The following is a 142,064-nucleotide window of genomic DNA, read 5'->3' on the forward strand; positions in this document are numbered from 1 at the left end:
TATATCTATCAGTAAATCTATGTGTTATCTTAACTATTAAGACTCCAAGTTCCATTCTCCCAAACGTTGTTGATAAGGTTTCTGTATAAGAAAAATGTGGAAATGGTGTTAATTTTATAGAAAAGAAAAAACAGGAGGAACTGGTCACTACCATCAAAACTTCCACAACATGTAACCAAATTAATAGAAAAACAAGTGTATTTTAGTACTTAAGCTATCTATGGCTCAATGTTTTAATCACAAAGCCAGAAGAACACAAGGAGGTTTTCCTTTCCAGTATTTCAACAGGAGGCAACTTTCTCTCCTGTCAGGAAACAGGTAGAGCTTTCAGGAAACAGGTCATTTCCCTGAGGTGCTGGTGGACATTTTGGTGGTGTTTTCCAATCCACCCAAGGCACTTAACAGAGCTTATGATGGAGCAGAACACAGACATAGCAGACTCAAACTAGCTGCTGATGCTATAACCATCACAGACCGAACCGAGTGCTTGGCACAACGTGTTAGCAGCTGTTCAAACTTCCTGTAACATGCAGGGTGGTCAGTGACATTTTCCTGCAGTGCACCACGGTCAAATAGCTAGAGCAGCCACACTCTAGGAGGCCACTAGGTAGTTTGGGATCTGACTGGTTTGACTTGGGTCTGCATGCTGCAGTGTGGATGCCAGAACCCCAGGTTCGAATACAGGTTCGAAAATTTGTTAACGTAGAGTTAACAATCAGCGTAGACCCTAAAGCCCTGGGTTCTCTAACCCAGGGTCAGCTGGGTTGAGTCCCTCTAATCCTGGGTTTACACTAAAGTGTTGCTATACCTTAAGAGTTCATTGTATCATACAAAAAATCACATAGCTGCTATGTAAATTAGCACCACTGATAATAGTGGTTCTTGTTTCTCTCCTGTAACCCTAGCTAAGTCTGATCTAATCAAGGAGCAGGAATAACTTCTTACCTGAAAATCTGGTTTGAGTCACCAATCCAGCAGGTAGGGAAAGCCTGCCTGGCACTGTCAACCACACTCAAATGGAGATAGGTTTCACTTGCCATCTTCTTGCATCATGAGCCACTCCTCCCTGTCATGGCACCAGGAGAGAGAGTGTTTCCAAAGCCTGCAACAGAGGGAGAAGAGAAACTCCCAGATCCCTTGTGACAAGTTCCTAACAAGGGTCAGGTGACCCCAACAGGAGGAGTAATTCACCTAACACACTAATATGGGCAGAAGGCAATCATGAAGGAGGAAAGGTGGGAAAATATGCCCCTAAAACTGTGGTCAAGGAGGCACCTGTGAGTGAGAAGACCTAGAGTACATAGTGTTTAATGAAGGAATTCAGTCCTGTGTAACTGCTCTGTAGATTTTGCATACTGACAATGATCTGACTTATTACAACTACTCAAAAAAAGAATCCACTGGAGGATGGATGAAGGGAATTCTTGTCACTTTCTAAGAATTGTCACTATCCTTCTAGTCAGCTGCCAGACCCAAGAAAGGGAATTTGAGCCTCCATTAATCAGACAATGAATTACAATCTTGAAACAGCAGCGTGAGCAGCAAGGACATCTTAACGGTTCTTCAGCTATCTGAATGATATTTTTTTTTAAAAGATAGAAGTTATTTTCTCACCTTCTTGACTGAGATAGAAGATAGAACATCCAGATGAAGGAAAGGATGCAAGCAGAAGAAGTTCTACTATATACCAGGAGCGTTACACATTGTTAGATAACTGCAAAAAGGCTGAAAAGTCAAGTTTTGCTTAGAGCTCATGTTACACATTCATTTTGTTGGGGTCAAAAAGATTTTATTAAGAGAATATTAATGCATGAAGCTTTTTTTGTAGCCCTTTTAATTGTTTATAACTCAGATAACAGAGTATATTAAATTAAAACCTTGGCTTTACTACAGAAGGACTCAAAAATATTCAAAACAATAGTAAAGAAAGTCACTAGTCCTATTTTCAAAGAAGTAAAAAAAAAGATTAACCCCTACAATAGGTTCTAAAATCCCACACTAACCTATATTGGAGGGTATTAAAGAGACATTGACATAAAAACCGTACCCATCTGAAATTTTACCTACCACTGTCAAGTAACATCTAAAATATCTTTAAACATATTTTTCATTTTATTTTGTGACTTGACATGAGTATTTTGCCTATAGTTAGCATCAATGTTTTCTCAGAATAGTCAGATTCCCTTGATAGCTGCTTGCATGGGTCTTTCACACAATACGGGAGAGAATTTTTTAATAAAAAAATGTAATTATGTAAACCATAGAGGTGGCAAGTATAATACCCAAAAGTACTTTTAATTATAAATTTACTAGATTTCAAATTAATTTTGTCCTTTTAAATAAATAAACTGCATCTAACTCTACTCAGATTCTGCCTTCTTTACCATGACTTCATAAAAAGTTCTCTATTTCTTTAATGTTTTAGAAGGTCTGAAAAACAGCCAGAATAAAAGCTGAATTCTACCAAGACCTTTCTTGCTGTGGGATAAAGTTAACTAAATCTTTTCAAGACAGCATTCATTAGGGTAAGTCTTCCTGTTGGTATGCATACTTCCACCTTTTCATGTTCTCTGTATGTATAAATATCTCCTGTCTGTGTGTTCCATTCTATGCATCCGAAGAAGTGAGCTGCAGCTCACAAAAGCTCATGCTAAAATAAATTTGTTAGTCTTTAAGGTGCCACAAGTACTCCTATTCTTTTCTCCTGACCATTATCAACCAAGCACAATGTTCTGACTTGCGGTCGAGGGGGAAAAGAAAGTCAAGCTCTTACTTAAGGCATTTGTAAAACACTTGTATGAAAAGGAGGAAAAAGAGTTCCAGTCCACAAACGGAGTAATCCAAACCAGCGCACCTTGCTCTATTTGAATACGTTACCCGAGAGAGAGAGAGAGAGAGAGAGAGTGTCCCTCCCCACCTCATCTGCCCTGGTTTTTCATAATCTGTAAATCAAGGCAAACAAATAGGATTTCACAGACCAAGTCAATGTGAATAAGATTTCTAGAGAAGCTGCAATTCAGGAAGGCTAGCACAAGAATAAGTCTGGGCCAGGATCATCTTAGCTGTTTGAGAATAATTAGGATGAGTAGGATTTCTAGAGTCTTGTTTCATGGAGACTGGAAAGATAACTCAGCTGAAAATCCCATTTTCTATGTTCTGTTTCATGAAAAGCTCTGAATATTTGCTAAAAGCCTCTTAAAAAGTTTGGAGCAAAAAGATTCATTACAAGATTTTCTCATCTCTTTACAAGAAATTTGCACACTCAAGGATTCTTTTCCTAGAAAGAGGCTGCCCACTCAGCCAGTGAACATTTAGGAGACCTTGAATAAAGAGGACTTTTAGTCCAATGGGCACAAGATTATTTGAGAAGTTGTTTGAAAATAATTGCTGAATTTTCTGATCCTAGTAGAGCCTTTTGACCATAAATGTGGTATAAGAAGATTAGCAGGTTAAGTCTGACCATTTTTAGTTATAAACTGATGCTTTCCCCCTTTAAATTACTTTGGTCAACCATAAACACCATAAATCTGTTTCCTGAGAGAACAGATCATGTGAACTGTGTCATTTCCTCTCTTTTCCCAAGGTGATTTCAGTATTGATAAGTTTCCCATGTTCCCTTGCAGCTTTATTTTATTTAAAGCTTGCTCCTTGACTCATTTTTGATCCAACTAATTATCCAGCTGACAACAGAATGTGAAGTACTGATAATATTATGAGCTCAACATTAGTCAAACTTAAAGGTACCTAGTTTTCTCTATTTAAAAACCCAATTTTACTTATAATTTAAACCAGACAAAATGTACAATTCAACCCAAAGTAAAACCATTGCGCTATGCTACAAAGAAAGGTAAAATTCAAACCTTAAATACTACTCCTCTGGGAACAAGCTAAGTGTGTTGCTAAGGAAAATATTCATCTTACCGTGCAAACAGAAGAATCAAAAATTCTTGCTACTAAAAGCAAAACTAGATTAGAACAAAAAGCTCTGGCTACAAAATGCACTTATTTGCTATATTGATAAAAGTAGGGTATAGAAAGTAAATTATGAGAGTCCAAACACTGAGCATAAACCTGGCTAAATTGCTTTTATTTGGATATTTAAACTTGGATTAAACTTTTGAAAAATGTAATAAAATGATGTCACTAAAAATAAAACAAAGAAGAAATGTGAATAAATGGCCATTACGTATTTGCTTATAAGCAAGATGTCAATATCCAAGATGAAAAAAATCCCATAAACACAAAAATTAAACACAATTAGAAAGCTGAAAAATCTGTTTACATTTTACACTGATTAAATTTAAACTTCATTGTTCTCAGCTAAAAACCATCTACTTAAGCTTCAGAACTTCACAAGCTTTGATGGCTGCAAAAGAGCTGCCAATTTTGCTGCAAACAATCCATTTCATATTAGCAGTACTGATTCAGTAACAGAAGGTGCTGCTTCCCAGAATGTCTACTCAACATGCTCAGGGAATAGCAAACGTAGGGAGCACCAAATAATTTTCAGACATCTGCACCAGAGTCCATCCTGTTAAATATAATTACCATTTTTAACAAAGGCTCTGTTTCACACAGAGTAGATTAATACTTGTGCTAGGTAACCACAACTTCGTCCTTCACAATTCTGGCTGAAGATGCATTAAGTACTGTTGTTACATTTTAAACCACTCCATTATATTAGAGAGGGCTAACCCATAACTATCTTTCTTCTTTCCTATTAAAGAGTTTCATCTTTAACCATTTAGATGTACATGTTTACTTAAATTGCCATAATGTGTTCAGCAGGAACTACAGTCTAAACACACTTGACAACAGTATTCACCTAAACTTGGGGAACTATAATGAATTTTCCATGTGAAATGCAATGCCATTCATATCACAAGAGCAAACTTATGAAAAGATTCAGAACACAGCACTAACCCAATCCAAAACTAGTGAAGTGCCCACTAAGAAACAACTGACAGTACAGTTTGGAAAAGATGGTTACTCACCGTAGTAACTGTTGTTCTTCGAGATGTGTTGCTCCTATCCATTCCAGTTAGGTGTGCGCGCCGCGCGTGCACGGCTCTCCGGAACATTTTTACCCTAGCAACTCCGGCGGGCCGGCTGGGCGCCCCCTGGAGTGGCGCCGCTATGGCGCCTGTTATATACCCCAGCCGGCCCGTCCGCTCCTCAGTTCCTTCTTGCCGGCTACTCCGACAGTGGGGAAGGAGGGCGGGTCTGGAATGGATAGGAGCAACACATCTCGAAGAACAGTTACTACGGTGAGTAACCGTCTTTTCTTCTTCGAGTGATTGCTCCTATGCATTCCAGTTAGGTGATTCCCAAGCCTTACCTAGGCGGTGGGGTCGGAGTGAGACGTGGCAGAGTGTAAGACTGCGGAGCCGAAGGCTGCATCGTCTCTTGATTGCTGCACCAACGCGTAATGGGAGGCGAAGGTGTGGACAGAAGACCAGGTGGCCGCTCTACAGATGTCCTGGATGGGAACATGGGCCAGGAAGGCGGCCGACGAGGCGTGTGCTCTCGTTGAGTGAGCAGTGAGGCGGCATGGTGGCACGCGAGCAAGCTCGTATCATGTCCGAATACATGCCGTTACCCAGGAGGAAATCCGCTGGGAGGAGACCGGCTCACCCTTCATGTGGTCGGCGACTGCCACAAACAGCTGGGTCGAACGCCGGAAGGGCTTCGTCCGCTCGATGTAAAAGGCAAGGGCCCTGCGGACGTCCAGGGTGTGCAGCTGTTGCTCCCGAGGGGAGGCGTGCGGCTTCGGGAAGAAGACCGGGAGGAAGATCTCCTGGTTGAGGTGGAAGGCCGACACCACCTTAGGGAGGAAGGCCGGGTGTGGTCGAAGCTGCACCTTGTCTCCGTGGAAGATGGTGTATGGTGGCCCAACCGTTAGAGCACGGAGCTCAGAGACTCGTCTCGCTGATGTAATTGCGACGAGGAAGGCCATCTTCCAGGAGAGGTAGAGCAGAGAGCACGTGGCTAGAGGCTCGAAGGGCGGTCCCATAAGTTTGGCCAGAACGAGGTTCAAATCCCAGGTCGGGGCAGGACGCCGCACCGGCGGGTACAAGTGGTCCAGGCCTTTAAGGAAGCGGGAAACCATCTGGTTAGAGAAGATGGACCGACCTCCCATAGATGGACGAAAAGCGGACACTGCTGCCAGGTGTACTCTCAAGGAGGAGACTGCAAGACCTTGCTCCTTAAGGTACCAGAGGTAGTCGAGGATGGTAGGGACCGGGACTACGAATGGATTGATTCCTCGTTGATCACACCAGAGTGTGAATCGCTTCCATTTCGCAAGGTAAGTGGAGCGAGTGGAAGGCTTTCTGCTCTCTAGCAGGACTTGCTGTACTGCCGCCGAACAGTCCCTCTCTGCGTGGGTCAACCACTCAGGTACCAAGCTGTAAGATGGAGGGACTGCAGGTTCGGATGGCAGAGTCTGCCGAAGTCCTGGGTGATGAGGTCTGGCCATAACGGAAGGGGGATGGGATCCCGAACGGAGAGCTCGAGCAGCAGGGTGTACCAGTGCTGCCTCGGCGAGGCCGGAGCTACGAGTATGACGCGGGCTCTGTCCCTCCGAAGCTTCAGTAGCACTTGGTGCACTAGCGGGAATGGAGGGAAGGCGTAGAGGAGGTGATCCGTCCAGGGGTAAAGGAAGGCGTCCGACAGGGAGCCTGGCGAGCGACCCTGGTACGAGCAAAACAGGTGGCACTTCCTGTTCTCCCTGGAGGCGAATAGGTCTATCTGGGGAAACCCCCACCTCCGGAAGATTGTATGGACGACATCTGGATGGAGGGACCACTCGTGGGAGAGGAACGACCTGCTGAGATGGTCGGCCAGCGTGTTCTGCACTCCCGGAAGAAAGGATGCTTCCAGGTGAATTGAGTGGGTCACGCAGAAGTCCCACAGGAGCATCGCTTCCTTGCAGAGCGGGGAGGAGCGGGCTCCGCCTTGTTTGTTCACATAAAACATCGCTGTCGTGTTGTCCGTGAACACTGCTACGCATTGGCCTCGCAGACGGGCGTGGAAGGCGTGGCACGCCAAGTGAATTGCCTGCAGCTCCCTGACGTTGATGTGGAGGGAGAGCTCCTGGGGCGACCAGAGGCCCTGGGTGTGTAGGTCGCCCAGGTGTGCCCCCCATCCCAACGCCGAGGCATCTGTCATCAGTGTCACGGACGGACGAGGAGGGCGGAACGGGACTCCTGCGCATACGATCTCTGGGTTCAGCCACCAACTGAGCGAAGCGAGGGTAGGCTTCGTGACCGTGACTACTCTGTCTATGGAGTCGCGGTGTGGGCGGTACACCGACGCCAGCCAAGATTGAAATGGGCGAAGGTGCAGTCTCGCGTAGGCGGTGACGAACGTGCACGACGCCATGTGGCCAGGAGGCGTAGGCAGGACCGAACCGTCGTAGTGGGAAAAGCGTGCAGGTCTCGGATGATGGAGACCATCGTCTGGTGCCGGGCGCGAGGGAGACAGGCCCTGGCCACCGTGGAGTCGAGGACCGCTCCAATAAACTCCACTCTCTGCGATGGAGTCAGTGAGGACTTCTCCACATTGACGAGAAGGCCCAGTGCCCGAAACAGGGAGAGTATCTCGGCAACTTGGTCTGTTACCAATTGGTGGGATGGCCCGCGAAGCAGCCAGTCGTCGAGATAAGGGTAGACGTGAACTCGACGATGGCGGAGGTCTGCAGCAACTACTGCCATGCATTTGGTGAAGACCCTTGGTGCGGTGGATAGGCCGAAGGGTAGCACCGCAAACTGGTAGTGCGCACCGTTGACCACAAAACACAGGTAGCGTCGATGGGGAGGGTAAATAGCAATATGGAAAAACGCTAGGGTTGTGGAGGACAGAGAGCACTCCACTGTTCCAACTGGCCGTCACGGGCGGTAAGAAGCAACTGAGGAGCGGACGGGCCGGCTGGGGTATATAACAGGCGCCATAGTGGCGCCACTCCAGGGGGCGCCCAGCCGGCCCGCCGGAGTTGCTAGGGTAAAAATGTTCCAGAGAGCCGTGCACGCACGGCGCGCACACCTAACTGGAATGGATAGGAGTAACATCTCGAAGAAGAACTGATACAAACACTTAGATGAGACCATATAAACCAACGCTGAACTCAGACTTCCCGGGGGTACCCAGGATTGTGAGGCACTTTGCCACCACATGCCCTTAGCTTGAGGAAGCCTGGTTTGTGGCTATCACCTTCGCTTCTCTGCTAGCATCTCCCTGTCCTGGGCACTCTGCTTTGTTTCCCCGTTTTCTAGCTCTCTCTGCTATTTCCAGCTTTTGGATCTCTATCTTGTCCAGTTCTAACTGCAGGACTGCCCCACTGGGATTTGTGCCAGGCTGTTTTCCTAAGCCGATGCCTCGCTCGACCACAGGCACTTTCAATGGATTAATCAGTTGTCCCTGATGTTTATGATATTCCATGAGTAGAGATTTCATCCCCTCTCCGGTTTCTCCTGTAGCTTCCAAGTCATGGTCTGCACACAGTTTTCCCCAACTGGGATCTTGTATGCTTAGCATGTCTCTGGCTTACCCATTCTGTCCTCGCCATTCTTCTATTTCCCTTACCCAAAATAAACTGAAATCTTTTTCTTTACCTGTTTCTAACCTTCTCACGTTTAAATCTTTTTGTATCTGCGCTATCTGGTATATAAGTGTGTGGAGCGTGATCCTTGGCTAACCAGCAAGGGTGTAGTTCCTGCCAACTATGCCACTGTGATACTTCCTGGGGTATACCCAGGGTTGTGAGGCACCTTGCTACCACCTGCCAGTAGCGTAAAGAAGCCTTGTTTGTGCCTGCCTGGGGTCAGCTCCCTAACCCTAGTGGCCATGGGTAACACAAGCACTCCCCTCAAGGCTTCACGGGCCCTGCTCTGCTGCTTCTTGATAGGTTAGCAATAAGAAAGAAGTAGTACTGGAAACAAAAGAGTGGTTACATATAAAATAAAAATCAGAACGTTCATTGCAGAACCTAGACTGAATTAACTAGACACTTGTGTCTGCTAAAGTAACGCATACCCAAAGTCCTTGAAGAACTTTACAGCCAGGCTTGGCTGTGAGCCTCTTCTCATGAGACAGACATGCAGTTAAGCTTGTCTCCTTCTAGGTCAGGTGTTGGCAACCTTTGACATGTGGCCCATAAGGATAATCCGCTGGCGGGCCATGAGACATTTTGCTTACATTGACCCTCCGCAGGCACGGCCCCCCGCAGCTCCCAGTGGCTGCGGTTTGCCATTCCCGGCAAATGGGAGCTGCAGGAAGGGGTGGCCAGCACCAGCCCACCCCTTACCACAGATTGGCCAGGAATAGCGAACCACGGCCACTGGGAGCAGCGGGGGGCCGTGCCTGCAGACGGTCAATGTAAACAAAATGTCTCACAGCCTGCCAGCAGATTACCCTGATGGCCGCGGGCCGAAGGTTGCCGACCCCTGTTCTGGATGAAGGACCTAGCCTGTTCCCTTGCCTCCCAAAATAAACAAGTCCCAGCCTTTGTTTTCATGCATAAAGGGGACACAGAAGGAGACAGACCTCTCCCCCACCCCCCTTTGTTTCTTCCTACAGATTCTCTCTTGTAGATTTTGCAACCTTTTGGCTAGCATCAGGCTCAGTATGCAAATAGGCCTCCATTGTGAGGCAGACAATATACAATTCACATATGACCAGACAGGGAGATAAGCGCCTGTTACCTCCTGCCTGAAAGGTACATGTCTGAGGCATGTCACCCAGAGGTCACTTCTGGGTGACCTGCCTTAACTCCCAGACCTTAAGAACACAATTTTCAATATAGATATATAAATTAAATATTATCTATACGTACATTTTACAGTGATTATGACAAGTAGGCTACTGGCTTTCAGTAAGACTTCACATCACCTTTTGGTGATCTATTAAGCATACATCTAACACGGGGGATCCCTACCCCCCTCCTGTACCCTCTGCCAGTTGGCACCCTGAGATCCCTAGGTCACACAAATATTACCTGTTCAAAATTTAATTACTTCTAGATGAGACTTCAATTTTTAGCTCCAATAAATGTTTAACAGCATAAAGAAAGTATCACAGAAACACTGGAAATTCAACTGGAAAGTATGCTTTGACAGTTCCCCTTTAAGGCTGCTGCCACTTAAAACAGCAGCACAATACTTTGTATTTCATTATTTTTATAGTGATTCAGCAAGTCAGAGTGCTATCTGATCCAACAGCAAACAGACTGCATATCAGTGCATCTTTGTAACAGAAAACTTCTGCCAAAGAGTACTTAAAATTCTAGACTAAAGGAAGAAAGCATTTCACAAAACTTCTCTATCCAACAGATTTTGTCCAATATAAAGAGTCACTACAGAAATAATTTCAGCTGCTCCTATTACACCAGTGCCAATGAAAAACACTGGAAAGGAGAAACAACTGGATGGCTTGAGTACTGTACCAAACGTTAGGAATCCCTTTACTCCTTGCGCTGACACAAACTTCCTTGAGGAACAGGGCAGGACTCTTTGCCTCTTTTTCATATGTAAAATATTGCTAACCTGACCTAATCAAATACTAAATATAGCATAACGACAGTACCAAAGGTATGTGGCATGTGTACAGCCTGCTTCAATGAAGTTTACTCTGATCAACCTTAGGGCTTCTATCTCAAACACCAGTGAAAATGTCATGGATGATGCCAGTTTCACACGGCTGCTGCTATTACTTGGGAAAGCAGCTCCAACGTCTGCTAAGGAATAGGTATAGCAGAGACCTACTCCCTTCCCTCTGACAGCAGCCAAGAGGCTCTGAAGATGTGAGAGCAGATAAAGCTCTAGCTGTTGAAAAGGCAAGAATGTGGGTAAGGAAGGAGGGGTGTTGGAACTTTAGATTTCAAACTCTGAGTCAGAATTTAATGTAAAAGATGGAGCACCTAAAAAAAGGGTCCAAAGACAGCACCCTGCTATAAATGTATTAGGTATTTGTACGGCAGCTCTTTACAGCAGTATCTGATTGCCTCACCACCTTTTATGTATTTATCCTCAACACCCAAGAGGCCGGGCAGGGCTACCATCCCCATTTTACAGATGAGCAACTGGGGCACAGAGTGATTGACTTGCCACGGTCACACAGGAAATCTGGTGGAGCAGTAACTTGAATCCAGCCTAGGTTCCAAGTCCTACGCTAATGCCCCACGCACTGAACCATCCTTCTTCAAAACCCCCACACACCTCACGCTCACTAACAGCAGCGAAGGCGGCACTTCCCATGAACTTCACTAGCGTGTTCCCCAATACTAGTCTCTTATATCTCACTTTGGATAGCAGGTGTCCCATCATGTTTACAGCTCCCTGATGGAAGGGCTTAAATTACAGAATTCAACATGAAGTTTAATGTTAATACGAAATACAATTGATTGCAGCTAATTAGCTGTTACCCCACAGAAATGGTGTCAGATCCTCTTTATGTTTCAAATTTCCATTCCTGAAACAAGATGAAGTAGAATGCAATAGCAGACTGGAGTTATAGTCACTTTAGACATGAACATGCATAAAGCAGACGGTACTGCAACAGCTAAAAACTCATGATGTGCAACAATTACAATTCACAAAAAAAAGCAGTATATTATGAATCTGAAACCAAAGTATGAGAAAGGAACCAAACAAGTAAATATATAACGGCTTATTTCCAGTAATAATGGCCTTTATAATTTTTCTTTTGTTGTTCTAAAAAGTAGCAGGGTAAAGTACACCACACGTTTACCAGCTCCAACTAGAGTACTATAGTCACTGCCTCATGTTAGCTAGAGTATTCAAGTAGGAGTATTTTCAACTACCTCTGCTGTTCCCTAGTAACTAACTACACACATCCATTATTCTCTTTCACCACATAAAAATTACACTTTCTTAGTATTAAAATCTAATCACCAGAAGCTTAACAAGCATAAATATAGTAGATGAGGAGAATCAAGAACATTTTCTTGTCTCTCACAGTCACCAGGACGAGTCTACTACAGAAGCTTCTTAAATCTTATTAGACAGTCCAACCTTTAAGCAGCCTTGCACAGAATATTCAGTGCCACAAGAGATGGACATGGCTTTGAAAGAGTTCTGAAAGAGTTCAGACCCATGGGTCAGTCTGACTCAGTCAACTGAAGAAAGAACTCCACTTTCCCACTGAATACATTTTCTGAATAATTTCTTGCAAAACTGGATCAAACTCAAAGACGGATGGACACTGCCATTAAGTGATGATTACATGAACTAGTGACATGTAGTGGAATTTCTTCCCAGTTTTCCCTCTTGACACAATTAGGGTCATAACAGAATTCAAAGTCAATTTTCCCCTAAAGAGGAGGAGCAACTCAAGTTGTTCCTCTAACTCAATTAAGGGAACTTATTTTTTTCTCCCATACAGCAGAGTCTAAGACCTGATGCCACATCTCCATCAAAAAACATTTAAATGACAGCTGGGAAAACCAGAGTTTGAGATCCTCCCTTTACCACAGCAGCAATAAGCCAAAGAGCATCACTTAACTGACATTTATTTCTAACCCATGATCACAGAAAGGAAGTGCCAAGGTCATTTAGTTTAAACACATTATTGTATGTAACACCTGTGGTGGAATTTACTTATTTAGGGCTAGTCTACACTGGCAACGCTTTAACGTGGCTTGTGTGGTCGCGGCGCAGCGCTGGAAGAGAGCTCTCCCAGCGCTCTAAAAAAACCCACCTCCACAAGGGGCGTAGCTACCACCACTGGTGCACTGTCTATACAGGCGCTTTACAGCGCTGAAACTTGCTGCGCTCAGGGGGGTGTTTTTTGACACCCCCGAGCGAGAAAGTTGCAGCACTGTAAATTGCCAGTGTAGACAAGGGGCTTGGCTACACTTGAGAGTTACAGCGCTGGTGGTGGCTTTACAGCACTGTAACTTACTCCCCATCCGCACTGGCAAGGCACATACAGCGCTGTATCTCCCTGGCTACAGTGCTGGCTGTACTCCACCTCGGCCTGGGGAATAACGACTATAGCGCTGCTGCAGCGCTGGGGTGCCAGTGTAAACAGTGCTTAATCTTACTACGCTGTAACTGACCTCCGGAAGCTTCCCATAATGCTTTTTAAGTAAAGATAACACTCTTTGTTTTGTTGTGAACTCGGGGCTCCCTGAGCTGCTTATCTAAAAACAAACAGCTCCTGTTTGCTCCAGCAGAGGCAGGGAGAGGGGATCCCCTAGTGTTTGCTTGAGGAGAAAAGCAGCCTGGAGTGGGGGAGGGGGGTCCATTTTGGAGCAGCTGCTTATCTGGTCTGAAGGCTATTTGCATTTAGTGAATGAGAGAGGGGTGGGGGAAGGGGTCGAAACTTTTAAAATGATTGAAGGTTGGTGCTGTGTATCTTCCAGTCCTTAGAACTTGCAAGGCAGGGAGCTGACACAGCGTCAGCTCCAAAAATCCACTCTCTGTCTCCCCCACGCTCCCTGTCACACTCCACCCCCCCTCTTTTGAAAAGCACATTGCAGCCACTTGAATGCTGGGATAGCTGCCCATAATGCACCACTCCCAACACCGCTGCAAATGCTGCAAATGTGGCCACACTGCAGCGCTGGTAGCTGTCAGTGTGGCCACACTGCAGCGCTTTCCCTACACAGCTGTATGAAGACAGCTTTAACTCCCAGCACTGTACAGCTGCAAGTGTAGCAAAACCCCTTAGGGTCTTAGTGGTTTTAGGAAGCAGGGGGAAAGGAGGTACGCAGGGGAAGAAGTTAGAAAGGAAAAATCCAGTCTTGCAGAGCAACACTTTGTTGCAACATGGAGAAAACACTTGGAACTGCGAGGGAGTTGAAATATTCCTTGGACCACAGAACATATACCTATACTCTGTAATTTACATGCAGCTCCACTTAAAACTTCATGACATATGTATCAAGTGTGTTCTTCTGTAAACTGACAAGGAATTTATTTAATCCAAGAAGAATTGACACTGATTTACATTCCTGAATACCACTAGCTGGAGCACTCAAAGGAAGCTAATCTGACCTCTTAAAAAGCAAAGAATGGTAAAGTGAGAGTACGCATATGGGGAAAGGGCAAGGAAAATGCTGCTGCCTTTTCCTGAATGTATTACTGTAGGCAAAATGATAGAGGACCCAAGACTGCAAGGCACTGTCACAAGTACTTTGCATTTCTGGACCTCCAGATATTTTACAAACAAAGCCTTAACATCTCAGTATGATCACACCTATTTCTTCTAAATAGAAGGTAAATTGAGGCAGGACAACAGGGTTAACATTTCCTTCTCTGTTAAAGATATTGTTTCTTTTTGTAAAATCACATGTGGTCAGGGCCGCCTTTGACATCTTGGCAGAAAGTTTATGTTCTCCAGCAGAACACATACCCTTCAGCATCGTGCTTAGGCACTGTTTCAGATGAGATCATAGCCAGAGATGGTATGGCCAGTCAGAAGAGAGAGCTTTGTACCTTTTATAAGGCTTATCCAGAATTCAAGCCTGGACTTCACTGCATAAAGATGCATTTTACTTGTATGTAGTAAGCACATTTCTTATTTTATTGAATAATGTGGCTTATTTATGTAACCTATTCTTTGTAATTATTTACATATACATACAAGCCAAAAGTTAAAATGAACAACATTTCTTCGTATGTTTCTTCATTGTTGTACTTTACAAAAAAACCCAACCCAGAATGGAAAAATGAAAAAAAGAAAAACAAATGAGATCACACATTTTGGAAGAGATCTATTCTCAGGACTGACTGACTTAATATAGCAAATATCCAAGAACATTCACTTTAGAGAAGTGGCTTAGAATTTTTCACTGATACATAGGAGATGCCACATTAGTTAACACTGGCCTAAAGAGCTACAGCTGTGTATCCAAAGGCCCCCCATTTTAAGCTTCTATTTTCAGCCAGCAAATTTACCCTTTGAAATATCCTATGCTTGTTCTCAACCCAAAGATGAATTTTTCATCACAATATTTAAAGAAAATCCTTTCAGCTGTTTACTTTTTTATAAGCATGATAAAAATAGTGTTGTTACACGCTTCAGGAAATATTTTCAAACATTTGTGTTCTCTAATAACTCAAACTTCCGTTTTAAAGTTGAAACTTGGCATACACGTAGCCCTCTGAAGAATGAGTATTTTGCCAAGTTTGATATATTGGTTGAGATAGCCAAAATGAGTAAGTAGTTTTGCACATGTATAATATGTCATCATTTCCCTTGCCGGCTACAAGGCTCATCAAATGCACATATCTGATAGCCACACATCAAAATACCTGTGCTAATTGAATTGATGAGACATTCAGATAAACCCACACAGGTCACTAGAATGTCACACCATCAGCCTGACATCTAAACAAAATATAAGTAATTTCAAATTCTACACCTAAATGTCTCCGGCAATATTCATGGTATTGCACTTTATCTTTTAAAAAAAAGGTTTATCTTCCTTTGTAGCTGTTTGAAAGACCTGCACAAAAGCGAAACAGTGATATTGCACTAGATCCAAGAAAGCCCAGTTGAGGCTGGGACCCAAATGGGAAATAGCAAAACTGACTAGGCACAAAGTGCTATCAAATACATAAAGTAAACTGAGAGGGAGAAAAAAAAAACATCAGTTATATTATCAGAAGTTCCCAAAGTGTCATCAATAAATAGCTGGCTGACTGGTCAGTGGTGTTGGCCGCTCCCCCTGATTTCCAGTTGCCAAATTCATTAAAAGACACTTAGAATTTCATGTTTCTTTCTCATATCACTTTTTTATGTAAGCAGTTGCCACAAGGATGTTATGTGATCGTGAACAGGAAAAGCTGTTGTCCGCAAAACAATCAGTGCAATGACTGGTGGCTCACAAGACACTTACTTATTAAAAAGTATGGGAATCGGTAACTTATAGTAATCTTAGACATTATTTGCAACACAGGTTAAAAATAATCAGATTCATGTATGAAAATGTATTAAATTGAAAGAGCTCAGAAATTTGTATTTCACTAGTATAAGAAATCATACAAAACCTAAAAGAAAGGATTTCATTGAAAATTTTTTAGAATTAAACCTCCACTGAAGTTTAGCCAACATTGCACACACCACCTTCCTAATCATGCACAAGAAAGAAAGTGAGGGTATGTCTACACTGCAGCTGGGAGCCTAGGAGACAGACATGCTAGCTCTGCTCAAGCTAGCACCTTAAAAATTGCAGCGTGCATGTTGCGGCAAGGGCGCTGGTATGGACTAGCCACCCAAATATGATTCTAGGGCAGGGGTAGGCAACCTGCGGCACGCGAGCTGATTTTCAGTGGCAGTCACGCTGCCCGGGTCCTGGCCATCAGTCTGGGGGGCTCTGCATTTTAAATGAAGCTTCTTAAACATTTTAAAAAACTTATTTACTTTACATACAACAATTGCTTAGTTCTATATTATAGACTTATAGAAAGAGACCATCTAAAACGTTAAAATGTATTACTGGCACACGAAACCTTAAATTAGAGTGAATAAATGAAGACTTGGCACACTACTTCTGAAAGGTTGCCGACCCCTGTTCTAGAAGGTCAGGCAGGTTTACACTCAGGTGGCTTGCCTGTGCCACCAGGTCCACACTGCTATTTTTAGTGCTCTAGTTCAGGAAGAGCTAGATCGGCTGTCTACCCAGGCAGACTTTGAGAGAACAGCCGTTGTGTCAGTGTCTGAGCTAAATTAAATGCAAATAAACTGAGTAAACTAATTTATAACCATTTCTGCAGTTTCAATAGTCTGTTATTTAACAGAAGTTTTTACTTTGAGTCTCACTTTACTGAATGCATGATGCTTACATACAAGCTGACAACAGTTCATTGTATTTGAGTGTCACATCACATACATAACTATGCTAGCTTGACATGTGCAGTCAGTTTGTCTTCCTTTTAAACAAAAGGATATTGCACACATTTCTTAGATGTCCATCACGGTGATATAAATGCCCTAAATGCAAAAGTCTATGAAATGTTATGAATGGAACTGTGTACACAAGAGACAAGAAATTAAAAGTAACAGTTCTTAGAGCAATTATAATTTAGCCATGTTGCAAATTACAGCATTCACCACAAGAAGTGTTAATGCATCTGATTACATACACACTTCCATTTAACCCAGTGTCTATGTTTTCCTAAAGTTTTCAGAAAACGTCACCTTGTGGGCTCACTGGCTAAGATTTCAGTAGCCTAATGAAGTCCTGACCCTTTGTGGTGTTCATAAGGGGCTGGGAGAACTGCCCATTCTGCATACTGGGATAATCTTCTGAACAGATTGCAAATACCTCACAAACAGTGAAATTCTCAGAACAACCTATCTTCTCAGGGAGAGAAGAAAATCATGGGTAAAAAAAAAAGGGGGGGGGGGATTCCTCAAGTGCTAAGAGAGCTCTCCTTTCCTGAAATTTTAAGCTTTAATTTGAAAAAAAGTTTCTATTTTTCCACATTTAAAATATCACTGTCAAAATGTAAACAAGCAGTTGTGCAGATGACCAGTAACCCAGCCTTGCACGAAACTGCCTCCATCTGGACAGTAAAAACAACTACAGGAACTCAACCATCACCCAATGAGGCACTGAAGTGCTGACATTAAAAACAAGTATCTTTTTCGTTCATTTTTGTTCTAGATTTGGAAACCCAACATTTTATCATTTAAATATCTTCAACTCATTATCAACTGTGAAATATATTAAACCCCAAAGTATTTCACTCAGAATTAGGCATCACTTGAAGGACAAAGTTAAGCATGCTTCAAAGTACTCCTTTCTTTAATAGAGAAGGTGCATGTTTGGGTCATTGTTTTACCATCTAGATAATAAAATGGAACTCCCATATTAGTCATTTTCAGAAATACTGTAAGAGCGCCATTTTCATGTATTTGTTTATACTCCAGGGTACAGTAAAACCAGACATTCTCCCTCATGCCCCGTGGCCAATTTGTGAAGTTATGGGCCTATATCCTACTTAATGTTTAAAACTTCAGATCCTTTAAGGAATCTAAGGAGCGAAAAATGAGATTAACAAACTAGCAACAGTAACAGGACAAATTTACCAGAAAAGAAAAAATGTCACTCTACCCCACTTGTCCCAAGGAAAGATATATAACCAATAGTTTTCACTAGCCCTTAAGAATCTTTTAGCTTAGGTGGGCAAAATCTTGTAAACATCATCTAAGCACAATGTAAATTAAGATACATGTAAAATAAACACAATGGAGCATGTAATCTGAAAGTGGTATCCTGCAGTTGCACAAGATGCTTCAGGTGTAGCAGTGGGCATGGCTAACTATCAAGACTGACAGGGAAAGTAGTTGCTCATGGCAAGCTAACAGGCCATATGGATTGCAGAATAATATATAAAAGAAAAGGAGCTTCTGCAAAGGTAGTTTACATGGCCCATGATTGCACCACACACTGCTCAGCAATGCTGTAGCTGCCTCTGGTGCAAGAATGTTCTATTCCCACAAATGCCATGATTTTCTTGCCATCTAGCTAGTTCCATCTGTAGTATGTAGGAATGTGTGTCCACTGAACACCAGAATTGTTCAAATATCTATAGCCCTCTGGTTCCTAGGGAACCTGCTGGGCTGATGGAAGTTTGACCATGCAATGCTGTACACTGTCCTCCACAGCTTCCAACAGGGCTGTATACACCTCTTCTTCAATATAACGCTGTCCTCGGGAGCCAAAAAAATCTTACCGTGTTATAGGTGAAACCACATTATATTGAACTTGCTTTGATCCACCAGAGTGCGCAGCCCCACCCCACTCCACCCGAGCACTGCTTTACCGCGTTATATCCGAATTTGTGTTATATCATGTCACGTTATATCTGGGTAGATATAGGTGTACTTCCTTGCCCATGCAGTTGATGCATTTTTCAGAGCCATCCATGGGCATCAATTTAGATACCCTTAACCAGATGAACCCACAGTTCTGAATGTTTGCACATGTCAATTTACACATCAGTTAGGTGTCTAAGTTGTCCCATCAAATAGGTAAGGTGCCTTTTACATCAGCACAGAATATGGCCTAGTGTTCTTTAAGAGAACTTTACTGGAATTTGTTTTCCATCCTTAATTTAATTATTTTCTGCAGAAGTTACTCTTTACTAATTCTCTATACTTGGACACTTGTTTATCTGAACATGCCATTATTAGATAAAGCATGCAAAATTTGGCTTGATAATCTATGTCCTTTAGTAGAGTACAACCTATACAGCATGCAAGATTTAGAATCTGGCCTCAGCAAAACGCCAGATGTGTCAGAGTCCTTCTATGAGTCTAAATAAGATTTAATGAACCTTCATTTTAAGATGGACCTTCTGATACCATTTGCTCAGGCTCTACTCTTTTCCTGTACCCCCCCAAAGATATCAAATTCAAGTTGTGCACTCTGAAAGAGCACACAGCACAGAATGCACAAATTTAGCCCTCACGCATTCACATAACCATATGGGACAGATGTATAGGCAGTGTCAAGAACAGGCAAGGTTAAGGTGGACCAGCAGGCAAACAAAGGGCGAACTACTGTATTCATTGGTTTATACTGTAGTTGAGAGCCTCTGATCCTTTCCAGCCTACTGTACACCTTTCAGGAGTCTGAGTTTCACCTCACTTAAAAACTACTTGCTTACAAAATCAGACAAAAATGTCACAGCACATTACTGAAAACTTGCTTGTTTTCTCATTTTTACCATACAATTATAAAATAAATCAACTGGAATATAAATATTGTACTTACATTTCAGTGTACAGTAGTATATAGAGCAGTATAAACAAGTCATTGTCTGTATGAAATTTTAGTTTGTACTAACTTTGCTAGTGCTTTTTATGTAGCCTGTTGTAAAACTAGACAAGTATCTAGATGAGTTGATGTACCCCCAGGGATACCCCGGGTTGAGAGCTACTACTTTTTAGATCATATGTATGTAGCTGGAGCTCTGCATCTCAGTGCGTATTACATACCATGTGCACACCATATACAAATATCTAATGATGTTTCTAATCTAAAATTCTTCAAACATGCTCAAAGCACTCATTCTTATTGAAGACAAAGGCCAAACCAAGTTTTATTAAAAAGAAGCAGCTTGAGTTGTGAACACAAATGTCTGAAAAGTTTCAGTGATGAAAAGAATGACAACATTTTAGGGCTGTCGATTAATTGCAGTTAATGCGATTTAACTCAAAAATATTAACGGATTAAAATTAACTGTGATTAATCACACTTTAAACAGAATACCAATTAAAACTTACTAAATATTTAGTATGTTTTTCTACATTTTTAAATATATTGATTTCTATTACAACACAGAATATAAAGTGTACAGTGTTCACTTCATATTATTTTTAATTACAGATATTTTTATCATTTTTACAGTGCAAAGATAGTATTTTTCAATTCACCTCATACAAGTATTGTAGTGAAATCTCTATTGTGAAAGTGTAACTTACAAATGTAGATTTTTTTGTTAAGTAACTGCACTCAAAAACAAAACAATGTAAAACTTTAGAGCCTACAAATCCACTCAGTCCTACTTCTTGTTCAGTCAATTACTAAGCCAAACAAGTTTATTTACATTTACGAAAGATACTGCTGCCTGATTCTTATTTACAATGTCACCCGAAAGTGAGAATAGGCGTCCACGTGGCACTTTTGTAGCTGGCGTTGCAAGGTATTTACGTGCCACAGAAATGCTAAACATTCATGTGCCCCTTTATGCTTCGACCACCATTCCAGAAGACATTTTGATGCTGATGATGCTTGTTTTAAAAATATGTTAATTAAATTTGTGACTGAATTCCCTGGGGGAGAATTGTATGTCTCCTGCTCTGTTTTGCCCGCATTCTGCCATATATTTCATGTTACAGCAGTCTCAGATGATGACCCACCACATTCGTTTTAAGAACACTTTCACAGCAGATTTGACAAAATGCAAAGAAGGTACCAATGTGAGATTTCTAAAAATAGCTACAGCACTTGACTCAAGGTTTAAGAATCTGAAGTGCAGTCCAAAATCTGAGAGGGAGGAGGTGTGGTGCATGCTTTCAGAAGTCTTAAAAGCGCAACACTCAGATGCACAAACTACAGAACCTGAACCACCAAAAAAGAAAATCAACCTTCTGCTGGTGGCCTCTGCCTTAGATGATGAAAATGAACATGTGTTGGTCTGCACTGCTTTTCATTATTATTGAGCAGAACCTATCATCTGGAAGGACATGTGGCCTCTGGAATGGTGGCTGAAGCATGAAGGGATATATGAATCTTTAGCACATTTGGCATGTAAATATCTTGTGATACCAGCTACAATCATGGAATATCAGGGTTGGAAGGGACCTCAGGAGGTATCTAGTCCAACCAGCTGCTCAAAGCAGGACCAATCCCCAGCCAGATTTGTGCCCCAGATCCCTAAATGGCCCCCTCAAGGACTGAACTCACAACCCTGGGTTTAGCAGGCCAATGATAAAACCACTGAGCTATCCCTCCCCTCCCACCCCACAATAGTGCCATGCAAATGCCTGTTCTCACTTTCAGGTGACATTGTAAACAAGAAGCAAGCAGCATTATCTCCCGCAAATTGTAACCAAACTTGTTTCTCTGAGCCATTGGCTGAAGTAGGACTTAGTGGACTTTTAGGCTCTGAAGTTTTATGTTGTTTTATTTTTGAATGCAGATTTTTTTGTACACAATTCTATATTTGTAAATTTAACTTTCATGATAAAGGAACTGCACTACAGTATTTGTATTAGGTGAAACAAAAACAAAAGTAATAGTATTTTTCTACAGTGCAAATATTTATAATCAAAAATAAAGTGAGCAATGCACACTTTGTATTCTGTTTTTTAATTTAAAATCAATATATTTTAAAATGTAGAAAAACATCCAAAATGGTATTCTATTACTGTTTAACAGCACAGTTAATCATGATTAATTTTTTTAACCAGTTAATCATGATTAATTTTTTTAACCGCTTGACAGCCCTACATCATTTCTTATTGTTGAATACTGATGAAAATAAATAGCGTTTTACAAAAAGTTGCATTAGCTTTCATTTAAATGAGCACTTTTTAAACAGTTGTAAAACTGGAAGAGGGGCCCTTTCATGAACATGTCCCCAAGATAGTGTTCCTTATAACCAAACCAAAGTAACTATTTGTAGAAACTGCTTTTAAAATGGTAATTTAAATATCTAAAAACCTGAAAGTTTCAAAACATAAGCTAACTTTCAGTTTTAATCAAGTTTAGAAATAAATCCCATTGTGTATCCCAATTTTAATTGGGCATGGAAATATTATACCAATGGACATATTATCTCTAACAAGCATATGCAGATTCTTCTAGAAAGAAACCAAATAGTAATTAGGATTCAAATGAAGTTAAGTTCTCCAAATTGCTGTTTGGCATTCACAATATAACTACCAGAGACAAAATTATTTGAGAAGACTAGCCAATAAAGTTTTCAGTGTCTGTTTAACTACAAGGCCAAGATTGTCATCTTCCAGGGACATACAGTACGAGTGTCATATGTACTATCACATAGGTCATTCAAAAAAGGGGTACAGATAAGGAAACAACCACCATACGTATTACATGAGTTTTGCCATCCTCATTCCATCTAACTGTGCCAAAATGGATGACAACATAAAGATGCAGTTTTAGCACGTCTGTGAATGAACAGGTTGGCAAACTAAAGGTAGCCCAAAATACACACTTAATCGTTCCCAAACCAAACATAAAATTACCATAAAATTAGGATTGCATATTACAGCATTTTCTTTAAATGATGGAACCAACAAACTACATCCAAACAACAGCATAAGGGTGCATAGATTTTACTTCTTAACCTACCCCCCTACTTGCGAACAAAGCCTGTTCCAAACTGAACTAAATTAAGACAAAACTGAAAAAAACCAAGCTCCATGAAGCTCTCTAGGTTTCTTAAACGAGTCTATTTTTCAAGACTATGAGTGGGTAGTTCTCAACAGAGCTGTAGCTAATAAGCCCCCAAAGGCTCACATGACGGATTCGGGATTCTCCCTCTGTTCAGAGAGGCTCAGCCTTACCTCCCCTGCCACCAAGTTCAGGGCCCAGCAGCCGCACCGAGGGCCCGGGGAAGGCAGGCAGCCCGCCCGCCCTGGGCGCTTTGCTGGAAGGGATTCGGGCTGCGCACCAGGCGTGTGCTGTGTGTTTCCCAGAGAGCGGAACAATCCGGACTCCAAGGAGGCGGAGCGGGGACAAGCTGCCAGCCCCAAGCCGGGGTGCTAAGCATGTAAACACGCCGCAGGGGAGGGATCTCCGGGCAGCTCGCACCCCGGCCCATCCCCCCGCCCAGCCCGGGGGTTCCCGGGCAAGTAGCGAACAGCGCGTCTAGAGCCAACCCCCGACCTGCGCCGCCTGCTGTGGACAAGGGCGGGGAGCAGGCCCCCCACGGCCCCGGCCCCCGGAGCGCCGGGCGAGGCGCCGCCCGAGCCGCTCCCTGCCCCGCGGGCCGGCGGGCGGGCCCGGCCTCACCTTGCTGGACGTCGCCGTTGGCGCCGCCCGGCACGGGCACGCTGAGCTGGCGCTCGGGCTCGGGCAGGCAGCGGCGGCAGAAGGAGTGCAGGCAGGGCAGCAGCTTGGGCTCGGCCTCCCGCCGGCTCTGCAGGCTCTGCGCGCACACGGCGCAGGTGTCCAGCAGCGACAGCGGGCCCGGCGCGGCCGCCGGCAGGGGGGGCACCGGGCTGGGGCCGGGGCCCGGGCCCGCCGCGGCCTCCGCCTCCGCCGGGCCCTTCTCGGCCGCCGCGCCGGGGCTCTCGCGCTCCTCGGGCGGGGCGACGGCGGGCGCGGGCGGGGCGGAGCCGGAGGGGACGTGGCCGCGGGCTCCTGGCCGCCGCCGTCCGGGCCGGGCTCCGCGGCCCCCTCCCCGCCGCCTCCTTTGTTTTCCGCCATGTTTCCTCCTTTGAACCCGACTCCCCGCTCCGCGCACGCACAGCTCCGCGCCTGCGCCCGCACGCCCCGCGTCACCAGGCTCCCGCACACGCTGCGTGCTCGTGCCCGGTAGGTACGCGGCAGGCAGCGCAGGGACGGAGCTGGGCACGGGCCCGAGCGAGGCGCGCACCCGGCACGCCGCGGCTAGAGACCGCGGGCAAGGTGGAGCGCGCGGCCGACACGCCGCTTCAAGGGAACGCGCACGGCCTGCCCAGCGCGCACGCGACTTCGGAGGGAGCGCGTACGGCATGGCCCAGGGGAGCGGCGGCGCGTGCGCATAGTGTTCCTCCCTGGCCGGAGCAGGGAAGCGTCGTGAAGCCGCTTCGCTCTTCGGCTCAGCATCAGCAGCGGGGCACGGAAAAGGGCGGGACAATGAGGGGCGGGGCTTCCTTTCCTCGTCCAGGCTCCACGCTTCAGCTCGACGCCCGACTGGCTGAGCCATAGGCTCCCTTAGGAGCTGCAGCCAATCAGCTTCCCGGGATGGACGTGGTCTGCCTGGCCATGGCAGCCAACTGCCATTGCAGAGAACGTGATGGACAGCGGCACTGCCCACTCATGGCCCACAGGAGGCGGGTTTCTCCCCCCTTCAGCAAGGCCAGGGTCCAGCCAGGAGAGGGTGGGTAGTGCCCAGGCCCGGCTGCCCACCCAGCCTGCCGTCAGCTAGGCCTGTCCAGGGGCACCATTAGAGGTGGTTTCGCTGTCCGTGACCACAGCACCACGCTCGCCACAGCACCACGCACAGAAACCAAGCCCAATGCCCAGCATCCCACTGTCATCTTACACATTGAATTGCCTGGCCAGTAGGTCACCCACATAGTGCCCCTGCCCATGGTGGCCCATATAGTTCATAACAGTGTGACAAATCCTTACTAGTTGCTACAATAGCTGAACGGGAGGCAGGTGGTGCTAGGGTTTTGAGGGTTCAAACGCTCCTGCTCACTTGTGATAGGATGTTTAAAAAAATACATATATAAAAATTAAATGTAAAGATCCCACAGGAATTATTGGAATGAATTTATATGCACCATTGTTTTCAAAAGTGAAGGTAGATGTTCTGTTTAAAGAAAAAAAAAGGTGGCTACATGTTTAGCGTTTCATTTTGGTTAATGGAGGCGGCCCCTTTATGAACAGGATTTGGTTCTATATTTGAGGTTGAATCAACATGTGGGAGATAGTGCTTGCGTAAAGTCCAAAAAGGATTTTGAAAAAATGAGCTGAAGCCAAACCCCAGACCATGCAGTAACCAAAAAGAGAAGAGCTTGACCCCTGCCTCATGAACCAGCAGTTGAGAAGAGTGGTAAAATTTAAAAGTTGCCTCTTGTTCACTTTTTTTTAAATTATAGGTAAGGTCATTCTATTTGGGTCTTTCAGTTACAAAGTGAGTAAGAGTGTGGGCTAACTACAGGCCAAGTCATGTAGTGGTTTGTCTATCCTATAAGCCCAGATAAACTTGGCAGAGAATAGAAAAACAATACTTCCTCTTAAGCAGTTTCTCGTACTTATTCATCTCTCCCCCATATTGGGCTTGAAACCTAAAAGGTCTCATTTTGTAGAGAATGATAAATAGTGTGAATTACCATGGGTCAATTTGACCAGCTCCTTATTTCTTATAAATTACCTCATCTGAGACATTACCTGTTCATAGATTACAACATAATTTTTCATTTGGGTTTTATTGTTAATAATTTTGTGTCAAAGAAACCATAATAATTGTCTTTTTCCTGGCTCAAGCTGTATTTTGTTATACGCCTAGCTTATTTGCTCATTTGATTAAAATACTGCTAACTGTTACTAACACCCCCTATTGTCTGTGGTGAATGAATAAATACTAATTGGTTAAGAATAAGCAACAGACCTGCTTTTAAGATTATTTTTGTAACTCAGATAGTAATTTACTGCATGAGCACAGCATTGAAATAGTGGGTCTTGGTCCCTCATCACTAATCCAAGTGATAAGACTTAAAAATTAGTCTAGAATAAATAAATCAATCAAAACTGTTAAATTTAGGACCAACACTGTAGCTCGCTACTCAGTTCCTTCCTGGTTGTATCACAGTTTTCACATACCCTACCAAGTGTTTCATGTTCTCCATCAGCTGTCAGACTTTTGTTTTCCCTGCTGACTGGTTCAGATAAAGTTTTGCATAACTTCCTAAAAGTGGGTGCAGTTGTACTGGCCCCCTTGCCAGCAGTCTGAGGCTTCATAAATATTCATATTTGAACAGATTTGGTGACAGGTTGCTTTGCTGTTCACTTTTAAATAAAGTATATAGTCATTTCATTACATAATATCTTTCTGCTGCACATGAATATCATACAGAAGACAAAATTAAACCATAAGACATACAAAATTAGACACAATGCAGTTCTGTCTTCATATCACCATACAGACATTGTTTGGAACAAGCAATTACAAAGTGTAATGGGGCTATATTGCTTGTTCCAAACAACATTCATTAACTCACACACACCAGTAACGCTAGCTCTGATTCCTGACAAGTTCCCAAAACAGATTTTTCATCCAGACCCATCCCTTCAGTATCTCAGAACATGGATGCTGGCTGGTTAACCACAGTGGAAAGAAGCTGCTCTGCTGATATTTTCAACATTCTAATTCAAAGCAGAAAAGACTCCACAAGACTAACAGTAGGTACAGGACTAATTCATGTGTATCTTCCAGTCCTAGAATCCCCCTCCTGCCTGAGATCTCAATGTGGTTTCAGCTAGCTTGATGGGTTCCCTCTGAGTGCTTGGTGGTATGCTCGCTAAACTTCCTTTTAATAGAGATAGTGATTGCCACTAAAAAGACTATCAGCCCAAATGTTAGGGAAAAATGCAGGCACTTGTGGCAGACCCACCATACACTGTCTTCCACAGGACCCCAACAAGAATTTTTACCTAACGTGATCTCTGACTTCATCTAAACCAGATGACCCACCTTATCTGTGTTCTTTCCTAAAATCACATACCGAACAAGGGGAGGCCAGGCTAGGCTTTATACCTTAGATGTACTCAGAACTCTTTCCACTTACCTTGTATTGCTTTTGCTACTGCAGATAGGGTTAAGAGTCAAGCTACATCATCCCAAAGGCTTTCAAAATGGGTCTCTGATTGGATTACTATGTTACAAGCTTGCGTTAGGGCTAATTTAGTTGACATGAGTAGGCCCAAGTTAAGACAAGCCCGAACAAGTTGCTGCAGAACAAGCCCAAACAAGTAATTGCTGACACCACTAGCTATTGTGGACGTTTATAGTAACTATGGGAAGAGAAAAATTAAACTAACTATTGTAGGTGTGTTTATAGTAAACCAAGTAGGCAGGAACGCAATGAACTGGTAAGTTTACCTTAACCAATCTGCAAAGTGATTGGTCCTTACATGCAAAAAGTATAGCTATAAGTAGCTAGGAAAGATGTATATAAACTGTGTAATGTGACATGAATTGGGATTACGGCTCATCCTGTACCTAAACTCCCAGCGCCTTCATCTGGCGAGCCTGGGCAAAAAGCTGTTAAGTGCCTAATAAAGTAACCTGAATGATGAGCTGGAGCTGAACTGAGGTTTTGGATACTAGATAACTGGATGAAGTCTTCTTCCAGAACTGGACCAGGTGTTCTGGATAAGCCACATGGAAAGGTCTCAGAGGGAATCCCAACACTAGCTAGTTTAGAAACCTACCCATCAGGTCAGGGTAGAGCCCATTTGACTAGAGCACAGGCAGCATCTGTGGTTTCTTTGAAAGGTGTTTCTATCTTTGAAATCTGTAGGTTACCTACTTGGGGATCAGTACATGCATTTACAAAACACTTGAAGCTTTCCAGTTGGATGCCCATTTTGGCAAAGCTGTCTTACAATCACCGGTTTTGTAGATTCTGAGCACCCACCTCCTCTACATCAAGTCCCTGTTTGTTAGTCACCGACATGGAAGAAAGGATACCTACTCTGTAACAACTGAGGTTCTTCAAGATGCATTGTCAATATGTAATCCATAATCCAGCCTCCTTTCCCACTACTAAGGAGTCTGATAACTCCTGGATTCTGTATTGGCAAAGGAACTGAGGGATGGCTGGTCCTACTTCACCCTTTATGCCCTTGGGGGTGGGGAATGAGGGCAATCAAGGCACAGGTGTGGCTCCAAGAGACAACGCTGAGATCAGAAACTTTTGGCAGCGCACATGACAGCCAGGAGTGGAATACATATGGACAAGGTAAGAAACTTATTTTTGAGACTTATTTTCAAAAAGGGATAGAGAATAAGACGGAGAATATCTTATCGCCCTTATATAAATCCATGGTACGCCCACATCTTGAATATTGCATACAGATGTGGTCTCCTCATCTCCAAAAAGATATAGTGGCATTAGAAAAGGTTCAGAAAAGGGCAACTAAAATTATTAAGAAGTTATTTACTTGTTCCCATAATATAAGAGCTAGGGGCCACCAAATTAAATTAACGGGCAGCAGGTTTAAAACAAAATGAAGTTCTTCTTCACACGGTGCACAGTCAACCTGTGGAACTCCTTGCCTGAGGAGGTTGTGAAGGCTAAGACTATAACAGGGATTAAAAGCCAACTAGATAAATTCATGGAGGTTAAATCTATTAGTGGCTATTAGCCAGGATAGGTAAGGAACGGTGTCCCTAGCCTGTTGTCAGAGGGTGGAGATGGATGGCAGGTTCACTTCCTCTGGGACACCTGGCATTGGTCACTGTCGGTAGACAGGATACTGGGCTGGATGGACCTTTGGTCTGACCGAACATGGCCATTCTTATGTTCTTATGAGAGACTTCTCTGCTTCTCATGAGAGTCACAGCATCACTGGCAACACATTACATACATTTCTCTGAGCAAATCAACTGGGGCTTGCAATGGGTGAAGATCCCAAAACGATGCGTCTCAGAGCAAAAACTTACCAAGCTGCCAGATGTGATTTGGGGAAATTTCCTCCCCTCCTATTCAAATGACCACGGTTCCATGGAAGTGTGGTGGGGCTATTAAAGAGGGCTCCCTATACTTTTACACTGACAATCACCTACTTCTCCACTGAGCAGCCAAAGCAGCAAAGTGCCCTGTTGATTAACACAAATGACATAAAGACTGCATTAAAGAATGCTTAAGTTTGGATTTAAGATATGTTCACACTGAGGTGCCAACCTTCCTTTGCACTCCCTCACCCCAGCATACTGAAGGACCCTTACTGGGCACTATATTTCTTCTGTACTTTATCATAAGTCTCCCTTTCCCCATCTACAAATACCCAAGATATAGGAGGGAGCCTGTATCCTGTAGGAGGGCTAAAGTTAACAGGATATTGGACACGGCAGTAGGTGCACATTTCAGTTATGCATGTGGATTTAAACAAAACCGAATACCAATTTTTGTTGTGTTGCTACAATGCCAAGTGTAATGGGGACTAGTCCCTAACTGGGACTCCAAGGCACAGCTGCAATACAAATAATTTTCAGCAGTAGTTAGTTGCCATACAAAAGCAGATCTCTGGCATTCAAAATACCACCGTGAAAGCCAAATTTTAAAATGCTAGAAAGAAAAAAGGACTTACTTGTAATAACACATATGCAATGATTGTGTGTGTGGCTATCAGGACAAAAAGGAAGGAACAGCATCACAATACCTGAAACTTCAGTTATATTTTGTAGCAGAAGCATAGTACTTTGGTATAAGGTCTGATCCTTTCATTATATCCTAGAGTGCCTGGGACAAACTGTGATTAATGTAAGACATTCTCTTCATAAAATTTCAAGAGTGCTAGTTCTGAAACAGAAAGCGAGGAACAAGCATAGCAAATATTTGGGTTTGAGTAAGCAGCAAAGAATCAGTTGTAGAAATGACTGCATTAGACTGGTTTGAGGCAGAGAATTCTGTATTTTAAAACTGGAAGAGGGATGGTATCTATCCCCATGAGGGAAGAGTAGCTACCTTTGGCAATTTAGCCAGTGATCTCGTATAAAATTTTCCTCTGTCAGATAAATTCACTCACAAAGAGCAGAGCACCTTGTTAATTTCAAATCTTGGTTTCAGAAGCTAACAACATGGATATTTTATATTAATCCACTGTAGCTGGATTTTATGTTCATATTTTGAAAAGGGATGACATGCAGATTAAGAGTCAATTCACAGCAGTAAGGGATGAGGGCAGCAGGGAACCACACTAGGCTACCAGCAGGAGAGAAGGTCAGGCTGCCAGTAGGAGAGAAGTCACCCCAGGCTTCCAGCAGGACAGCAATATTCTGACAGCTATTTTTGACATCATCATCCACATGGCAAACAAAGATCCAGCCATTATGCTAGAGTCTGTGGATAATACAAATATAAATAAGGCAAGAATTTTAATCTCTTTAGAAGGCTTTAACTATAGTGTTAAGAAGCAAATATATTTCCCTTTTTGCTTTACATATAATTGCATCCTGTTTATTACTAAGGAAAATGTATTCAGTTTGAATCCATGATGCACACTTGCTATTAGAATAAGGCCTCTCATTCCTTCCTTTGGATTAAGTACAAGCTCCAGTTCCTCTTACAGAACGGCCTAGTGACTTGCACTAAACTATTAATGTTAACTTTTCTTGCACTGTCACTAGTCAGGGTTGTTTCTTCCTTCTGTGCCATGATGTCGTATGTGGCTGAAAAATGCTGGACAGCATTTTGCCCTTTGGGTAGTTGCAGCAAGACCTATGGCATAATTTAAAAACTGCGGCTAGAACTATGGACAGGTGCCTTATACACTGAAAAAGATAGATGGACTAGACAAGAGAAAGAAGGAGATCAAAGCAGCAAACCCTGGATCTGCCAGACAAGCCAAAGTGCCAGGAAATGCAAACAGCAGCTTCTACAAAGACCAGCAAAAGCTCCTTCTAAAGGTCATGGAGGTAGTAACCACTGCAATGAATCCACTGTCATCAATAAATTCAAAACCTTGCCCCAAGAAAGAACTTGTTCCATCTATGGCCTTGATGATATCATGCCCTCTAATGGCTCTTATGAAATGAAACATGCATACAAGCTTAAGGTACCTGCATGAGGTTTAGTATCTGACAATGCTCAGATGTTTACAGCTATCAGAAGCCAAAGAAAGTTAGAAAAATGTTTATTTCAGGTATAAGAAATACAAAAACAAATAGATATGGTTCTGTCCAAGAACCACTCATTCACACATGAAATCCTTCTGCATTCAGTCTATGGAGCAGGATTTTTTTTCCTGAATCTGCTCTGCCTCCTCCTAGTCTTTAAAACAAGAAACTGAGCACTGACGATGGTTTTCCATCTCATTACACATGCAGATATTAGACAGCCTAAGGACACGTGGCCTCTCCACAAAAAAAAAGTTGCAAATGTGCTGCGGTGAATGGCAGGGGTCAGACCTCAGAAGTCTTGCTCGATGTTCTCCTTGTTGGCCTCCCCATGCTGCTGTTTAATTTGTAAGATTTCATTTTCTAGTTGCACAATCGTTCGCTCAATCTCATAGTTTTTACTGACCAGAGACACCCACCTGGAACAGAACATATAAAAACCCTGAGTTTAAATACTAATTGTTCAGAGCAATAACTGTTTCTATAGTAAAGGAAGGTAGCTGCACCTTTCGATCAATCCATTAGATACAAACAAGGAAGTAATTCCTCAATATCTGATAAACTTCAGCCACTACATATGACCAATTTAAACAGACAAAGTGATGGAACTTTCATTCTATTTACTTGATGTTAAACCACACTGTGCAAAACCTGATGCATTTTCAGATTCCTGACAGTTAGAAAACTAAGAGTTTTAGAAATAAACCAAGTTCTGTAGGTGATTTCAAATTGCTAATGTATCCTCTGCCCTCCCCATTCAGTCACTGCTTCAAGCAGCCACACCTGAATTACCCAGTTAAACAACTATTACCTGCAGCTACTGTTACCTGATAAAAGGTGCACAAGGTGATGCCAATCCTGTGAAGGCATCTACCTGGGTCACCAAAAGCCTGTCAGAGGCTATCCTCTCCAAGGGAGAAAAAAAATCATACAGAATGTGTATCTGGGGAAGAATTAGATTAAGAGGAGATTTTAGACACTTACGTTGACTCCATCTCTCGTAGCTTAGACCCAGCTGTGAGCTGCATGTTCTTTCGCTGCCAGTTGAGATCTTGAATGTTTTTCCTGGGAGAAAATGTTACTTGTTTAACAACACAATTGCATTTACTTTTTCTGCTGCCCTGGAAGTTTAACATTTGCTATTGTGCTTTAAATGCAGCCCAACTCCATTACTCAGCTACTGGAAAGGATCCTGGATACCCAAACGCACAGCACCAGAAGCATGAAGCTCAGTCACAGGCATGCATATAAACTACACCTAAGTATCAAGTCTAAAGAGAAAGCAGACTGTGGACATAAAATTCTGTAAAATGAAACTCAAACATGCTAGTAGGGCAGGAAAAGCAGAGTGTCGGAGTGTCTGAGCTCAGAGTTCTGTTTTGTCCACTCTGAGAAAAATCAGGATGCTTAAACTAAACTGCACCATTCTCATGAAGCCAACAATAATACCTTTGGATGGAAGTGGCTCCAGACAGAGGCTGGGAAGAGCTGGATACACAGAGACCATTTAGATTTTGTATTAAATAAAATTAGAACACTGGTGAGGTTCTTGCTTTTGTCAGTCTCAATACTCAGATTGCACATCCAAGTTTGTTCTGGAACACTTCCCAAACTCCAGCAAAGAGTCCTATCACCCCTGCTTCCCACACTCACTGTATCTCAGAAACTAATCCTAAATTGCCCAAGAAAAACAGGCAGTGGTGAGAAATGGCTTGCTAGGCAACGTCGCCCTTCCCTCTGACAAGGATCCACACAGTGTTTCATGAGATTGTCACCTTCAGACTGGACTACTGTAATTTGCTGTATCTGAGTCTGAAGATAAAATCAATGAAAAAGCTCCTGCTTGTACGGAATGCACCAGTCCATCTCAGCAAGATGAGCTGCCATGATCAGATCACCCCTGTTCCCTCCACCCTCCACTGGTGACCAATCTGCATTTGCTGTCTATTCAAGGTTGTAGCCCCAATCAAAGCAATAAACAAGCCAAACCTCACACTAGCCACCACATAGACCTGCCAAGATTACTGGAATCCTCTGGACAAAAATAACTCCAAGTAGTGGGAACCCATTACCAGCAGCTGCTCTTCAAGGAGGATCTTACTACTGCTGGGTAGGGGTCCAGGCAGAAACAGTTTGTATGGACTGGAAACAGGAGGAATTGTAGTGAGTTTGTCCAAAAACGATGGACTAATTCACCACCTGCTGCTTCAGCACAAAACCAAAAGAAACATGACCAGGTCTTCTTCTCTACAATCCTGGCAGCAGCCTAGGGATGAGTGGAGGCCTTTCTATATCTGTTATTGGGGAATTCCCTTTAGAGTTCCTTCCGAGTTTGAACATAAGGATGAGAAAGGGCAGCACTTACCTCAGTTTCTGTAGTTCTTTCTGAGCTTGTTCGATCATATGAACCAGGTGTCTAATAAGCAAAGATGAAATGTGTAAAAACAGGAGAACACACAGAATTTATCAGCTCACTCAGTGCTATACAATCAATAGAGGGAAGCAAGGAAAAACAAAGATTGGTGTGTCATTTATTTCTCCAAAATGGCATAAACGACATGATGGTCATACTCCCCACCCAGGCCAAGATGTCTGATATTTGCACCTCACCTTGAAGAGGCACACTGTATCTTATACAACCATTTTACAGTAAACCTGCATGATTTGGGTTGACCTGCTGCTGGGGAACAATTAAACTCATAGGCCACAAGCTGAAAAATGCACCTCAAAATGCAACAGGCAAAATTACTGACAAAGCTTTTTATTGGTTTACAAGCGTGAGGCTAAACTTTGAGCAAACAGTCCCTTGGAAGCCTGTATTTGAAAAGATAAGAATACGCTCAAATTGGGGCACATTATTCCCCATAATTTTCCTACTCAAATAAGAAAAATAAAGGTTAATGAATAATTTAGGACACACACATATTGAACTATAATATCCAAAGATGAAAAATTGCTGAATGTTAAAAAAAAGTTTACGTTTTGTTAGTTTAATGTTAATAGTTTATGACCATGTATAGAGAATGAGCTGGATAGACCAGTGTAATACTTATGCTAAGGCTTTGGCCTAGTCTTTGCTTGACATGAATCTTGCCGATTTCTCTCTTAGGAAGACTTCCTTAAATGATGTTCACAGCTGACAGGACATTTTATTTTGTTCACAGAATGTATTGTGTTGGAGGACACAGACAAGAGGAAGTTAATCAGTACCATAAATTACACAAAATGTCATGCTAGGAAGTCCCCAGATTGGGAAAAGCAGGAGTAAGGTGACACGAAAATAACGTGGACAACATAAGTTACATACATTGAAGTTTGTGCATGTGTAATGCATATGTGATGTTGAAAATTATAAAAAAAAAAATACAAAGTGAACAAGGACTGAAGTTGGAGAGTATCTTCCAGAGATTGAGATGACCATCAAGAAGTGGAGAAGAGCTTCCTGGTCTCCTGGAACTCAGTAACTTGGGACCCTACCTGTTCCTTTTTATCTGTTTGTTATGTCACATAAATATGATCAGAAACTGTAAGTGACAATATTTGTACGTTTTCAGACAGAATCAAACACAAAACCTGACTAAGCATAAATTGGGTGGACTCATGCTTCAGTTTCCCACCTTACACTTCAGTTAAGGACACAAACATCTACCAGGAATTCTCCAACCTCATTCATTTTGTAGAACTCAGAGCTTCTCTCAGACATCTCTGCAAATGCCTCAATCCTGCCTCTGCCTATGTTTTAACATACTCCATTCTGCAAACCACCCAGGAAGGGCTCCACAAATTAGTTTGAGAACCACCGAGGAAAGCATATTCTGGCTGGTTCCTTTGATAGTCACTTAAGACAGATTTCATTGTAAGGGTTAAAACCCTGTCCCCCTCCTCCAATCTGCCATCTAGTGAAACTTAACTTCTTCTGCAGAAAGGGAGGAGCAAGATCTGGGGACCCTGAACAGATGGACAGAAAACCAGCACACGTTGCAGCTGTCTTCTGTTGGGCTCCCTGGGCCCCACTGTATCTGGAGCAGTGGGAGAGGCTGGAATATGGGATGTGACTGTTAGGTGCATGGCTCCACTGGATCATTCTCCAGCATAGAGGGGGTTGTGGCAGTAGCAGGGCTATTGCATCAGGCTATGCAACCACTTCTGTGGTCTCAATAGGAAGGGTGGAGAGAGTTCCCTTCCACCATCATCAGCATACAGCCTGATCAGATGAACTCTACCATGGTTCCAGGACAGGTTCTGAAGTTGTGAGAGACATTTCAATAGAATTCGGTGATTATTCTGAAGAAGTTGTATGGAAAATACCTGAGAACTGAAAATTGACACCACTTTTGTCCAATATTTTCAGAAGAAAAGAAGGGACTGCTTACTCGTTATACACTTTCCAAGCATTGCAGCCATGCTGAGACATTAACTCCAGATTCTCAATCCGAACAGCCTGATGCTCCAGCTGAGCCATTGAGTTATTAACACATTCTTGCCATGCTGTGATATCATTCTTCTGACCAGAGGATGGAGCAGGCAGTTCATACCTGAAATAAAGCCAACCAGAAAAATGTCTCTCTAAACACGTCTCAACTACAATTAAGGTCATTGCATTTAGACCTTCTAGAACCAATTTTGCTCAGAGGCACAAACACTGACCTAGTGTCAAACCTAATGCAGAGAAAGCCATCAGCTCAGAACTAGTCATTAATACACTCCGGATACAGAACAACTTTTATTTGCTCAATTATGATTTCAAATGTCGCTAGCTGAGAACCGCAGGCACATCACTAAATACCTAATTTCTCTCTACTTCTTGTCAGTCTTCTTTGCTGAGATTTTGTAATTTTCTACAGCAACATTTCTCAGTGAACAGACGCAGGCAGCTCCTAAAATCACAGGGTATGTCTACTTTGCAATTAAACTCCCATGGCTGGCCATGTCATCTGACTCATGCTATGTGGCTGTAAAATTGCAGTACAGACACTGGGCTTGGATTGGAGCCAGGGCTCCGAGACCCTGCAAGGGGGGGAGGGTCCCAGAGCCTGGGCTCCAGCCTGAGCCCAAACGGCTACACAGCAATTTTACAGCCCAAACCTAGGCCAGCCACAGGTGTTTAATTGCAGTGTAGGCATACACACAGTAAACCTATGGAAACTCTTTTTCTAGCAGGGAAAGATCATTATCAAGAAGCTGCTGCTGGGCATTGACCATTTTTGAACTAATAATGTAGACCCTAAATGTCACTCTTTTTATTATTTTGAAAGGCACAGGTGTGCGTTTTAAATAAACCCTATACCAGTGTCTCTCAAACTGGTGTCCATGGACCCTGCTGATCAACTCCTCCCCCTCCCTCCCAGCACCTTCTGCACACCAGGTGGGCAGTATGGGTGGTGGCCCAGGTGGCCTGCCAAAGGAGCACTGTGTGCAGGGTTTGCCTGATTCCTACCTGACCTGCAGAGAGCCAGCCGGGCTGGAGGAGGCAGCAGGCGGAGCAGCAGCATCTGGATGGGGGGGGGGGAACCCAAGCTGCAGGGGGGCAGTTGGACAAAAAAGCCGAGCCATGTGACTTCTCCAGAGCAAGGGTGCCCCTCCTTCCCCCTGCTCCACTGCCGCGTGCAGCTGCTCCTGTTCCTCCCCACCCCCCGAGCCCGTGGCCACTCTGTACTGGGAGCATCCTCCTATCTGCTGTGCAGTGGGAGGCTGATGGTGGCGTGTTACCCTCCCCTCCACCCATATACACGGTGTCTCCACTGAGCTGGGGTGATGGGACAGGGGAAATCTCTGTGTGCTGCTGCCTCTCTGGGTCCTGCAGCAGCTGCTTGTGTCTGAACAAGCCTTCAGGCACCTGACCCTGAGTGCTTTCTTAAAGAGAGTGTGCTCAACATTCACTCAGGCGCACACACACTCCCCTCAGGTGCAGGGGACAGGAGTGATGGGTGTGCAGGATTAGGGGCACAGGAGGGGAGTACAGGGGTTGGGGTGAAGGGGGCACAGTGCAGGATTAGGGGCACAAGAGGGACGTGCAACAGTAGGAGTGAAGGGGGTGCAGGATTAGGAGCACAGGAATTAGGGGCAAAGGGACAGTGTGGGAGGGTAAAGGTTGGGTGGGGAGCCCATGGGGGCCAGGGCCAATGGGGGGGCACACCATGCCCATGGGGGCTGGGACACCAAAATGCAAGTTCGCCCAAGGTGCCATTTTCCCTAAGGCCAGCCCTGCAGTCTCTGCAGAACAGCTGTTCCCCAAAGAGGATGGATCTAGACTGTTCTCAGTGGTAGCTGATGACAGAACAAGGAGTAATGGTTTCAAATTGCAGTGGGGGAGGTTTGGGTTGGACAGTAGGAAAAGCTTTTTCAATAGGAAGGTGGTGAAATCTCCTTCGTTAGAGGCTTTTAAGGTCAGGCTTAACAAGTCCTGGCTGGAATGATTTAGTTGGGGATTGGTCCTGCTTTGAGCAGGGGATTGGACTAGATGACCTCCTGAGGTCCCTTCCAACCCTGATATTCTATGATTCTAGGTGCAGGAGGCGCTGGGAGGGAGGGAGAGGAGTGGGGCCGGAAGAGGTGTGGTGGGGCCTTGGGGGAATTGGTAGAGTGGGGAAGGGCTAGAATGGGGGTGGGGTCTGGGGCTGAGCAGGGAGTTTGGGGGTCCGCAAACATTTTAAAATAAAAATGGGGGTCCTCAGGTTGCTAAAGTTTGAAAACTGCTGCCCTATAGTATTATTACATTTGAAACAGGCTTTCTATAAAGCACGAACTTCACATCATGATCATATTAGATGAAGATGGGAAGGGGATTCTAAGGCCTAGAAAAGTTAGCACATGCCTAGTTATCATTGGGTCTTTGTTACCTACTGTTTATCAGAGACTAGAGTCCAAAGAGTCATGCTCAGAACCAGCCATCAAGATAGAGAAAATACAGGAAGGAGTCTTGTAGTCCACTTTTATTTAGTAAGAAACAATGCAACGTGCAGCTACTTGTCAAAATAAATGTAATGAATGAAATACAGCATGTTACTGCTAGAAATAAAATAGTAGCTTCCCATTTCAAATTGTCAGTATATTTAAACAGAGCTGGTCTGACCTACACAATGGGAAAGGTTATCTGCTGAAACTTAAGGGTGGTCAGCCCATTGTGTGTCTCGGCTGGACATCTCTCCACTGTGGCAATCCTGAGTTTCCAATAAAGAGGGGTTGAAGCTATTTGAACTTGCCAAGAAGTCTAAGGCTCCATGGCTGAATCATCCAAAAAAAGATGTGATTTTGGCTTCTCTGTTCCTCCTGTTAGAAAAGGTGACTATGTGTTTTAAAGAAAAGTAGCCCTAATTAAAGCTGCAACATTTTCAACAACAAAACAAAGCATTATTAAAAGCAGCTGCACAAATAAGGGCAGATCTGCACTTAAAATGCTGTTTGGCGCAGCTGCACCGATACATCTGCGCCGCTGTAGCATTTCAGTGAAGACGCTCCTATGCCAACAGGAGAGCTTTCCCCCCAGTTAATCCATCTCCCCAACAGGCAGTAGCTGTATCAATAGGAGAATCTGTCCTGTCAACTTGGCGCTGTCAACACAGGGGGTTAGGTAGGTATAACTATGTTGCCTACGGGTGTGGATTTTTCACATCACTGACCTGAGAGACTTAGTTATACCAATATGGGTCTGTACTGTAGACCTGGCCTAAGAATCGTGCACTACACGGCATCCGTCAGCAGGAGCAGGCCTGCCAGGGTCTGGAACGATCCCATCCAGACCAGGCCTTGCCCACTCGGCTCACAGAAGTCACTTGTTCGGACTCTCACTCACCTTTTCATGCTGAGGAGCTCTATGGGCTGCCGGGCTGCCAGGCGCTCAAACTCATTCCGCATAATTTCAGTCTGTTGGTGCAGAGCAGACAGTTACCTACAGCCAAGTAGGGGGAAGGAGAGTCCCAGAGTGCTCCCACCCCCAAGGGCAGGAGAGACTGGAGCCCTGCCACGCAGTGACTGAGGGTGGCAGTTCTCTTTGCGCCCCAGCCCCACAGTGAGGGCACAGCTGGCGTTGTGCTGCAGCAGCCTCCTGGCAGGAGCCTGTAACCAGGAGGCTTCAGGGCTTGGCTCTGGCCGCCCACGGCATCTCCCTGACTCACCTCAAAGGCACTGTAGTCAGGTGTGGGCAGGTAGCTGAGGTAATTCTTAGTGGGCCGGTAGCGTCGCGTCTCCTCCTCCACCAGGGCAGCAGCCTAGAGAGAGAGCACAGAGTGGAGCAGGGTCAGCGTACCAGGTTTTCCTGGACATGAGCTCTTTGGTGGTCCTCTGATTTCCGTCCGTGGGGATTTTTGAAATGTAAAGAAATGTCCAGGATTTTTCTTTGCTAATTGCAGATCAGACTGAGCTGCAGGCACCTGCGCCCTCTGCTGCTGGGTCCCCATCATTTCTCTGTCCCCACAGCTGTGCGCACAGGGCGGCTGCCCCGTTCTGGTTATGGCCCTTTGTCGCCACGCCCCGACTGGTCCCTCCCCTGCATCACTGCTGCTGGGTCCTGCCTGGCCAGGCCCACCGGGTAAGCGGAGCCTGACTGGGAGCAGGGTGACTAGATGTCCCGGTTTTAAAGGGACAGTCCCGATTTTGGGTCTTTTTCTTATATAGGCGCCTATTACCCCCCACCCCGTCCCGATTTTTCACACTTGCTGTCTGGTCACCCTAACCAGGAGGGGGTGAAAGGGCCGGGCCTGGCCCCGGCTCCTACCCTGGGGAGGAGCTGAATGACGGGCCTGCGCCAATTGCCTTCCACCGTGACAGGGAGTGACACTGCCCCCCACCTCGCGAGTGAGACTGCAGGTGCCCCTGGTCCCTGCCCCCGTACACACATCATCACCCTCCCGTACACACAGTCCCCTCCAGGTACATACACACCCTCTCCGTACACACATCATCCCTCCCCCTCCCCGGTGTCTCTCTCTCCCCCACACATACACACATCATCCCTCCCCTCCCAATAGCCCTCACCCACCCACACACCCTCCCCGTACACACATCATCCCTCCCCCCCCCCCAATAGCCCTCACCCACCCACACACCCTCCCGGTACACACATCATCCCTCCCCCCCCCAATAGCCCTCACCCACACACCCTCCCGATACACACATCATCCCTCCCCCAATAGACCTCCCCACCCACACACCCTCCCCGTACACACATCATCCCTCCCCTCCTCGGTGCCTCCCCATACCCCTCACCCACCGACACACCCTCCCCTCCTCGGTGCCTCTCCCCACATACACACATCATCCCTCCCCCCTCCGCTTCCCCTCGCGCGCGCGCACACACACACACAGGTACCGCCCCCATACACACAGCCCCCGGTACACACACGCCCACGTACCCCCTACACACAGTCCCCAGGTACACACACGCCCAGGTACCCCCCCCCCGTACACACGTCTCCAGGCCCCTCCCCTGTACACCCACGACACCAGCAGGGTCCCCCGGGGGTGGGGCCCAGCACTCACCGCCTCCCGTACGCCTGGCGCCTCGTAGCCCTGGTCGAAGTAGGGCAGCGCATCCACCGCTACCTCCCCGGCCACCAGCCCCGGCCCCGACATGGCAGCACTGACCGCGCGCCCCGCTGCGCCTGCGTGGTGGCCCCACGCCACTGCCCTCAGCGCGCCGGCGCCGGCCCCTTGCCCTCGGTGCGCAGGCGCAGAGACACGCGCTCCGTAGCTGCCCAACGCGCACGCGCAAACCTGGAGCGCCTCATCCCGCCACTTCCCGGGCGGCCACGCCCCTCGCACGTGGTGTCTCCTCGGAGGCCGGGAGTTGAGGAGCCGCCCTTGGGGCAGGGGGGAGAGTTGCTGCCCCAGCCCGGCACGTGCAATGGGCTGTTCGCGGCCCTACCTCAGCGAGGGGCTGCGGACGGCCCCGTGCTCCCCGCCCACGCGCCGTGGGGGGCAGACGCACAAACGACCTGGCCGCTAGCTACGCACGAGCTGGTGCTTTATTTAGCCCCCACAGGCCTGAGAGGGGTTTGTCAGCGCTCCACTGGCGGTATTAGGCCTGGCCTGAGGGAGCCCTGCTAGCCCCACTGTGAGGGCTTTGGTGACACAGGGCAGCTGTGGGGAAAGGCCACATTCACAAAGTTCCTAAAGGGACGTAGGTCCCTGTGTGCAGCCACCACTGTCATTTTACCCACCCCCATCACACAGGCCTGAGGATGCAGCAGGATGACTGACAAGATGCAGGTGGCTGCAGCCTCTATTTAGAACCAGCCTCCCTGGTATAGCTCCAGCATACTGAGCTTACCTCCAGCTCACCATTACCCAAAAGGCCATAGTAATAAGTCAACATGGGCCCTTAAGGCAGTTGGTTTAATGTGTGAAGTATTGTCACATTTTGGAACTTAACACTTAAGCTCATTTTTTATTAAATCTAAGCTTGTCAGATAACTAGTTCTGACCTAACCAAAAGATTTAAAACACTTTTTAAAATTCTAAGTTAACACATCTAAAGTTTCTCGTCAAAACAAATAGCAGCCAAGTATGGGAGATGCTTGAAACCTTCACTTCAGCTCTGAACTCCAGCTACCAGGCTTTACAGGGACCTCTACTATTCAGCCATGCACATCACTAACTTACCTCATGTCCTGGCTTCTTGTTAAGGAGAAAAAGGCTCTAACCTACAGCCAATTTATAAGGCAGCTGTTTTCAGATGTAGACAAGCTTCTTAAGAACACCAACTCATTCTGTTTATAATCCTGTATCAGGAATTGAGCTCTGCTGTGTGGCTGTGTCAGACTAGTTCATGAATTCTATGTGCTAACTCTTCCACCCAGAGCTAGTACTTTCTCATAGCCCTTAAGTTGACACACCAGAGAAGACTTTTCACTTCACTATTGGAGTCACTGTATTATTACACATACTTAGCATTCAGTCAGAGTGTTTCAGTTACATGTAAACAACATTTTATGGGATTGAACTCCATCAGAAACCAGCCTCTAGCTGCAGCCAGTGGCCCACAAAGGCCCAGAGAACGGTTTGATTAATTGGCTAAAACATAATAGGGCAACAGCATTAATTACTTTGTATAAATAACTGGTATAAATATATAAAATATAAACCCAGGCAGCTACCATAAACTGTTCAAACTATCATGGGATTGAATTACTGTTACCCACTGTATCTGTATTCTTCCCCCACAACAGATGCTGAGGAATCCACATTTCTCACCAGTAGAGAATTAAGATAGCAGTGTTTTGATAGAAAAGGAAGAAATCGCATTTGTCCAACTTTTTAATTTCATAATAAAAAGGAGCAAAGCAGCTAGAGAGAAAGTTTAGAGGAAGAAAGGATTTGTTTTTTAAATCCTTTTTTAAAATATATGGCTCAGCATCTGCATCCTTGAGATACTTTCCTGTCAGCTGCACCAATTCAACATTGAACAGTTGATTTTAATGCCAACATTTAAAGAATTAATGTGGCTCCCTATGCAGAGATGATGCCATTTCATCGCAAAAAATTGCAGTTCTGTTTTGTGGAAGTCACCCAGACCAAACTTATAGCAGTAAGTGTATGTAAGGTATAGGACAAGCATATTCCATGTGTCTGTGTGTAGGGTGAGGAGCACTAGGCAGTGTGAAATCAGAATATAGGACAAATCAGCAGAAAATAAACTGACATTTTCCACTTGGTTTTCAAAAACGTAAAGCTTTGTGATAAACAGCTGGGAAATACAAATTACAGTGAATGAGAAGCTATTTCTGAGTTCAGACCAACCAACAAAGAATATGGCTAGGTGCTATCAAAACCATACACCATAGATATGGCAGTGCACTTGAAGGAGAGACGGCAAAAGGGAACTGAACAGCAGCCAGAGCAATCTTTCCAGCTCCTGAGGCAGCCCTGTGAACCCTCTGTGTATGCCAGTATTTGCACAGCCCATTCCCTGGACCCAGCATGACCAACAGCCCTGTCTCATGATTACATTAGCTTAGTCCTTAAATGCTGAATTGGTATTAACCAAACAAATAACTTTTCCTAAAGAATGGCTCATCAGGCCAAGCAGCAAAAATATGGAGTCTGAAGCTTCACAAAGAGAAAAAGCTCCCCTTTATATTCCCCATCAGTGGGGATGAGGTGATTAGCATCTCCAGCATCAAGTTCTCCAGCTGCATCCATTTCCAGTTGCCTCCACAACACTCCAGTGAAACCAGGCATAGGAAGTTGATGGATTGTACTAATTTTTTTGTTTCCATTTTCTCCCAGTATTTGAGCTTTCCATGGACTGAGCTGCATCTCAGTAAGTATGTCTGACACACAATTTGGACAAGACGGCAGCATTTGTATGCAAAACTCCTCTTTGTGTCCCAGTGATGACTACATCTCTCTTCATCAGTGTTTCAGCACCCGTGTTTTCACTTCCTTTGAAGAAATTTCATTTTACTTCCTACAGAGAAAATGAAAGACAAATTAGAATCTGAAGAGGCTTCGGAATCAGAAGTTAATTAAACAGAATGTCTTAAGTTTCAAAGCCATGTAAACCATCTTGGCCAACAGAATCACAATTTGAGATGGAAAGTGACTTAAGGCTCTGTAGTTCATTCTCAGCCAATGCAGGATTGTTCCCAAATGCTTCATCTGGCCCTCTTTTATATGTCTTCAGGTATGGGGCTACCACCATTCATTTTAGCCAAAGATTTCTCAACATGCATGTTGAAAAGTACCAAGTGGCACTGGCAGGGGATAGATTTGTAAAGAAATTAGTTGCAGCTCATTTTGAGTATTCTGGGGAATTAGCAGCACCTGAGAAAAGTAAAAGACTATGCAAGGTAGAAAATGTGCTCCCCTTTTGGCCACATTCTACCTGCTCAGTGGACACCTTTATATGCAGGCTCAACAACTGACCTGGCTAACAACAAAACCAAACATTTACCCAGACTGCGCAGAATTTTGTTCATTCCGCTTGGTTCTGTCTCCGGAATGGTCTCCAAATACTCCAAGGCACGGACCTCAAACAGGCCTAGGGAAGAAAAATATCATTTAGTCACTTGAGCTGCAGTGTGCAAAGAAATGGAACAAGCCACACCATTGATAACAAAAAGCATAATCTATTCGAGCCCCATCTTGCAGGCACAAACTTCTGCTAACGTAATGTACTTAGGATCTACAGAATCAGGCCCAAAAAGGAGATTCTGCTTTCCACTTGAGAAATATGTTGGCTTACTAGAGATCATTTCTGTTTGAAAATGAGAAGGGTTAAAAGCTATCAGCACCTTTCAGAGCCCAGTAGCTCCTGCATTACATTAGCCAAAGTGCCAAGAGGGCAGATGGCAAGCACCAAGCTTGGAACCGTACTGTGATTAGGATCCCTCAGTCTCTTCTGAATCAGCTTCTAAGGATTTAAAATCATACAGGAGAATCCTTTCAGGGTCACTTTGATATATACATTTCTCATTTTACACAAAAGTGACTTGTGCACCAGAAAATTAAGATGAAGCAGCTGGAATTGCAGGTCTCACCTTTGACCCCACTCTTACGGAGTTCCCGATCCTGTATGAATCCTGCAAACATCTGTGTTTCCATGAAAAGGTCCAGGAAATGGCGCACATTGCGAGAGGTGTGGGACTTTCGGAATGGCTCTCGCTGGAATACCCGCTCTCCTTTCTCTGTGACATTCATGTGCAAGGAGTAATGTCCTACAATCTCCACAAAGAACTGTACAAAGGCCTCAGAGACCAGGGAGTTCAGAGTTACATCACCTACCAAGAGAACACAAAAGTCATTATTTCACACTGCAGCAGTGTCCTGGGAGAATATCTCCTTCACTCCTCCTAAAAGCCCAGCAGAGTAACAGCCATCCTGCCTGAATAGGGCTAGATGGGTCACCACCATTGGATGGATGGCAACATATAGGAATTGCAGCAGACACACAAATTGGTATCAGAACTTAGAGTGATTGCTTAGTACAGACCTGCTGATGAACTTACCTGGAATGATTCACTGCTTTGCAAAAACACTTTTGAGATAAGTTTAAACGCTACTGTATAAAACTCGGATTCTGCACATAATGCATCAGACTACACTCCGAAGTACAGAAACTCTCATCTCTGTTTAATGAAGAGGACCCTGGTCCCTTCTGACCTTAAAGTCTATGATTACACAAACTCAAAAATATCACCAAGAGAACAGGCGCTGTCTCACGTGGATCAGGCAAATCTAGGGCACTGCATTTCTCATTCTGCTTTTTTATAATCCACTCAAATAGAAAAGCTTCTCTCAGTGAGATCACATGGAAATAACTTGTTAGCACGTGGCCCCAGCCACTTTCCACCATTTATCTTTAATTTGCATGTTTTCTCATCTCGGCCAGAGAAAATCTCTCAGGCTTCCATATAGTGCAAACACTTTGATACAATCACCTTGTGCGTAAATCTGCTCCTGGGACAAAATTTCATTTCGTTCCTCCAAAATCTGTACAAGCGCAGCCTGGAGTTTATGAGGTAGGATCTCATCCTCGTCTGATACCTAAACAAAGAGAGATGGCTCTTATGGCACATGTATTACATCTCACATCAAGACACAGACTGTCCACGTTGAACAGAGAAAGGGATGCTGGTGACATGCTAGTTTAAGTGATCATATAGGAGTTACTCTATGTAGTGTCCACATGTATTGACAGCATAGAATGTGTGCCTTGTGGCCGCAGAAATGAAAACATGTCAAGCAAATATAAACATTTAAACCAGATACTTAAAGCGGCTAAATTCAAGTTCCCATATAACAAATACTAGATACAAAACGAGACTTTCACATCTGACACACCCAGTATGCAGATCCAGACTCTGAACATGCCCATGATAAAACACCAAACAAAATTTATTGTGGAGAAAGAGCAAATTAAAAGGTCAGTCTTGGTGAGGCACTGATCCTTTAATACCTGTGTCTATCAGACTCCATGTGTTGGCTGCAATGCAAAGTAGAACAGTGAGTCAAAGAATTCTCAACTGGGAAAAAAGGCAATAAGATCATATCAGTACCACACTGGAAATGGAACTGCTTCAACAAGGACATCTATAGTCTTATAAAGTCCTACAGAGACTAAGTCAAAGAAAAAATGGGGAATATTGTCCTGTGAACCAAGTATAACTGAGATCAGGAAAGTCACTTAAACCTCTCTGCCTCAGTTTCCCCTTCTTTTGAGGATAATACAGAGTTGCCTCCTGGGGTATCAAAATGCTTAGCCAAATTTGTATGGCACTAAAGGGTGAAGTGCTAGTGAAGTGATATTATTTGAAAAGGAACTATAATCAAGTGGAATATTAAATCATCCAGCATTCTAAAATTAACAAACAGTTAAGAGAATGCACTATGACCACTAGTCTCAAACAACATAATGCATTATTTCTACCTAGGGAAATAGGTTACACACACGCTAAACAATACTTTAACATGTATATACAGCAACTCTCATTTGAGGATCTCAAAGCATTTTTTAAACAATAGAGAATATTTGAGACTAGCATAAAATCCCAAGTGAGCAGTGAAGTATCAGAGGGGTAGCCGTGTTAGTCTGGTTCTGTAAAAGCAGCAAAGAATCCTGTGGCACCTTATAGACTAACAGACGTTTTGCAGCATGAGCTTTCGTGGGTGAATACCCACTTCTTCGGAAGAAGTGGGTATTCACCCACGAAAGCTCATGCTGCAAAACGTCTGTTAGTCTATAAGGTGCCACAGGATTCTTTGCTGCTTTTACAAGTGAGCAGTGGTGTTCTCAAAAAAACCAAATCTAGGAAACAAACTGACTAGACAATAAGGATAGAAACTTTGTGGAGAACAAATGCCCAGAATAGCAGGGAGGCCAAAACATAGGCAGGAAAATTGTGCCGTTGGGAAACAATCAAATATCTAGGCCCTAAACGGAATAAAGCACCTCAAAATGCAACTGGCAAAATTACTGACAAGGCTTTTTAATGACTTAAGTGTGATGTTAAATATGAGCAAAAAGTCCCCTGAAAACTCATGTTTGGAAAAGATAATATGTTGCTATTAAGACCATGTTGTTCCCCATAACTTTCCCACTCAAGTAAAAAGTAAAAGTATAATTTAGGATCATTCATATATACTTAATTGTAATATTAAACTATGAAGAAAATTGCTGAATAGTAAAAAATAAAGGGTTACATTTCGTTAGTTTAATGTTGATATACTGTTAATGATTTATAACAGAATGGAAAAACAAAAAAATATGAAAGTTTGGGTAAATGTATAACTGGCTATATATAATCTTAAATAGTGTTGATTGAAGGAAAGCTAATGAAAATGTAATGTGTAAAGATATAAGAAACCAAGTGAATGAAGACTCAAGCTGGAGAACACCAGTCCAGAAATTGAGATGACCATCATGAAGTGCAGAAAAGCTACTGATTTCCAGGGTACCAGGGAGCTCGGGCTCCTACCTGTTCCATCTTTTCTGTTGACTGTTTTTTATACATATATATGATCAAAAATTAGAACTGACAATATTCTGTTTGAAAATTTATAAAGGGAAAAACTGATTAAGCCTAAATTGAGTGGACTCATGCCTCAGTTTCCAACCTTACAATGCCCAACCATCTCATTCCACATCAGAATCTCAGATGCCTTACCTTGAACAGAAGGCCAGAGTGAGGTCAAAGCAACACAGAAGCCTAGTGTTCTTACTCCACATAGAGAAAGCACTTACAGCTATCTGGGCCAGCCCTAAGCATAAGCCAAGTAAGTAGTACCTTGATTGAGGGTCATGTATGCCATGCAAACTCTGGAACTTGCAGGCCAGTACCATCTCCCACTAACAGAGAATCAGAAGGAAGGCACCACTTAGTCCTATCCTTGGAGCCCTGCAGATCTAGGTCTGTTTGGGCTGGTACTTGGTTGGGTTTCTTGCACATATTTATCCTGTGATACCCTACGGAGTGACCCTTTGCCCTACATGCTGGGAAGCCATCAGACGAAGTGGGTATTCACCCACGAAAGCTCATGCTCCAATACGTCTGTTAGTCTATAAGGTGCCACAGGACTCTCTGCTGCTTTTACAGATCCAGACTAACATGGCTACCCCTCTGACATCAGAAAGGTTATTTCACTCACCTGTTGCAGAAAGCTGTCAGCACAAAGATCAACAATCAGTACCTGGGGAAAGAGAAGCAGACACATTAACCATTATGCCTAGCTGAAGTATGAACTATGCAGCTATAGAGAGAAAAGCACCAGTCACAGAACCACACAAGCCACACATTAGACACAAACGTATCCAGTCTTTCAAAACAGTGAAAATTAAGGAATTTAGAAAATAAAAGCCTGTGAAACATTGATAAGTGGCTGGCAAGTCACCAACAGATTCTGTGTGCACCATATTAAGGGAGAATTTAGTATGTTTGCAAAATAAAACAATCCACAGAATTCCTCCCACTCGGTTGGTAGGCCAGCAGCATCTGAACTACCCCTTGCATTTCCTCTGTAACATCCCCAAGTCTCACCTCTTCTATGGGCAGGTCCTGGAGCTGCGGTAAGGAGCAAGAAAGAATGCCAATAAGGAACGGGGTTGGAGAACAGACAATATCGATCATGGATGCTGGTAGAACAGGAATGTAGGTGTGTTGCCAAGTGAAGGGGTAAAGTGTTGCTACCACAGCATGGCCACATTTAGACAAGGTGCTAGAGGGAGAGAAAAAACCACCTAATGAATTGTCAGCACATTAAATGGTCAGATCCCAGCTACAGAGTTAAGTGACGAGTGCCCAGTACTCAGGGAAAACGTAATTCATACCCACCAGGACTGAGAAGGAGCCTAAGGTCTCCATTTACACTGTCACTTATTCACATCCTGATCTTCAAAAGGGAGCTGGGAACAGCAGCAGCACACACAGCTGACAAAGCCTGTCTTGTTAGGTCACATACTAAATGCTCCCTTGTCTCCTTTTGAAGTGCACCATTTAGACTCAACTTCTGACCTAGCTTTTAACAGGTTTGCAGTTAAAACTCAGGTTAAATTTTCACGTGCAGAATGAAAACAGTCTTGACTGACTGTCCATATGCATGGGGCCCAGAGCAGCCTGAAGATCCTACATCCACATGCCTAGAGCCTTGGGCAACTTGTGCACTCTTAAGCTCTTAGCACACACAGAGCCCCAGGAAGCTCTTAAAAGGCAACTGTTTCAAAGAAATATAAAACATTAATTTGTTCAGGAAAAAGGGCACAGAAGCAGAAGGAAACATGGAACTTCTTAAAGCAAGATGCGTTTGACTCATTTCTCACCTCAGATTGTCCGCAACAAAGATCACCCTCCTTTCCAGCAGGAGAGAGGCACACACCCGGATCAGATGGCAGACGCTAAGGCACTTAAACAAGCGCTCGAAATCCACGTGTTCCAGCCGGGAATCCAATGGACGGCAGAGTTCAATGACCTGAAAACAAAGCAGAGATGCAAGGAGTCACAGAGATGCACAGCGAGACTGCAATGCAGAGACAGACCTGGGGATTTGGAAATGTGTCTGAAAATGAAACAATGGATGCTCTACAAAAAGTGGGATGCAAAGGCTCACGAGTGTCATATGCTCTGTCTCAACCTTGGAGAGTGGTGCAAGGTACTGAGCTCACCCCTTCTCTATAAAAGTCTCAAGAGTCATTTCTATTGTAGTTTAAACATTCTTGGCAGCATAGGTGTCTCCAGTGACTTGTGTGGAGACTAAGAAACAATCCTCACTTTGAGAAATCTACAGCCAGCACTGCACAACAGCAAGCTGGTCAAGCACCACTATACCAGGCACACACTGTCACCTTATACAGACAGCAACCCAGATCTGCAGCCAAGTCCTGGTTTCACAATTACCTCATTTCCTGCTCCTGGCAGGAAGCTCTTCACAGTGATTGTGCGTCCAGGAGCAGGGAAAGGGGCCTCCATGACACTGCGCATGAACGGGTGCACCAAGGCTGGGGACATCTCTCGCCTCTTCTCTACCTCATCCAGAATCTGTAGGAAAACAATCTCTGGTTGCTGTATTGTCATTGCAGCGCAAGACAGGACTAGGGGTGAAATATATCCCTAGATGTATGACCACATACTGCAGCTCCAATAATCAGGGCTCTAATCCAGATTTACACCTTGACTCACACCTTGGGGAGGGCTCCTGCACAGATGTGTCAGACACCAAAAGGCAAATAGAGTGGACAATGTTAATCAGCTGGTGATACCATGAATGGAAGCAAGGAACTGGCTCTGTGGGCCCCAGCGTGGTCAATAAATCTCATTACATTGCTGAGAACTCCCATCATAGGAGGGACATGCCCACTTCAGGAATAAAACTGCTGTTGGAATTTAATGGGCTGATTTCCAGCAGTGTCAAGTACTGTCAGTTCCTACTGACTTCAGTTTTGAGACATCCCTTTTACCCCTCTTCACAATCTCTTCAGAATATCAGATTCCTCCCAGACAAGCATATAGTGGTCACAGATATTTAGTTACAGAGCTGTGAAACCAGTCAGAATAGAATAACTGACATGGCAGCTAACTGATATTTGCACACCCCATGGGCATGTAAGTAGGAATGAGGAGATGACAAAGAGAAGAGATACTAAGGCCTGCTCTACACTGGGGGGGCGGGTGTCGAACTAAGGTACGCAAGTTCAGCTACGCAAATAGCATAGCTGAACTTGAACTACCTTAGTTCGAACTACTCACCTGTCCAGACGCCGCGGGATCTAAGTCCGCGGCTCCCCCGTCGACTCCGCCACCGCCGTTCGTGGTGGTGGAGTTCCGGAGTCGACGGGAGCGCGTTCGGAGTTCGAACTATCGCGTCTAGATTAGACGCGATAGTTCGAACTCCGAGAAGTCGAACTCTACGCGTTGACCCAGCAGGTAAGTGTAGACCTACCCTAAGGCTTGGCATTAGGAACCTTTTCCTGAGATTGAAGTGGATTTGGCTGTGGAATGGTCTGCCAAGTGCTGGAGTCATTTAAACTGAGCTAGACAAAGCACTAGATAACATGCAGCAGGGAACCAACCTGCCCTGGGTCAAGGTTACTATTGTCAGATGCAGCAATGCAGCAGCTCAGCTATTTCCTGGAGCATTCAAACTGTCAGAAAGGCATTTTCAGAGGCACAGGTCTGACTCTGATGCGACAGGTTGTAGCGGGTGCGGTAGGCTGCTCACTCACCTTGGAGAAGAGGTTGAAGCAGCCCAGGCGGCTCACCATGCAGTACACCTCTGGGAGCCGCTTCCCTTTCCCTTCTGGCTACAAGGCAAGGGGAACGCAGAGAGTTACACCTGGAGCAGAGCAAGGGAAGCAAGGCAGCGAATGCCCATGCCAGCGCTTGAGTGATATTGAAGCCTCACAACGTATTCAGCCCATGTGACTAGCTTTTCGCTACAAATCCCTCTGCACTCAATAAGAAACTCAAAGGGAGTAATGAGTCCCAAGAACTGGCTCTTGCGCGTACACACACTCACGCTCACTCATTCTAGGCATTGTGTGCCATGGGGTACTGACAACACCACGCACCTTCCCTCTGCACTGCTGCTCTACCCTCTGTCAGAGGGCTGGTAACCCCAGAACCAGCGTTAAGAGCAATGCAGCTCACACCTAGCCAACAAGCTGCTGCTGATCTAGGTCCTAGCTGGACCACAAAACCCTCCACCCCCATCAGTGTGGACCCTCTCTATGGCAGCATGTCTCACAAACAGCGGCTTACCAAGAGCTTCTTGCAGTAACCGAACCAGCGGCTGCCATCCTCGCCTGTCAGCACGAAGGAAAAGGTTTCACTGGGGAGCCCAAGAACAGTCAGAGTCAGACTCACCATGAAATTCACTGATGGTGGAGGAGGGGGGACTCATAGGGGAGCAGGTCAGTCGGGGGCTGACGTAATGTGGAGCAAGTGCAACACCCCACACCCCATCTGCAGCCCTTTGATCTCAATGTGGGAGACCTAGAGAGCTGCTCCCTGGCTTTGGATTCCTTCCCTCCCACATAGGGGGACAGGATGCCTGTAGGCTGCGGAAGATTCCTCATCAGGATGCTGTCTCCAAGCTCCTCCACTCTGCCGAGCACCAATAGCAGCAGCCAACGTGGGCAGGAACTAACCCCGGGACAGTGCTGCAGACTCTACATAAGCTAGAAGCTCTGTTGGGAGTAGCAGGAATGGGGATGAGTAGAGAGATGGCCCTGCATGGGGTGGAGGGGACCACCCCTGCACCTCATCCTCCCCTAGATTTTGGGATCAAAACCTCCAGCGAGTTCTCCTTCCCTTGGCCTATTTCATCCTGATTCAGCTACAGCCACCTGGGCTTTGCCAGAGTGGCTGGCAGATGCCTACAAACCCAGCACCGTCACCACGTCTCTCTCAGTTACTTCAGTGGGAACCCAGAAACCAGCATCTATTCACACCACCAGCCTTTACCTTTTGAGCTCTGACGTTGGAAGCCAGGCTTTAGGATCTGGAAAGCAGAACTTGGGGATGACCTTTAGCCTCTCCTCGGTATCCTTTGACTGCCTGAAGGGATGCTCGGGCTGGGAAAGGTAACACATGGCTGTTATACAGGGCAGTTCTCCCAGGATCACAGAGAACAATGGCGGCAGCATTCATTGTAATAGGCATAGTCTCCACCCTGCAGCAGGGGCTTGTGTGCATCAACCCCCAAAAGCCTGATGTAGGGACTGCAGGAGAATATACTCTGGCTACACCAGCTTCCTCTCATACTGCTCCATGCAGCTCAAAGCACAGAGCCCCCATTCAGCCTTGACAACAGATTCAGCCCAGGTCTCTTATGGGTCTGGTACATACTTCTCTATCATTAAACAGTTTCAATGCTCAGCTCCCCAAAGAGAAAAGCTAATTCTTGGTCCCACGTTTCCAACGGAACAGACTTTTTGCTACATCCTGTGCTTAATAGGTTTAGCTGAGGATATAGCTTAGCAGCATTTCCCAGCTTATTTTGGAATAAAGCTGGGAGAGCTCCCCCTAGTGATCACTGCAGGGTGAGACTGTCCCACTCAGTCCTCTTGAGAGGAGGAGATGCCATGATACTAACACAGAACAAAAATATCTTCAAGGTTACACTTGTGTGTTTGTAATAGGCTGAGATCCCAGTTTGCACAGTAAGGAGAGTACATCCCTTCTATGGTCTGTTACAAAGGGAGGGAAGGGAGCAAGGTTTCGTGCATCATTAAGAGATGAGAAGGGCACAAATTCTTCGACATCAGGTACTGCAGTTACCTCCACTCAGCCCGAGTCAAAGTCCCTCAGAGAGAACAGGAGCACCTCCACCTTCAGAACTCCTCAGGAAGGACAGAGTGGGGTTCATTTAGTGCTTCCCTGTGGGACCACTGACTCAGCTGCATTTGGAGTAAGGGATTCAACCATTTATGGGAAACATCAGAGAGACAGAAAACCATATGGTCTTTTCCAAGGAATGCAAGTCATATTTGGGAGTCACACTTTCAACCACTACATTGTTCAATGAGAACTTCAACATCACTTCAAGTGTCACAAGATGAGACAGGTTAGAAAGGTAGCATGGCTGGTCTCCAAAGGATGCCCGTTGCACAGGAGTTTTGCTGGCCCCAGGCAGCCCATGGAAGAGGGGGACAGGCAGATTACTTGGGAGCAATGCTATTTTTAGAGCCAAGACATCTGTAATCACAGCACCCAAGGTATAATCAGTGCTCCCTAATTACTGGTATGATATTTCCTCATGAATCCCAGCATGAAAGACCCTCCTGTGTTAATCTGGTTACATTCAACAAAATATTCTAAATCAGGCAAAGGGTAAACAGACATTGAGAAAATCATTAGTTTTGTCAGTATCATTATAAAACCAGGCCAACAGCCACGTGGTGCAGACTGGAACTGATCCACTGAGGAGGTGCGGTAGGGAACGAAGATGCTCTGCCCCTTCCCAAAGGCTCTGATGGTCACAGGGAGGAAGAACTCACTCAAACCACATTTTCACTGCCTTTCAATATTGGGAGTTTATCAGCCCCGCTCATTTTCACCCTGTTGAACTGAGCCTGCTCTCTGGGACTGGCAGTGTTCCTTTCCGTGTTCCGTGAGTCACCGAGTCTGTTTAACCATAATCCTCTCAAGGGCATGTCAAACACTTGGAGCTCTGGACACAGTAGGTTCCGTTGCAGCCCCAGTTACCCTCCCATAATGGTGGGATGACTGCACCCCCTACGGAAAGGGCACCCTAATTCCCAACAATAACTTTCTTTTTGCAAGAAGCAGGGAGACTTCTTTTCTGGAAACTTTGAAAATCCACAGTATCTTGTGGTGCACTGCTGACACAGCCCACAGGAGAGGAGAGGAAATGCAACTGTACAGCCAAAGCTAGACTGACCTCATCCTGGCTGCTGTTGATACACAGACAAGGAGGGATGTGTTGACTCATGCCACATAGGAAACAGCGACTAGATTCCATGGGGTTTCATTCTCTTTTTCCCCAAATATCAAGATGAAAAGCCGCATAAAGCAAACTGAACAAAACTGAGACCAACTATGCCAGCTACAGAGCCATAAGCAAACTCATTGACCATAGCAAGGCTTTCATTCTGCATATTCAGACCCAAATGCATAGCAAAGGGCAGCCTCAGAGATCCCTCACACTAGCCCTGGTGTGACCAGAACTGCAAGGAGCGAGAAGGGTGATAAATGTGAGATCTATAGGGAGGTGAATTGTAGTTTGCTCCATGGTCCTACACTGAACAGAATTTTCAGATGTTATTGTCTGACCAGGCTTTGAGAAGGTCCCTGTCACTGGTATCTGAGCACCTTCCATGAGAAGTAAAAACAAATAATCTCTTCCAGCCCTGCCAGCATGGAGAGGGGAGAACAGTTCTCATTTCAGCAGCAACATTTTCAGTTCAAATGACTTCAGAGGAAACCCAAACCCCTCCTGGGCTTGATTCTCTCTCAGCACTGAGCAACTGCAAGAGAAGAGTGCTTCTACTCCCTGCCAATCCCACCCACAATACCAGATTCTAGGGGTGATTGTCCCACAAACACTAGGTTCTTTATGGGTTTCTGACACATCCAGGACACTGGATCAATATCAGAGCACTCTGTGGAAATGCATCTGAAGCCCCATGTGCTGGGAAGCAGAATACAGCCTGCCACAACACAAACCCAGCTGTATCCATACTACAAAAGGAACTTGGTAAATTACTGTTTATAGTGCAGCAGAGGACAGGCCCAAGTTAACTGTTGCCTGGGCACTTTAGGGCTCTGCACAGCAGCTTTGCCCCTTCTCATGTGAAAGCCAGAACAGGTTTAATAACTGCTCCAAGTGACACACGGTCTAACTACATGCTGGACCCCGCTGTTCTCCCAGCTCTATCGCCACACTCAAAAGGAAGAAGGAACGGCTGCATGCATCTACAGGATTTAAAGCAGCAAGGTTAACAACTGGAGTAAAACTGTCTCTTTGGACCAGCATTTAAATCACTTTCTACTAGCACCCTTCAGAGAGAAGAGAAAAAACTCCTCACCTTCTGAGAGGCTCCAGAGCAAACAGGTTCAAACACTGCAGGCTCAGTAAGAATCAAGGACTGGGTTGTGCCACTCCCTCTTTGCGCGCAGCAGGGCAAGTGTCACAGGAGAGGACGTTTCCCCCATGAAAATCTTGAAGTGATATGCATTTTAATATGGCCAAATGTCAAATCATACCTCTGGGAACAAAGGCAGGCAGGCCATACTTACAGACTGGGGGACTCTCTCCTGGGAAGCAGCACAGGCTGGCTGCGCATTGTGAAAAGGACTTGGGGGTTATGGTGAATAATCAGCAGAACATGAGCTCTCAGTGCGACACCATGGCCAAAAGGGCTAATATGATTCTTGGATATAAAAAAAACTGGAAAATCTTGCATAGAAATCTAGAGAGGTTATTTTACCTCTGTATTTGGCACTGGTGTGACCGCTGCTGGAATAGTGTGTCCAGTTCTGGTGCCCACAGCTCAAGGAGGATGTTGATCAATTGGAGAAGGTTTGGAGAAGAGCCATGAGAATGATTAAAAGATTGGAAAGTATGCCGTATAATGAAAGAGTCAAGGAGCTCAATCTACTTAACTTAACAAAGAGGTTACGTGACTTATTCAGTCTGCAAGTATCTACCCGGGTAACAAATTCAATAATAGAAGGCTAACAGACACAGGTATAACAAGATCCGATGGCCTCAATTTGAAGCTAGACAAATTCAGACTTGAAATTAGGTGCAAAATTTTAACAATGAGAGTAATTAACCATTGGAACAATTTACCAAGGGTTGTGGTAGTGGATTCTCCATCTCTGGAATTTTTAAATTAAAATTGGATAGATAAATGATAGATATAGATATAAAAAAATTTTTTTTTAAAGATGTGCTGTAGTTCAAACAGGAGTTAATTCAAGGAAGGCCTGGGGCCTGTGCTACACAGGAGGTCAGACCAGATGATCACAATGGTCCCTTCTGGTCAGATAAATGATGAAGAAATTCACCCTTTCCAGGAGAAGAGTATCTATCTACGGTCCCGTTAATATAGTGCCCCAAGCATCCCACAGTCTTTACTGTGTTTTCCTCCCAGGGCCGGCTCCAGACCCCAGCGCGCCAAGCGCGCGCTTGGGGCGGCATGCCGCAGGGAGCGCTCTGCCGGTCGCCGGCAGGCGGCTCCGGTGGACCTCCCGCAGGCATGCCTGCGGATGCTCCACCGGAGCAGCGCTCCCCGCGGCGTGCCGCCAGAGCGCCCCCGCGGCGTGCCGCCATGCTTGGGGTGGCGAAATTCCTAGAGCCGCCCCTGTTTCCTCCTAACACCCCTGTGAGGTAGGGAAGTGCTGTCATCAGGGAAATGAGAGACAGAGGATGGGTGACTTACTCAGAGTCTGTGGCAGAGCCAGAAGTTGAACTCAGGCGGTTAGAACCCTAACAACGGGACATCCTGGCTCTGCTCATCTGCACAGAGCCAGGGAAATGGAGGGAGGGAAAAATAAATCAGCAGATACAGTGAAGCTGATGGGACTGGGCATCTGCGCGGCACCCACCTTGCTGGGGAACTGCTGTATGACCTGCGGGGTGTACGTCGTCTCTGACTGCTTCTTCTGCAGGGACACCACCACAAAAAGCTCAAACAGCTGCTGCTCCTGGAATTCAATCAGATCCCGCTCCAGGGTCTGATAGTGCGGGTTCCTCTTGGAGGTCAACTGTACTTGCAGCAGGCGTTTGTGGTGACCTGAGAGAGAAGGACCAATTCAGTGACAGGAGGCTGGGGCTGTAACTGTGATCATCTGAGGCTCTCCAAGTGTTTAAACAAGGGGAAGTCTCATTATTTGCATTTCACAAGCGAAGAGGTGAAGGGACTTGGGCAAGGTCACATGGCTGGTGAGTGGCAGAGCTGGAATGGATGTCAGGTCCCAACACTGAGCATCGTGCCTCCTTCCCAGAGCAGGACACCCTAGCTCAGTTCCCACCAGCACAAAGCACCCGCAGAGACGCAGGAATGTCCCCAGCCCCTTTGCCTGGTGGATTTTATCAGCAGCCCAACACCTTCAATGCCCCCATAGTTTGGTTTTTTGTCACGGCCCAGAGACTCCCCCCTAACCTCTAGCAGCACCGAGGAACTCATGTGTCTGAGTGCTAACAGGGCTGCTGATGGGGAAGACTATGAGAAGGGGCCTCATTCTGTCAGAGTGTGCCCGTGTGTGTGTGTGTGTCCGTGTGCCCATAATGCTGCCACACTCCAGGCAATTACATCATAAAAGAGTGACAACTTCAGCAGCAAGTGAATTCAAAATGGAGGCAGAATCCATCTCCTCCCCTCCACCCCATCCAGCCTGTCCCACGCAGCATCAGACTCTCCCTACAAGACGCATGGGAAACACTGGCATAGCCAGGGGGCTGCAAAGGGTCTGACACATGCTCTGTGGGTTTGTACTATCCGGCCAGACTCACTCGGTGACTCATTTGCTCTATTTTAAGACAGCCTACCACCTTCCCCCCCAACGCAGAGGGATGGAGTTTTGCCATCAGCCCCAAATTATGGGCTTTTGTACGTCATCTACGGGAAGGAAACATTTAAATCAATCCAACTGGTTCCTTGTCACTGGGTACTTCCAGCACGTAGCTATCACATTAACAGGCATGCTAGACAGATTCATCTGTAGTAAGTTCAGGGCTGCAGGCAAATTTTTTACTATTTCATTTCCCAACTCTGGGAAGTGGAAGCTCAGATCCCTTCTGTGCCAACTAGAGCAGATTAGTCAGCACTGAACGCCTAGATCTGAGCCTGTAGTTCTGGTTGTCCCACCAGTGTTTACGTCAAGCCAAGGAACCAAACTATCTACTTCTCGCTGACTACCTTCCAAACAGTGCCATGCTGTGAAATGCCAAGGTGAACGGAGAAAAGGGGTATGGTGCTCAGTTCTGAGCACCAGAGACGATCCACGGGGGTGAGTTACTCCAAGACACGCAGTTTACTTAGAGGAGGGAGTGACCCCAGGGTGACTGGCAGGTGAGTGGCACAGCCCAAGAGGCTGAGAGACCTGGCACATAGGGCTCAGTCCCCTCCAGATCCTTTCATCTCACTGTCACAAGAGGCTGGTTTGACACAAGAGTAGCAGCTTCCTACATTATCTACGGGAAGCACAAAAACCTCAGGAGTGGCTAATCCCATATAGCCCTGCCAGCATTAATTATGCTATGGCAATAGGACCAGCCCCAGTGACTCACTCACTCACTTTTTGGCAGATTCTCCGTCTCACTTTCATTCCCGCTGGTTTCACCTGAAACAAGAAACAAGGCGTCCATAAAATCATAGTTGCCATGGTAAGGTGGGTGACACCCATGGCTGCATAAGGGGCCGCATCCGAGACCTCCCTTAAGTCTACACCATGTAGGGCTGCTCGTTGGCCATCTTGTTCATTACAGAAGTCTCAGCAAAAGCAGCCCTTCGCTAGTAATAATATAAATCCCAAAGATCATCAGAGATGAAGTCAGATCCACCACTTCCAGGGACATATTGACCAGGAATGGAGATTCTGAATAGGTATTTAAGCCCTCTAGGTGAGTTAGCAACACTTTGGGGCTGAATACATTTTGTATTCTTTAAAGTTGTTAGGAAACCAAAGAGGCTTTGGAACCCAAGTGTCTCTTCCCAAAGGGCCACCTGAAAGCAGCATGAGAGAGCAACAGGTGACCTCACGACAAATAGCTTTAACACATCAGCATGAAGCTACCCCAGCACTGAAGACTCAGCCACAGAAAGGGATCTTCCCTATGTAACACTATCAAACTTGGATTAAAGAGATGTACAGGGCTTGATTTGCAGAGGTGCTGAACACCCAACAACTCCCACTGGAGTCCGTGCAAGATGCAGGAGCTCAGCACCTGTGAAAATCAAACCGCTGTGGTAAAGTTCGCTCATTCTCTGAGCAGTAGCTGCAGTCTGAAGCCCCCATTATGCTGACAGGACTGTGGAGTGTTGTGAATTAGACATGTCCGTTGTCATGTCACATGTGTGCTATGTAATTAAGAGAATGGTGCAGGCAGTTGCCATACCTTTTGTTGGTGGAGCTTCTTTCCCTGTATAAGCGAGTAACTTCACCCTCTTCTTCCCACGTTTAGACTCAAAGATCTCCTGTATTTTTAACACAAGCTGGAATCCAAAGAGAAAGCAAAACGTTAATACAGGCCACATGCACATGAGAGGAGGCAGGTGGCGGCGACACTGCAAAGCACATAGAAGACCTTCAGCAGATGCAACCACATTCAGGAAAGGCTTTGCAAAACCCTTGCTAAAGAGATATGGTCACAATGCTGTTAACACAACTCCCTAGATACTGGGCACTGTACAGGTCTAACAGGACTGGGAATAATTACTACAAGAGTCAGACATACAGAGCACCATGGAGAAGGAAGGAAACAAGCAGCACTTCTGCTCTAGCAGCAGACTAGTTGCTTTATATTTGGCTTATCAAGCAGGCTGCACAGGCAGCAGGGACTAGGATACAGGGAGGTCTGAGGCTACGAACAAGACAAACCAACCATAAAGGAACTTGCAGCAGCATCCTGTAGGATTTGCCTCCAGAAAGCCTTCTGCAAAGGATCCAGAACTCTGTGCAACTGCGGGTACCCCAATCCTTTCTGAGCCCAACCAGAGCCCCTCAACGTAGCTTGGCCCAGTTTCCTTGGATTGTGCAGAATGCACTGACAATTTGAGACCCCAGTATGTTTTCTAAAGCACAAAGTCCTCTACTTTCTGTGTGTGTAACACCACAACAGACACGGGAACTGCCCCAAGGCATTTCCTTAGCTGAACTGTTATAAAAAACCCAAGCATTTGTATTTTCTATACAGACGCCCCCCGGGTTACGCAAACCCGACTTACGCAAATCTGCACTTACAGAAAAAGCAAGCTAGAAATAGGAAGGTTTGGTTTGGGGTTTTTTGGGGGGCGTGTAATTGTCGAGTATATGTTTCTGACTTACGCAAAATTCGAGTTACGCAAGGCGTTCCGGAACGGAATGCTTGCGCAAGTTGGGGAGCGTCTCTACTCTAGCATGCCCAGAGGGGACAGAATGCTGTGTCTGCCCCACAGGGGCCCAGTCTACAAAAAAAAGAAACTTGAACATTACCACTGCCGTATGTGGGCTAAGCAATAGAAGAGAGAAAGGCACCAGCATTCTAACATGCTGGGCAGAAGCGGCTGGGTTTCTGTTGATTCGACTGGTTTTTAAAGCCTTTGCTAATACCAAACCCACAAGGATTTCTGAAATGGACATCACTGGCGCTGAAGGTGTTAAAAGGCATCTCCACTGCCATCCTAAGGTACTGTGTGCCCCAAGCTGCAAGCAGAACTGGAGGGAGCTCCTTGTTGCTACGTGCTGGAGCCTGCTGGTATTTCTGATTCAGGAGTGGGGTGATTTATTTTTTAAACACAGTGGGGAGGTCAAGTTCTCTCTTGCCCAGTGTTAAGAATCCATACATGCTCACAGCAAAGGTAGTAGGGTGGGGCCCAGTTATTTCTGTCCCCCCCCCCACACACACACACACTGCATAAAAAGAAGGAGATAGTCACCAACAGAACCTGTTCTCCAGCTCAAACCCTCATCCCCCATCTCAGTGAACTAGGCCAAATTTCAGGCTCGCCTCGTTTTCTAATCTGCTTCTGGTTGTCTGGGGCAGTGACAGACACCTTCTGTTAATACAGTGAGACTGCAGAGAGACACCCTTCAGAGGAGCTGCTGTTTCACTTGAAGGTTTCCTTCCCTCTGTTACTCTCACCTAGAAGTTTTATGTTATTGCTTCTAATTTTGCAGATTTCAGTCACCAGTGAGAGATGCTGGGAGCACTCAAAGCAGCAAGGTTTCTTTTATTGCTTGAGAAAGAATTGGCCTTTTTGGACTGAAATTCTTTTCTTCTCTTTTCTGAGTCTCTCTTGCAATCCCAACTGAATCCTTTGAGTGCCAGGAGAATAACGTATGCTTCCTGCATGTAAATTGCTCCCAGATTTTTGGAACAGGTTTGGGTTTTTGGGAAGGATTCCCCTCCCACTTCACCCCAGATAAAGGTTACTTGCTATCATGGCATTTTCATAGTTTTTGACACCATGCTCCCTACTGCCAGGCAGGGTGTTTATAATCTTTGTATGCACAAAAAGGGGTATTACTAAACATTTCTATAGACTTCGCAGGCAGCTCACTCCACCTCACAGTCCTCTGCCAAGTAGGTAAATATTATACCAATTTACAGAGGAACTAACTGATGCCTAAGACTTTCCAAGGGCCACACAGCAGGTTTTTGTCAGCTAGAATTAGAACTCAGGAGTCCCATGCTCAAACCACTAACCAATGGCGCCTCACCACAGTAACTACGATATTCCCTCCATCCAATGCGCTATGTTTTGTTATTGTAGCATTGATCAGGAGAGCTGGATATTGAGTTGGGTTTAGGGGTTTTTAATTAATACAAACATTTGGAAATATTCCAAGCAGATACAGGCAGGAATTGTAGCAAAGTTTGACTTCAACACGACAGTGGAATTAAATCCCTTTCATGTCTCTGCCCTCAGAGGTGTGTGTCCCTTATTCACGCAGAAGGGAGCGGCAGGAAAAACGATACCCAAGTGTTATGAAACAGGCTCATTCCTAATGAGCTGTTCAGCAGCTTTTAACAAGGAACAGCTGCCAAGGTGCTTTTATTAACATTAGAACAGGAAAATAGACCAACGGTTGAAATAACTGAGCAACAAGCCCCCACAAGAAAGCCAAGGTCACTCCAGGCCTTGCCAACCAAACAGAGTAAGCGCTTACACCGAAAGAGCTAATCGACAGATAGTTTAATGGAACGGACGTGAGTCACGCTCACTTGTACAGAAACTCCCCAGGGTTATTCTCCGGTTCCTGACCACACCACTTGTTGGTCCTACACTGTAAGTTCCTCAGAGCCAGGAATGTCCTCCCTGAGTGTCTGGAAAGTGATCAGCACACAGCGGGTGCTACCACAGGTAAATAGTAGATCTAATGCCATGAAACGCTCAGCACATGCCTATCCTGGAAAGCAATGCCCCAGTCAAACCCCACAATGCTCCCTGGGACGCAAGGCTGGGAGGAAGTCACACCCCCCTCCGGCTCTGCACAGACATGCCAAAGCGCCAATTCATCTACGTCGGAGGGCAGCTATCATGGGGTTTGCAGACTCATGCTCTCAGGACAGTTACCAAACCAGACTGGGAGTCAGGACTCATGGGTTCTATTCCCCACTCTACCACCTGTGAGAGCCTAATGTGATCCTAGGCAAGCCACGTCCCCTCCCCGTGTCCCCACTGCCCACCTGGAGAGCAGATATAAGCGCTGATCTGCGGGGCTCCAGGACCATTGCAAACCATTTGAAGGTGCTAGAGAAGGTGGAGTGTTAGTGTCACAAATGCCACGCAAGCAGCAGGGATTCACACACGAGCACAATACGCAAGTCTCACCCCGGGAAGGTTCTTCCTTTTCCTACCAGCAGCCTCCCCTGCTCGGAACAGCTTCCACTCTGTCAGCGTAACGGGCAGGGTCGTGTCCTTCCCACGCAGACATGCACGGGCAGCTTTCAGCTCCAGTGTCTTGCGATGGAGGAAGGCAGGCTTGGGAGGGAGCTGGGAACGGATAGGACAAGATACGCAAGATTTAAAGGACGCTTTGGAGTTAAACATCTTGTTTGCCTGGTTCCAAAGGGGCTCACAGCAGGGTGCCCCACTCGGATCTGGGGAAAGCAGCCCCAGAGGATGTCACAAGCAATCCCTTCTGGCATACCAATGCATATATCACAGCAGCTCCCGAGCCCCCTCCATCTGCAAAGAGGGCACAGGACCTGGAGGTTAGTGGGTATTTCAGCAGGGAAGGAACCTGAAGACTCCCACAGTGCCACAGAGGCCTAATGGGGAGGAGAGCTCTAACACTGCCTGTCACAGGCAAGGTGAAATTGTTAAAGGGACAGATCTGCCCTGCCCCGCAGGCCTTATTAATGTCTAAAGTCCTCTGAGGATGGGAAGTGCCCAGCATTAATATGCAGCTTGTAGGGAAAGTGAGATCTGTAACTCACACAGCATCTCAGCTCCCACCCCTCTGTTCCCACCACACACACTCAGCATTGACCCGGCATTTCATTCACAAACAGCTCAAGCTGCCCAGGTCTGAACGTGGGATGCAGCGTGCAACAACGACTCAGCAGGGACACGTGTTATTCATGCTGGAAACAAGAAGTGCTGTGGATCCCTCTACCTGTGACCTCAGAGTCACAGCTGTTTATTGCTGATGTACATAATTTTCAACAATAAAAAACAGGAGCGACCGAAGACATGTTAAAGGTGTAACTCCAGGTGTGTGGAGAGGAGGGGCACGTGAGAGGGAAGCTCACCTTCCTTCTAGAGGCTCTGCAGCTGCCCACCTCACCTCCTGCCCAATTAATATTTTATTTTTCCATGCACTAAATTTCCCTTATGCACCCAGGTGAGAGTGTCCAGCCCTGGGTATTGACAGCCACCTGACCGCAGATAGTAATTCCAGTTTTGTAGCTGAGCTCTCAGACAGATGCTTTTCAGATCCCAGCCCTGGGCCCTCTGCAGTCAGGACAAGCTGGGTGTGCCCCGTGGACTTGAACACAGCCAGCCTGGGACTCACTCTCACCTTGGGAGGCTTGAAGGCATTCTTTGGGGGTGGTAACTTCCAGGCCGACGGGACCCTCCACAGTGGTAAAGGCAACACTTTGATATCTTCATACAGATTCTCCTTAGCAGGATCTGGAGAGAACAACGGGTAAGAGACTCATGAAGTGTGTGCGTGGGTGGGGTGGGGTGGGGTGGGGAGGGCAGGGTGTAAAATGCCCCTTGTGGTCACCAAGAGATGGAACCAAGCAGCGCTAATTCCTGTAATACAGTCTCCTGGGAATGCCAGGGCAGTAGGTTCAGAGATGGACTATCCCACAACGATGCTGCAGGATGGCCCCGGGGCTCCCAAAGCCCTTCCAACTCCAGTATCAGTGGGTGTGAGGATCCTGAGTAGGGATCCCACTAAATCCCAGCTACCAACTGCTGCAGTACCACAGACATCAGCACCTCCAGACAGCAGCCAATTCTTTCCACAAGCGTTTACATAAAGCACCCCGGGGCATCGACGGGAAAGCTTAATCCAGCTCAGCTCTGTCCTATTCCAGGTGCCACTAAAGAAAGCCTGCTAGTGGTTAGCCCTGCCTCCATCCCACCCAGCGATCAGACACAAGGAAATCCAAACACTTCCAGACCTGAACAGGCTCCTCCCGCCCCGTCAGAGCACAGACACGTACAGATAATGTCCTCGTAGATGTTGTCCTCTGACTGTGTGTAGTAGAGTCTAGATCCTGAGCTGCTATTCAGCTCCTCATGGAGCTTCTGGGAGCTGGTGGCTGCCATCCGACTGCGGAAGCCTTGGATGTCTTCAAACTCAAAGGATTTCCTGAAAGCAGACCGGCACCTTTTCTAGTGGTTTCTTCTCAAGAGGGACATAAGTTGCAGAGGTTAGGCGCAAGCGAGGCCCTGCCTGCTGAACTCACCAGCCCCACCTCCCCAGGCAGGCCTAAAAACTGGCCAGGCCCCCAATGCCAGGCCGGTGACTTACTGGTTTCCAGCCAATCCAATCATGTTTGTTTCCCCTGAAGAGCTTGTAGGCCTGATAAATGAGGCGGGTGGCTTTGGACTATCTGGGCCGAGGAACTGCACTCCCACCTGGCACCTGCCCAGAGACTCCAGTGCTGAAGCCCTGTCCAGGTAGCGCAGCCAAGGGCAGGAACCCGGTGTGCTGCTGTCTGGATGAAGGGATCCTGCACTGCCCACTTCCTACCTCCCTGGTGGTGCATTCCCCAGCACTCTGACCTGGGGAGCAGGGCAGAGGGCTGCAGCTGACATTGGGGGTTCTGGTTAAAGACACATGGACTGTAAACAGGGTCTGTCCCAAAGGACTCTCTCTTTCCTGGAAGATGCCTAGTCATTCTGCAGACTAATTCCCACACTTGGCTTCCTTTGGGGGTTTTAGCTCTGACAAAACAACATATCTGCATCCTGGGCAGGCACAAGTGGGCAGAATTCAGTTTTTATTTGTAATAGTTTTGACAGATATCAACATTTATTTTAAGCTTTTTTCTATATTTGTATCAATTTAAATTGTCACAGTTGTAGGAAATTATGGGGGGCGGGCAGACAATTACTTAATGACAGCAGGCATTGAGATTCAGAAAGATAAGGAATTATAACTTTAAAAACACAAATTGTCAATATCAGATGTCAAAATATACGAAGTAAACATCCTGAAATCAAACTAACAAGTCCTCAAGCAGCACTTCCCTACTTTGCTTCTCTGTACATTTTGGATATTATCGATGGCCATACTCTTTCGGAAGCTTGTGTGTGACTAGTCACATGAACATTTATTGACATTTACTGATATCAATCTAATCTTGCCAAGCCTAAGGATGAATCGTCTGGGCCTTTATTCCAAAGCCAATCCGGGTCAGTCAAAGTATTAAGGGAGACACAGGCCATTAAAAACTCAGAGTTTTTGTGGCACATTTAGTACTATGGAAAGCGTTGGAGGACCCAAGAGCACCAACTCCCTGCCCCTCCACACAATGCTTACCCAGAGATGGCTACACCTCAGCGTCTCCTACCTCTGTAGAACTAGCAGAGAGCTAACACAAATGATATGCTGAGTTACTTGTCTGTAACTCTCAGACCCGCATCTAAGTGGGCAGCCCAGCCCAGCCTGCTGCCACAGTGCTTATCTGAGATTAATGGCCCCAAACTCCAGGCAACTAAAAGATCAATCATCTGGAGTCACGTCTGACTCACGTAGCAACAAAGCTCCTCACTGGAGGAGATAATTAGCCCACGATCCATGGGAAGTATCCCAAAGCGCAGGGCAGGCAGCAGCACCCCAGCTTTGCCAAGGGTCTGGACACCACAGTTAAGTCAGCTTTCAGAGTTCTGGGGTGAGGTTTGTTTGGGGCAGTACTTGGGACCAGGGAGTCTGTGCCCAGGAGTCACTGCACTGCACAGGGTCAGGGAGGGAGTATTTTAGCCAGGACATACCCATCTCCTTACTCTTCTAAAGAAGGGCCAATGGCAGAGCTACCATCACTACCGTGGATTTTAAGGTCTCGCCTGAAAGTGCAATTCATGTGAGGCCTTTAGAAACAAAATAATTCTCATGGGTCACTCAGTGACCTGGTTTGGGCCAGGGACTTGCTCAGCAGAGGCTGAGCAGGCAGGTGCTCAGTGCATAAGAACAGCCATATTGGGTCACACCAAAGGTCCATCCAGCCCAGTCTCGTGTCTACCAACAGTGGCCAATGCCAGGTGCTCCAGAGGGAATGAACCTAACAGATAATGATCAAGTGATCTCTCTCCTGCCGTCCATCACCACCATCTGACAAACAGAGGCTAGGGACACCATTCCTTACCCATCCTGGCTAATAGCCATTAATGGACTTAACCTCCATGAATTTATCTAGTTCTCTTTTAAACCCTGTTTTAGTCCTAGCCTTCACAATCTCCTCAGGCAAGGAGTTCCACAGGTTAACTTTGCATACAAGAGCAAATAAGAATTAAGCCACCTACCTCTTGGATCTCCCTCTGATTTTCCTGTTTGCCTCTCTCTGCTCGGGCTCGTGGGAGGAGCCTGCTGGGGAATCCTTACACTGGCCTTCCAGTGGCTTTTCTCTACTGCAGCTCGTTTGGTCCCTTTCTGACAGATAGCGGAAAGTCCTGCGGGGCTTTGGGGGAGGGATGGCAGCAGGCCTTGTCTCCTGTCCCTCGGCCTCCGAATAAATGTTTTCGAAGCTCCTCTCCATCACATTGAGGGGCTCCACTCCCCCAGCATGTAGTTCTCGCTCTGTCAAGCCACAGCTCTCTCTTCTCCTTTTCAACTCCAATGCCATCGCCAGGACCTTGTCAGGAGGAACAGCTATGTTCTTCCACAGCCCTCGTGAGGTGTAGAAGTTCCCTGGTGGCAGTGTCTGCTCTGGGTCCAGGAGGCCTCCCCGCCAGTCTCCGTTCTCCTCAGCCTGGGAAATCGGGCAGCACGTGCGCACTTTGGGCCTGAGGCTCTCTGAAGTACAGCAATCACCATCTTTCTCGCTGTCACCCTCGCTCTGAGAATGGTTCCTGCCCTTTTCCCTGAAGTCCAGGCCCAAGCTCTTTGAGTTTGCTAGCCCAGCCTTTCCGTCATTCCCACAGTCCCGTGGCTTGGCCTTTGGCAGAGCCTCACAGCCATGGTCGTACTGTACCCCAAAGTCCTGCGGCTGCTGTCTGTCCTCGCTGCAGCCCCCTCTAGTCCTCCCCTCCCACTGGGAGATCTTCTGTTTGATGTTTCGGCAGTGGCTGCGGGAAAGCGTTTGCACAGCACACCGAGAAAAGCCACCATCCGGGGTCCCTGTTGGGTGCATGGCAGGAGCCTGAATCCTCACAAATGCCCCATCGCAGGCACCGCCTAATCCCTCCTGTGCCACACACACAGTGAGACGGTGCAGAGTCCCAGCGCACCTGCTAGGCTCTAGTCAGGGAGCAGAACACAGACAATCCCTTTGGACACCAGCCCTGCAAGCAGCAAGTCCTAATTCAGCCCTGGGCGGAGAGGGGGCGGAGAGGGGGAGAGGGAGAGAGAGAGAACATCCATCAGTCCAGCTCTGAGGCAGAAAGAACCAACTCACCCCAACAGAGAAGCATTCAGCGGCAAACATGAGGGCACAATAGTAACTGTTCTCCCAGGGCTGACCCTCCTCACCAAGTGCTTAAGACTGGTCTCCCCACACCTCAACCTGCTCCTGAAAATGCCTCCCCCACCAAACTACAGAGATTTAAACATCTGCTGTAGCAAGTGCCAGGCTCCCTGATTTTCCCCACCAGCATCGGGCACAGCGAGGGGGAGGGAGGAGACGGACTGGCTGCTCCCACTGCTTGGGAAACAGGCTGGTGATTTGCGGTTCTCTGAGCTCTTTCTGGGCATTGCCCATGGTTGCTAGCACTGGTGTAGCATGCCTGAAAACAACACCAGCAGGAGCTCCAGAATGGACCCAGTGCAGCATTTTCACAACCCCGTCGTCTAACCCTGCTCAGAGCAGGTCTGCGCAATACATTAGCCAAGGTGCCAACAGCATCTTGTGTGTGCTGGAGCTCCCGCCGGGGGAGCCACACTGGTGAGGGGAGGTGCTGAGACAGAGCTCAGTGCACGTATGGTGCAAGGGGCCTCCCAACTCCAGTCTGCAGTGAGCCAGCGACATCCCTGATCAGAGGGCTGCTACTGTTTGACACAGGAAAGCGAAAAGGCTCATTGCATCGACTGCAGACAGGCCCAGGGATTGGCAACACTCCCTCCGGATGTGCCCCACCTGCCCCACAGCCAGGCAGGAACCTGTTCGACGTTCCACCTGCCCACACCTGACCTAGATTGGCCACTGGGGAGACTCTAGGTCTCAGGGAAGAGGCAAGGTGGCTCATGGTGTCTTTTGGGGGAGTGGGAAGAAGCAGCTGCTCCGGGTGCAGTGCTGCGCTGGTCAGTCGCACCCTGCTCTGTCCAACAACCCCTTAGCACGGTGTATCTGCTCAGGGACCCAGAGCACAGGCCATTCAGAGACCATCACTCCCAGGCTTTAGCTGGGTGACGTTGTTCAGGACAGAAATCCTGACCACAGACATAAGTGAAGTTGGCCTGGGTGGTTCTGGCCTGCGGTCTGCCTGCCCGCCCAGGTATTTACCCTCTGCCTATCCCTGTGGGACGTGAGCCCCTGAGCTATTTGAATATGAAAACCTAACTTGGTGCTAATGCAGTGCAAGGGCAGGCTGGCTCCTGGGGGCTGTGTGCACGCGCAACACTGCCACACTAATCAAGGTACCTGCTGAGCCCCCAGCGCGTCGCTCTCCACAGAGTGACGAGGCCAAACGCCCCTCGGCGGCACCTCTGTCCCTGCTGAATAAATGGGAAGCTTGACCCAGAGAAGTGGAGAGACCTGAACAAGGCCACAGCAAGCGCAGGTATCAGAGATCCCGGCTCAGGCTTGTGCTCAGGTCACAGCCCACGGGACAAGGCCCCCTTGCTCAGTGGCAGAGAGAGATGCTAAGCAGCACTGGAAGCTGCTGTTTCTGATCTCATCAGCACAATCTGCGGTGACTTTCCAAGTCGCTATGAAAACCACCTGGTCCTCACTGACTCAGCGCCTGCAAGAACTGGCAGAACTGCAGACAGGAAGGGCACTAAGTCAGTGAGAAGCAGATCATAAACTGGCCTGCCCCTCTATCTCGCTACCCCTATGAGCCGCCTGCTCATAGCTCTGAGAAGGGCATCCTACATCACCACACCACTCAAACTACTAGCAAAGCTAGTTGCCACAAGTCACTGGTGCCTGGGATTTGCAGAAATGCACTGAAGGGAGAAGGCCTGGGTTTTGCTCCGAGCAGAGGCTGCTGACTCCCCTTTTGCAGGAGGAACAGGCTGTGCCTGCTGCATGATGAAGAAAGGGGTGTCCAGCAGTGGTGCTAGATGCGGGCAAAATGCACTGGAGCCAAGACAGCTTACTGTTAGAACTAGCAAAACCGGCTCCTTTTTAGCCATGACAGCACACAGTTCCTCAGGCAGGGGCTGAAGCTGCAGCGAGAGACTCAGCATCTGCACAGATGCATCGTGGAACTTACCTCTCTGCAGAGGTCCTGATGTCCCAGCCGCTCCCTACTGCACTCACACACAGCCAGCACCCGAGTGGAGCTCCCTTCTTCCGGCTGAGGGGCAGCTGCACCTAGCAGAGGCTAATGCTGCCCATCTCCAGGGAGGACAGTACTGGCTGTCGTCTTCTCCAGCACTCTCCTGATGGGGAGAAAACACAGCATGCTGCTTCAGCAAACACATGACCAAGCCAACTCCCAATCCCGAGCAAGGCGGCAGGCACCCGCTTGCAATGCATCGTTAACATGACTGGCACCGGGTAACCCCACTGGGCAGCCTGCTCCAGCCTCAATGCTCCACACACGGAAATCTCAGCAGTCAGATGCCAGGGCTGAACCTAGGAAAGTCACAGCACCCACCTCCCAACAGGAGTGGGAGCCCATGCAGCAGACAGCTCTTACACAGACCTTGCCATTCGGAGTACACTCAGCCAAGCGAGTGGAACAAGCATCCCCCCAGTCCCTGCCAGCAGGCCCCTCTGCCCATCTGGGCTGTGCTCATTGTACAGCATGGCGGCCCTACTGCAGCACAGGCACTCTCCCCTCCCTGGCATCAGCAGGCCAGGAGCGAAGACTCGACAGGCAGCTCCTCCTGCAGCCGCAGGGTGACGGTGAGATGCAAAAGGAGGTGGAGGCAGGGGAGTAGCAAATAACAGAACCCTCATCACCTGCCCCCTGCCCAAGGTGTCAAGGGCTGGACGAGAGCCCAGCGTGCTGCAGTGCAAACTAAGGCTTTATAGGCACAACCACCGCTCACCACTGTACCTACGCAACCCCCAGACACACACAGGCCTATATCAGGGCCATCCTCCCGGCACTGCCACCACGGTACCATGCTGCCCCAGCCAGCAGCCCTTCCCTGGCCTGGCCACTCGCAGCCAGAGCCCTGGCAGGAGCCCTCCCACCCAGCACCACGTGGGAGCCTTCTCTCAGCCGAGACCCTGCGCTGCAGCTATAAATAAGCTTAGTCTCCAAACATCCTGAGCCAGGAACCATCCTTCCTCAACCCGTCTGCGCAGCTCGATTAGCAGGCAGGAAAGTGCCCCCCTCCCCTCAGTGGCCATGGCTGCCACACAGCGATAACACAGCCCTCACTTCCCAGGCACAGACCTAGCTGGAGTCACAGAAAACCAACCCTGAGGCCACCAGGAGCAGACACCCAGAGCCTGGGGTCAGAAGACACGGAAGGCCATAGCGGTAAGACACTGGGGCTGGGGCAAAAACTTCACCAAAACAGCCCCTTACTCCCTGCTCCTGCCCCTGGACACCACACCATGAACCCAGCCAAGCGTGGGGAGTAGACACCGAGGAGCCGGGAACCAGCTGGGCCAGTGGCAGGGCAGGCCAGGGCAGCAGTAATAGGAGTGCAGGGAGCAGCAGAGGAGAGAGGCTGTCAGAAGCAGGGACCTCACTCAGAACAGCCAGCAGGAGCAATCACACACACCCAGAAGGCTCAGGGCTGCTGGGGAGGGAGGCTGGGGAATGAGAATCCAGCACCCTATCCAGTGGCTGATTAGGGAAAGCGATGCTCTCAGCCACACAAGAGCCCACAGGAGCCAGAACCCAGCGCAGCCATCCCCAGATCCCGAGGAAGGGATTCTGCTCCATCAGGGTCTGATACCTGCTGTGCAGGGAGGGTGGAGTGCAGTGGGGGAGCCCCCCCATGCAGCACGATTCACAGGCAGGGCTGGAGAGAGGAGCAGCTGAAACCACTCCTGTTATCAGAGCTCCCAAAACACAGGCCCAAGAGCCACTCTAGCGCAGGGAACAATGGGCCATTCACAGGGCTGAGCGCTCTGCGGGCTAACACTCTGCATCCCTCTGCCCACACGCCCCTATTAACAGCTCCACAAGGGGCCTGGCAGCAGGGTACTGGAGGGCTCAGCTATTCCCCTGGAGCAGTGTCAGTTTTCACTTCCGCGCCTTGCCAGCCGTTCGGTGCCCCACAAGGAGGGAGCAGCATGGCCTGGAGAAGCCTGGTCTGCAGGGCAAAGGGCCACAAACTGCAGTACACATCACACTATGCAACAGGCCAGCCTGGGTCTGTCCCCAGCACCTACATCAGGCCCTCTTCACAAGAGGGTCATGTCTGCTCTCAGGAAGCACGAGCAGTTACATCTTCCCCTCCACATCTCATTGGCTGGGGTAGCTACAGAAAGGTGGGAGGCACAGTTCACAGGTATTTAACACTCTGGGGCTCAGTGAAGGAGCCTGCGTCCCCACAGTTACGCTGGAAAGCACCTAGGCCCTCCCTAACCCACCTAGATGCACAGTTACCCAGGACTCAGTAACTCAGCGGCAGAAGACTAGCCCAGCCAGGTCTCACCGTACAGTCCCGCTAGGATCCATCCCCCAGCCAGTTAGCTTTTGTATTCAAAATACTGCAGCATTTATGTCAAGCTAAAGGAATTCACAAGCAAGTTCCCATGAAACACCAGGAAGGCTGCGACACAAGCCATCAGGCTGAGACAGCACCACAACACCTGCAAGCACTGGACACCCCACAGCTGTGGGTACCAAGGCCCATAGTCTGGCCTGCACAAGGCATTCTCCAGCTGCCATCAGAATCCAGGCACTAACCAGAGTTGTGCGTGATCACACAACCCTTGTACCCAGCCCCACCTCAGAACCAGCCTGATAAGGCTTGAGTTGTTCACCAGGGTTTGGACAGCCCACCCAAGTGATGAGAGGCAGAGGGGAAACAGGCGTGGGGGGAGCGTCTGTGCCTTTGTTAACAAAAGGGGTTTTCTAGTGGGGTCTCTGATTCTCCCCTTTTACAGCTGCTAAAGCCTGTGAGCGAATGTAAGCGACATGAGACCCAACACTGAGTGTGCTTATCACGTAGCAGAACCAGCAGGCCCAGTTCTTTCAGCATCACAAACCCATTTCCTTCCTGCTTCCCAAGCTCCGCAGCCAAGGACACAGCTAACAAATCAAACTGCTTCATGTGTCTCCTCCTCCAGGCACAAACCTGCCCTCACCGTCCAGCTTGAGTCAGGGAACCCCAAGAACCCAGTAAGGATAAAGGACACAGCAAAAATCCACCCACAGTTTACAGCAGCAAAATTTCTGTTCGGCTCCCAAGGATTTCAGCACAACCGACCATCACCTAACAATTTACAACAGCAAAGAGGAGAGAGTGCTCCAGGGAAGGGGAATGAGGCCACACAGACAAAAGGCAAAGCCATCTGGGCCACCAGGTTAGCAACAAGTAGGGCTCAGGGCAGCTCAAATCCTGAGGAAAGAGCATCTAACCAAGAACTATCACGAGAGGTGCACAGCTCTGGCCATTTATCATGAATCTCACTAATCTATCTGGGGATTTTTAAAAAGACTATTTGGTACTCAGGTGATTATGTGACAATCCCAGCCCCTAAGTTCCTAGCTCTCCTGGTTGTGGAGAAAAGCTTGATAGTATGACCTCTGATGGCTCCAACACCTGACCCAACTCTGATTTTTTCAGTCTCATGATTTTAAAATCACCCTTCAGATTTTTCGAGGCCCTACTCACGATTTTTCAAATGCATGGAGTTGGCAAGACTGGTACACTTACCAGGAAACGCTTGCATGCCCAGGCCTTTCCCGACCACACGCTTTACATGGCATTTGCAGGAGAGCTGAGGAAGAAGCCCTTGGGAGGGGTATTTGATTAAGAAGCAACAGCAACTCACCAGCAAGCTTTCACCGCTCTGCAGTGCAGGCTGCTCACTGCATGGCACATCTGCTCAAATGAAGTTCTCTACCCCCGTCTCCTCATTGCCAGCTGAACAATGCCCGCACGGCATTCATCCGAGGGTGCACCAACACAGCGTGCCAGCTCAGACAGACTATGCTCAGAACTGTCTTGGTTTATAGGTGCTCCTGGGCTCAAGGCATAAAGCAGACAGCAAATGTCTTCTCCTCTTCAACTGAGCAAGGGTCTAACTCTCAACACAAGGCATCCAGTTCACTGCCACTTCTCTACAGAGAGAAAAGCATCAACAGGTACCGCAAACTTCTCCTAAAAGAAGCTGCACAGCTTTGACTGCAGTTCTGGGACCCAAGCTCTCTAAGGCAGGGGTCCCCAACGCGGTGCCCACGGGCGCCATGACGCCCACCGGGACATCTATGTGCGCCCAGGTACTGGCCGGTGGACAAGCATCCACCAAAATGCCGCAGAAAAGTATCGTCATCAAGAGGCCTCACCGCCAAAATGCTGCCGAAAAGCGGCAGCGCCTCTTGATGTTGCCGCTTCTTGGCGGCATTTCGGCGGATGCTTATCCGCTGGCCATGGTCCTTGGTGGCTCGTCGTCCGGCGCCCACCACCCGGAAAAGGTTGGGGACCACTGCTCTAAGGTATCTCCCTGGTCCTTGAGTAATTACAATTAGAGCCAGATACAATTAACAACAATTAATTTCTATTCCACCTCTGAGACAACCTGATGGAAGGTGAGCTAAAGGAACTAGCCAACATCACCTCTCTTTTGGGTCTAGTCAGCCAGGCACAGCACTGAACAGGTATTTGTCAAATACACCCACCCGTTTGGAAGAATGGAATGCAGCACTTAACCTGCATGGGCTTGCGAGACAGGTGGCTGCCCTCAAAGAAGAGGGATTTGATGAAAGCTGCTCCAGAGGGTGAAGCAGGAAACTATATACACTTTGCCCTCAGGAGGAATCAAAGAAGTTGCTCCGAAGCAGGTTGGGATGGTCTGACCTTTAAATTAAAGAAAGTTGCCTTCTGTGAGATCCAATCAAACTGTTAACACAAACCTCTGCAAAACCTGACCCAAGGGACCTTTACAGCACAACTCAAGGGACTAGGGACAAACTGAAATCACCCTGGTCTTTTAACTGCATCACATCTGACAGCATCTTGTGAGGCTTCTCTGCAGGAACTCTGATCTCTAAAGTGTTCCAGCTTGCAAGGGGTTGTAAATCCGATCAGCAAATTTCTAATCCTAAAAACCAACCAGGTACTCCCAGACCCTTTCACACAGGGACACAGGCAAGTTACTCAGGGACTCCTGCAGGACCAAAGTAATTAGCCTTGGGAAGGATGAGTCTTTGCTATTCCAGACCTCTTCCCTATTGTACATTCTCAAGTGCTTCTAAAACCTGGGCTTCCTACACATGAGAAAGTTCTTCACCCCTCACCCCATTGCTCATTCTCTGCACGTTCCTAACTCTGCCGAGAGCACTTCATGCAGGGAGCATTCAACTACAAGCTATTTTAGTTAAATTTACACTTTAAAAAAGATGAAATGATTGCTGCACCTCCACATGGCTCTCTCCAAACTGCATCCAGAAGGCTCATTAGTCTCCAGTTTGTTTTCCTGCGTTCCCAAAAGTAGCCAAACAGCCACCCCCACCCCACTCCATTAATGGTGCTAATACTTGCAGTGCCTTGCATCTGAAGGCACTAAGCAGAGATTCTAAATCAATATCATTTTATTTGAAAATTTTCTTCCTAGGTACAGAAAGATTTTAAATGTTTCTAGATGAGATCTGCCAACAGCATTGTCCATTTCTTGAAAAAGAGATACCTTCTCAAGATGCAGTTCTCAGATTCAACGTCTAGAGAAAGTTTCCGAATCTTCGCCGAAAGTTGAAGCATGAGGCATTTTAACACTACATGGCAGGGAATGCTATCTTTTTTCCAGTACTGAGAGCCAGAGAGCATTCTAAGCATTTTCCATCCAAAGAATCCCAACAGGATTCAATTTCCTGAAACCGTATGTTCCAAAAGAGAACGCTGCCAACATTATTCAGGAACAAAACACTCTTCATTGTTGAGCCCACCCAACGCAGGTGCTGCTGGCCCTGTGCTAACCCTCATACTGCAGTCACAAAATCTCAAGCAATTAGCAAAACAAAGGCACTAACATGTATGCGGAATCTCCTATTACAAGGCTGCAAAGCAGACACCAGGACCCACGCAGATTAATTCCTTGTGACTGTCAGCTTTCCAAGCCAATGCAGTTTCAAAATGCTTCTCAATTGTGAACTGCCCACGAGGTGACAAGTCTTCCTACCACAATGACCCAAGGGTGGGGGGAGGCCTTCAAGTCTCTTGCATTCTGGGAAAGCAGCCAAGCAAATATTGGAGAGAGGTGGTTAGTAAAGATATTTATTACTCACTGCGAAGGCACAAACAAGGATACATCTCAGAATTCGTAGACACTTACTCTGCTCAGATGCAAATCCTATGCTTTTCTGAGCAAAACTCTGCCCCGTTCTGGAAGTGGAAAAGTCTGGGCAGTATCAGATAATAAACAACACTCCAGGAATGCTGCGTTCTGTCATTCGTCTCCAGCTCAGCAGAAACCACCTCTATTAGGAACTGGAAGCTGGCACCGGGCTAGCAGTAGAGTTGAGCTCCAGAGCACCACAGGGTAGGTTTGCACAGCCAGTAGCTGACCAGGGCTGGAATGCTCGCTGCCATGTAGACATACCCACTGAGACCCCAGAGGCAGGCACAGAGCACATAGACTGGATCACCACCAGTGTGAGGATAAATGACGTTCGACACTTTATCTTAACCAGAATGAACGAGCTAAGGAAAAAACGCCTCCCCTTTCGCTGGGTTCTGAGCCATTCGGCATTAGGCGGGAAGTGCAGCGTTGCCAACTCACCAGATTTTATACTTGGTGTTTTTCCAAAAGGCCCAGTTCTGCACGTCTCAATCTCGGGGTTTGTTTCTTTAAGTCTCTAGCTGTTGTGGATGCAGAGGGAAGATCCCTAAAGGCTCAAACACCAGAAGGCAAACAAACAGAGCCCAACATTCGTTATTTTTTTTAAATCTCATGATCACTGCGGGGCCTGACTCATGATTCCTGAATGTCCAGGGTCAGCAACACTAGAAGGGCAGCAAACCACCCAGCTCTGAAGCAGGATTTCAGCTAAGTCCGGTGGCTGTTTGCCTGAGGGCCCTGCAGTTTCACACCAGGGTGCAGGCGAGCTCAGCAGAGGCATTGCAGGCTGAACGGAGGGATAAGATCAAAGATCAGCATAACCTGAGGTAGTTCCTTGATGCAGAACCACCGACACCAGTCAGGAAATGGATATTCCACAGCAGACAAAAAAGGGATGCCGGGGCCACTCCCTGCTGAGGCCTTTATTGTCTTTTGCCCCATTAGCAGAGTTGGCATTGACTGGAGAAACCAGACCTTTTGGTCTCTGTTTCACTCCCCCCTGCTCCTAGGCCTCACCCAGATCTCTGTACCCCCAGGGTCAGGATCACTGCAATCTCCCAACAGAATAGGCAGAGCCTCCTGGGCTTGCTGGAGCTGGGGTCTCTCCCCCCACAGACTGGGGCTGCACCGCAGGAGTGTGGCAGGGGAAGGCACAGGCCCGCACACCTGTGGAAGGTGGCAGGTCTGACAGGGAGGAAGCTGCCCTCCCCTCTCCCACAGACAGGGTGACTGGTAAGGGCCACCCAGCAGCACTCACTGGAAATGGGCTCAGTAGCAGTGACCTCCCTGCTGCCCCTCAGGTCTCAGCTGCCTATGATGGGCACACTGGCAGGCAGCAGAACAGCCTGGGCTATCAGCCAGGAGGGAGGCAGGGCTCTCAAGCGTCTACTGGAGTCTCCTCCTCACTGCCTGGTGCTTGGCAGCTCCTGGGCTGCTCACTGCCGGAGCATCAGGCAGCCTCCTCCACGCATCTGCAGCATCCCTAGAATCATCTGCACACAGAGGTGGCACACATGGCAACAAGCACTAACCTCACAGGAGAGTGGAGGGTACCGGGGCCCAGTTTCCACAAGCAATTGGGAAACAGGGCAGCCGAAATCCTTGCTTCAGTCTCAACTCCTCGGGGACAGGCACCGTACTTGCCCCAGAGGCGCATGCAGCTCCGAGCACTGTCAGCACCGCACACCACAGCCGAGCGTGAAGAGCTCTGTCTAGGCGAGGGGGACCATAAAGTACCTTCCTGTTGCTCTGGCTGCAGGAGAGTCCAAGAGCTCAGATCCCCACTCCAGCCCCAGTGCTCCAGGGACAGCAGAAAGTGCTGAGCAGAGCACTCGGAACTACAGCCCTGGCAATGGGCCGTGCTGCAGCTGCTTTCAGCATCCTCATTCCCTGCAACAAACAGAGCTAGGAGCTGAGCAGAAATATTAGGCAGGAACGGAGCAGCTAACTCCACGTCGTGCTCCTAGCCCAGCCTGCCAGTACCTCTGCCCTTGCTGGCACAGCCCAAGCCACCAGCTTTTGTGGAGCTGCTCGATCTATACCCTAACAGTTCCAGGGGCCAGGACTGTCTCGTGCCCATACTCCCACGGGAGAAGCACCTGATTCGGGAAGCTCCAGGAAGGAGTCACCTCTGTCACCCCCTGCGGCCAGTCCTCTTTGCAGCTTTCCAGGCCAAGCTCAAGATAAGTCTCTTCGTCGGCTGGGAATGGAGGGCTCCACTTTGGTCAGCAAGTTAGTCTACAATCAGTCAGTGAGTTAGTTTACAATCCCCAGGTACCACGCGTCCTTCTGCCACCAATTCAAGAGATCCACGTCCCAAGACAACGTGTTACCCGGCTTTCCTGGGATCTGGACTGTGTCCAACCCTCTGCTTGGGGGAGACAATTCCTATTGGTCCTACTGGCCTCGAGAGCAAACAAAAGCCAGCCCGAGCAGATGGAAAACAGACATCCTGAGAGTGGGCGCTTACCCATCCAGCCACAGGAAGCTGGAAACCAAAGGCCAGAGATGGCACTCAGGACAAATCAGTGGGCGGAAATGCCGCATCCCAGCTGGCCCCACACCTCCTCTCTCAGCACTACTGCACTTTGCTTCCTGAGATGAACCTTCAGGTTACAAGGAGCAGCAGCAGCAGCTAACTGAATAACCTGCCTTGCCCAGCACTGGAGCAAAATGCCCAAGCCGATTCATCGGGCTTTGGTAATACATCCGCATGAACCTGCGATGGCAAAACCGTGGCCTGGGACACACAGGCTGTTCTGCGCCATAACATTAGTTACCACACCTCCCTCCACACAGGCAGCAGCCATAGGAGCAGCTGCAGAAACAGGTTTATTCGCAGTGACTGAAGGCCCACGGACAAACATTTAATTAACATGCTTCCAAAATAACTAGAAGAGCAAGGAAGCAGGTGTCTCCACATTAGAAGGCTGCATCAACAAGGGACTGAGCTATGAGAAGAACAAAAAAACAAACCACACCAGGTCAGACCAATGGTCCATCTAGCCCAGTGTCCTGTCTCTGATAGTGGCCAACACCAGAGGCTTCAGAGGGAATGAACAGAACAGGACACATCCCCTGTTGTCCAGTCCCAGCTTCTAGCAGTCAGAGGTTTAGGGACACCCAGAGCGTGGGGTTGCATCTCTGACCATCTTAGCTAGTTACCAGAGGTGGACCTATCCTCCATGAACTCAAATGGCCCCTTCTGCTGGTCAGTAATGTCACAAGTGGGGAGCTACCACTGCTGTCTCTCCATTTCTAAGCAGTTCACTACCCCATTGCAGTTGGAAGGCACACGCCGCTCTGAGAAGTGTGATCCCCTCTGAGACCCCAGCTCCTTCCCTTCACAACTGCAAAGCATATTTCCCTGTTCAGGTCTCTGCATCTCTAGAGCATCACAGCCTCAAAGCACTCAGAAACATTAACTAATCCAATCTCAGCCGGGCAGGCCTCTTTTACCCCATTTTACACAGAGTCGGTGACTCACCAAAGGCCAGAGAGGGACTCGCCAATCCCCAGCCCCTACCAGAGAACCGACCTGCAGAGTGGCCCCGCAGGAAGCCCTGGGAGTGATAGGCTATGGCACACTGGACTCCTGGCCTTATTCCATCAGCAAGACAGTTTTGTTGCATCAGCCACAACCCTCCCATTCTCTGCACCTCGCTATCATGAGAATGGCCATTCTGGGTCAGACCAAAGGTCCATCCAGCCCAGTATCCTGTCTTCCGACAGTGACCAATGCCAGGTGCCCCAGAGGGAGTGAACCAAACAGGTAACGATCAAGTGATCTCTCTCCTGCCATCCATCTCCACCCTCTGACAAACAGAGGCTAGGGACACCCTTCCTTACCCATCCCGGCTAATAGCCATTAATGGATTAACTCCATTAACTTATCCAGTTCTCTTTTAAACCCTGTTATAGTCCTAGCCTTCACAACCTCCTCATCAGTGACCAAGCGCAGCAGCCACCACAGGGGCGGCCTAGAGCTGGATTCCAAATGTCCCTGAAATGGCTCTCCGGGTCCACGACATGCTCTCAGCAGCATTGGGCCTATGGCCAGAGACTAGCTCAGCTAGTGGCACCGATGTGGACAGAACCGTGATCAACAAGTGCATCATCCCAAATACGTACAGTAACAGCAGCTGCCCATTTGGGGAGCCCAGGAGTCCCCTGAAACCTGAGACGCCCTGACAGGGATGGCCCACGCAGCTCTTTCCCCTCTAGCTAGGCTGTGCCTTCCTTTGCAGTGGCAGACGGGACAGCAGACAATGCAAACACCATTGTTCAGATATAAACAGAGGTAGGGGCTGCCCTTCCTGGCCAGCCTGCTGCCTGCCCATCACCCTCCTCCTCCCCTCCCTGGAGCCGAGAACAAGCTGCGGTAGGAGCTCTCGCTGTTAGCAGGGGCTCGAAGAATCCCAGAGAGGCGGTGCGTGTTCATTTTCAACTAGCTGCAGCAGAGGAAGGGCCTACACAGCAACTCACATCCTGGGCCAGGCACAAGGTGCAGGGCCTACGAGCCGCACATCTGAGCGCGCAGCATGAGTGACAGCAGACACAGTGCAAGGCGCTGAGAGCCTGTCCATGCCAGGGAGAAGAGCACGCGCATTTCATCCTCAGCTACACACAAGTGCCAGATGAGTGGGTTGGGGGGAAAAGGAGGGAAGGAGAGAAATGTACAGCCATAAACTGGCTATGCAGAGAGATGCAGATACAGCTTTGCCCATCAAATTACATGCAGCTTTCAAGGGAAGAGACACTGCCCGTGCCAGCTTCATTTCTCCATGCAGGTGAAAGAGGGTCTGACTGGCAGGGGGCATAGTCTTGTGTTTCTTACCCCTGCAAAGGTTTCTTTAACAAGTTTTTAACCATAAATCTTGGTTCGCATCCCCTCTGGTTTTGCCCATCAAGGAGCTGAGTCCGGCGAATCAAGAGGGGCCAGGATTGCTAGTCAGGCTGTTTTGTGCCCCTCTAACCCAAACTCCTGAGAAAGGGTGGGCAAAAAGCTCTGAACGATTCATCAGCCCCAGTCCACAGCCCAGGGCCCAGAAAACTCCTCCTCCCAAGGAGTCTCCAGCAAAAACACAGCAGACAAGACTTGCTGTCCCTGAAGTTCCTTAGGTAAAACCAAGCAGGTTTTACATAGCCTTTCGGGCCATCTTCATGGGTCGGAGTGGAACAACAGGCATGAGCCCAGCGATGCCTGCTCTCCTTCACCTTCCAGAGGTGACAAAGGTTCAACTTCACCTAAAAAATCGCAAAGCCTGCCCATAAATAGTCTGCCGGCGTAGCGATCCTCCCTACCTCTGAGCCCGGCAAGATCCGGACACAACACAACGGAGAGTGAATGGGCTTGAGCAGGTTTCTGCTTAGTCCCACTGCTCCTCCCCAGGGCTCGTCTGCTGTAGATTCCCCAGTCCTCTGCCCCAGCCCGGCCTAGAGAGGCTGGTTACTCTGCCGGCTGCTCAAGTGCTTCAAATAAAAACAGAAATAGGAGGAATTCTCATGACACCCAGACCCTGTGTGAACGAGCCTTCTAGGAACTCAGCCAGACACCGCGAGATGGCGAGTCAGAGCTCTGCAGCCTGATCACCAGTGCATACGACTGACACCCTGCCCGCAATCTCCTACTACCCCGCACATTGTCTGGGGAGGGCTTGGGGCAGGAGGGCAGATGTAGGCTACTGAATACCAACCTGGCAGGCAGGTATGTGCCTTGCCTTCCCTGCCTTGCACCCGGTTGTATGTTTTACAGGCAAAAGGAGGAGACAGGTCATGGTGAAGTGCAGGGGTGAGAGGAACCAATTGCCAGGTGTCTGACACCTGGCCCCCCTCTCTTTTAGGGCCCAACCCAAACCCTGTTTAGTCAACAGGAGTCCTTCCAATTAATTCAATGGGCTTTGGATCACATCTCCAGTCCCTACCGATGTTCAAAGCGGTGACATACAAGGTACCGCATCTCCAGTCTGACCCTGAGCAGAGAGCCCCATGGGGATGCTGCACAGCTCCCGGAAGAGCAGTCTGCAGGCTCTGCCTTTCCTCTCCCTGAGGTACAACCCAACGAACTGCCCATGGAGCCAGTTACACTCAGCTCCACCAGTCAGGGAGCAGCTCAGAGTTGTCTGCACTGGGATTCATGGGATCTGTACCGCCCCTGTGTGGAGCTGGGGTTGGGATAGAGTCCCTGAGCCCCTCACTCTCAACCACAGCAAGTTTAGGGCCTGTGGACAGGAGGGCCCAGGTATTCTATGGTCTGGAGATAAAATGCTGAAGACAAGCAGAGTCACTTGTATCTATGCTTAGGGAGCAGCAGACAGGCAGCTTCACTCCCCAGTTTACTGCTAACGTGCCCACTGAACCGAGACAGCCCCAGCTCCGCAGAGAGACCAGTGCTGCACTCTGGCTCCTCCTGCTCCTCTGGCACCCACAGGTAATACACAGTGAACTCGCTTAGACCTGCAGTGGAATCCCAGGTGACACCTTCCCTCCCTCTGGCCAGTGCAGATCTGGGTTCCAGCTCTGGCAGAGAATCCAGGCCTCTCAGCTGACCGAGAACTGGCAGCAGTGGAAAAGGGGACACTGACTGACTGGGGAAACAATCACTCTTCACCTGTACCCCAGCCGGCTCTTACTGCACGGCTGACCATGCACAGGGTGTGGGGCGGCCACAGGAGGCCCCGGACACCCCTCACACAGACCTGCCCACACCTCGGCTTTGCTCTCAGCTGCAAGTGGTACTGGCTCTCCCAAGTGGACGCACGGACGCCAGCAGAGACTTTGCTCCCAGACTGACGTCTAGGAGGAGACGACATCAGCTCAGGGAGCAAGGCAAGTGCAGGATGGCTTGCAGCAGGTCTGGGGAGCAAGTGGAGGGGGGGTGCACTTTGTCATGGCATTTACATGCAACAGGGCAGCTACAACTGAGGGCCCCAGCCCCAACAAGCAGGGATTTTATACTTCCCTCCTGGCCACTGAGGAAGGTGTTCAACAGTAAAACACAAAATCACCGCTGATAAAATTCACAGATGACAAAGATTGACACTGTGGTCAATAACGAGAAGGACAGGCTGCCATACAGAGCCACCCAAATCGCTTGGAAAGCTGGGCCACCAACACAAAACACGTTTAATACAGTCAAATACAAACTGATACATCCAGGAAAGCAGGCCACACCTGCCAAACGAGGGAGTATCCTGGAAATAAACAACTGAAAAGGATCCAGTCTCAGAACGGACACTCAGTGAGAGTTCCCAGTGCGAGGCTGTGGCCAAAAAAGGCTAATGCAATCTTTGGACTGGGAGAGCAAGTAGGTGTAGGAATAGGGAGGTGATTTCACCTCTGAATATGGCACTGATGAGACTGATACAGGTATATGGCATCCAGCACTGGTGTCCCCATTTCTAAAAGGATGTTGAAAAACTGGAGAGGGTCCAGAAAACAGCCTAAAAAGTTATTCAAGGCAGGAAAAAATATGCCTGACAGTGAGGGACATAAAGAGCTCCATCTGTTTAGCTTATCAGAAAGAATTCGGAGAGGTAACTTGGTCACCATGTGTCAGTACCTTCACAGGGAAAAGTCCCAGGTACTCAGGGACTCTTTAATCTAAGGGAGAAAGGCAGAACAAGAGCTAAGAGCTGGACATTATTCAAATTGGAAATATGGCCCCAGTTTTGAACAGGGAGGGTGATCAACCACTGGAACAGGCTCCTGAGGAACATGGTGGATTCTCCATCTCTTAACATCTTCAGCTCCAGACCGGCTGCCTTTCCAGATGAGATGCTTTAGCCAAACACGAGTTATTAGGCTCTGTACAGGGGTAACTGGGTGAAATTTAATGGCTTGTGTTATACAGGAGATCAAACTGGATGATTTAATGGTTTCTTCAGGCCCTGAACTCGACGAATCCGAGACTCCAAACAGATGGAATTCCATGTGTTCCTGAGCTGTGAAGAATTGTTTCCACTGCAGCCATGTCACGGCACGAGCCTTGGGAGCCAAACACCGAGGGCCACCAGGAGAATGGGCTGCAAGCTCACACTGCATTTGGGGGAATCAGCATGTCAGGGGTTACCGCAGCAGAGTTTAACACAGGTAGGAGATTAAGGGGTTTGACAGACATTCAGTATGTGCTCCTGTCCTAACTTCAGCACTGACAAGAGACCAGCGTGAACCCTCTCTTCACAGGGCTTGCAAACAGCTGGTTGGTTACTTCAACAGCATGCGCTGAAACAAGGGATTTTGCACTTTGCGGCCTTTCCCATCCCAGAGAGCAGAACTCAGCTGGGGCTGGGGACCCACAACTGTGGCTTTTCAATATTTACCAATGGCATTTACACATGGATTTAAAATCACAAGCAATTCAGGGCAGCTACACAGCTGGTGCATGTTCAGTGCCCAGCAGAAGAGGGTTTTCCCTCAAGGGCCTCTGGGCATCACCGTAATGACACAGCCACCACAACAGCTATGGGCTAATCCCTGCCCTTGGGGAACAGCAGTGCGACCGGTGTACACACAGGGGCAGCTCCAGGCACCAGCGCTCCAAGCGTGTGCCTGGGGCGGCAAGCCGTGGGGGGCGGCCTGCCGGTCGCCGCGAGGGCGGCAGTCAGGCTGCCTTCGGCGGCATGCCTGCAGGAGGTCTGCCAGTCCCACGACTTCAGCGGTAATTCGGCGGTGGGTACGCCGAAGCCAGCGGACCTCCCGCAGGCATGCCGCCAAATCCGCATTACCAGCGGACCTCCCGCAGGCACGCCGCCGAAAGCCACCTGACTGCCGTGCTTGGGGCGGCAAAATACATAGAGCCGCCCCTATGTACACAGCACAATTAATTCCCCGGCAGAAAGCTGCACCGACACTCTGTTAGGGCTGTAAATGAGATTGTTATAATGTCACAGGGACAAAACCCAAACAAGCCTGAAAGCTGAAAACTGAAGCTTCAATATCCCTACTCCATGGTTCTCAGCTCCTCTTCGCTCCCACCACACCCCAGCCTGAACCCCCTCTGGAAACACAAGGTCCCCCTCTTCCCTGGCTTAATTCAGTGGAGGATGAGAACACTTTGATAACCTCATAGTATTAGCCAACTCCAACTGGCTAAGCATCTTCTGGATTCAGATGCCAGAGCTGGAAAACACCAATAGATTGGGAGAAGCAAGACTGGGAAGTTTTATTAGCTCATCCAGCCCTTCCCAGGGGTCCAGTTCAGGCTTGTTCCTTTTTGTAGGTTTCCTGGAGATGTGTCCAGCCTGGTTCTGAATATCCCAAGGAAAGGGGTTTCCCACTGCCCCCAGGACACACCTCTCCCCCTGCTAACACAGACTCACTGGCAGGGAGTCCCCCTGATATGCAGCTTTGAATTTCCCTTTCCCAGCCCCCTCTCATTGCCAGTTCAGCTCCTTGTACTACCCTCAAGGATTCCTCTGGCTCCTCAGTGCGCACACCCGCCACCCGTCCCAGCCCACTTTCCCATTACTCATCTGTTGTGCAAGCTCCAAGCCAGGCATGTTGCGCTCAGCATTTCCCCACCAACAAACTCCTCTAGCCCCCACCATCCTGTGGCTCTTTTCTGAGCTCACGCCTATCTCCTGCTGGTGAGGGGGGTGCACAGAGATGAGCACAGCACCCCAGGGCAGCAACAGCCATCTTGCAGGGAGCAGGTCTTCCTGCTCCAGGACGACACAGTCGTGTTGTGCTGCATCTCACTCATCAGCTGCCCCACACCCCACCACCTCCTGAGATTTCCTGCAGCACCTCTCCACCCCAGAGCCTCTCTTCCTCACCTCTGTCAGCTGGGAGCTCCCCAAGCAGAAGCCGCGACTCCCCACCCACATCTCCTTTCTCTTCACAACCCTTTACTCTGTCCCTGGCCTCATGGCTGTCCGCAGCACCCCCCACCTGCCCAGAACTGCTGAGAAGCTGCCACAACTTCACCTTGCACCGCTGCAGTATCTCAGGAGCAGCTTCCCCAAAACCCTTCACCCTGATCTCACTCCAGTCTCCTGACATGAAATAGGGAAGGGAAAAGATTCTGCACTAATAGCGACCCACAGTATGAAAATCAAACTCAGCAGACATCTGCTTTCTGCAAACACAGTATGACAATCTCCTGGGCAGGGCATGTCACATGGGCCAGGGGAAAAATTCAAGGACTGAGACAAAACAGAAGAGAGAAAAAACCAAGAGCAGAAACAGGTCTCACCTGCGGGATGATATGGGCAGGTTTAAACTAATCCATCATACCCCAAGAGAAGCCAGTAGTGAGTATCACACACAAGCGTTTGTTCCGTGTGCTGTTCCTCTGCGCCCATACTGCAGCATACCACACGCAGCCCCTACAGCATGCATCAGCAGGACGGAACATGCCAGCAGCCGGCTTGCCAAGCCTGGAAAAGCCAAACAATGACTGCATGTTTCTCATTTTGAGACTCATCGGCATGAGACATCAGTATCCACTGCACCATGAAGGTCTCAGGAGCACTTTTGCTTCTGCCAAAACTGAGTCCTAGGGCTGGTTAGCATACCAGGGCTCAGGAAAGGGGCTGACCACTCCATCTTCCACAAGGCAGAGGGCAAACTGCTGGGGCTGGCAGGAGCAGAGAACTGCTGCACTGAGCATGTGGCGAGGTGGGGACTCAGCCAGCTGCCTTCCCTCCATCATCACATAGGGCACAGAGACTATCCCCAGTCCCTGGTCCCTATGGGAGTCACTGCCCTGTTCTGCTCCCTCACCGTCATCCACCTACCAGATGAAAGGCAAGGCAAGAAACAGATGCCATCAGTTAGATCGGAGTCACAAGGCTGCAACGTGGCATCTCCTGGCAGCAATGGATCTGCACCCCAGCCTCTCGCTCCAGAGACAGACATGACCAACACCGCCGAGAGAGGCCAGCACCTTGGCCCCCGGCCACTCACAGCTGTTAACCCCCAGACGTGGGTCCTTGAGGGTACATGGGGAAGGTAGCAACACCACCTTTGATCTGGGCAAAATTGAAAAGCGAAAGCTGCCAATGCACTGAGACTGTCACCGAGCGGAGGGGCCCCACGCCGGCTGGCCACTGGGTCTGTGCCACGTGCTAGGGGAGCTAAGACAGGTACTAGAATAACACCGCTCAGAGCTTCGTATGCTGGTGCTCCCCTTGTTCACACAGCCCTGGGGGAGGATCAGCGAGGTCGGTGCATTCCCCTCCCCAGGGTCAGCAGAAGGCAGCATTCAAGTTCAGCCAGCAACCCAGGCATTAGCATCCCCTTGGGATAGGCAGGAAGTGAATATGCAGAAACCATGGCGCTATCACACCTCTGAGCCAAAGCAGCTATGACAAGGAGTCTACAGGCCCGTCTGCCTTGACACTGCCTCAGACCCACCCCAGGAAACATCCACAGGCTCAGACACTGGGGTAGCAAAATAATACAACCCCCCCCCCCAAGCCACTGGTGATGCCACAAATACAAGGTACAAAGTCAATTCCAAGCCCCAAAGAGGGTCTCAAAATCCTGTCATCCTAGGAACTGACAAGACTGGCCCAGATCATGCTTTGCCCCAGTGCCCAACTGAGGATGCTCCAGAGGAAGGGCTGAGACAGCCTGTAACGAATAATTACAGAATAATCTGCCAGGAGTGGCACTTTCCGCCTGTCCCAGGCACTTAGCAGTTGTGTTCTGTACTGAGTATTCCATATGGTGACCGCCCACTGCATTTAACGCTCCCCATTATATAACAAAGGGCCAGATTGCCACAGCTGGGTCCTAAACAAACATACTTACAGTCAGCCTGCTGTGTGGGCTGGTTTTAATTTTTCCCCAGGCACATTTAAAGAAAAGTAGCCCAGATCCTTCAGCGAGAACTACAGCACTCCTGCGCCCTCGGATCCCGTGCTAATGCTAATGCCCAGTGCCCCACACACCTACCAAGAATTAACTGCCTATGCTTCCAGCCTGCCCCACAAGGTGGGACGGGGCTCGCAGGGGTCAGTATGAAACAATCTGTTTGTGCAATGCCCAGACTCTGATCCTGACTGGGGCCTCTGGACATCACCACATGACAAAGAGGTGATATTTTAGGAGAAACTGAGGCTCACAGAAGGGACATGGCCTGCCCAAGGTCACACAGGCAACCAGGAATAGGACCCAGGAGTCCTGACTCCCAACACCCTGTTCTAACTACAGGCCTTTCATTTGGCTTCACATCCTTGAACCTAGGCCTCAGACTTTACCCTACGGGCATCTCGGAAGTCACCCATCTTCTCCTCACTCCTTCCCGACGCTCCCAAAAAACAGCCTATGTGTGGTGAACCGTTCCCTCAGAGGAGGTGAGAAACAGGAAACCTCAGCCATTCAGCTGGGCAAACCCATCACTCACAAGGCATAATTAAGTACCTGTTTGGACACGTTCAGTTTAACACACCGTCTTGTTATACCAGTTTCTTCCTCAGATAAGCTACTGGCAACACAAACCTCCCAGAATAAGAGAGAAACCAGCTGACCAGGCATCACCCTGAGTGCAAATAAGATGCCACTAAACCCATGAGCCAGTTGCACTTACAAAGGAAATTTCACTGCTATACAAACCATTTCAACATTGCATCTTCCAGGAAGGCAAGAGCCGGTCATTCCAGTCCAGGATGTCCCGGCACCCCACCCCGATGCTAACCCACACCCATCACCAGGGTCTCTCGCCCTGAGCCACGATTGCATTCTCTTTGCAAAGAAATGGCAAGCATTGAACAGGCCAAGAAGGAATCCAATGCAGTCCTGAGCTCTCTCCTCCGGGGCAGCCGAGTCCAGAGCAACCTGAGACTAGGGCTTCCACCTGCAGAGCCAGCTGTTGTCTGGGCCCATGCTCGGTGGGCTGGGACACAGTGCAAGGCCTGGCTCGGAACTCCCGGCAGAGCCCGTCTGCCATTGCATCGACTTGGTCTCTTCTGGGAAAACCCAGAATTTCCCCCTGTGCTTCTTTCCCCCTTGGCTGAGGGAGTTTGCAGAGGAGAATCCTGTAGCTCCCAGGGTTTCTCCTGCTGGGGGTTTTAACAGCCAGGGCTCTCACAGGCACGGGCTGTCCTTAGGAGGAAGGGCACTACCCAGGGATTCTGGAGACATGCTTTCACTTTTCTGCTCTACCACAGACTCCCTGAGGGACCCTGGGCAAGTCGCTTGGCTTCTCGCTACACGATGGGGATAACAGCACTGCCCTGCCTGCCTCACTGCTGTCGTGAGGAAAAGTACATTGCAGGCCAAGGCACTCGGATATTATGGTAAAGAGGCCCAGCCAGCGTCAGGACAGAGACCGCGAGGCCTGCGTAAAAATAAAAGTAAAGACAAAGCAGTGGCAAATGCGACTCCGCAGGCTCCAGGACAGAAAGAACTCCTCCAACTGACAGAGTCAGCAAGACACGTCCCCAATGGGCAGGTTTTTCTATAATTGTCCACTAGGGAGTTTCTTGCACCTTCCTCTGAAGCAGCCAATTCTGGCCCCTGTCAGGCAGAGGAGACTGGATTAGGAGGTGCCATGGGCTGATCCTGTCTGCTAGTTCCCGTGTTCCTCACATCGTTCAGTATGATAAGACATTAACAAAGCGTTAGACTCATCTCCAGTGGGCACCACAGCCTCTGTTTGCAGAACGCACTTCCCCAGAACAGTCAAGTTTCCCTTTCCCCACAGTGCTGCAAGTCCAACCTCCTAAAACAGCATTTTGCCTCCATTAAATGGTGTTAAAGAAACAGCAGCCTAGTGTTCAGGGGCACATCTACCTCAGGGAAGCATGGAGTCAGACTGCAGCAGGCACACAAATAAAAACTTTTCCTTTGGGATCACACCAGGCTGTTGAGACACCATTTAAAAACCGTATCCAACATTTTCCCTTTGTTTCTGTATTAGAAAAGGCTCTGTTGTCATCCCCTCCAAAACACAATGGAAGGTCACAAGACAACATTACTACATTTCCTGGTTTGGCTGTGAAAACTTCAAAACACTGAAAACAGAAAATCTACAATTGAGGCACTTTGATTCCTCTCCATGCCATTCCTGTTCTGAACAGCAGAGCCTGCACAGATGTTTAATGTGAAGAGCTGTCTGCCCTTCCCTGTGCACAATCCCCAAGACGCTGTTCTCCCATCTTCTCCTAATCCATTGAAATAGACATTGCCACTAATAAATCTGCCATGTCTTTGCATTTAAGAAATTCTTTGGGAGACTCCAAAGAGATTCTCCCATTGGCACATTCCTCTTGCATTAAATGTTCATTCACTGGAATGAGAACATCGATGGAATCAAGTCTTAGTCTGAGATACTGATTTTACCAGATTAGGACATGCCAAGGCAAAGCCAAAACACTGATTCAGGGACATACAGAATCCTGACCTTTACTCCTAATTCTACCACCTCAAAACTGAAACCTGAACAAGAAGGAATTGAATCTGCAAAGCTCATGACCCATTAGGCAGAAACCGCAGCTGCTTCACTGGCTGTCCATCTGCTTATTAAAAACCACAGATGAAGCTGGAACAGTAACAGGGCATAGCACAGCCATGCAGAGCGCTATGTCTGGCTGCAAAGTCAGGACTCTGAGACCTGATTAAATGCCACACACGGTGAATAAAGTCTCAGAACAACATAACAAATCCTGTTTAGCCCTTGCAAAGCACTGTCGCTCCACACATCCACATCCCTAGTGTGAGCCCATCACCTGGGTATCTGGACACTAGATGACCATTAACTCTCCCAATTCCCAAATCGGCTGGGAAAACAGAGGGGCAGCATTTTGGGAGCTGCTGGCTGCAGTCACAGTGCACAGGACCCTGCTCCAATAGGAAACCAGCTAAACCAGAGACTAACCTGGGACTGTCTTGATCCGAACTCTGGACACCCCTGTTGCAGTTCCCGAAGAGCTCCGCGCGCCCGTAACTCACGCCAGCGCATCAAGCCCAACGCGTGGCCAGGCTGCGACCCGAGGAGTCTGGCTGCTCAGTCCCATCTGTCTGGCCCCCACCTCCGGCTGCTGTGCGGGGCAGCGCTCTGCCGCGGAGAGGGACAGGAGCCAGGGGTGACTCACCCCCAGAGCGAGGGAGGAGGATTTCTTTAGCCTGGTTCCACCCCCAGCCCACCGCGTAAGCAGCCCTGTAATTACAACTCAATGGGACGGGGAGGCAGCTTCCCTCCCACAGGCAGCTCTGCTGCCCGGGGCGGGAGCCACACATACTTGGGGGATGAAGCGGGATTAGACAGCATGGTCCAGTGGGCAGGGCCGGGGCTGTCACGCAGGAGACCTGGGCCCCAGGGCCAGCGCCGCCACCGCCCAGGGTACGGGGGACTGAGATGCTGCTGGTTTGTGTCTAGTTTATTTAGGTTGTCAGGCAAGAGAGGTTCCTGTGTCCGCCCAGCGCCCGGGGTCCCCCCACCCCGGCCCACCCTGGGTCCGCGCAGCGCCCGGCGCCACGGGACCCCCCCGGCCCGCCCTGGGTCCGCCCGGTCCGCCCAGCGCCACGGGGACCCCCCCCGGGTCCGCGCAGCGCCCATCGCAAGGGCCCCGGTCCCCGCAACAGAGGCCGCCCAGGCCGGGCTCTCACCGGCTCCGCCGCACCCCGCAGAACCCCCGGTCCGGTCCCGCTCAGCGAGGCCCGCGGGCGTCTCTAGCTTCATACATTTGGACAACGTCCTATTGGGCAACGCAACCGTCACTCAGACACCTGGCCCCGCCCAAAGCTCCGCCTTTTAAAGGGATACGCACTGCGTGGCTCGTGGGTTAATAATAATAATAATAGGAGATATACCAATCTCCTAGAACTGGAAGGGACCTTGAAAGGTCATCAAGTCCAGCCCCCTGCCTTCACTAGCAGGACCAATTTTTCCCCAGATCCCTAAGTGGCCCCCTCAAGAATTGAACTCATAACCCTCGGTTTAGCAGGCTGATGCTCAAACCACTGAGCTATTCCTCCCCCTTGTTCTTGGGCACCTGCTGCCTTGACCCGCCACTGGGGGGCAGATCGGGGGTCTGTCAGCCTGAGGCATGGCCCGACCTGTCCCACAGGGAGACAGACCCCCACCTCCGATGTGACCCCCCCTCACTCCCCATCCTGCCCCCCCGGGAGACCCCACCTGTCCTGCCCCAGGCGCACCCCCTCCTATGCCGACACCGATCCGGGGAGGGTCTCTGAGTCATGGTGCTGCCACGTTCCCTATGGCATAAGTCCCCGCCGCAGTGCTAGTGTGTCCTTGGGGTGGGCACCCTGCCCAACTCAGGGATTTCCACACAAATGAAAATTCATCCCCAAAACAGGGGGAAGTGACACCTTCACTGGGGTTCAGGGCTGCAGTGGGGGAGCACGACCTGACCAGTGCCATGTGAGTTAGGTGACCAGTCACAGGCAATAGTGAATCAATTCTAAGGAAGGGTGGAAGGGAGTACAGCAAAATAGAGACAATGGATTTCAGGAAGGCGGATTTTGGTAAGCTCAGAGAGCTGATAGGTAAGGTCCCATGGGAATCAAGACTGAGGGGGAAAACAACTGAGGAGAGTTGGCAGTTTTTCAAAGGGACACTATTAAGGGCCCAAAAGCAAGCTATTCCTCTGGGTAGGAAAGATAGAAAATGTGGCAAAAGACCACCTTGGCTTAACCATGAGATCTTGCATAATTTAAAAAATAAAAAGGAGTCATATAAAAAATGGAAACTAGGACAAATTACAAAGGATGAATATAGGCAAACAGTACAGGAATGCGGGGCAAGATTAGAAAGGCAAAGGCACAAAATGAGCTCAAACTAGCTACGGGAATAAAGGGAAACAAGAAGACTTTTTCTCAATACGTTAGAAGCAAGAGGAAGACCAAGGACAGGGTAGGCCCACTGCTCAGTGATGAGGGAGAAACAGTAACAGGAAACTTGGAAATGGCAGAGATGCTTAATGACTTCTTTGTTTCAGTCTTCACCTAGAAGTCTGAAGGAATGCCTAACATAGTGAATGCTAGTGGGAAGGGGGTAGGTTTAGAAGAGAAAATAAAAAAAGAACAGGTTAAAAATCTCTTAGAAAAGTTAGATGCCTGCAAGTCACCAGGGCCTGATGAAATGCATCCTAGAATACTCAAGGAGCTAACAGAGGAGGTATCTGAGCCTCTAGCTCTTATCTTTGGAAAATCATGGGAGACAGGAGAGATTCCAGAAGGCTGGAAAAGAGCAAACATAGTGCCCATCTACAAAAAGGGAAATAAAAACAACCCAGGAAACTACAGACCAGTTAGTTTAACTTCCGTGCCAGGGAAGATAATGGAGCAAGTAATTAAGGAAATCATCTGCAAACACTTGGAAGGTGGTAAGATGACAGGGAATAGCCAGCATGGATTTGTAAAGAACAAATCATGTCAAACCAATCTGATAGCTTTCTTTGATAGGATAATGAGTCTTATGGATAAGGGAGAAGCGGTGGATGTGGTATACCTAGACTTTAGTAAGGCATTTGATAAGGTCTCGCATGATATTCTTATCGAAAAACTAGGCAAATACAACTTAGATGGGGCTACTATAAGGTGGGTGCATAACTGGCTGGATAACCGTACTCAGGGAGTAGTTATTAATGGTTCCCAATCCTGCTGGAAAGATATAACAAGTGGGGTTCCGCAGGGGTCTGTTTTGGACTGGCTCTGTTCAATATCTTCATCAACGACTTAGATGTTGCCATAGAAAGTATGCTTATTAAGTTTGAAGATGATACCAAACTGGGAGGGATTGCAACTGCTTTGGAGGATAGGGTCAAAATTCAAAATGATCTGGACAAATTGGAGAAATGGTCTGAGGTAAACACTTGCATCCGAAGAGGTAAACAGGATGAAGTTTAATAAAGACAAATGCAAAGTGTTCCACTTAGGAAGGAACAATCAGTTTCACACATTCAGAATGGGAAGAGACTGTCTAGGAAGGAGTACGGCAGAAAGGGATCTAGGGGTTATAGTGGACCACAAGCTAAATATGAGTCAACAGTGTGATGCTGTTGCAAAAAAAGCAAACGTGATTCTGGGATGCATTAACAGGTGTGTTGTGAGCAAGACACGAGGTGTCATTCTTCCGCTCTAATCTGCGCTGGTTAGGCCTCAGCTGGAGTATTGTGTCCAGTTCTGGGCACTGCATTTCAAGAAAGATGTGGAGAAATTGGAGAGGGTCCAGAGAAGAGCAACAAGAATGATTAAAGGTCTAGAGAACATGACCTATGAAGGAAGGCTGAAAGAATTGGGTTTGTTTAGTTTGGAGAAGAGAAGACTGAGAGGGGACATGATAGCAGTTTTCAGGTATCTAAAAGGGTGTCATAAGGAGGTGGGAAAAAACTTGTTCATCTTAGCCTCTAAGGATAGAACAAGAAGCAATGCGCTTAAACTGCAGCAAGGGAGGTTTAGGTTGGACATTAGGAAAAAGTTCCTAACTGTCAGGGTGGTTAAACATTGGAATAAACTGCCTAGGGAGGTTGTGGAATCTCCATCTCTGGAGATATTTAAGAGTAGGTTAGATAAAAGTCTATCAGGGATGGTCTAGACAGTATTTGGTCCTGCCATGAGGGCAGGGGGCTGGACTCGATGACCTCTCGAGGTCCCTTCCAGTCCTAGAGTTGATGAATCTATGGGTGCAAGCAGTTTCCACACACCCATTGGCTGGTAACTACTCACCCAAGCTCTATGGCGGGATCCCATTTGCCAGCCGGGGAGTGGGGGACACTCCTGACAAATCCTGTCCAGGGCTCCTGCCTGAGCAGAGACCTGGCAGAGCAGCCAGGGCTAACAGGCCTTTGGAAATGGGGCCCTCATCCCACAGGGCTGCACCCCAGCCTGAGTTTCCTGACCCCTGAACACACCAATGCTATGGGGCCCTCAACATCCAGGCCCAAAACGTGTGGCCCCACGTGCCTCTGGAGCCCTAGTCAGGGGCAGCTCCAGGCGCCAGTGCTCCAAGCGCGTGCCTGGGGTGGCAAGCTGTGGGGGGCAGCCTGCCAGTCGCCGCGAGGGCGGCAGTCAGGCTGCCTTCGGTGGCATGCCTGCAGGAGGTCCGCCGGTCCCAGGGTTTTGGTGGCAATTCGGTGGCGGGTACGCCGAAGGCGTGGGACAATGGGACCTCCCGCAGGCATGCCGCCAAATCCGCGTTACCAGCGGACCTCCCGCGGGTTCCCCTGCCGAAAGCCGCCTGACTGCCATGCTTGGGGTGGCAAAATACATACAGCTTCCCCTGGCCCTAGTTTACATAACAGCTCCTGACTACCCCAGACTGCCTGCCACTTTCCAGCTCCGTCACTCTCTTGGGCATGCAGGAAGCGGTGCCACCCTCTGGAGTCTTGGCGCCTGGCACCTTGGGGACAATCTGGCCATTGCCGAGGGTAGAGCAAGGATTGGGAAAGGCTGGAACTTCAGGCAAAGCTCATTGTGACGCACCCTGCCTGTGACCTCATTACTCCCACCCGGAGCGAGATACACCCGTCACGCCTTGCCATCTGTTCATGCAGGCTCAGGTGCTAGGCAGGCCCAGCTCCTGCTGCATACTGCACGGTGCTGTGTCAGTGCTATGGGCTGTAGGTGCCAAAGATGAGCTCAGCAGGCGTGTGCCTATCTGTGTTGTGCGGCCTCCCCCAGCAACCACACAGCCCTCCCAAAGCCTCTTCACACTGACTCGCATTGGTTCACGCCGAGGTATCAGAATTCAGCAGCTGAAGAGCCAGTGACTGGGATGATCCTGCCTCAGGCCCCAAAAGCCTAATAGGAAATCCCATTAGGAAGGACTGGCTGGGACTCCCTCTGTGAGACAGAAGGGAAGGTGGGGGTTGCTGACAGCCCTGGGAGCCAGCGCAGCTACACAGTATAACACAATACAGACTAGTGTATGATATAATTAAATACCCTACTGCCATCTAACAGCTTCTGACACTATCCATACACTCTCGATTTATTTCTCTGGCGGGAAAATCACATTCCACCCCCCAGTCCAGAACAACAAACTAAGTCCTGAAGACGGGGCCCAGGACTACTCCAGGCGTGCCGGCAGTGTTCTGTGGGGTTCAGAGGCAGGAGCTGTGGCATTTACTTGTGGGTGCTTGATACTTGCAGATGTTTTAAGTTTGTGGTTTTTGGGCCCCTGCCCTTGCAAGTAAATGCAGGGCTGTTGTGTTTGCTACAGCAGTGTAATTTCAGTGAAAAGCCACTAGATGGCAACATTTAGGCATTCATTCCAAAGGACAGGATAGTTGTACAGTAGAAGCAGAGAATCATAGAATCAGAGAATTATTAATGGCACAAATATTTAATCGTAGGCTTTGACTCTCATAGGACAGTAAATCATTACTAAGAATAACTTCCACTTACAAAGCAAGTTTTCATCTATGAGGCTCTCAAGGCACTTTCCAAACTATTCATACATGAGTCACTTCCCCATCATAGAAAAAAAGCTGCCATGTCTAAGCAACCCTGCAATGCTGCACAGTTTAGGACCAGAAGTGAAGAAACATAGACTCATAGAATATCAGGGTTGGAAGGGACCTCAGGAGGTATCTAGTCCAACCCCCTGCTCAAAGCAGGACCAATTCCCAACTAAATCATCCCAGCCAGGGCTTTGTCAAGCCTGACCTTGAAAAGCTCTAAGGAAGGAGATTCCACCACCTCCCTAGGTAACCCATTCCAGTGCTTCACTACCCTCCTAGTGAAAAAGTTTTTCCTAATATCCAACCTAAACCTTCCCCACTGCAACTTGAGACCATTACTCCTTGTTCTGTCATCCGGTACCACTGAGAACATCTAGATCCATCCTCTTTGGAACCCCCTTTCAGGTAGCGGAAAGCAGCTATCAAATCCCGCCTCATTCTTCTCTTCTGCAGACTAAACAATCCCAGTTTCCTCAGCATCTCCTCATAAGTCATGTGCTCCAGCCCCCTAATCATTTTTGTTGCCCTCTGCTGGACTCTTTCCAATTTTTCCACATCCTTTTTGTAGTGTGGGGCCCAAAACTGGACACAGTACTCCAGATGAGGCCTCATCAATGTCGAATACAGGGGACTGATCACATCCCTCAATCTGCTGGCAATGCCCCTACTTATACAGCCCAAAATGCCGTTAGCCTTCTTGGCAACAAGGGCACACTGTCGACTCATATCCAACTTCTCGTCCACTGTAACCCCTAGGTTCTTTTCTGCAGAACTGCTGCCCAACCACTCAGTCCCTAGTCTTTAGCAGTGCATGGGATTCTTCCATCCTAAATGCAGGACTCTGCACTTGTCCTTGTTGAACCTCATCAGGTTTCTTTTGGCCCAATCCTCTAATTTGTCTAGGTCCCTCTGTATCCTATCCCTACCCTCCAGCGTATCTACCACTCCTCCCAGTTTAGTGTCATCTGCAAACTTGCTGAGAGTGCAGTGCACGCCATCCTCCAGATCACTAATGAAGATATTGAACAAAACCAGCCCCAGGACCGACCCTTGGGGCACTCCGGCTGCCAACTAGACATGGAGCCATTGATCACTACCCGTTGAGCCCGACAATCTAGCCAGCTTTCTATCCACCTTATAGTCCATTCATCCAGCCCATACTTCTTTAACTTGCCGGCAAGAATATTGTGGGAGACCGTATCAAAAGCTTTGCTAAAGTCAAGGAATAACACACCCACTACTTTCCCCTCATCCACAGAACCAGTTATCTCCTCATAGAAGGCAATTAGGTTAGTCAGGCATGACTTGCCCTTGGTGAATCCATGCTGACTGTTCCTGATCACTTTGCTCTCCTCTAAGTGCTTCAGAATTGATTTCTTGAGGACCTGCTCCATGATTTTTCCAGGGACTGAGGTGAGGCTGACTGGCCTGTAGTTCCCTGGATCCTCCTTCTTCCCTTTTTTAAAGATGGGCACTACATTAGCCTTTTTCCAGTCATCCGGGACCTCCCCCAATCACCATGAGTTTTCAAAGATAATGGCCAATGGCTCTGCAATCACATCCGCCAACTCCTTTAGTACCCTCAGATGCAGGGCATCCAGCCCCATGGACTTGTGATCATCCAGTTTTTCTAAATAGTCCAAAACCAATTCTTTCTCCACAGAGGGCTGGTCACCTCCTCCCCATACTGTGCTGCCCAGTGCAGCAGTCTGGGAGCTGACCTTGTTCTTGAAGACAGAGGCAAAAAAAGCATTGAGTACATGAGCTTTTTCCACATCCTCTGTCACTAGGTTGCCTCCCTCATTCAGTAAGGGGCCCACACTTTCCTTAACTTTCTTCTTGTTGCTAACATACCTGAAGAAACGCTTCTTGTTACTCTTAACATCTCTTGCTAGCTGCAATTCCAAGTGTGATTTGGCCTTCCTGATTTCACTCCTGCATGCCTGAGCAATATTTTTATACTCCTCCCTGGTCATTTGTCCAATCTTCCACTTCTTGTAAGCTTCTTTTTTGTATTTAAGATCAGCAAGGATTTCACTGTTAAGCCAAGCTGGTCTCCTGCCATATTTACTATTCTTCCTGCACATCGGGATGTTTTTTTCCTGCAACCTCAATAAGGATTCTTTAAAGTACAGCCAGCTCTCCTGGACTCCTTTCCCCCTCATGTTATTCTCCCAGGGGATCCTGCCCAATGTCCATCAGTTCAGGAGCCCTCCCCTCTTGCACTTTCCTGCTCGTGCTTCCTCCCAGTATCCCATTTCCCCACTTACCTCAGGGCTTTGGTCTCCTTTCCCCAGTGAACCTAGTTTAAAGCCCTCCTCACTAGGTTAGCCAGCCTGCTTACGAAGATGCTCTTCCCTCTCTTCATTAGGTGGAGCCTGTCTCTGCCTAGCACTCCTCCTTCTTGGAACACCATCCCATGGTCGAAGAATCCAAAGCCTTCTCTCCGGCACCACTTGCGTAGCCATTCATTGACTTCCACAATTTGACGATCTCTACCCAGGTCTTTTCCCTGCACAGGAAGGATGGACGAGATCACCACTTGCACCTCAAACTCCTTTATCCTTCTTCCCAGAGCCACGTAGTCTGCAGTGATCTGCTTAAGGTCATTCTTGGCAGTATCATTGGTGCCCACGTGGAGAAGCAGGAAGGGGTAGCGATCTGAGGGCTTGATGAGTCTCGGCAGTCTCGCCATCACATCGTGAATCCTAGCTCCTGGCAAGCAGCAGACTTCTCGGTTTTCTCGGTCAGGCAGCAGATAGATGACTCAGTCCCCCCTGAGGAGGGAGTCCCCGACCACCACCACCTGCCTCCTTCTCTTGGGAGCGGTGGTCGTGGAACCCCCATCCCTAGGACAGTGCATCTCATGCCTTCCAGTCAGTGGAGTCTCCTTCTGCTCCCTTCCCTCAGATGTATCATCTAGTCCACTCTCCGCATTAGTACCTGTGGAGAGAACATGAAAACGGTTGCTCACCTGTGTCTCCGTTGCTGGTACATGGACGGTCCTCTTTCTTCTTCTGGAGGTCACATGCTGCCAAATTTCTTCACCGTCCCTCTGTCCCCTCTGCGCAGCCTGCTCCGATTCTTCAGAACTTTGTGCCCGTAGAAGCATATCCTGACGTCTGTCCAGGAAATCTTCATTTTCTCTTATGCAACGCAGGGTCGATACTTGTTGCTCCAGACCTCGAACCTTCTCTTCCAATATGGAGACCAGCTTGCACTTTGTACACACAAAGTCGCTTCTGTCCTGTGGAAGAAAGACAAACATGGCACAACCTGAGCAGGTTACAACAGCTGAACGCTCACCTTCCATAAATTCTTCCTTCTAAGAGCTTCCTCAGCTGTTGCAGCAACTCACAGAAGCCCGCAAGATGAAAGCCTCAGTGGGCTCTCCCCAGGCAAACTCCCTCTGTTAGCCTCCACTGTTCGTTGCTCAGCTGGTTCGCTGCTGACTGACTTTTTATAACAGTCAGGCCCACTCAAGGCCCACCTGGAACAAAGCACTCCCAATTCACACTTTTCAAACACACAATCAAGCACATGGTCAAACTGACAAACTGACATACTCTGGCTGTGCAGTGCCCATCACAAGGGGAGCCTTTGCATGCTATGGGTCTACAAATAGTAATGATGATGGGATATGTGCTTGATTATGTTCTAGCCTTCGTTACATACCACTGATATGAACAGAGCAATTTCAGCCTTCAGCAACCTAGTGAAGGATTTATTTCCAGGCATGACCATCTTTACGTTCTGTGTTTGCACAGCACCTAGCACAGTGGGGGACTGGTCCATGAACAGGGCTCCTAGGTGCTACTGCAATAGAATAGTAGGGGCTGAAGCAAAGCAACAACCAGCACTGATAAGATTCTGGCTGCAGTTTACCTTTTAATTGTATTTCTTGTCCCCACTCAACGCAGCCATAAGTCACGGTGATGTCATGATCAAAGTAAGATTAGCTAGCTAGATGAGACTAACAGAGAAAGGGCATTTGTGTACTGATGACAGCTGAGAGGGAAAACAGCAGCTGTTAAACTGCTGGTGGGGACGGCTCATAGTTGGGATATTAGGCTATCTGTTAACAACTAGGGCTGAGGCTTACAAAGGCAAGGAAATCATTTAATCATTTTGCACGTAGGGTGCTGAGTAACAGTTTCTGAACAAAAATGGACCAGCGGGAGATAGGCCAGTTATTGGCTACCACCTGGGATTCACTGGCTACTCAATTTGTCTTTCAGTCCAATGAGAGCACATTTCTTCCTGTCACTGGCTCAGGGCAACACAGTTCAGCCAATCCCCCACCCAGACACCTCCAGCACATGCCCGTGTGTGTGTGAGAGAGTGGATGCCTTCCCTGATTCCCATCCATGCAGGGCTGCCATTGCCTTCTGGGCTATTGCTTACATGGGCTCCAAGGGACAGAGCTGGTATAGCTTTGATGTGGTCCTTGACCGGTGCCCCCTCACTGTCAGCACTTGCCAAGAGGCCAGGCGGCTTGAAGCTTTGCAGGGCTGATTCCCTCAGAATAGACTTATCCACGCAATGCGGGCTGGTGCAGTACAGCCTGTCACAGGGCTGGGAGTTACTCCGCATACAGCATCGATACAGGACTTGTAGAAGGCTGGAGCTGAGTCATTTGCTTCTGATTTGTGAATATCTGAACAGTCAGAATTTGTGTTGCCACTTCGTGATTTAATCGCCACTCACAGTATCTGATTTTTTTCTTAAAGCTCAAGCTCCTGGAGTCCTGTGATTAAGAGAGATTCTCACCTTTTGCTTGCAAAAAGTACATTTCCAGCCCTCTTGGCTACAGAGAAATGCCTGAAAACATGACACCGAGTGACCCAGAAACCACACAGCAAAGAAAAAGAACCCAACTTTATTATTTGTTAAAAATCTCATGATTTTCAGGGCCTGACTAGTGATTTTTTAACACCCAGGGCTAGTAACACCACAAAGGACATGATCTCCCAGGGCTGCCGCCACAAAAAAGCAAAGTGCAGTCATGGGTGGGGCTCTGGGCTGCCCCAGGCCCTGACAAAGTGGAGGAGGCATCGGGGTCCAGGCAGGTTTGGGGATCTACTCCGTGGTTTTCAGCCCCTCTGCAATGAGGTTGAGTTCGTAGCACCAGGTTTCATAGCGATAGGCCATGCGGATCTGAGCTACATTTGTCTTCCAGATGTTGTTGCCATGGGGCCCCTCCTCGCGGTAATTCTCCCCCAGGAACTTGGTCTTCTCCTGGCAGAGACAAGGGAGCAGAATGAAAGGCGCTGCATGGATCTATGCCCTCATCTCCCTCGGACAGCCTCCCTCTGCAGGAGCCCGGCTGCCCATGCTGTGCACAGGTTAGCGCTGGCAGGCCTCTGCAGCCTCCCAGAGGAGCTGCTTCTGTGTCTCAAATTCCCTTTAGCGCCAGGTCTGAGGTGTCTCTCTCCAAGCAGGCAGAGCCATCCCTCCAGCTCCCCCACCCACTCTGATGCACACATGGAGACAGCTGCAGGAAGGGGCATCCTCACTGCCAGACCACTGGCGAACTGCTGAGCAGATGGCCCCTCCCCCAGGGAGATGTGGCAGGCAGACAGACGTACCTCATGGGACAGACCGCACTGCAGGACACTGTTCCTGGCAATCTCACACATGTCACAGGTGCTGAGTTTGAAGACTTGGGCCGCAATGGCGTATTCCTCCATCAGGGGCTCCTAGAGCGACACAAGAATCATATCGGGGGAGAGGAGCGTGCACGGTGCTGCACCAACAGCCGGCCCTGCAGACAGACTCCTCCCAGCACCTGTGGCGCCGCTCTGTGCCTATGGGGGCGCAGCAGCCATTCCCATGACTGTTACGGCAGTGCCTAGGGCCCTCTCAGAGCCGGGCCCCATTGTGCTGGGTGCTGTACAAATAGCTCCCATGTGCCCATACCGCAGTGCAACGGAAGGACCCTGGGTGGTATTTCCATGCCCAGGCCTGCCCTGGAACCCTACCTTGGTGTAGTGGAACTGCATGGGGTCGTCCGTGGAGAGAGAGACCATCAGGCCTTTCTGGTGGAAGTCCAGCAGCGGGTTTTTGGCGTATTCAAGGAAGAGGCTGTTGTTGCTGAGCGGGGACATAGCGATGGGGATTTGGGCAAGGAAGTACAGGTACTGCAGCACAGGGCTCTGAAATGAAGAGCGTGGCCGTCTTCAGGGCGCAGGGCGGTGGCAGACGCTGCTGCTTCTCCACTACCTACCCCCCAACCTTCCCGTGCCCTGGCAAAGAGAGCCGGGAGGCAGAGCTCACAGCTGCTTTCTGAGAAGGGGAGGGTCAGTCACCGTCCTATAAAACCACGGGGAGTAGATCTGGGCTTCGCCCTTGGCTTAAGCCAATCGGTTCCTCCATGGTCTGTGCAGCCTGCAAGCACAGATTCCCACCTCCTCAGCATTTTCTCGGCCCAGAGCAGGGGAACACATGGTGCTCCAGGCGGGGGGCGGCGTTTGAGTGACATGGGGCAGCATATTACAGTTCAGTGTGTCAGAGCCATGCGGGGTGGGGCTATGGCAGCAGACTGGGGCTCAGGAGACCTAGGTTCAATTGCCAGCCCTGCCACACACACCTCCAGGGTGCCCTGGGCAAGTCACTTAATGTCTGCGTGCGGGCCCCAGCCCTGCAGGCCCAGTGGGAGGGTGTGAAGCAAGAGCCACTGGCATTGGCTGTGAAGATAGGGCCTTGGCCAGACCATCCCCCTGCACCGCTGGAGCCATGCAGCTCATAAGAGTGGGGGGTGGGGGAGAACAACATTAAGCGACTTTCCCCCACACTCACCTTCTTTAGGTTCAGGCCATGGGAGATATTATCTGCTGTCATGAAGGCTGCGAGCAGGTGGGTGATGGCCCCGGCTTCCCCGCAGTGGGGTCGGAACAGGAAGGTGTTCATTCCGCGTTCCCTGTGTACAGACAGCAATGCAGTAACCCCTGTGTACGATGGAAACCTCTCCAAGCCAGGGGCTGCAGCAGCACCCCTAGTTCCAGCACCTAAACATGGGGCTAATGCAGGGAGTGGGAGGGCAGTGCTGGGTGGGAGCTGAAGCTGAGCTGGAAGCCCAGGGAGGGACCCCCAGAGCCTAGTTGGACCCCCTCCCAGGGACAGGACCCCCAGAGCCCAGCCCAGCCCCAGGCCTCAGTGTTTGCCCTTTATTCTCCCTAGTGCATTCAGACTGGATGCAAGGAGACAGTCTCAGCTGACCCCGGGTATTTGCCACAATTGCTCATGTCTCCCTGCTATCAAGGAAGCTTCAGAAATGCCTGGCTCTGGGCTCCCCCACTGGCCAATCTCCACGCTGGAAGCACAGACCCCAGCAGATCTGCCCTAGCACCACCCGCACAGCACGAACACAGGTCCCTCGGTGCTTCTGCTGGAGGCAACTCACAGCCAACATCCCCTCCCTCCATATGGGGCGCAATGCCCATGTGATGCATGGCTAGAAAGTGTTAAACATCCTGCAAAACAAATAACCCTCAAAAGACACTGTGGGGAGATAATGTTTGTGTTTTTCTGTATCTACATATGTATGAGTAAGGCCCACAATGTAATCAACAGTCCCTGTCTATGCTGTATTCTGATAATTCAGAGGTCAAAAGAACATCCTAGCATTTAAATGAATTGTAAACAAGGGATATCTCTGTATTCATCTCTCTTTGAAATGTATAGCAAATAATCTTTGCTGCTTCAGCAAATAATCTGTGAATGATGGAGGAACAAGCAAATTGCCTTATATTAATTCTATAGCTAAGTACCGGTGATGGACCTCCTTCAAAGTCATGCTAATTACCTTTTGAATTCCAGCTTGTCAAAAGACATGAAATTGTATAAAAGATCCTTGGGTCCTGATTCTGTCATTTCAGATCTGCTTAGGCTTCATCAGGGGAAGTTTGAGTCGCAAGACTGAAGTCTCAGTTATGCTGGTACGCCCTGACTATGATCTTTGGATATTGGACTATAACCTATGAACTATTTCTGAAAGAACTCTTTGCAACTACAAAGTTCACCATCTATGCGATTAATCTGAACATCAGTGAATTGAACTCATGTCTGTATGTATATTGATCTTTTAACCCACTCTCTCGCTTCTGTTTTTGAATAACGTTTAGTTTAGTTTAGTTATTAAGGATTGTCTGTAGCATGTATTTGGGTAGGATCTGGAATATTCAATAACCTGGGAGGTGATGTGTCTTATTTTATATGATGAAATAAGATTTACAGACATTTTCATCATATTTGACATGGGTACCCAGATGGAGGCCTGAGAGACTGGATTACTTTAAGGCAGTGGTTCTCAAACTTTTGTACTGGTGACCCCTTTCACATAGCAAGCCTCAGAGTGCGATTTCCCCCCTTATAAATTAAAACCACTTTTTAATATATTTAACACTATTATAAATGCTGGAGGCAAAGCAGGGTTTGGGGTGGAGGCTGACAGCTCGCAACCCCCCACGTAATAACCTCGCGACCCCCTGAGGGATCCCGACCCCCAGTTTGAGAATCCCTGCTTTAAGGGAACTGGGTTGTTTGGACTTCTGTGTAACCGTTAAGGTAATAAAGAAGCTGGTTTATGCTGGCTTGGTGAATCTACGTATTGGAATATCCACCAGCTTTATGGGGATTGTCTGCCCCATTCTTTGCAGCTCGCCCTAACTGAGTGACCACAGATGGCCCCCACTAGGACCCGGTCACAGCCCATGAACCAGGTCCCCACCAGAGGGCACCAGCAGCACACATCCCCCGTGCGGTGACCCACCTGCGGAGGTTGTTGAGCACCGTGATGTTGGCGTACATGTAGTACAGGTAGTAGGTGTAGGACGGGTTCTTCTCATGGCTCCACTTGTCCGGCTTGGGGCTCTTGGTGGAAAACATGTGCCCACTGTGCTTGGACTCGTCATCCACGCTATCGAAGCCGGTGATCTGCTGGCACGAGCAGACAGGAGTGGGTCAGCCCCACCGCCCTCCCCTGGCTCCTAGGGCTCTCCCAATTGAGGGGGTGTCTGTGAGCAAAGCCAGACGTCACCTCTCTCCCCATGGGCTAAGCAACCTCGGACACCCAGCTCCCCGACCCAGGACACACGGCACTGAGTGCCTGACACCCCCCTCACCCCAAGCACCACAGCACATGCAGTGCAGGAGGGGGCCCAGCTCTCCCAGCACATCCCTTGACACCCTGCCCAGAACCCCAGGCAGAGCCTGGCACATGCCGCGCAGGAGGAGTGCCGGGCTCCACCCACTAGCCTGGGCCCCTCTTAATGGCCCAGCACCAGGTAACTCAGAAAGGAGCTTGCTCGCTCGTCTCACAGGCCTCCCTCTCCTGGCACTTCCCAACCCCAACCCATTTCTCTGGTTGGGGCCAGAGCAGGGAGGGTGGAAGGCTGACTTCCCCGACCTGCGGGGGAGGGCTCGGTGCTAACAGTATGGCAGATAGTGGTGGGGTCTGAGCCCCAGAGGCACCACCCCTCCTGTCAGCGCTTCGTCAGGCCCAGGCCTCTCTGTGCAGCACTCACGTGTCGCAGGAATACGCTCAGCTCCTTGTTGGCCTGAGGACTGATTGTCGCTTCAAACACAGGCACAAAAATATTCTCCAGCATCTTCCCAAAGTGGGGGAGGAAGTTCTTGGCCCTGAACACGTCGCTGGGGACAGAGACCAGGGTTAGCCTCCAGCAGGAGAGCCGCACAGCTCCCTGCATGGACAGAACACCTGCCCCCGCGGCCCCGCTACAGATGCCCCACAGCTGCCACGTCAGTAAGTCAGGATGCTCCTGCTCCCGCCAGCCTTGCCCCGACACCCGGAATCTCACCCCATGGCACGTACTAAATCCTGGGCACTTGGATCATCCATTTCATGTTGGGGGAGTAGACCCTGTGCCTGTTGAACCAGCTGGCCAGCTTGGGCCACTCCTCTGGCGAGCGCCCATAGATGGACAGGCGGGGTTCCGCGTGCTGGTACTTGGCATCCTCCAAGTCAGAGCCGACTTCCTGCAGACGTAAGGGTGCAGGTGGTCACGTGTGCCCCACTCACATGGCTGGAACTCGGCATACTGTGGGCATGCAGGCTCCTTCCTGCTGCGTTGGGTGCCCCTTGTCTCTCCCCCCCCGCCCCCCCGCTCACCTTGATGATTGTGGCAAAGTACTCGCCATCGATGGTGTTTTCTGTCTTCAGGTAGAGGTCACGCAGCTCACTGGCTCCCACCGGGTTGTACTTGTCGTTAAACTTGTCAAAGCGCTGGAAGGTCTGGCGCCCCTGGGGTGCAAATCAGGGTCAGAACCGAGGGCGGATAATGCTTCATGGACCTAAAGGGGCGGAGTGCGATGGACTAAGGCCTCGCTGGAGAGGAGAGGCTTCACCCCAATTCTAGAGAAGAACATTGGCCACACTGCCATGGGACAGAGCTGGTGCAGTATGTGCCTGGGGAGGGGTCCTGGGTGACAGAAGGCATGTGATGCAGTGCCCCTAGAAGAAGTAGGTGAGGGTGCCCATGGGGCATCTGGGGACATGGCCCTGTGGGTGGGTAGGCATGGGACATGTTACAGCAGAGGCCAACGGACTCACAGCGTGAACATCCAGAGAATCCACCGTCAGGTCATAGGGGTGCATGTTGAGCTGCTGGAAGAGCTGCTTCAAGGTGAGTTTCTTGCCCTTGGCGTCATACACGACCCTCTCCGCGTCCACACGGTACGACTTCTTGATGAAGCGCAGCAGGTGCTTCTGGTTCATGCAGGCTGCAGCATGAATGTGGGTGTCCACCTGCCAGGCAGAGGGGAGCCATCAGTCTAGCTAAGGCCCAGGTGGTTAGGAGGCAGGGCAGCCAGGCCCATAGAACGAAATGCTGCTTACACTGACTGCAGCCACGGCAAGTCTGCCCTGGCATCAGGGAGCACATCAGCCTGGATCCCAGTAAGCGATGGTGACTCCTAGGGGCTAGCAGGGGGTACGCCCTGTGCCTGCACCCCAGCCACCTCTCTGCACACTCACGCCTCCGGGGGTGACCCAGGGTCTGCTCAGGGGTCACAATAGCTTGTGCTGCCCCATAGAGAGGTGCGGGATGGGGAAAGCTGCCTGAGCAGCACCAGCGCCTGCACCACCTGCCCTATGGCGGAAGGAGTCAAGGCAGAGCCTGCATGCCCCTGGCTCAGCCCATCTGACAGGCCAGCCATGTCTGTGCGTCTGTCCCAGGCCCTCACCTTCCTGCAGTTGTAAAAATCCCGATGAGGGTTGTTCTTCAGCTCCTTCAGCTCCTCCATCTCATTCAGCATCTCGTGCACGCTGAACTTGGAGGAGAGGAACTTCAGGCGCCGATGAGCGTAGGTTTTCCTGACAGAGACAAAGGGTCAGAACCCAGGCGCATTCCGGCCCAGCTGAGCGCATGGGACCTGGGGATGCTACAGGTGGTGCGAACAAGGGCACGGCTCACATATGTCATGAAATTCCTGCTGTAATGACCTGAATCCTATAGCGCCAGCGGCTGGGGCAGTGACAGCATCCTGACAAACTCCTCCAGGCCAGGTTTCAGTCCCAGAGGGGGCCCAGCCATGGAGGCCTGCAGCAGGGCTGGGCTCCTCTGGGCACCAGGGGCCTGGCAGGTATTGCTGGGGGCCTGGCCAGCCCCTCTGAATGAAGTGGGAGCTGGTGTCCTGCCTGAGGGCTGGAGCACAGCTGGACTGGGGCGCCCTGACATCCCTCTGTGTGGCAGGGCGGGGGCCTGGCTGGGCACTTACATGGGTCCCTGTGCAATCAGGGCGAGGAGGAAGTTCATGTCATCGAGGAAATCCTCGAGGTTGGGGTAGGGCAGGTCCTTGGGCTTCCATCGTCTGGCAGCCGCTGCGTCGGCGTAGACGTAGACCACCCCGCCCTGCATGCAGACGCAGTAGCCCAGGTCCTCGGGCAGATTGTCCGACCGGAAAGGGTCCTCGCCGTCCTTCACCGGGGGGGTGAACACTGTCCCGAAGGCAGAGTGCAGGTGAGCAATGGGCCTGGCAGGGCAGCCTCTGCCACAGGGCTGTACTCCAGGGCTGAGGGAAGAGTCAGCACCGGCCTGCTCATGAACACAGGTAGCCCACCCTGGAACCCAAGCCAGGCCAATGGCTGCCCAGCATGGGGCCCAGACAGACACAGGCTGCTGCCGCCAATGGGATCTTCTGGGGACCCTTCCCTGCCCCAGTGCCTGGGCTGCTCCTTGCCTCTCTGGTGGTGGAGCCGGCATCCCAGCTCTCTGGCTGCTGAGTCTCTCCAGGCCCGCAAGGCCTGAGCAAGAGCATCGCTTGCCCAGAGACACAAATGGCTGGTGGAGCTCTGACAGCCCTGGAGGGATCTGGGGCGTGGAAACGAACAAGCGTATGTGGGGGACCCGGCAGCCACAAGAGATCTGTTTTCACATAGTGCCTTCCTAGCTGCTGTGGCCAAGCTTGCTGCACTCAGCAGGGGACAGATCCCTTCCTCAGCCTCACAGCATCCGGGGAGGAATCACACCAGGCGAGACAGGGCCAGTCATGCTCCGGTGTGAGCGCCAGCGGAAGATGGTTCACAAGGCAGCAGGGGACCTTCTCACCCCACTGGGAGCGTGGCAGAGAGTTAGGGCATTCAGAGGGGCTCCACTCCCCCCACATCATGGGGTCAGTCTCTGCTGGAGACTGGTTCCAAGCTAGCTGGGGTGAGGCTGCATTCCTGTAGCCTCAATAACAGGAGTCATTTCCTCCAGATAGATGCAGGTTCAGCACCCCCGGCACCGCTACCGGGGACACCCCCTCGCCTGCACAGCCCTGGGCTCCCCAGCTGTTCTTCAAAGGCTTCCTGTTTGTGCTGGTTGTGAGTTACCCTGGAAGTCATGGCTGCTAGGTACCTGGGCCGCGCCCATCATCGGCTTGCCAAACCTCGCCTTCTATGTTGCGCAGATACTGGGACGGGGTCTTGGGGAACCTCTGAAACGATTTCTGCATGTATTTCTCCCGGATGCACAAAGCCCGGTAGAGGCCTCTGCAGACAACTTCAAAATCCTCAATTGTGACCTGCAAGAGTTCTTTGTTGAGGACATTGGTGTATGCAGCATGTGGGGGCCTCTGGGAGCTCCTGGCCCTGCTGGGACGCACAGACAGACATGCTTGCTGGGCACATGCTGGAGAACAGCTGAATCAAGGCAAGGCCTGGGTTCCCCCGGAGCCCGCCCCCACATGCCTGGCCCAAGCAGGCAGCCTGGCAGCCATTCTCCAAGCCCTGCCCTTTCAGCCTGGCTGACAGCATTGTGTGCAGCTCAGTGGCCAGGGCCAATGGGAAAGGTCCTTGCTGAGGTAGAAGGAAAGCCCCAGAGGCCAGGACAAGCCATTAGAGGCACTGTCCTGGGGCGCAACTCCCAGCTGCTGTCTGACATCTCACTCTGAAGCTGCAGCCTAGGGTGCTGCAGGGGCTATTTTAGGAGCCCAAGCTGGTCCCGCTTCAATTTCATCTGACCCAGCACATCTAATTTACTGCAGAAGACAAGTGTTGTGTGGGCAGCCCCGGGAGGTCAGTCCAGGTCGCTGGCGATCGACAGGAGCAGGGGATTACCACCCAGCAGCTGCAGTGGCTGGCTGGGACCATGGCTAGGGAGTGATGCTGGAGCGGCCATCCCAGTGCACTGGGGAGCGTCTTGCCAGAAGAACCTGTAACCCCCCCCCCCATCCTGTAATGGCCCCTGCCTTTGCTGCTTGGCCCCAAGCTGATCCAGGAGGGCGGGGCTGCACCTGCGCATGGTGGGGGCCTCTTTGTGATTCTCCACAGGCAGTCACTGAACCAGGGGTGTGCATGCAATTCACACGGCGACAGAGCTCAGCGAATGCACAGTCACAGCCTTGCATTTCTGCCCTGGCCTGGTGACTGGCTGGAGGTACTAAGGGGTCTCAGCAACTGCTCCATCTGCCACCCTCCAGCATCTCTTCTTGAGGGGCCACAAGGGCCCTGTGCCTTCCCAGCCATCCCACAGAGAAGAGCCCATGAGTTTCTCTGCCACATACATTGGCTTGCACCTTTGGGATCACTAGGGAATTAACAGGGTGCTGCCATCTGCCCAGACCGAGCTAGGAGAAGTGGCCTCTCCTATGCATTTAAACAAGGGGTACTCATGTGCACATTCCCCGCTCCCGGGTGATAGCAGGGATCGAGGCAAGCAGCCAGGAGAGAGGCGTGCAGAAGAGGGCGTGGCGGGGGAGATCAGGAGAGGAAATGGCACTGAGACGTGGGAGGGAGCGAGGCATGCTGGAGCTTACCCCTGAGGCATAGTCCCCTGTGATCTGCACACGCTGGAAGTCGGGCACAGCCTGGTACAGCGGCGAGGCAGCGATGAACTCCTCAATGGTGGATAGTTTGGTTGCAGAAGTTTCAGCAATGGGCAGAGCCAGTGCGATTGTCTTCAGGGAAATCCGCTTCTTCCTGCGGAGGAGGCGGGGACCACCTCAGCCTGGGCACTGGCAGCACCTTTGTGCCCTGCAGGCATGGCAGGGCCCTGCCCAGCTCTAGGGGTCAAAGGGCTAAGCCCAGGTATTCAAAGGGAAATAGTGCAATTAGCAGCACGTCCTTTCCCGTTTCAGCGCAAACCTGGGCTGTCTGCACAGATAGGCCAGTACAATCCAATGCCTCGGCCATCCCAGATGCTGTTTGTCACCCTGGGCCAAGCCATGGGCCAGCCTGGCTGGCGAGGGACACGTTCCCGCCCCTGTCCCAGGCGGGGGAGGCAGAGGCTGCAGCAGAAGCTTTGGTCCCACAGACTTGGCTCTCGGGAAGTCAGAGCTTCATGATGTTTCCAGCCATAGCAGGGGGTTGCAACTTTTCATTTGGCACTAAGCCTAGATTATTGTCCGGAGTAACTGGACGCTGTCTGAGCACTTGCATGGCCCTTGTCACCACAGTCTCTGAATGCCTCACAGTCACTAGCGGGGGGGTTGCCCCTCTGCCCCCTGTGCGGCAGGGTCGGGAAGGCTAAGAGACTGGCCCAAGGGCACACAGGGCATCTGTGGTGGAGCCTGGACCAGGGCCCTCATCTCGAGGCCCAACCCAGCACTCGTCTCTGGGGAGCAGTGGCTGAACGCACCAGCCTGTGGGCGATGCTCAGGCAGCACGATGAGGCCTGCAGCACAGAGCGACTGGACAGACAGGCTGGATGGATGGATGGCTGGAGTCAGTCAGGTCTGTCAAACACTTTCACAGGGGACTACCCATCTCTTACCACAGGACAACACTCCTGGGGCCACCAGACACCAGCATCTATGGTGGAGTGTGTGCTGGAGGCAGGGAGGCTGCTTGTGCATGTAATGTGATAAAGCACCTGGAAACAAACAGCATGAGCTGTCCAGCAGGCTCTCCATGGCCATGGCCAGGGCACCTCTAAGCCAGACAGACAGTGGCCAGCCCAGGTTGTCCCAGGGGGTTCACTGAGATATTCCCAAGCCATAGTTAAAGTTTCCATCCTCTTCTCCTGGTATAAGGGCACGCAGAGGCGGGGCAGGGGCTGGAGCTGAGGGCTAGCAGGGCCAGGGCAGGTGTCAGAGGTGGGAAGCTTTCAGCCTGTCCCTCCCCACAGTGCCCCAGGCCTACTGCCCCCCCACCCAGCTCTCACCGCTTGTCAGCCGTGGCTGTGGTCTCCTGGTGGATCATGTGCTCCCTCATTTCATGGTGCAAGATGGGGCAGATTTCTTCTACATCGAAAGGTGAGATCTCATGCCTGCTCTCCTCATCCTTCACCTCAGAGGCAAAGACCTTCTCAGCGAAGGAGCGCATCGCCTCATCCATCTCTGCAGGGAGAAGGTGCCCTGGTGACCTGGCCAGTCTGCGCCCAGCCACCCATGACCAGGCAGGACTCCTCCCACCCAGCAGGATGAGGTGCTCCAACCCCCATACCCACCTGGCAGAGCCAAACTCAGCTTTGGTCCCATCTCCCAGCAGGACTGCATGTCCCCCAGCCACCCAGTACAGGGGAGCAAGGGAACAGCGATTGTCTTGATGCTAATCTCTCAGGGCCTGTCATGGGCTAAGTGGGGTGGGAGACTTGTCCTGACTAGGGTGACCAGAGGTCCCGATTTTATAGGGATAGGCCCAATTTTGGGGGCTTTTTCTTATATAGGCACCTATTACCCCCACCTCCTGTCCCAATTTTTTACATTTGCTATCTGGTCACCCTAGTCCTGACTTCATCCAACTCCATAGGCAATGCTTGCTTGGGGCAGATCCAGAGCCAAGGGGAAGGCTGGGGCTGAGGGGGGAACAAGTCCATGGGCAGGGAACTGAGTGGGGGTGGACCCAGAAGGGGCAGGCATGTGGGAGAACACACAGGAGGGGAGTGAGAGTTAGCACAAGCCCCTCCCTGACCTCCCAGCTGAGTGCTGCTCTCCGCCTGTCACTTACACACAGCATCCAAGGTAGGATGGAGGCAGTGATGAGGATGAAGATGGACGTAGAGCTGCTCCCCAAGTGGTCTATGGAACATGACAAGGGACTATATGACTAGGGAAGTGTTATTTACCTCTTCATATAACTCATGAACCAGGGGTCACCCCATTACATTATTAGTCAGTAGGTTTAAAACAACAAGAAGGAATTACTTCTTCACACAACGCACAGTCAGCCTGTGGAACTCATTGCCAGGGGCTGTTGTGAAATCCAAAAGTACAACTGGGTGCAAAACAGAACTGGATGAGTTCATGGAGGCTAGGGTGATCAAGGGCTATTAGCTGAGATGGTCAGGGACTCAGCCTCATGCTCTGGGTGTCCTTAAGCCTTGGACTGCCAGAAGCTGGAACTGGATGACAGGGGATGGAGCATGTGATAGTTGCTCTGTTCTGTTCATAGCCTCTGGCACCAGCCACTGTCAGAGACAGGACACTGGGCTACATGGGCCATTGGTCTGACCTGCTGTGGCTATTTTTATATTCACTTGAACCTGGGGGTAGAGCTGGGAGAGCAGGAATTTCCCTGCTGCTGCTCCAGGGACCTTGTCTAGCAGGTGGGACCCAGCATTTGCTAAAGATGATCCAGCCTGAACGGGGAGAGCTGGTGCCTGTGCTCAGCGCCATGGACATGGATTTGGTGGTGGCCCTACTCTGTGCCATTCAGGGCCTTCCACAAATGAGGGATGGGAGAGGGAAGCGAGGACTGGCATCACGGCTCCCTGCATCCAGATCACTTTCCCCTCCTGGGCTGTGTAAGAGCTTGGGGTTGCTCCTCGCTCCCTCATTCACAGCCCCCTGGGGCAGGGCGCAGCAGAACATCGGGGGAAGTATCTGTGCATCACTGCTTGTCCATGGCGCCCCTGGGCAGTTGCTTGGTGGCTCGCCCTGTCCAGGAATAGGTCCAGCCAAAATTGGCAACCACAAAGATCAGGAAAGTTCCCCACGATAGCAGAACCATTCCTCTGCTTACATCTAGAGAAGGGTTTCCTTAAGCTACCAGATGTTATAGCAACAATGGAGCTGGCAAAAACAGCCACCTGGGAGCCAAAACCAATGAGCTCCTGTACCCCTCCAGGTGCAGCTCCAGAGATTGCTGGAAGGGAAAGGGGCCTGTTCAGGAGGCCAGCAAAACTATGCACAACTGACATGCCACGTAAAGCTGCAAGGCACTAGCAAGGACTCAGCCACTTCTGGGGGGTTGAAGCAGTGCCTGGCCTCCTGCATGGCTCTCTGCAGGCCACAGACACTTTGCAACAGCTCCAGAAAGCGAATGCTCCCTGGACCTAACCACCCAACAGTGAGCCTGGGCAGCCCACGAACGTGAGCTGAGCAGCCCACGAACGTGATGTATGGCAGGAGGGATGTGAGCTGTGATGAGCAGAAGGCTGGAGGATGGCCTATGCTGGGGATATGCACATGCAACACCACTTCCTGGAAGCACAACGAGCAGCTGATGAGGTGCCAGGACTGGGCCCCATCTGCATGACAGAAACAACTGAATTGGGGGAGTTCCTGCTCTGAACCCACAGCTCCTACTCGGACATGGCCTCAGGGAGGCAGCAGCATTTTATCCCAGGCATTTGAATTTCAGCTCCAAGGTTCCACCCTTGAGAGACGACTGCTGAGGCAACCTTGTTCCCAGCAGCTGCAGGATCCTGGGGCAAAGAGACTCATGCTCAACTCTGCATCCAACAGCAGGTTTCAGAGTAGCAGCCGTGTTAGTCTGTATCCGCAAAAAAAAAAAAACAGGAGTACTTGTGGCACCTTAAAGACTAACAAATTTATTTAAGCATGAGCTTTCGTGAGCTACAGCTCACTTCTTCGGATGCATCCGAAGAAGTGAGCTGTAGCTCACGAAAGCTCATGCTTAAATAAATTTGTTAGTCTTTAAGGTGCCACAAGTATTCCTGGTTTTTTTACTGCAAATTCAGGAGTTGTGTCCATTTCTCAGCAGTTCAGGTTTTGCTATATAAGCAGCTCCAGATCTATGTGACACAAGAGCCAGGCAGTGGTAAGTTGCCGTGAGCCGGAGGGATGCACAGAGTTGGCGTAGCTATTTGCATTCTCGTTATCAGAGTAAATGCAACTTCTGAACCAGTACTCTGCTCATATCTTGCTGGCAGATGGGGACACTGGGTGTGTGGGTTTCCCAGCATTTGGAGATGATCAGTTTGTCCTCACCATGTCCACAGTAGAAGGGGAAGGTGCAAGGGGCTGCACATTGTGGCCCCCTGACCTGGATAAAGGAGACTAAGGCTCTGCTCTTGGTCCCAGTCAAGTCTGTGGATTGACTGCAGTGAGAGCAGGAGGTGGCCAGAGAATGCTAGGCTACATGAGTCACACAGCAGAGAAGTGAGGTGCTTGTTAGATTTGGGAGAAAACCAACGTTTTTCTCCCTCTAGTCCTGCCTCAGCTGCAGGCTCAAGGAGTTAAGGGTCAAGTTGGAACTTTACAAAACACCAGCTGTTAAGGAAACGTTTAATAACAAATAGCAGCTTTAGTGATAGTAAACAGCCAGACAGTCAAAACATGTGGAAACCAATTCTACTTGTGGTCCAGGCTGGTTCCTGGCATGTACTGCTGAGAAATGGCTACTTCTTGGACTGTTAACATATTGCCATGGTCATTTGTCTATTGGCTATTTCCAGTGATAATTTGTCTGGTTCATACCCCAGCAGCCACACAAGGAAGGGCCAGTAATATTCATGTTTCTCTTCTGCTGTTGGAGGTAAAATAAAAAACAAACCGAGCTGATCAGCTCTGACAAGTCCCCAGATGCTTCTCCCTCCCATCAATATTAGCATTACAGGGACAATCCCAATATTCAGGGCTTTTTCTTATATAAGTGCCTATTACCCCTCACCCCCATCCTGATTTTTCACACTTGCTATCTGGTCACCCTACAGTACGCTGAGCCATTAACCTAGCACAGCCTTAGAATCCAACAGCCTTACACACCTCGCTATACCTGTGATGCAGGCAGACTCAGTGTAGCACTTGGTACTAAGGCTGGTCTGATAAATGCTGGAGGCTTGATGAGCGATGGAGGAGCAGGAAGGATTTTCAGACCTGAGCTACCAAGTCAGCTCCTTACCCTTGCTGCAAACTCTTCACGTTTCTGCTCCACGTTCTCCCCAAGCCACAAATCATTTCTTGCTAGTTTAATATGAGTAGAGCACCACAGCTTCACTCAGTGTCCAAATCTGCAGGAGCACGTTGCTTCTCTACTTGCCAGACAGAGCAACAGGGAATCTCCAGTAGCCCCAATTCTTTTTGCCCACCCTCTCTCTCTTCAGATACATTCATGATACATCCAGACATTTGGCTTCAGCTGGGGTGCTGGCATCAGTCACAGTTGCAAGCTGAGTGTTAGGACTGAGCCCAGTTTGCTTTAGCACCACTCTACATGCTCAGCAGGTGCTAGTTCTGGGGACCTGTCCACTTGCTTTGTCTTCTGCGTGGTGGAATCCACTCATCTGGCCATTTAATTCAGTGCATTTATTTGCAGCCATGCGTCTCCCTTATTTGGCCTATCATCCTGTACATCTTCTATGTGAAATCCTGGCTCCATTAAAATCAACCGCAAAACTCCCCTTGACTTCAGTGGGGCCAGGATTTCACCTTGTGTCTGTGCCATCTACAATATAGCATGGAGCTGCCTCTTTATCCCCAAACAAAAAAGCAAGAGCCCCCCTTTAAGCTTTGGCTGCTGCCATCTGCATCACCAGACATAATGGGCACATCAAGAGAGACACTGCAGTTTACAAAGAGCCCTCTCTGGCTGCTCACCTCATTGGCTTTTTTTAAGACCTACCTGCAACTTTCACTTGTGGCATCTTTGCTACAAGCTGTTGGCGCCCCGAGTAACCCACTGCAGTGAGGGAGTGCGGGCGGCTGAGTGAAGCTGCACAACAGCTTAACACAAATTTTACTGCTCTAGATCCCCGTGTAACCAGAGTCCCCTCTCTAAAAGGAGAGGAGGGATCAGATATGGAACTATTTAAAGTTGCAGCCAAGAGCAGTCTCAGTGAAACAGGTGAAGCCGAAGGCCAGCATTAACTTTATTGACCCTGAAGTACCAGAGAGCTAACGCAGAACTTAGAGTCTGTGCCACCAGGAGATAATTCCTGGAATTATTCATCATGCCCTTTTGACTTGGCAAATGTTGACATTATTCCGATATTACTTAACTTAGCGAATATTGGAATTAAAGAGCTGTTCCTGTTTAAAGAAACACCTGGAATGTGTACAGCACAGTATGCTGACAAAATCACTCTTCAGCTTCTGACTCAGCAGTGTGGGGAACTGTGCTGCCTGGGCAACAGGGGGAGCAGACAGTACTGGTCTGTAATGGGCCCAGCTGCTGGCTTTGTTTTTATTTATTGGGGAAGGGGTTAAAAGAAACAATTAAAATTAGTACAACTCAAGCAAAACACCCAGGGCTAAACTTGTCATAGTCACACAGCTTGTGATTGTGTAACAGAGAAGAAAACAGACTGACCAGTTCTCCCACGAGAAGCCCTTATTATTTTATTATTTGCATTACTGTGGCCCCTAGAGACATCAGCTGAGTTCAGGAGCCCCTCGTGCTACACACTGTGCATACACATAGTGACGCTACCCCAAGAAGCTTAAAGTCTAAACAACTGGATGGTCTAAAGGAAGTATTATCCACATTTTGCAGATGGGGAACGGAGACAGGGAGAATAAATTATTTATCCAAGGTCACAGAGGAAGCCTATAGCAGAAGTGCTGAGTCCAGTCCAGCACCTTCACAAATCATTTCCAAGTCACTCAAAGAACCTTTCTAAAACATTGTTCATTCAAGTTCTGTGGGTGTCACTGCTTCTCATGTTAATGCTCAGCTGGGTTATAATCAAGCTACTCTCAGCGGTTCTCGGACTATATCACTGATTTTTACACTCTCCAGTTATCTTCCCTGATGGTACATTGGGACCTGCCCTTTGCCAAAGATTCTTGGCAAATGAGTTGCTTTACTTGCCTGCAAATGAGCATGCAGCTGGCAATCAGGCGAATGGTGGGATGGACCATCTCATGTTATGATTATTTATTTGTATTACCTTAGCACCTGGGAGCCCTCATCGTGACCCAGACCCCATTGTCAATCAAGAGAGATTTCTATGCTCTCTCCTCAGGCCTAGGCTTTATGAGCTTGGTCTAAGACACTGTCAGATATAGAAGACGGCTGACTAGAGCCAGGGCTTGCACTGCTTCCTTCTATCCCTGCTCCTTTGATTAACCTTTACAAATAATAAAATCTGAGACTTGGTTTTAGGAACCCAGACCCCACATCACTGTCTGGATGATTCTTTTATTTAAATCCTATAAAACCAATGTCTCCTGCACATTATTACCCTATAAAGGCTACATTTGCTTAAAATCTTTTTGGGTTGGATGTCAAGGTCAGAGGATTCACATCAGAAACCAAGAATGACTTTGAAGGCTGAAATTTCTTCTTTTTCCTCTGATCTCTCGATCCTCTCACTGTTTTAAACTGAAAAGTTCAGCTGAGCTCCACTGAGAGGGTCATCTGCAGAAACATTAGTAGGGATGTGTTATGTGATACAATAATCAGAATTAAATCTTCATTAAGTTGAAACACTGAACATGAATGTGTGATCTTTCCACTTTTGTCCAGCTGTGAACTTTTTCAGCCTTTGGTCTGCATCACTGGTGAGCCATTTACTCTCACCATTAAGCAGCCTTGCCAGGCACAGGCCTCAGAAACCCAACACTAAATTCCTATTAGGCTTGCTTGATCCTGGCTGCTCCTCAGCACAGCCCTCCTGACAAGGGAGGAGGCTGAAACATTGTCAGACAGTAGGGCAGATCTAAGGTTTTAGCAACATCCTTAGCCCCAGTCTTGTTGTCTCTAGGTGCACCTGTTGCCAGATGAGGTGTCCAAATCTGGACCCTTGGCTGACAGTTTTGCCAGGCAAGCCAAAAGGCAGCTTAAGTTGTCAGAGAAATATTACATTTCCATTAATTTCATAGACAGACCCCGGCTTGTGAATGATGTGATGAAATTGCTTTCCAGCACCGGACTCAACGGCTCTTGCCTGGCCGGAGTTAATGGTGCGGATATTGTCGGTGCCGTCGCAGACACCGGTGCCGGACGATCCGACTGAGCAGAGCGCTTGGCTGCAGAGGCGGCGGCTCTGACGCAGCAAGGACATTGTGTCTCTTCATCCTCCAGGAGAGGGATCCATGCCGAGGGTACGTCGGAGCCAGCGACGGTCGTGCCAGGAGGCCTTGGCGGTACCGGCGGTCCGGTGCCGAGGGAGCGCGCCTTGAAGACTAACTAGCGCTCGGCGCCGAGAGCGGAGGAGCAAGAGCTGCCTCCCTCAGGAGCTGTTTAAGACGAAAGCCCCGCTCCCCTTTGTTCTCAGACTAAAGGCCTCACAAATGTGGCACTTATCTGTGAGGTGAGATCCCTCGAGGCACTTAGGAGAGGATCTCTTGTCGGCAGCGGCTTGTGGCCGGCCGAGCATTAGAAAACCCTGTGGACCGGGCATCGGGCCCGGCACCGGGTGAGGGGAAGGGGATAAACCCCGAACCCCTGTAAAATAAATACACTATACTATACTACAAACAAATAAAGTTAACTACAACTATAAACAGAACGAGAGAAAACTACGAGTAGCTAGGGAAGTGGAGGTCAGCTAAGCTGCGCTCCACTGTTCCAACGGCCGTCACGGGCAGAAAGAAGGAACTGAGGAGCGGACGGGCCGGCTGGGGTATATATCCTGGCTATAGCGGCGCCACTCCAGAGTTGCTAGGGTAAATAACTGGAATGCAAGAAGAATAGCGCAGTAGATCCTCACCAGCACACGGGGCCAGTTATTAGCACTAATTCCCAGAGAGAGTTCCTCTCAGCCATTCGCTATTCATTGCCCAGATTCCTCAGCTATGGGCTGAGCCTGTTCAGTTAAATGGCCTTGCATCCCACCCTGCAACATAAGCCAGTTAGATCCCAGAAGGTCAGTAACAGTCAGAGGGCCAGACCAGAGTCCTGCTGGAGTAAAGATTTCCCTATAGCACCAGAAATAAAATGTGTTCTACAGTAAACTTCACCTAAACATTCCACATAGCTCTCTCAGCGGCTTATGAGCTTAATTTACACTAACAGCAATCCCTGCTGCTTCACTGTTGTGGCATCTCTGCTCAGATTGCAGCCCTCAGCCCCAAATTTTACAACAATAGTTGCCCCCAGGGGAGCTGGGACTTGCTGTGTGATTGTCACATACTCCAGATTCTGTTGTGCCTGTTTGGAGGGTGAGGAAAATAAGTACAAGTGATAGGCCTCATCCGACCTACTTATTTTTGGGGATATCAAATAGCCATGCAGCTAAGCTTGACTTTGGGTGACCTTGAAGGCTTCAGGGCTGGCTGGAGTTAGCAGCAAACACTGGCATAAGTCCATTGCTCAGAAAGAACTTGAAACCAGCACACTCCTTACATGCAGTGGCCACCGCCCAGCAGGCTGGATTTCAGTCTAGTGTGAAGCAAAGGGCTGCACCAGAAGGCAAGGCACTTGATCCCACTTGAAAGAGGCAGCTTCCTCCATCCATGTCTTCACAACCCACCTTGACTTTAACACTCTGCTAAGGTACAGCGCTATCAGGAATTGCAGTGAACAGTAAGTGTATGGAGGGAGAGCAGTAGACTCCAAACCTCCCACAAAGCTCAGAAATGTGATTCCTAAAGATGGAAAAATAAATGTTTTAACAGTCTTCTTCTGCATGACCAGAGAGGTTTGGGGTGCATTTAGATGGGGAGCTCCTTAGAGTGGCTGTACAGAAGTGAGAATTTTCAGCATTTAAATAATAGCCTAAGTTTCTTTGAAAATGGAACACACCAGCACTCTGGCAGCAGTGACAAATATGGCATAAAAGCCTAATCAGGCAGAGTTCATCCTTATCTCACTTGTCTGTGATACTGTGGTTTCAGTGATTTATGCTACTTGGTTTCATGCATAGAGGTAATATGCTTAGACACTGAAGTTACAAAAATTCAAATTGGAATTGAGAATGTTTTTTTAAAACAGCAAAGATAATTAACTCCTGAAAAGATTCTCAATTCCCTATCAATTGGACTCTTTAAAACAAGGTTGAATGACTTCCTAAAAGATACACACTAGTTCAACCACAAGTTATTGGGCTTGATGGTGTCACTTATGTAGCAGGCAAAATGAATTCTTCAAGCGCTTGCTCATATCGATTCCAATTAGGTGCATGCACGATCGTCGGAAGATTTTACCCTAGCAACACTCGGTGGGTTGGCTGAGGCGCCCCCTGGAGTGGCACCCTTATGGCGCCGGATATATACCCCTGCCAAACCAGCGCCCCCTCAGTTTCTTCTTACCGGCCATGATGGTTGTTGGAACTGTGGAGCGCGGCTTAGCTGATCTCCACTTCCCTAGCTCTTAGCTCGTTTATACTTGTAGACAGTTGTTATAGAGTAGTTGTTAGTAGTTTCTAGTTGTAGTTAATAATAGTTATTGTTGTTAGTGTACATAGTAATTGGAGGTAAGGGGTTTCTCCCCATCCCTCCCTACCCAGGCTCATGCCTAGGTTTCTGGGTTTCAAACCATGCTCGGCCTGCCTTAAGCTGATGCCTACAGGAGACCCCCACGACTCCTGTTTGAAGTGCCTGGGGGGATCCTATCAATCAGATAAGTGCCACATTTGTAAGGCATTCACGCCTCGGACAAAAAAAGGAGTGGGACTTTCGTTTGAAGCAGCTCCTTATGGAAGCCGCACTGAGCCCAATGTCCTCGACTCTGCGCCGAGACCTGGTGCTGTTGGTCCGAAGCGCGCCTCCGGCACCGGAAACAACAGCTTCACAACCCCGGAACCGGCAAAGACTCCCGGCACCAGATATCTCCAGCACTGCTACCAGTGCGGCACCACTTGATGTCTCCGGGACCCAAGAAGCAGCACAAGCAACCTGATGCTCCTGTACAGTTGCCGGCACCGCCTGTGCCTCCCTTGGAGCAGCGTCCTGTGCCAGACCGCCCCGCAAAGGCTCCAACTCAGGCACTGTCAATTCCGGCGCCACAAGCGCCGTTGAGTCCGGTGCACATAAGCTCCCCGGTGTGTACCGTGGTCGAGCTCGGCCTACCTTCCACCCCCGAGACTTTCTCCATGGCACGTGACCTGATTGCGCTCACTGAGCTGGGACCGGCGCAACCTTCAGTACCACTGGTGCTGGCTGTTCCCTCAAAAGGGAAGCCCTCCATGATGCGCCCTCCATCGCAGAGCAAGATGGGTTGGCACTGATCCCGGTCCCAATCCAGGTTGTGGTCCCGATCCCAACGTTGGTCTCGTCCACAGCACCGCTCGCAGTCCTGGCACTGATCATCTCGGTGCCGGTTGCACTTGTGGCGCCGCTCTGCCTCATGAAGATCTCCTTCCCGGTACAGTTGGTATTGGTCCAGATCCTGGCGCCATTCCACTCGGCGTCGATCCCGGCAATCACTCCGCCCATAGATCTTTGTTGAGATCCAGATCTGCCTCTCGGCACCGATACGACCGTTGGTCCCGATCCAGGTTGCGGTACCACTCAAAACCGTGGCACCGATCTCCATCTGCGCGGCACGAGGCAACAAGACAGGACAGTGTGACCCAGCATGAGCGGGCAGCTCCACCTTGGCCGTCCCGCCCTAACTTGAGGTCGTCCCAAGCGGAAAGTGGATACCACGTCCATGACCAAGACGTGGACGGCGCTAGCCAAAGCCATGACGAAGGGCAGGATCCTGCTCAGGGACCCCCACAATGGTCCTTTTGGACCCCTTGGGCATACCATCAAGCCCAAGGTGTCCCCTTGGGGGCTTCTCGCTCTGCCCGCTCAGAACCCTGGGTCCCGGAGGCCACTGTCAGTTGCTGCCCCCCCCCGGGGGGCTCAGAGGCGACAGCCCTACCTTCAGCTCAGGCCCATGCCCCTAGCATAGTGGACCTAGGGCAGTTGGATCCCCCCCCAGCAAGACTTGCCTCAGGACCCGTTAGTCCCGGGCGTATCCTCCTTGTCTTCGCCTGATGAGGCAGTGGCGGGTACGTCCTCCTCTGGCCCCCCACCTCTATGCACACCAGGACTTGCTTCGCAGGGTGGCACAAAACATGAACCTCCAGGTGGAGGAGGTGGTGGTCGAGGATCCGATAGTCGACATTTCATCTGACGATACCCCGACACATATAGCCTTGCTGTTTATTCTGACCATCAAGGCTAATGCCAATACAATTTGGCAATCTCCGGCGTCTATTCCTCCCACTGCCAAGGGAGTAGAGAGGCAGTACTTGGTCATCTCCAAAGACTACGAGTACCTGTATATTCGCCCCCAACTGTACTCCCTCATCGTACAGTCCGTTAATGAGATGGAAAGACATGGCCAACAAGCTCCCACTCCTAAATCCAAGGACACTAGGCGCCTGGATTTGTTCAGGCGCAAGATATATTCTACTGGCGGCCTACAACTCAGAGTGGTTAATCAGCAGACCCTCTTGAGTTGCTATAATTACAATACCTGGAACTCGATGGGAAAGTTCAAAGAACGTATTCCTCAGGAGTCCAGGGAGGAGTTCGGGGCCTTACTGGAGGTGGGCAAGAAAGTAGCCAGGACATCTTTGCAGGCCTCAATAGATGCGGCAGACTTGGCAGCTAGGACTCTGGCCTTGGGCGTAGCTATGCGCCGCATTTCGTGGCGGCAGGTCTCTGGTCTCCCGCCGTAACTGCAGCAAACTATTCAGGACCTGCCCTTTGATGGCCATGGTCTATTTTCAGACAAAACTGACTCCAGCGTCTGAAGGATAACCGGGCCATCATGTGCTCATTGGTCATGCATACCCTGGTGACGCAACGTAGGCCCTTCCAACCCCAACCACAGCGCACCTACCATAACCCTCGGCCAAGACAGAACTTCTCTAGAAGATGTGGCCAGGGTGGTAGGAGAAGACAATCTGGTCCTCAGACGGGCCAGAACCAGTCCCCCTCCCCCAACCATTGGCAGGGTCCAAACAAAATTTCTGAAGGTGCACCTGAGGGCAGAGCACCAATCTCCTTCCAGGATCCTTTCCCACCTTTCACCAACCGGCTCTCCTATTTCCTCCCGGTGCGGTCCCGCATAACGTCAGACTGCTGGCTCCTACGTATGGTGGAAAGTGGATACCACCTTCAATTTGTTTTGTCCCCCCCTTCCCACCCTCCCTCCCCATCTCCCTTCAGGGACCCCTCTCATGAGCAACTCCTCCTACAGGAGGTGCAAACGCTAACTATCAGAGCTATAGGAGGTGGTTCCAAAGATACTGAGGGGCAGGAGGTTTTACTCCCGCTACTTCCTAATCCCCAAGGCAAAGGGGTGGGGGGTGCTACGGCCCATTCTGGACCTGTGCAGGCTCAACAAATTCATGGTAAAGTTGAAGTTCCGCATGGTTTCCCTGGGGACCATTATTCCTTCCCTGGTGCCTGGAGACTGGTACGCCACCCTTGACATGAAAGACGTGTACTTCCACATAGCGATTTACCCGCTGCACAGGCGCTTCCTTCGCTTTGTGGTCAATCAACAGCACTTCCAATTTACCGTCCTTCCCTTCGGTCTATCCACGGCACCAAGGATCTTTACAAAATGTATGGCCGTCGTGGCTGCCTCACTCCGTCGGCATCAGATCCAAGTGTTTCCGTACCTCGACAACTGGCTCATTCGGGGTCGCTCCGATGTCCAGGTGCAATCTCATGTTCAGTTCACCATGAGCTTGTTCAGACAGCTGGGCCTGCTGCTCAATGTTGAAAAGTCCACTTTGCAGCCGACCCAAAGAATAGACTTCATCGGAGCAGTCCTGGATTCAAATCTCGCCCGTGCATGCCTACCGCACGCCTGCTTCCAGTCCATGGCCTCCAAAGCTTCCCGACCTTGACAGCATGCACGTGCCTCTGTCTACTGGGACACATGGCATCCTGCACCTGCGTGACCAGACATGCCAGACTGTACCTCTGGCCACTTCAGGCCTGGCTCTCATCCGTGTACCGCCCAGGCTGGGACAATTTAGACACAGTGCTCACGGTACCGATGGAAATCTTAACCTCCCTGGTCTGGTGGCTGAACCCCAACCCGGTATGCGGAGGGACGCCATTCCATGCCTCACAGCCCATCCTGGTCCTAACCACGGACACATCATCTCTGGGCTGGGGCGCTCACCTTGCGGACCTTCACACACAGGGCCTTTGGTCTACACAAGAGATATCCCTGCACATCAACATATGGGAACTGAGAGCTGTACGCCTGGCATGTCAGGCGTTCCGCAAACACCTTCAGGGCTGTTGTGTCATAGTTTTCACAGTAACACAACGGCCATGTTTTACATCATCCCCCCCCCCCGTCAGGAAGCCATTTGCCTGTGGGAATTTCTGCATAGCCCGCTCGATTGACCTGGTGGCATCGTTTCTCCCAGGAGTCCAGAACACCTTGGCAGATCACCTCAGCAGATCCTTTCTGGCTCACAAGTGGTAGATTCACCCGGTCGTTAACCATTCTGTTTTCTGGAAGTGGGGATTTCCCCACATAGACATTTTCACCTCTCGCGAGAATCGGAAGTGCCAGGTGTTCTACTCTCTCCAGGGGCGCTCCCGGGGCTCCCTGTCGGACACGTTCCTGATACCGTGGAAAGACCACCTGTTTTATGCCTTTCCTCCATTCCTGTTAGTCCACAAGGTCCTTCTCAAGTTGCGCAGAGACAAGGCCCACTTAATCTTGATCGCCCAGGCAACATTGGTATACCACTCTCCTCGATCTGTTGGTGACCACTCCAATTCCACTTCCGTTGTGGCCGGACCTGGTCACTCAGGAAAACGGCCGACTGTCATCCGGACCTGCAATCCCTCCATCTCACAGCATGGATGCTGCATGGCTAACCCAATCTGAGCTACGTTGCTCCCGCTCAGTGCAGAACATACTTTTGGGTAGCAGAAAGCCCTCTACTAGGTCCACATATTTGGCCAAGTGGAAGCGTTTCTCCTGCTGGTGTGCCCTGACCAATACTGCCCCTCTGGAGGTGCAAGTACCTACCATCTTAGACTCTCTCTTGTCCTTGAAGTAGCAAGGCCTAGCAGTTTCATCCATCAGAGTACACCTAGCAGCGATTTCAGCCTTCCACCTGGGTGAAAATGGGCGCTCGGTCTTCTCCAATCCCATGGTCAGCAGGTTTCTCAAGGGATTGGAACATCTGTACCCGCAAACTCGGCATCTGGCCCCTATGTGGGACCTCAGCCTGGTCCTATCCAGACTCATGGGTGCCCCGTTCGAGCTGATGGCCACTTGCTCACTCCTGTACCTTTCCTGGAAAACAGCTTTCCTCGTAGCCATCACTTTGGTGAGATGTGTGTCAAAGCTTCGAACCCTCACGTCAGACCCACCATATTTGGTGTTTCATAAGGACAAGGTACAGCTGTGACCACACACTGCCTTCCTTCCTAAGGTGGTGCCTGCCTTCCATGTCAACCAGGACATCTTCCTTCCAGTCTTCTATCCGAAGCCGCACTCTTCTCGACGAGAACAACAGTTGCACTCCCTAGACGTTTGCAGGGGCCTCACCTTTTACATTGAACAAACGAAACCTTTTAGGAGGACAACCCAGCTGTTTGTAGCTCTGGCATACTGGATGAAGGATCTTCCAGTCTCCAAACAGCGCATCTCGTCCTGGATCACATCATGCATCCGTGCCTATTATGACTTGGCTGGTGTCCCAACTATGCACCTTACTGCCCACGCCACTCGGGCTCAAGCTTCGTCCTCCGCCTTCCTGGCTCATGTACCCATACAGGAGATCTGTAGGGCAACAGCTTGGTCATCGGTTCATACCTTTGCTTCCCGCTATGCGATAGTGCAGCAGTCCAGGGGTGATGCTGCATTTGGTTCCTCGGTCCTTCACTCTGCGACATCTCACTCTGACCCCACCGCCTAGGTAAGGCTTGGGAGTCACCTAATTGGAATCGATATGAGCAAGCACTCGAAGAAGAAAAGACCGTTACTCGCCTTTGTAACTGTTGTTCTTCAAGATGTGTTGCTCATATCCATTCCAAACCCGCCCTCCTTCCCCTCTGTCGGAGTAGCCGGCAAGAAGGAACTGAGTGGGTGCTAGGTCAGCAGGGGCACATATCAGGCACCATCAGGGCACCACTCCAGGGGGCGCCTCAGCAGACCCACCGAGTGTTGCTAGGGTAAAATCTTCCAATGATTGTGCACACGGCGCACGCGCACCTAATTAGAATGGATATGAGCAACACATCTCGAAGAACAACAGTTACAAAGGTGAGTGACCGTCTTTTCTCTTCACTGCCAGATTCAATGGGTGAAACTCTGACTCTTGTATATTGCAGGGCAGACTACATCATAATGGTTCCTTTCTAACATTAAAATCTATTAATCTGGATTGTTTAACATCAGTGTTCTTTTTATTCACTGTCATTTCAAATTGTGAAGCATTCTGTGACTACAAAATCCATAGTATTGTTCCTTTTGAACATATAAGGAACAGTCTAGATTCTGTGTCCACCACCAAATTGCAGCAACATGATGGGCAAAGAGAAACATACACGTGGTCTAATGGTCCTAAAAGAGCACTTGCAACTGACACCATAGAATTTATGAACTCAAAAAGACTGAACAATTGCAAAAGCTATTATAGAACAAGAATTTAAGATGGAATTTTCCCCAGAACAATTGATTTTGCATCAGGGACACTGATCAGCAGAGAATGAACAGGAGGTATGCAAATATTTTTTCACACTTGTAGGAAGTGTCCTGTGTCAGGATAGTGGCCACCAAGAATAGTATTGGTCCCTTGTAGCAATTTCAGCCCCCTGTATAACTCACAGATGTATGTGTGTGGCTACTGCTGAGAGACAGTGATGACAATTTGAGGAATTGTTCAAGAAATCTACAATTCTTGCAGAGAAAGGATGGCCAGCATTGTCCAGTGAGCACACTGCAGTAAAGGGTGGGTACCCTTCCCCAGTTAATGATCCCCAACACATAAATAACCAAAGATTTCACAGGTTTATTTTTAAAAAATATTTTTATAAGCAAAATAACTGACTTTAAATTTAAATCAATGAGAGTCTATTGAAAACGGCTATCTTTCCAATGGAACATAAAGTAGCCCTTTGATCCAGGATACACACTCCCGACAGTTCCCATCTATCCTGCAGATTGCACATTACCATTTTCATCTGGGTTTGGCAGTCCAAAGGCATGTGGAGTGTCATGTGTATACAACTGAGACACCAAAGAGCCCAGAAATTACTTGAAACCAAATCCACCCTTTGTAAATACCTGAATTCTATTACAAAAACAACAGTAGAATGAACAATAAGAATAATACATATTGAACTTTCTTAAACATTAGCAGAGTGGGTATGTTAAAGAAATATTGTGCTAGTCACCACTTTGCTATCTGGGATATAAGGGCTGTCAGGATAAAAAAAATCATGTACACCTCTACCTCGATATAATGCAACCCGATATAACACTAATTCGGATATAACGTGGTAAAGCAGTGCTCGGGGCGGGTGGGTGGAGGGCAAGGCTGCACACTCCGGTGGATCAAAGCAAGTTCAATATAACGCGGTTTCACCTATAACGTGGCAAGATTTTTTGGCTCCCAAGGATAGCGTTATATCGAGGTAGGGGTGTATTTTAAAAAATATCTTTCTTCTGTTACCATCATCTGAGATTATTAACCAATGATTACCTTAAAAAAATAATCTCATTTTCTTGGTCTCATTTATACTGCTTGAGTCTTTGTTTCTCTCAGCTGAGACAGTGAAAGTAGCACTGCGAGTTTCACTTTCAGGCTACTATGCACTAACAAACAGGAGACGTCCACATTGGAAGACCTCTCTAAACTGAAAAAAGCAACAAAGAGTCCTGTGGCACCTTATAGACTAACAGATGTATTGGAGCAGAAGCTTTTGTGGGTGAATACCCACTTTGTCAGATGCATGTGACGTCAGACAAAGTGGGTATTCACCCACGAAAACTTATGCTCCAATACATCTGTTAGTCTATAAGGTGCCATAGGACTCTGTTGCTTTTTACAGATCCACACGAACACGGCGACCCCTCTGATACTCTCTAATCTTAAATTAAAACAATAAAAAAATTACTTGAAAATATTGTTTGTATTTGGATTTGTGGCCCCCTCACCTCCCAACTAGCCTTAAAAAATTCCTGGGTTTGAGTCCCATCCCCACTACACAGAACTCTTACAAGTGGCTGACGATATGCTGAAGGAGATTCGGCCACAGCTATGCATATGCAAACCCAATGTAAAATATATTTTAAAAATAATAAATCAGGTTTTGTAGCTTGAAAAATCCCAGCAGACAAAATCATTCACCAGCAAGATGAGCGCTGTGCTGCTTTCACGCTATATGCTTAGATTTTCCCCATTTAGCTCTCTCCCAAATCAACTCAAAACCAGTAAAAACATTACACTCTGTAATGGATGTTGGGCATGGAGGATACAGCAGCCTTATTCTTAACAGGTGTTAGAATCAGTCAACTAGCTTGCAGTACCAGAAAGGATTTATGGAGAACAATCAGAACAGCAAACATAGAGCTCAGCCATGAAACTCTTGGAAGGTAAACATGTTTGCTGCGAGTTTTACTGAGATCACTACATGGGGTAGCAACATATGCAAAGGAGGAGGGAGAAGAGAAAGAAGAACAAGTGAGAGTGCATAAGGATGAGTCCAGTTTCATCGTGATCATACACCTGGTTTAGATTTGACATTTGTAGTAACAGAGCTATGGTGTCAGTGTTGATGCAAAGAGGAGTGAACCATTGGAAAGCTCTTAGATAGATCAGACTTATCCTGGCAGGAGATCACCACTGAGCAATATGGTGTTTGAGAGCCCATGTACAATGGGCCCGATTCAAAGCCCAGTGAATTCAATGAGAGTCTTTCCATGGACTTTTCTGGGCTTTGGATCAGGACCTAGGAAATGACCTGATGTGACCCAGACACCAGAACTAAGGAGAACAGACAAAACAAGAGCAGGTAGAAGAGAAGCCGCCTTCCACCAACACAGGGACATAGCTCAAGGGCCTGCTCTCATGCTGCAGAGGCAAGGTACAGAATACAATACTAGGTAAGAGCTCAGCACACAGAGGAACTAGCTCCCAAGTGAGTTTGTGCTTGCACTTGACCATTTCATCTACAGTCTCTCCAATTTATCTGCCCCAGACTTTTGCCCAAACATGCACTTCCCTGATCAAGCCTGTCACACTAAGTCTCTGGACTAGGAGAGAATGAGCCTCCTACAGTGGGTCACCCTGAGTGACTGAGGGATGGATGTGCTCAGTTTGGCTTATAGCACTCAGCCGAATAATAGATTAAGGCAGTTCCTAAGGTGAGAAAAGCACCTGTCACAACACCACTTCAGGTGTTGTAACACACAGGGAAGAGGGCTCTTGACAACTTATGTACTCTGGTGTGGTGTGTCTGAGACCTGAGTGCACTGGGGGCTGTTAGAGTTAATGGCCTTTTTATGAAGGTGATTACAGTTAAATATAGCTAGGAGGCAAACTAGAGTCAGTTGCCTCACACTGGTCTTAGCCACAGTTTTTGAACCACTTTAACAATACTGGCTTAGGAATACATATAGTTAATATGTGCAACCCCTAGTGTGGATGCAGTTATACTGGAGCTTGCTATAGAATTTTAGAATCATAGATTAGAAAGAACCACAAGGGTCATCTAGTCTAGCCCCCTGCCAAGATGCAGGATTTGTTGGGTCTAAACCATCCAAGACAGATGGCTCTCCAGCCTCTTTGAATACCTCCAGCGAAGGAGTTTCCACAACCTCCCTAGCCAGTCTGTTCCACTGTTATTACAATTAAGAAGTTTTTTCCCTGAGATTTAATCTAAATTTGCTATGCTGTAGTTTGAACCCACTACTTCTTGTCATGCCCTCTGGGTAGCAAGAGAGAACAACTGTTCGCCATCTTTTTTTATGGCAGCCTTTCAAGTATTTGAAGAGCGCTATCATGTCCCCCCTTTATCTCCTCTTTTCCAAACTAAACATACCCAGTTCCTTCAGCCTTTGCTCATATGGCTTCCAATTCATCCCTTTGATCATCTTTGTCACTCACCTCTGGATCCTTTCCAGTTTCTCTACATCCTTTCTATACATTGTTGGCCAAAATTGGACACAGTACTCCAGCTGAGGCCTCACCAGTGCCAAGTAGTACTATCACCTCCCGCGACTTGGATACCTCTGTTAATACAACCTAAAATAGCATTTGCCTTTTTTGCAACGGCATCCTACTGCTGACTCATGTTGAGGTTGTGATCCAGCACAACTCCCAGGTCCTTCTCAGCAGTGCTACTGCCAAGCCAGTTATCTCCCATTCTGTATTTGTGCATTTCCTTTTTCTTCTATAAATGTAGCACCTCACATTTATCTGTTGAATTTCATTTTATTGTTTATAGCCTAGTTCTCCAATTTATCAAGATCCCTCTGAATTTTAGCTCTATCCTTCAAAGTGTTGGCAAATCCCCCCCTCGTTGTGTCATCTGCAAATTTGATCAGTATGCTCTTTATTCCTATATCCAGGTCTGTAATAAAGATGTTCCACTTTACTCCGTGCTGATTAGGCCTCAACTGGAGTACTGTGTCCAATTCTGGGTGCCACATTTCAGGAAAGATGTGGACAAATTGGAAAAAGTTCAGAGAAGAACAAAAAAATGATTAAAGGTCTAGAAAATGTGACCTATGAGGGAAGATTGAAAAAATTGGGTTTGTTTAGTCTGGAGAAAAGAAGACAGAGAGGGGACATTACAACAGTTTTCCTTGTAACAACCTTTTATGTACTTGAAGAAGTAGAAAAATTGTTCTCCGTAACCTCTGAGGGTAGGACAAGAAGCAGTTGGCTTAAATTGCAGCAAGGGGGCGGGGGTTAGGTTGGACATTAGGAAAATCTTCCTAACTGTCATGTAGTTAAGCGCTGGAATAAATTGCCTAGGGAGGCCGTGGAACCTCCGTCATTGGAGATTTTTAAGAACCAGTTACACAAACACCTGTCAGGGATGGTCTAGATTAGTGGTTCTCAACCTATTTACCATTGTGGGCTGCATCCACTACTAATTATATGGTCCTGAGGATGTCACATGGATCACAGCTCTGTGCTGAAGGGCCGCAGGTTGAGAAGCACTGGTCTAGATAATACTTAGTCTTGCCTTGAGTACAGGGAACCGGACTAAATGACCTCTCGAGGTCCCTTCCAGTTCTATGATTCTATGTTAAACATCACCGGATCCAGACCAGATCCCTGTGAAACCTCACTTGAGACCTTGCTCCACTTACTAGCTACTCTTTCAGTTATCAGTACAGCTTATTCCTGTACACATACACCAGCACATTGGGATATTTGTGGCCACACTAGAGGATTGAACTGCTTTAACTGTAGCTGTTTCTAAACTCATATGATAAGAATGATACAGAGATTGTGTAGATCAACCTTTGGGAGTGTCCTAAAGATCCTCCCACTGAATCCCCTGTCCAAGGATCCTAGGGTAAAATCCACATTACACAATCCTTGGTCCAGTCTCATTAACTTTACGATTTGGTATTTCCCAACAGGAAGGGTTCTACTTAGGGGGGCTATAGAAAAAGTAGATGAGAGTTTGCAAGCTCAAACATTAACTCCAGAGCTTCCCAGAAGTTGGAGTCATAGTTAGTGTGTTTTTAACAACAAATAGCATGTGTTACACTGTTTTAACATGGAGAATGCTTCTCAGATGCACTTTCAGCTACTTAACATGCTGCAGACCCAGCCAAATATGAAGATTAAATATCCTATGGTTGAACTCTTGACCTTTAAACATCAAATACCAGCTGTAAAGAAACAAGATTTCTTAATACTTTCCTGTGAGTGTGCTCTGACAGCACACTTTCTAAAGAGATCCCTTAAACACTGCACTTGTTGTCCCTTTTCCCACACAGTCTGGCACAAGAAAATAGTTCACATTTCCAGGTAATCTACAAAATTTGCACAGATCTGACTAAAAGAATCTTAGTGGCCAGAGATACCTGCCTCTCCTGCACAGGGCATCCCCAGGCCACAATCTTTCCAGGTTGGCTCTTACTTTCAATAACCTGAGCAGATGCAAGACACAAAACCCAAAGTCCTCACAATAGGGCCACCTCAGAACACAATCATGGTTGCTTAGAGAAAGCAGACAACACATTATGCCAGACTCACAATTCTCATGTACCCCTGCCGACCCCGGGCATATAACCAACCACCAGCACAAGGTGTTAGGAGTGTTTTTGCAAATCAAGAACTACATCTTGTCACATAAGAAAATGTACAAGTTTCCAGTTACTGACAGACAAGACGGTACACAACGTTTTACTACCAAGGGTTTTCTTGGGCCTGTCCCAGTAAGGAGGGACCTGTGACTTCAAACAATGGGATCAAGAAACCACAAGACAAAAGGACCTCTAGTCAAGAATCCAACATGCAGATCCCAAGCAGCACTCTCCATAATGCTGCCCATCCCTGCGCATGTATGTGTATTATTGGAAGCTAATGTTTTATGTACAGAGATTTTACTCTGAAATAAGGTATCAGTTTCACATCAGCCAAAAGCAAAGTTATTTTAGGAACTACACTTGTATATAATGTCACTAAAGATTATTTGGGGGTATACAGTAATTAGAGTAGCATTCCCCTCTGCATTTGAGGAGGAGGAGCAGGCATATAGCTGATTATGGAAGTATCATTAAAGGGCTAACTTTACCTCTCAACATTTTCTAATTAGAGGAGGAAATCTCAAAGTAAAATCTATGATCCTGCTATCAGAAAGCTGAAACAAAACCCTCACCAGCCGCCGTGTGGGGGTCCATGTTAGGGCTCTGAGCTCCCTCTGTCAGTTATACACCAACTGCTCTTCCTAGAGCAAACAAGCTATTAGGTTGGATGGGATCTGGAACCACACTTTGCTTTGGAATCAACAATATACTGCATGGCAAAGGCAGGGATACTCCCTGTAGCTTTAGACCTAGTTTTTCCACTGTCAACCAGATCTTTACCTTGAGACAGGTTTTTGAGAAGGTGTCTGACTTTAATAAGCCCTGAACAACACTTTTTATAGGCTTCTGTCAGGCCTTTGATTCAATGCCTCAAGCAAGTGTGTGGGATCTGATGAAGTGACTTAGCATCCCTAGGAAGATAGTGTCATTGGCAGAAGAGCTCTATAACGGAAAGGAAAGCTGCATTTGAGTCATATGGCAGATACACAGCTTGGTTTCCTAGCACCACAGGAGTTTGGCAAGGCTGCGTTCAGTCATGATTGTTGTTTCGTTTCGGCACTATTGGTTGATGGATAAGCTTGAGGAGGCAGCTGTTGGTGACGCTGAGCTGAACACCATTGCGCTCTGAGATCTTGAATACGGTGATGACATTGTCTTGTTGGCTCAGTCTGGTGCATCTACAGCTGATGGCTGATCTGGTAGCATGCATTGGTCTGGTTACTTAATCCAGATAAAATTAGGTCCCTGGCCATTACCATCAAGCAACCTCCAGCTCCAGATTACAACCAGTTTACTATTAATTTGTTTGGATGAGATACTGAAAAGATGGGAGCTGTCAGATAATTGGGCAGCGTCACACACAGTGCTGGAGGATGCTTGAAAGATGTGGACACTTGTACAGCAGAACATGACACCACATTTCAGGCCCTTCAGTGGCCGCTGTGAGGATATCATAACGTCAAGCTTGCTACAAAGCTGTGGATCCATAGAACCATAGTTATATCAACTCTGTTGTACGGAAGTGAAACATGGGTGCTGAAGAAGGCTGTAGAACATAGGCATGACATTTTCAATTCTCATGGTCTTCATCGGCTGTTCTGTATCAAATAGCAGAACAAGATCAGAAACAAAGACATCTGGAGCTGAACCCAGCAACCAAGTCCTTCAGCACTGGTTTATTTTCAGCAGCTTTCTTGATATGGACATATTATTCGTATGAAAAAACAATTAATTCTGAAGCACGTTTACTAAGGAATGCTACTACATGGCCAGTGATCATGTGGGTGCCCAAAACTTTAATGGTGTGATAAAACTGACAGTGACAGACCTAAACTGAACATCCAGGCAGACCACCTTAAGGTCCTATCCAGAGATTGATCCAGGAGGCACTTGATCTGCAAGGAGGCCATGTCCCTTTGGGATTTACCACGATGATGACGACGACTGGTTTTGAAATATTCTACTTTAGCTCATCTGGTCACAGAGTCCAATTCCAATGGTACGTTGGCTAGTGAAGGACCCAACATACCACAGTGTTGTATAACTGGGAGAGTATTACAAGAGTGCCCTTACTTCTGAGGCCTAGTTCATGCCAACTAGCAAATGGTATCTTGCTCCAGGAAGAATCTCCATGATTTGTGCAAGGATTCACTCATACTCTGCTGGGGGTAGAACAAGCACCAAAATCCCATCAGCAAACCAAGAAAACTTCTCTATGCTGATCACTGAATTTCCTTCCTCATTCTGCCAACCCCTGCCACAGATGATTCTGAAGTCAGACATAATCAGAAGCCAGATCAGTTTTCTGTGCTATATTTTATTGCTAGCTTCGCCCCTGCTTTTGGAGGGACTGCATGCACTGCAGTCTGGAGCAAACACTACACGCTGTGCACGCCAGTCGGAAATCTAAGACTCCTTTCCCATTGAGAATGTCCCCCAGCTACTCTTCCCAGAGATTAATTTGACAGAGGCTTTATTTGAAGTCTGGTGATGAGGCAAATAATTTTAAAATAGAATTGCAAGTTCTAGACAAATCTGAACAATTAATAGTCACCCAAACCAGTAAAATCCACTGGTGTGGTTACCTGTCAAGTAGCTGACCACGTATATTTCCAGCCAACATTAACAAGAGCAGCTGATTAGTTTGGTCCTACCTGGAGATGAAGGAAGCCGTGGACACAGTGACAAAGCTAGATGGAATGTACATGAGTCTACCCACTAAAACAGATCCATTTCCTTGTGCTCCTTAGACATGGAGAACTCCTCCCACGTCTACTGGAGCTTCCAGCCGGGAAGTTTCTCCAGATGAAGAGGCAGAGTCCAGTCACGCCAATAAACTGACCACGTGCATTTCTCAAAGACATGATCATTTACAAGGGCACCAGCTCTCAAGGGAATCTGAATCCTTGGTAATTCCTTCAGTCTGACAAGCTCTAAAGCTCCTTTGCAAACAGGCACTTAATTAACAAAGATCTCTCCTTTTTATTACAGAAAGATAGAGGATCGGCGTAAATGGCATGACAATGGTGTGCTGTGAGTAGGCTGTGTGGTGCACACAGAGAGCAGATACCAATCTGGAACAGGTAGCAGAGTATTAAGAAACAGTGGCAATGCCATTTCTGACATTATCTGCCAGTCAGTGATTAGTGACATTTCTCAGATAGCCCTGCAGGTCTTAATAATAATATAATATAGGGAGATATACCTATCTCTCAGAGCTGGAAGGGACCCTGAAAGGTCATTGAGTCCAGCCCCCTGCCTTCACTAGCAGGACCAAGTACTGATTTTTGCCCCAGATCCCTAAGTGGCCCCCTCAAGGATTGAACTCACAACCCTGGGTTTAGCAGGTCAATGCTCAAACCACTGAGCTATCCCTCCCCATGTCTTAATCTGATACAAAGGAAACAAACATCACTTCTGGCATCTATTCTAGAGGTAAAAATGTTGTCATCTTTTTCACAGCATTTGGTGTTTAAAGTTCGCTTTTCTCGTGACCAGTTTTCTGTTTGAACCTACCCAGGGAAAAAAAGAAAAATCCCAGTGCATCAACAGATGGGGCTTTCTCTGCTCAGGTAGCCGAGCAAGGAGGTAGCTGTTCAGAGATGTTCTCTTCAGATGGAGCACAAAAGGACTTTATACTGCTCGGCTGGCACCAGGGTACTGGCAGGGCATCATCATGACATGCTTTACAGTGGCATCAAGACTTGTCCTCCAGCTACATCTGAACCAGGTGTTCTTGGTGGCTAAAAGGGAAAAGCATCTCTGATTAGCTTTTATACTATTTTGTGATGGACATGTGATATGACAGGGTGTCTGTGTAATGAGTACTGGGGTAACCTACCCACTTTATTCAGCAGGGCAATGCTTTCGGGACAGCTGTTGGAAAGACTCTAACCTTCCATCACAGCATTCTTCATTTGTTTGAATTACTGCAGTTTTGTTTGAGCCGCCCAAGAACGGCACATGGTTCTCCCTTTGTGGCCTGTGAAGATGCAATTACAAACCGCTCTTCCCCCAGAGCTGTGCTTCCGATGTTAGCTAGGTAATAAAGGTAATAATTGGAGATATACCAATCTCCTAGAACTGGAAGGGACCTTGAAAGGTCATCGAGTCCAGCCCCCTGCCTTCACTAGCAGGACCAATCTTTGCCCCAGGTCCCTAAGTGGCCCCCTCAAGGATTGAACTCACAACCCTGGGTTTAGCAGGCCAATGCTCAAACCACTGAGCTATCCCTCCCCCTGTACAGAAGCAGGTCACAAGCAAAAGCTAATCTTAGAGCTGTGAAGATCTTGGGTGGCACTGGTGTGAGAATAAGGATGAAGTGTGTGCTGGGCTTCTCTGGATTAAACCAGTGTTTCCCAAAGGACAGAGGCAGCTGGCAAGGGTGGGGGACACAAAGGGACATACAGACCGGAATTGCCAGTCCAATCTAGAGAGACCATGAACAGACCATCCACTTTCAAACTTTGCTCCTAATTGATTAAACAAACTTTGGAGAAGTAACTGGTTCTAGGTCTGGTTAAATCCATGGGACACCAACCAACAGGTTCTATGATATAGCAAAGGCTGTGGCAACTGATCTATTATAATCTACTTTTTCCAAGGCTTACAAATGCATTCATACGAGTTAAATGAAAGATTTAATCTCAGTTTACCTTATCACATCACAATGCATGAGAATCCCATGCAGCCTTGATTCCCATCTTCACTGCTGTTGAGCTTTTTCATTCGGTATTGGCGGATCTCTCTCACCAATGTGTAAAAGGCGTCTTCGACACCCTGAATGCAAAGAGTCCTGGTCAGGTATTCTCTCCCGCATGTGCTTGGACATCACTCTGCACTCTATCCATCATTTTACTATTCCACCAAAGGATTCTTTGACATACTTACTCAAAATGGATTCCTCTCTCCAGGGCAGCTCCTAGCCAACTGGGAGCCAGGAGAGATCAGGGGCCAACTTATCCCACAATTCATTACAGCCGGGAACCAATACTATATGCCCACATTCCCCACAATTACATTCTTGACTTTGATAATTCTCCCTCTGAGGAAACCATAAACAAGCAGCAGCCTCCTAACAATGGAGGCAATGGCCGACTGTAGCTATAGGAGGAGGAGGTTTCTGAAGCTTATGTCCTCAGTAGGAAATGGGGTTATTTCGTGGCAAATTGCCTCCCTGTTCAAGTTTCTTTTTCAGGCTATTTCTTAGCAATTTATTGCCCCTTTCCAGATTCATTCTGAAAAGTGATGTGGATGGAGCAATGACTTGGGGGAGCCTACTGAACAGAGGGTGGTAAGTAGAGAATGCTCTCTATATAAACACACACACTCTGAGGACATGTCACTGACTTAGCTTCAACACTGGCCTTAATTAGAAGCCAAGGGAAACTTGGCAGGTTGGGACAAAAGCTCATAAGAACAGCATTTGTTCTTACTACAAACTACTCCAGAAGAGAGGGATGGCTGAACTCTCATCTGGTTGGTAAGGACTTGGCATTTTTAGAATCTAGCTACTGAGGCCAGCAATGTGAGTCTGAGGAGTCACTGAGGTTTTGATATTGTCCAGAGCAAAAGAAACTATATAAAGACAGAAAATATCATTATTGCCTCTATATAAATCAATGATACGCCCACATCTTGAGTAGTGCATGCAGATGTGGTCCCCCATCTCAAAAAAGTTATATTGGAATTGGAAAAGGTTCAGAAAAGGGCAACAAAAGTTATTAGGGGTACGGAATGGCTGCCATATGGGGAGAGATTAATGAAACTGGGACTTTTCAGCTTGGAAAAGAGATGACAAAGGGGGATAGGATAGAGGTCTATAAAATCTTGACTGGTGTGGAGAAAGTAAATAAGGAAGTGTTATTTACTCCTTCTCATAACACAAGAGCTAGGGTCACCAAACGAAATGAATAGGCAGCAGGTTTAAAACAAACGGAAGGAAGTGTTTTTTTCACACAACACAAAAAATCAACCTGTGGAACTCCTTGCCAGAGGATGTTGTGAAGGCCAATAGTATAACGGTTCAAAAAAGAGCTAGATAAGTACATGGAGGATAGGTCCATCAATGGCTATTAGCCAGGATGGACAGGGATGGTGTCTCTAACCTCTGTTTGCCAGAAGCTGGGAATGGGCAACAGGGGCTGGATCACTGGGATGATTACCTGTTCTGTTAATTCCCTCTGGGGCACCTGGCATTGGCCACTGTTGGAAGACTGGATACTAGGCTAGATGGACCTTTGGTCTGACCCAGTATGGCCGTTCTTATGTTCTTAAAGTTCTACTCTGCATGTTCCAGTTGAACTCACAGGTAAAAACGGGAAAGTGATTTACACATCTCCATCTCTACCTCCACCCTCGCCCCCGCCCTCCCCCGGCCATCAGTACCACACAGAATCCAGGCTGCTCCCAGATTTATAGCACCGAGAGAAATCACACTGGAAGAATGGAAGCTCGTCACCTGTCTTGTTTTGGCTGACGTCTCAATGAAGGGGATCCCATAGCTCTTGGCTAGTTCTTGAGCCTGTTTTGTATCCACTGTCCTTGTGGGCAAATCGCACTTGTTTCCCACTAGCACCATTGGCACATCATCTGAATCTTTCACTCTCTTAATCTGCTCTCTGGAGAAAGAATACATTAAAAACCAGCTTTTCTTGTACAAAAACTGAGTTTTAAACCGACATCTTATTACAAACCAGACATTAGTGCTGGAAAGGACCTCACAAGACCTAGCCCCTAACCCATTAACCAATATGTCCCTCTCCTTACCCCATCAGTGCATCCACCTTGACGTGCTCCCCCTTCGCTACTATTTCAGGTGTCTTGTCCTGTATGCTACACCACTGAAATACCAGCTAATCTTCAACACCCTATCTTGGTGGCTGTTCCATTCTCCATTTGCAGACAATTTATGTACCACTCTAAAACATTGAGTCCGATTTTAAAAGGCATTTTGAAACCCGGTATGGAATTTTTCCAGCATTTATTATTTGAAGATCACTGATTGTCTTGCAAGTTTGGTCTCCACTAATTCCAGTGGTGAATAATGTTCAATGCCAGTTGAAGATTGCTCCACTCCATCCTTGCCCCTCCAAAATAAAACTAGGAAAAACTTCCTCCCAAAGAGCAGAACATACCTGTAGAGATTGATATCAGCAAATGATTTGCTGTTATTAATGGCAAAGACACAGAGGAAGCCTTCACCAGTTCTCATGTACTGGTCTCGCATAGCACTGTACTCCTCCTGCCCTGCAGTATCCAGAATGTCTAGCAAACAGGTCTCACCATCAATAACTACCTGTTTCCGATATGAATCCTGAGAGAGATACAAAGACAACTTTGAAAACAAAGACAAGCCTTAGTGCTGCTGCTGCAATCCCTTACTTCAGACTATTAGTGTCTCAAAGGCACCTCCTAGTCCAGAAGTCCGCAACCTCCGGCACATGGCTCGCCAGGGCCGGGCCAGTTTGTTTACCTGCTGCATTGGCAGGTTTGGCAGACCACGGCTCCCACTGGCCGCGGTTCGCCGTCCCAGGCCAATGGGGGCGGCGGGAAGCGCTGCGGGCCGGCCCGCCAGGGTGCTTACCCTGGCGAGCCGCGTGTCAGAGGTTGCCGACCCGTCCTAGACCAAAGCCTAACACTGGCAGCAGTTCCATGTCTTGCTCCACTTTCTCTTGAACTCTAACTGAGGAAGCATTTCAAGTGCAGGGTGTATTGCTAGTGATCTTAACACAGCATGGACTTTTGTGACAAAAAGGCCTTTCACCTCTGGAAAGGCAAAATACTGCCTCCTACTGCACTGTTACTGCAGGGAGAGGAGGAACATCTGCTGTGATTCATTGAGTATATCTACAGGAAGTTACAAAACTATATATCAGCAAAGGAAAACCGAACATCTCACAGAATAGCCCCCATGATGTACCTCTGTACCATACATCAAGGAGAATATGCCCCCAGATACAGTGGACTCTCTAATCCCCAAACAGAATCCCAGAAAGAAGATTCTGATATTGAGCATGACTCAGAAGAGGTTTCTCCAGTTTATGTCCTTTTTAGAAGGAGAAAGAGTCCAACATTTGGAGGTTGTTTTATATACTTACATCTATTTTTATTTTGTATGCATGTCTCACCTATATAAACAAAATTCAATGCTATTTACCTCATAAAACATTACTCAAAATGATACAACTAATGATAATGTTACTGCATTAACTTCAGAATCATCCTGGCCAGACCAGCACCAAATAAAACCCCATTAAATCATCGAAGGCCTGTCCTGGGAACCAAGTCAAACCGGTGGTGTAAGACACAGGAATGTGCTTCCCCCGGATTTATGACCCTACTCATAGTTACTTTTATTAGTTGTACCACTGTAGCAACTAGGAGATTTAGTCATGGACCAAGATGCCATTGTGCTAGGGGCCGTACAAACACAGAACAAAAAGGTGGTCCCTTCCCCCACAGAACTTACTCAACGGACAGTGCAATGGAGAGGATGCCTCCCCTTTTTCAGCAAAA

General features: G+C 48.6%; 5 protein-coding genes across 12 annotated transcripts in view; all 5 read right to left on the reverse strand.

Annotated features, from left to right (window-relative positions):
• Positions 1–24,070, reverse strand: part of TRIM33 (tripartite motif containing 33) — a 71,956-nt gene extending 47,886 nt beyond the window's left edge. Inside the window, 2 exon segments of the mRNA XM_039536668.1 lie at positions 23,516–23,851; positions 23,854–24,070. Coding sequence (XP_039392602.1) covers positions 23,516–23,851; positions 23,854–23,932 — 415 coding nt within the window. The 5' untranslated portion in view covers positions 23,933–24,070.
• Positions 24,071–31,058: 6,988 nt separating this feature from the next.
• On the reverse strand, positions 31,059–40,808 carry BCAS2 (BCAS2 pre-mRNA processing factor). Of its 2 annotated transcripts, none has more exons than XM_039538443.1 (7): positions 40,770–40,808; positions 39,173–39,265; positions 38,851–38,921; positions 35,432–35,593; positions 33,424–33,474; positions 32,043–32,123; positions 31,059–31,477 (listed from the first exon to the last, which is right to left on the reverse strand). In XM_039538443.1, exons 3-7 carry the CDS (start codon positions 38,910–38,912, stop codon positions 31,351–31,353), a joined length of 483 nt encoding a protein of 160 aa, XP_039394377.1. In that variant the 5' UTR covers positions 38,913–38,921; positions 39,173–39,265; positions 40,770–40,808; the 3' UTR covers positions 31,059–31,350. The 2 variants fall into 2 exon arrangements, with proteins under 2 accessions (XP_039394377.1, XP_039394376.1); XM_039538442.1 differs by lacking the exon at positions 40,770–40,808 and adding an exon at positions 40,536–40,692.
• Positions 40,809–41,422: 614 nt separating this feature from the next.
• On the reverse strand, positions 41,423–92,035 carry DENND2C (DENN domain containing 2C). Of its 6 annotated transcripts, XM_039538147.1 has the most exons (21): positions 91,968–91,985; positions 73,911–74,199; positions 70,213–70,381; positions 67,144–68,148; positions 64,797–64,987; positions 64,184–64,296; positions 62,992–63,153; positions 59,574–59,670; positions 58,754–58,798; positions 57,062–57,249; positions 52,451–52,560; positions 51,746–51,815; positions 51,211–51,288; positions 49,886–50,026; positions 49,312–49,460; positions 48,533–48,710; positions 48,144–48,185; positions 45,437–45,542; positions 44,537–44,776; positions 43,951–44,037; positions 41,423–43,464 (listed from the first exon to the last, which is right to left on the reverse strand). In XM_039538147.1, exons 4-21 carry the CDS (start codon positions 67,968–67,970, stop codon positions 43,433–43,435), a joined length of 2,856 nt encoding a protein of 951 aa, XP_039394081.1. In that variant the 5' UTR covers positions 67,971–68,148; positions 70,213–70,381; positions 73,911–74,199; positions 91,968–91,985; the 3' UTR covers positions 41,423–43,432. The 6 variants fall into 6 exon arrangements, 5 of the variants coding, with proteins under 5 accessions (XP_039394081.1, XP_039394079.1, XP_039394080.1 ...); XM_039538145.1 differs by lacking the exon at positions 73,911–74,199 and having other exon boundaries at positions 91,968–92,035; XM_039538146.1 differs by lacking the exons at positions 73,911–74,199; positions 91,968–91,985 and adding an exon at positions 91,237–91,385.
• Positions 92,036–101,693: 9,658 nt separating this feature from the next.
• Positions 101,694–117,146, reverse strand: AMPD1 (adenosine monophosphate deaminase 1). 2 transcript variants are annotated; one of them, XM_039533143.1, is made up of 15 exons: positions 117,030–117,146; positions 112,387–112,561; positions 111,041–111,203; positions 109,642–109,807; positions 108,521–108,740; positions 107,987–108,116; positions 107,355–107,549; positions 106,914–107,045; positions 106,617–106,780; positions 106,309–106,435; positions 105,555–105,718; positions 103,583–103,703; positions 102,766–102,939; positions 102,373–102,483; positions 101,694–102,022 (listed from the first exon to the last, which is right to left on the reverse strand). In XM_039533143.1, the coding sequence occupies exons 1-15, from the start codon at positions 117,049–117,051 to the stop codon at positions 101,864–101,866; spliced, it is 2,223 nt and encodes a 740-aa protein (XP_039389077.1). In that variant the 5' UTR covers positions 117,052–117,146; the 3' UTR covers positions 101,694–101,863. The 2 variants fall into 2 exon arrangements, with proteins under 2 accessions (XP_039389077.1, XP_039389078.1); XM_039533144.1 differs by lacking the exon at positions 112,387–112,561 and having other exon boundaries at positions 117,030–117,114.
• Positions 117,147–132,982: 15,836 nt separating this feature from the next.
• NRAS (NRAS proto-oncogene, GTPase) overlaps positions 132,983–142,064 on the reverse strand; it is a 10,465-nt gene continuing 1,383 nt past the window's right edge. Inside the window, exons 3-6 of the mRNA XM_039537537.1 lie at positions 140,684–140,862; positions 140,008–140,167; positions 138,203–138,326; positions 132,983–137,290 (exon numbers count right to left, since the gene is read on the reverse strand). Coding sequence (XP_039393471.1) covers positions 138,207–138,326; positions 140,008–140,167; positions 140,684–140,862 — 459 coding nt within the window. The 3' untranslated portion in view covers positions 132,983–137,290; positions 138,203–138,206. The remainder of the gene's footprint in view (positions 137,291–138,202; positions 138,327–140,007; positions 140,168–140,683; positions 140,863–142,064) is intronic.

The sequence above is a fragment of the Mauremys reevesii genome, linkage group 4 (genome assembly GCF_016161935.1).
Source record: "Mauremys reevesii isolate NIE-2019 linkage group 4, ASM1616193v1, whole genome shotgun sequence".
Lineage (NCBI taxonomy): Eukaryota > Metazoa > Chordata > Testudines > Geoemydidae > Mauremys > Mauremys reevesii.

What these genes read in the sequence shown, in the direction of transcription:
- BCAS2 (XM_039538442.1), bottom strand. Translation starts at nt 40,628, where the DNA reads ATGTCGGGGCCGGGGCTGGTGGCCGGGGAGGTAGCGGTGGATGCGCTG. An exon ending in CGCCAGGCGTACGGGAGGCG is followed by an intron (nt 39,266 to 40,535) that starts GTGAGTGCTGGG and finishes CTCTCTCTCTAG; the next exon opens with GCTGCTGCCCTGGTGGAGGA. An exon ending in CTACGAGAGATGGAGTCAAC is followed by an intron (nt 31,478 to 32,042) that starts GTAAGTGTCTAA and finishes GTTCTGTTCCAG; the next exon opens with GTGGGTGTCTCTGGTCAGTA.
- DENND2C (XM_039538145.1), bottom strand. Translation starts at nt 67,970, where the DNA reads ATGCACCCAACAGGGACCCCGGATGGTGGCTTTTCTCGGTGTGCTGTG. An exon ending in GCTTCAACCTCTTCTCCAAG is followed by an intron (nt 50,027 to 51,210) that starts GTGAGTGAGCAG and finishes GTTTTCCTACAG; the next exon opens with ATTCTGGATGAGGTAGAGAA. An exon ending in TTTGTTGCGGACAATCTGAG is followed by an intron (nt 48,711 to 49,311) that starts GTGAGAAATGAG and finishes CTCTCCCTCTAG; the next exon opens with CACCTTGTCTAAATGTGGCC.
- AMPD1 (XM_039533143.1), bottom strand. Translation starts at nt 117,051, where the DNA reads ATGCCACAAGTGAAAGTTGCAG. An exon ending in CTGATTGCACAGGGACCCAT is followed by an intron (nt 108,117 to 108,520) that starts GTAAGTGCCCAG and finishes TGTCTCTGTCAG; the next exon opens with GAAAACCTACGCTCATCGGC. An exon ending in GTGCTCAACAACCTCCGCAG is followed by an intron (nt 103,704 to 105,554) that starts GTGGGTCACCGC and finishes GTCTGTACACAG; the next exon opens with GGAACGCGGAATGAACACCT.